The 144,179-nt window shown below is 34.3% G+C and overlaps 1 protein-coding gene and 1 pseudogene across 1 annotated transcript; one reads left to right on the top strand and one right to left on the bottom strand.

Moving 5' to 3' along the window:
* Window positions 1-65,318: 65,318 nt before the first annotated feature.
* Window positions 65,319-134,508, bottom strand: QRFPR (pyroglutamylated RFamide peptide receptor). Its single transcript, XM_003772773.2, has 6 exons — window positions 133,572-134,508; window positions 85,114-85,272; window positions 76,660-76,721; window positions 73,972-74,207; window positions 71,040-71,137; window positions 65,319-66,212 (listed from the first exon to the last, which is right to left on the bottom strand). Exons 1-6 carry the CDS (start codon window positions 133,909-133,911, stop codon window positions 65,935-65,937), a joined length of 1,173 nt encoding a protein of 390 aa, XP_003772821.1. The 5' UTR covers window positions 133,912-134,508; the 3' UTR covers window positions 65,319-65,934.
* Window positions 91,233-92,311, top strand: LOC111721283 (annotated as a pseudogene).
* Window positions 134,509-144,179: the final 9,671 nt, after the last annotated feature.

The raw sequence follows: 144,179 nt of genomic DNA, 5'->3' as shown, positions 1-144,179 counted from the left end.
ATATATTCTGAAAAGATTGTTTCCTATTATTATTAAGGTTTATTATCTGTCATTTTTTGAAAGACTGAATTTAGTTCTTACACTGAGAATTATGAAAAATGTTTCTAAGAGACTTGAATCAATATCTAGACTCATTTGATTGATGTGAGGCTATGTTTCCAAACAAGTAAGAAATAGTCTTTCATAATTATGTCTTGGTTTTGAGGTGACTCAGTCTGTAAAATGTACTTTAGTGAAAATATTGTAAATAGCTATATATAGCTGCTTTTTATTTATCGATTGATAATATAGGTACATATATTAATATTTAATTATGGATAAATAAAATATTTTAGTAAAAGGTGGTTACTCTAGTTCATTGAGTTATTAATGTTCAGTTAACTGAGGTAGGGGATTGAGCTAATTAGTCAGAGAGAAATTGTGAGATTTATTAATGAAAAGTAAATTTATCATGATATATCCTTGGATTTCAATAGACCTTGAGATGGAAAATTAAATATATAGAAATGAGGCAGTTCAAGGATGGGCAAGATATTATAACACTGCTACAAAAGGAGCTTACTTCCCTACCAATATATTGCTCATATAATTTTTAGTGTTTCTACTAACTGAAATTGTTCAATGGTTTCACATCCCCCAACCTTTTCCCTTTAAATATTTTAGTAGTTTCTTGACTTCCCAATTCACTTAATATCAGGAATGAAATGTTTTATTATGATTGCTTTTCATTGTTCAACAATACATTGTGTGACATGGAGCTAAGGAAAGTATCAACAAAAAAGTAATATGAAATCCATACATATAACTGGCTAGATCTGTTGACAATTTTACCATTTTTTATGTGCACTTATGGTTTATCTGATTAAATGGTGTGTGATCTTCATAAAAGCATTTCTAATACATAGAATACTGGTTTTTCCTATGTGTTATTCCTAGCCCACTTACTGAAAATGCTTCAGGGTAGATGGTGCAACTAATTGATAGTTTACATTGATTAGATTTTTTTCCCCAGAATACAAAGGAACACCATTCTCCTGCATTTCCAGGATCCTAACAAGTCTTCATGGTGAGTATAAAAATTACATGACAAAAAGGATGTAGCCAACATGGCAGAGAGAACATGGAGATTCACCCAAGGTCTTCCCACTGGTCTCTCCAAAGACTTCAAATTCTGGAGGAGAAGAGCCCATAGGAAACAGGGTGAAACAATTTTCCAATACAAGACAACTTGGGAGATTGACAGAAGGGGTCTGTTACACTAGGGTAAGAGTGAAACACAGCACAGACTAGCCACAGCAAACCAGAGCAGAACTTAATAATGAATAAATCAACAGCTACAGTACCTCCTTTCACAGCTCTCAAACTATGGATCCTAAAAGGGTCAAATAACTGGTCAAAGAGTTTACAGGGGTCTCTTTGCTGGTCCTGGAGGCAGGAATCTGTTACTCAGATCCACATGGCAGTCCTGGGTGGCAGTCTTAGGGTGAAGAGGCGCATTCCTATATCAGAACTTGTAGCTACAGTGGAGCAGGGTCCTTTAGCCCAGTTCCAGTGCAGAGGAGAGTACTTATGGTTCCTGACAGAAAGGTATGGGCCAGGAGAGTAATAAACATACTTTTCCTTAAATCATAACTTCTTAGAGAAATTATAAATTTACAGGTCTCTACAAGTATCTCTGAAAACAATTGTACGAAAGCTCTGTAGCTTCAGTAAGTGTTCACTCCACCCTGAAAACAGAACCCCACTATAGCAAAGTTAAAAGTCAAGAAGCAGACTGGCAAAATGACAACTTGGGGAAAAAATATGACCATAGAAAATTACTATGAAGGAAGATTAAAAAACACAGAAGAAGATGGCAAAGTCAAAATTCTTACATTCAAGGCATCCAAGGTGGGTGGTGGGTGGTGGAAAGGATTGTTCTCAGGCCATGGAAGAACTCAAGGGCGATATTAAAAATCAAGTAAGAAAAGTAGAGAAAAATGGGAAGAGAAATGAGAATTATGTAAGAAAATCATGAAAAAAGAGTCAATAGCTTGATAAAGGAACCACATAATTAACTGAAAATAACACCTTAAGAAATAGAATAAGACAAATATTACAAGAGTTACAAAAATCTAATAAAGCTAAGGATACCTTGAAAAGGAAAACTGGTAAAATGGGGGAAATGATATGCAAAAAAATTATCTAAGAGAACTCCTTAAAAAGCAAAATTGGCCAAATGGGAAAAAAAGACAAAAAAAATAACTGAAGAAAAGCACTCATTGAAATATGTTTGAAATATATTGAAATATGAACTGACCAAATGAAAAAGGAGGTACAAAATCCCACTGAAGAAAATAATTGCTTAAAAATTAGAATTGAGCAAGTGGAAGCTAATGAGAAGCCATAGCAAAATAAACCAAAAAAAAGGGGGAAAAATGAATAAAATGTGAGTATTTCATTGGAAAAAAATACTGACCTGGAAAATAAATGTAGGAGAGATAATTTTTCAATTATGTGACTTCCTGAAAGCCAAGGTAAAAAAAAAAGCCAGATATCATCTTGCAAGAAATTATCAAATAAAACTTTCTTGATATTCTAGATCTAGAGGGTAAAATAGAAGTTGTAAGAATCCACCAATCACTTCCTGAAAGAGATACAAAAGACAAGCTAGGTGGCACAGTGGAAAGAGAAGTCTGGAGGAACTGAGTTCCCCATCTGGCCTCAGACACTTAACACTTACTGGCTGTGCAATCCTGGCCAAATTACATTACCCCCATTGCTTTGGCAAAAGGAGAGATCCCAAAATGAAAACTCACAGAAATATAATAGGCAATTTCTAGAGCTCCCCATCGAAGATAAAGTATTGCAAATGAAGATTTTTTTTTAAATCAAGTACCATGGAGCCACAAGACTAAGCATCTTCTACATTAAAGGATTGGAGGGCTTGGAATATGATATTCTGGAGGGCAAAATAAAATAATATTTTGAAAAAATCACAAACCACATAAGATCTCTGTTATATCACTTGAGCTGGCAATTCTCTGTTTTTTCATTGCTCCACACCTCACACCTAACCACCTCCACAAATGATGAATGGAATTTTGAGGCAAACATTGTTATTACTATTATTACTTCTTATACACTGAAAATATAAGTGCAATCCCCATTTAGGATACTCCTTTCCTAAGTTCATTTTTTGTATTTTGTATGTTTTGTCATAATATTATTTGCTGACATATCGAATTAATTACTTTTTTTTTCAATTTTCTGCCTCATATTTTAATTACTTTCTTTAAAAAACAAAGCTACTTGTAAGCCAAAAGTTGTAAAGGGCTGAAACTCTTCAAGTACACCTTGAATCAGACAAACAAGCACTTAAGGCTAATTACCTATTGAACAATGATTCTATTAGCATATGTTTGGGAAAATGGCCCTTCTCACTGTTTCATGCTGGCTTGATATGTGGTGTATACAGATAATAGTAGGAAGAATTAGTGGGTGGGGTGGGACAAGCCAGACTCACTTTTTAGCGGGACAAGGAGGAGAAAGGTTGGTGGTGAGCCTGTGGCTGTTTATATGTCTCCTTCACTTCTCCCCCTAAAGACAAAGGACTTTTGCTTATTCTGATTCTGGTGGTTCTTAATGCCTCTAGTGAGCTAGCCCAAACTTTACAAAAAGTTAATCAGATTTTGTTTTATCCTCTTGTAACTATTGCTAAAATCTTTATCCTCAAGACAAAGTAGTTTCTCTCAATGTCATTCCCAGGTAAATTTAGTACTCAAATCAATTACCTATCCCAAAATACCCTCCATTTTCTAAAGTCACTGACTGATATATTTCAGTTATAGTTGGGAACCTCTATCATAAGTTCTCCTTCAGATATCAGGCATCTTCATGTAGTGTTACAAAAATTCTTGAATATATGCCCAACCTAAAACCATTATGCTTAAAAATACTCTTCATGAGTTCAGCCATATATAATCTGCAAGCTGTACTGGAATTATTAGCACTGGAAAATATTGTCCATAAGCTAAATAATATAATCTGTGGTCCATTGGGGTTTTGAAATCCCTAAGAATACTTGAAAAATGTGGACTTTGTAATGAGGAATAGCATTTTTAAAAAGAGATTTTTATTTATATAAATATAGTCTCACATTACATTGTTAGCACAGACACATATTGTGATCTTTGCATAGAAGTACTTTTTTTTTACCAGTGTGAAGAATGCAATTGAAGCAACAAAACATCTACATATTTGGAACAGTATTCCTTTCGTCTGGAAATACCCAATGGGATCTTAGTAGCTTTCTTGATCTCTGAACTCACTATTCATACAAAATCCAGCTACTTCATAGCCTTTGATGAAATCTAATGGAATATATTTGAGCTGTTCATTTGGGGTTTGCTTTCCCATTTTAGTGATAGAATAAACATTTGCCACATACCTCCACATTTAGAATGTATTTGCTGCTGTGTGTTTTCATTAGCTGCTCCCCATGCCTGGAATATTCTTTGTCTTTCATCTTTGCCTCCCAACTTCTCTGACTTCCTTCAAGTCTCACCTTTTTGTAAGAAGTCTAACTTTCTACAAAAAGCCTTTTCCATACTGATGCATGATTGGTGGAATTGTGAACTAGTCCTGTCATTCTGGAAAGCACTTTGGAACTATGCCTATAAGAGCTCTAAAACTCTGCCTCCCCTTTGACTCAGCAAAACCACTATTATGTCTGTATCCCAAAGAGATGAAAGAAGAGGAGAAAGGATCCATTATTACAAATATATTTATAGAAACTCTGTTTTTGAAGTGTTGAAGAATAGAAAATTGAGAGGATAGCCATCAATTGAGGAATGGCTAAACAAGTTGTGGCATATGAATGATATGGAATACTATTGTGCTATAAGAAATGATAAGCAGAATGATTTAAGAAAAACCTGAGAAGACATATCAAATGATGCAAAGCAAAGTGAGCTGAACCAGGAGAACATTGTTCATAATAATAGCAATATTTTAAGGATGATAAATTTTGAAAGACTTAGCTACTCTGATCAAAATTTCAAGGGATCAATGGTGAAAAATGTTATCCACTTCCAGAGAGAGAACTGATGAACTCTAGACAGAGGTTGAAGTATATTTTTTAACTTTTTTTCTTTTTTAATTTTTTTATTATAGCTTTTTATTTACAAGATATATGCATGGGTTGTTTTTCAACATTGACAATTGCAAAACCTTTTGTTCCAATTTTTCCCCTCCTTCCCTTCCCCTCCTCCCCCAGATGACAGGTTGAGCAATACATGTTAAATATGTTTAACTTTTATTTCTCTTGATTTTGTGTGTTTTTTTCAACATGGCTAATGTAGAAATATATATATATATATACATATACATATATAATTTCATATATATAATTTATATCACATTGCTTGCCTTCTCAAAGGATCAGGAAATGACACAGAAGGGAGGGAATGAATTTGGAACTCAATTTTTTAAAAAAGTTAATATTAATTTTACATGTAATTGGGAAATATTTAATAAAATTAATAAAATACAGTAAAAGTAATGAATGTGCTATAAAAGAAAAAGGTAACACTGAAACTTTTTTTAAAAGAAGTCTTTCTCAATACCTCTCAATGCTAGTACCTTCTGTCTGAGATTATTCCCATTTTATCCTGTACATATCTTTTTGTGCACGGTGATTTGCAAGTTGGCTCTTCCATTAGGTGATGAGCTTCTTGAGAGTAGGAACTGCTTCCTATCTTTCTTTGTATCCCCAGAACACAGTCCCTAGCAGGTGCTTAATAAATGCTAATTAACTATGTTAAGGAAATGTCTTGGAGGAAATGATCACATCTCCTAACTTCCAATAAATGCCATATAATTTAGCTGCAGAGCCCCTTCTGCCACCATCTATAAGTAGTCCCTCTTCCATTTGGACTTGATGCACAACATCCCAGTAATGATATACATTTTTGGTAAGCATGCATCTGTTTTGTGTCAATTTCACTTCCCTCCAGATAAGAAAGGAAACATAATTAGAAAGCCAAAAATTGACAGGGTTTTAACAGTAAAAAAATACTCATCATTATTTTTTTTTTAATCATGACTTTTTGTTGAAAGAACATATATCTGGGTAATTTTTTACATTATCCCTTGCACTCACTTCTGTTTTGACTTTTCCCTTCCTTTCCTCCACTCCCTTCCCTAGATGGCAAGCAGTATTATACATGTTAAATACATTATAGTATATCCTAGATACAATATATGTGTGCAGAATGAGCAGTTCTCTTGTTGCACAGGGAGAATTGGATTCAGAAGGTAAAAATAACCCGCAAAGAAAAAAATGCAAACAGTTTACATTCATTTCCCAGTATTCCTTCTCTGGGTGTAGCTAATTCTGTCCATCACTGATCAATTGGAACTAAATTAGATCTTTTCTTTGTTGAAGAAATCCACTTCCATCAGAATACATCCTCATACAGTATCATTGTTGAAGTATATAGTGATCTCCTGATTCTGCTCTTTTCACTTAGCATCAGTTCAGGCAAGTCTTTCCAAGCCTCTCTGTATTCATCCTGCTGGTTATTTCTTACATGACAATACTATTCCATAACATTCATATACCACAATTTACCCAACCATTCTCCAATTGATGAGCATTCATTCATTTTCTAGTTTCTAGCCACTACAAAAAGGGCTGCCACAAACATTTTGGCACATACAAGTCCCTTTCCTTTCCTTAGTATTTCTTTGGGATATAAGCCCAGTAGTAGCACTGCTGGATCAAAGGGTATGCACAGTTTGATAACTTTTTGGGCATAATTCCAAATTGCTCTCCAGAATGGTTGGATTCATTCACAACTCCACCAACAATGCATCAATGTCCCAGTTTTCCCGCATCCTCTCCAACATTCATCATTATTTTTTTCCTGTCATCTTAACCAAACTCATCATTCTTGATATTAAACCCTAGAAATATTTGACTAAAGAACTAGAGATTCTTAACCTGAGTCTTCCAGGTGAACCAGATTGGCTTAATTCCCTTTTTTATCATAAATATATTTAATAATATCATAGAATAACATTTGAGTGAACAAATCTATGGTGTTTTCATGTAGGATTTTGACATAATTTTAGATTTCTGGATATCCTCATAGTGGATGTAGCTTTATAAAATTGCATTTTTATTTGAATTCTGGCCATATTTTATTGTTAGAGTTCTCCCAAACTTCAATGAATCTGAAGAGCTAATCAATCCAAATTTCCACAGAAAAGTGGCTTTCTTGGCTACTAATTCCAAAAATATTGTGTCCGTACTTTAAATATCTATTCTTATTTTTCTCCATAGGACCATATTAAGATACTATGTCTAAAGAGTTGAAAAGAACACCAGCCCTGAAGTTAGGAGGACCTGAGTTCAAATCTGGCCTCAGACACTTAATTCTTCCTAGCTGTGTGACCTGGATAAATTATTTAACCCCAATTGCCTCATCAAAAGAAAAAAAAAAAGAGTTGAAAGGGATCTCAGAAGACATAAGTTTCACCCAACCCCGTTTTTGAAGATAAGAAAACTGAGGCATGGAAACATTAGATGACTTGCCCAAGTTCACACAGATATTAAGTGTCAGAGTGAAGATGCAAACTCAGAACTCTTTCCAGTATGCCAGGAAACCTCTCTGTTGATACTCAAGGGGTTCTTAAACCTGTAATACATATATGAATATCAAAATGTGTTGCATATATGGACTGTGTGTGTATATACAAATGTATCTGTGTATATGATATATACATATAAATATATATTTATACTCAGAAAGAATCAAATTCATATCTGACATCAGATAACTGTGTGAACTTGGAAAATTCATTTAACCTCTGTTTGCCTCAATTTCTTCATCTGTAAAATGGGGGTATTAAAATTTCCATAAATATTTATTTATACTATATTTTTATTTCCCAGGTGCAAATCCTCACAATGAAAATTTAATAATTGACTCTTCTGAGCCAATTCACCCAGGCTCCAACACATTAGTGAAATGGAAACGAAATGATCAGATAAACAGGACTTCCAAAGGTTAATGTTTCAGTAAAGAAGACTTCTGACCAGCCTATGGACATCTCCTTGAAAAATATGCTTTTTGAATGTCCTTAATTGTCTCTCATTGGCTTTTGACCTAACTTGATTCACTCTCCAATACTAGGTTTTTGGTCACTGATTTAATTCCTCCCCTGCTCTCCTTCATTCTAAGATTGTCATGAGGAAGAAACAAGATAATAGTTGTGAAATTATTACCATAATGTGTTCCATATAGTAATTGTTACATACATTTTACCATATATGTATAGTCCACATGAAATTTAAACTAGACTCTTCTGAACTACATCTGAACTACACATTTGTTTGTTTGTTTGTTTACTTGTTTGCTTGTTGGAATAAAGAAATCTATTAAAGAAAATTCCTGGGAACTATTGGGAGGGAAGAATACCTAGAGACAGTGGTAATCTTCTCTTAAATATAAATTCTTCCTGTAGGCTACTGTACCATCAGAGATAGTGCCATACTAGTTGCCCTGCCAGACAGCAACAGCTTCCAAGAAGAAGGACATAGAAGGTGAAAGTTCCCCACACTTCAGGCATGTGGAAGAATGGGGGAAGAGGACTTAGCTCAGCAGCTGCACCTGTCTCAGGTTTTCAGGAATATCAAAGTAGCCTCCAACAGTCTTATCCTCTTCAGTAGCAGGGAAAGTACCCTTAGACCAAAATGGCACCTTCTCCTAAACCATGTAAACTTTTTTGATTTATCTTCCTTATCAGTCTTTTATTTCACCAGGTTCTAAATGAAATGATCTAGGAGGAATGAAGTGACCCTAGATTTATGTAAATCTTCTCTATTAGACGATTTTAAAAATAGCAGACATTCTCATTAGCTCACCCTTACCATAACTAAAATGCTGAGGGTAGGAGGAGGTGTCAACACATCTCTTCCCCCTTTGAGGGAAGTTTCTCTCATTTTCAAATACAGTAGCTTGTTATGATTTAACATCAGCTTTAAGCAATACATTAACACAAATGAATATCTAAAAAAAGAACAGGCTTTCAATTGCAGGGTGCAGTAATACTGTATCCAGAAAGGTATGTGGTTCTTTTAAATTGCCTTTTCTACCTTCTACCATTGCTGGTTCTTTTAGTGGGGTTATAAGCAATAATTTGTTTGGTAAATTATGAATCAATTCTCTGAAAAAATGAATTCATGAAACATTTTTAAAATTTAATATGCATTTTCTCCATTAATTTCCATAAATATTTATTTATACTATATTTTTATTTCCCAGGTGCAAATCCTCACAATGAAAATTTAACAATTGACTCTCCTGAGCCACTTCACCCAAGCTCCAACACATTAGTGAAATGGAAAGGAAATGATCAGATAAGCAGGCCTTCCAAAGGTTAATGTTTCAGTAAAGAAGACTTCTGACCAGCCTATGGACATCTCCTTGAAAAATATGCTTTTTGAATGTCCTTAATTGTCTCTCATTGGCTTTTGCCCTAACTTGATTCACTCTCCAACACTAGGTTTTTGGTCACTGATTTAATTCCTCTCCTGCTCTCCTCAGTCTCAATGTCTTATGTCCTCCTTAATCTGTAGGACATGATAGACTCTGATCTCGTGTTGATGAACCATCTTCTTTGTGAAAACAGTCTCCCAAAGGCCAATGGAAACCAGTGATACCTATAGATCCTAGAGTGACCTGCAATCTTTAGCTTTCAATCCTTCCACCTCTTGCTGACAAATCTCAGAAGAATGATGGGTGAGATTCCCCTAACTTTTTTGTACTGTCTTTTACAAAATCCTTGAGATAAACTTGGTATATGCAAATATAGATATCAATGCTTAAAATGACATGGAAGATTGACAAAAATTACACATGGCCACTTCACATTACCATTTACATAAAATCCACATTAGTGTCACATGAAGTAGACGTTGTTCATTGTATAGGTCCACTTGATGACTTCTTCCATGGCTAAATGTCTAAATTACCTACATAATATTACATGCCTATATCCTAATACCATATGCATAATTCAAGTACATATACAAATAATCATAAAGAGTAAAAAATAATACTTTGCTAGAAATAGCCATCTCAGTAATTCATATAAAAAAGTTATAAACATTTTAATATAAACAAAAAAAAATAAACAAAAAACAATATTTAGCTATGGAACATACATGGTGCTGACACACAAACAAATGAACAAAAATAGAAAAAAATAACTCAGAAATATCCCACAGTTAAAATATGTATCATTATATGTCAACATCTGCAAGGAACAAAGAACAAATTTGCATTTTGTCATCTGGCTATACTTGAAACTGTTTCTCCAGTTTTTGCACCATTATAGATTTCATTGATCACAGGTTGGCGGGATCTATCTCCCTTCTAATCTGCTGACCTTTTGTCCCTGTAACATAGATATTTGATGGTATATGCTGTGAACTCCAATGAATACTTAAATACGTCTTGCTTATAAAGGCTCTCTAAAGGTGTGAACACAAGCATTATCTATCAGTTGTACTTAGGACCTTATTTCAAGTTCTGGCCCAAAACATCTCCTCATAGGATCAGATTAATCATACTAAACCATGCTAAATTAGATAATTATTGTCCCTATCAACTCTAATGACTTAACAGTTAGTAAGGATTCCAACACATTCTCATCACCATTAGATCTACAGGACTGAAATTCTATCTGACACTATTGAGGAAGGTAGGTAAGCAATCCCAGGCTTTATTGATATTCTCCAAATACTAGAGATCTCTATAGATGAGAGAGCAGCCAGGTGGCATAGTAGAGAATGTTGGAGCTGGAGTTAGGAAGATTCATCTTCTTGGGTTTAAATCTGGCCTCAGAAACTTATTAGCTATGTGACCCTATACAAGCTCTATTTGCCTCAGTTTCCTCATCTGAAAATAAGCTAGAGAATAGGATAGCAAACCACTATAGTATCTTTGCCAAGAAAACCCCAAAGCTGTCAGCTTGACATGACTAAGAAACAACTAAACAAGTATAGGTGAAGTTCAAGGCAAAAAAGATGCTTAATTTAGGTTCAATCTTCTCTTCCTACCTGAACCTGAATTCACCTCAGGTTAAGACAAGTTGTAAATTACACTACATAGCATCTCTATCACTTAAAATATCACTTCTTGATTGAGCCATTGTCTGATTCTAAGAGTGTTTGCTCATCTGAAAGTGGTATTTTCCTCAGTCGGCTGAGATAATTGTCTATCATTTCTTGTTTCCTGCTCATCAAAGCATCTAATTCCCTATTCTATGGACACTGAGAGGTGATGATGAATTGTCTTCAAGTGCTCCTATAAGTCTTAGAAGTTATTCTGTAGATAGGCAAGTTGCTCATTTAAGTCAGAGAAGTTTTCTGCTGATCTTTAAAAAATAATGGTTTCTCAAAGTAGGAAAAGTCTTTATCTTTATGAAAGGTTTAAAATATGTAGCCATTGATTCCTTCTGTCAGAAGTCTTTTGAGCTAAAATAATAGCTTTGCTGAGTTTTTTCAGAATCTCTCTCAGTCAACTAATGTGCTGGTTTTGAGTGTGTGCATCTTCTCCATTGTTTAAGATGAAAGTACAAGTAAAATGCCTATGTGTCCATGGGGCAAAGCCTATATAAAGCAACTATATCCATTCAGAAACTAGAAAGTTGTTACGATTCCTGAAACCTTGTGATGGAAATATTTCTCAATATATACATTTATATTCTGTCAGGATCCATTCATCCTTAGTCATCCTGGTGGCTTATTATATTGCAGCTGGACTTAGTTTAGATACCTGAATGGCTTTATTGTTCCTAAAATTGTCCTTCCTGAGTTCAAACAATCTACAAGCCTCAACCTATGATAATCACGTATTTTAAAATCAGCCGGAGTCAGGAATTCAGGTTAAAGGAAAATTTTCAATCTTTATTCTTTTTGAGGTGAAGGGGGATTGCGATAGCAATGTGAGCAGCTGTGACAAGAAGCCAGCCAGCTGAATCTCTCCACTCCTCTCTCTGCCCCTCTGCCTCCACCCACCAAAATCATCATTTCCTATACAACACATCAGGACTTGCACAAAGAATGGGCAGGGGCCATTCTTTCTCCAAGCATATATATCAATAGAGTAAGATCCAATTACTATTTAGCCTCATGTGCTTGGGACCTCAGTTCATCAACTCAAGCTCTAGTCCATTACATCAATCTTTGCATTAGTAGGGACTATAAGCATTCACTGCCTATTTATATGATAATACCATGATGTCACAGACTTCATATCATATATGTTATGCATATCTGGTGAAAAGATCAGTCATTATAAAGATATGACATTATTATCACCTTCACAGATAAAAAATAAATCACTTTAGACAAATTCTTTTATTGTCCATATAGGAAGCACTTGTGGATAGAATTTTACTTTGTATTTGTATATTCATCTTTCTTTCATAGTCATAGGATGATATGGTGATAGAACCGATTGCTTCCAAGTACCCTGATGGGATAAGTTTTAATCCAGTATAAGACTCTCCTGAAGACAATGGTACCATGGACAGAGCATGGGACTTTGACTTAGGAAAAGCTGATCTGAATCCTGTTTCAAAGGCTTACTAGTGATAGTACCTTTAGAAAGTTACTCACCCTCTGCCTGCCTCAGTTTCATTATTTGTAAAATAAGGATAATAACAGCATCTATATCACCAGGTTGTTGTGGGAATCAAATTAGTTCATATTTAAAAAGCAATTTACAATCCTTAAAGAATTTTCTAATTGCTTGCTGTTATTATTATTATTATTATTATTATTATTATTATTATGGCAGCTAGGTGACATAGTGAATGGAGCAGTAGGCCTGGAGTCAGGAAGAGTCATCTTTCTGAATTTTAAATCTGGCCTTGAACACTTCCTTATCTATGTGACCCTGGGAATGTCACTTTACCTAATTTGTCTCAGTTTCCTCTATTGTAAAATGATCTGTAGAAAGGCATGGGAAACTATTCAGTATCTGCCAAGTAAACCCCAAATGAAGTCATGAGGAATTGGACTGGACTGAAGCAACTGAATAAGACAATTATTAACTCTTGGAGCAGGAGTAGTAACAGTAGGAACAGGAGTGGAATTAGCAGCAGTAGCAGAAGGAACAACAGGAAGAGGAGCAGCAGCTTCAGTAGCATAAGGAGAGGCAGAAGGAGGAGATACACCAGTAGCAACAGCATCAGTAGTACTAATAATAATATGGTTGTAGTTTTTTTCCTATCATCTCAGCAGCCAGGTGTTCTCCAGAGAATACAACTTAAGCATTATTTCCTTATTTCTTGGCTTATATCATTTCTCCCCTTCATTAGCCACTTACTTTTGTTACCACCCCATAGACAACTGAGACAAAGAAAACTGGATAAATAAAATGATGTTATATGCTTGCATTTATGCAGCAATTGAAGGATGGCAAAGTCTTTTACAAATATAATCTCATTTTACCCTTTTTAGATGATAACAATCTCCCTTTTTGGCAGGTGGGAAAGTTGAGACTGAGAAAGTCTGGGATTTTCTGAAGATCATAGAATAGTAAACTTCTGAGGCTGGATCAAAATTCAGGTTTTTCTAAACTTTCTACATACTTTGTCACTTAACTGCCTTATGAAACTAGCATACTATCTAATGGAAATCTCTTATCTTCCCAATCTGTACTTGTCTGTGGCCAACTCTCTGGCTGTCATATACATAACATTTACTCTTTGCTTTCGTGTCATCATAAGATTAGTGTCCCATGGCTTCAAGAAGATCATCTCTGTTCATATTTTCTTTAAAAAAAACATTGAAGTATATTAATTACATGTACTTTCCCTGAACCTGAAAAAAACATTTTCCCCATAATTTCTCAATAGTATAAAGAATACTTTGATGAAATACATCCATATTAAGTGCTTTATGAAAAAGTACAACATATAAAAGTCATAAAAGACTTCACAATTTTCAAAAAAGGAAACAGGTTTTTCTTATCAGCACAGTTGATGAGATAAAGAACTGTTTCCATCAACTCTCTAGTTTGCCCACCCAAGAGCCACATCTCTATAATTCCTGCTTGTAACAGGATCAAGCCTTGCCTGGCTAACAGTATATGTGAATTTCTGAGTAGGCTTGTGTTGCTACAAGAGGAAATACTGGTCAGAACATAAATTAGTGAATTATTATCAGTTATACTTGAAAATGTTGATCTATGCCCAACAGTTTTCATACTTTTCAGAAACACAGTTAAAACCAAAACCAAAACACAACAACAAAAAAAAAAAAAAAAAAAAAAACAGATTATGTAATGGGGAGAAAATCTCACTGTCACCAAGTTCTCTGCTGGTGAGTGAAGTTAGTTTATGAAGACCATCAGTCTCAATGGAGAATTGTCCCCTCAAGTGATGCAGACTACCATAAGTATACAAAACAAAAGGCTTGCTTTGATCTGCATATTCCAGAAGTGGTGCTTTGGTGAGTTATTTAACCTAATCATTGCAAACTTTGAAAAGAAAAAGGTAGTAGTTGTAAAGTACTTTGGTTCATAGCAGATATTTAGTAAATTTTCCCTTCCCTCTCATCATCTGTATTTGTCCCTCCATTTCCATAAGTCTTCATAGATTTTAGAGTAATATGACTATGTATTCCTGCTTCTGGCTCTCTTCAAGCATGTTTATGAGAATAAAATAATTCAGTGCTTTAGTAATAGCAGTCCACTCATAACAAATTTGGAAAAACAACTTGCAAATCCTTTAGATTTTGATGATTTTTGATGGGATGAATTCAGGAGCATTTCTATATTCTTTGGGCTCTTTGCAAGACCATATGACTATATCCTTAACAGAAGGACATCAATGAATTCTACCTTCTCAATTTTTATTATCACTTCTGTGTAAGATTTTATGCCTCCACATGAATTGGATCCATATGCAATTGAAAAGGAAGTCATGCCTTCTATTTTCATGGTGGCATTCAGCTCTAGGTCAATCTTTATTATCTAATATTAATTCTATAGATATCAACTTCCACTGAATAAAGTTTGCATTCTCATCTTGAAGGCATCTAGTCTTACAGATATCTAACCCAAATAGTTCTGTTTCTCTGGCTGTGTTGCTGATGATCTGGAATCAGACTATCATGGCTTCTGTTCTTTTGATACTTTGTCTTTCCAAATAGAACAATTTTGTCTGTGATTATGTCTCTCAAAAGGTATGTGTGTATATATATATATATATATATATATATATATATATATATATATATAGTCTAGTATCTTTGGATCTATATCTTTAATGTGATTTCCATGTTTTGCTACTATAGTACATTAAAAAAAGATTTACCAGAATTAATTGAGGTTGGGCCTTTCCAAAGTCAATCGATCACTCCATAAGTATTTATTAAGTATCTATGGAACAATGAATCCTTTTATGCAACTGGATACCTAACCTTCATTATGAGACTGTTTCCATCAATTGGGCAAAATATGGTGGTATCCCTTGTAACTCAAGACCTTTGAGAATCAACCACAATTCATAGCTATTTATCATACCTTAAGTACTTTATCCTCTTTCTCAGTTCTTGTTCTTTTTTGTACCAGAATCTATTATCAAATGTTTAACTGAATGACAAAAGCAGAAGGTTTTTCTCCTCTGTACACACACACACACACACACACACACACACATACACACACACACACACAAACATACACACACACACACACACACACATACACACACACACACACATATACTTACTTTGGAATTCCACTGTGACCAGGTTTTGGTGTCTTACTTGCCATATGATTTCAGTCTCTGCAGCCTACAGGTGCTGAACAAAAAACAAAAGTTGTTCCTTCAAAATCTTCTCTCAATCTACTGGTGTTTTCTACCTCAGATTCCTGTCAAGGCTGTAGTGATCCTGCCACATAACTAACCCAAATTTTGTATAGCTGTTTCCCTGAGGTCTATGGTTCCTTTCCATAAAAGGTTTCTAAAGAGCCTAAAAAATATTGCTCTGGTATAGGAGAATTTGTCCCCCAGCCATACTTGTAGGTGAGTCTTTTTTTTTTTCTGACTCAAGTATGTATTTCAATCTCTTTCCTGGCAATCCTATGCTTCTCATTAAAGTCTTTACTTTTCTAAACAATTTCTTCTCCTTCATTGGGATGAATTCTGAAAATCAATTTCCAGATACTTTCTCCTACTGTCATCCTTATCATGAATTTTTGAATCATTAAATGAAAGAAATGCATTAGGTGCTTACCATGGGTTAGATACTGTGCTAAATATTGAAGATTCAAATACAAAAAGAAAGACAATTTCTCTCTTCAAGATATTTATGTGGGAAAACAACAGATGTAAAGCAGTGGGAGCCAGAAAGATATATTTTAGAGAATATATGAAGGTGGTAAGTAAAGTTATTTGATATGGCTTTTCCAAGAATTGTAATATTGATTTGAACACTGTTCTTGTAACAAGAGGTGAAAAGCAGACAATATTACAATAGGAAGACAGCCAAAATAAAATGGCATGGTTCTAGGTTCAACTAGATTGACAAATGCCATCTAATTAGGAAAGCATGGCCCCCTTTCATGGGGAAAGCTAGAAGCCCTGGTCAAAAGCATAAAGTGTAATGCTGGCTGTGAAATTTAAGAAAGATGGAAAAAACACAACGTAGTGAGTTTGGAATGATTGCACATGGTGAATTCTCAGCATTCAGAAGGCAAAACAAGAATTGCAAGACTCAGATACATAGTAGAAGAGCAGCAGTAGCATAGCAGGAATACAGCCAGAATAGGGAAAACAAAGAGTCAGCTATTTTTTTTTTCTGTCTCTTTTTTTAAATAACTTTTTATTGACAGAACCCATGGCAGGGTAATTTTTTACAACATTATCCCTTGCACTCACTTCTGTTCCAATTTTTCCCCTCCTTCCCTCCACCCCCTCCCTGAGATGGTAAGCAGTCCTATGCATGTTAAATAGGTTACAGTATATGCTAGATACAATATATGTGTGCAGAACTGAACAATTCTCTTGTTGCACAGGGAGAATTGGATTCAGAAGGTATAAATAACCTGGGAAGAAAAACAAAAATGCAAGCAGTTTACATTCATTTCCTAGTGTTCTTTCTTTGGGTGTAGCTGCTTCTGTCCAATTCTTGATCAACTGAAACTGAGTTAGATCTCTTTGTCAAAGAAATTCACTTCCATCAGAATACATCCTCATACAGTATCATTGTTGAGGTATATAATGATCTCCTGGTTCTGCTCATTTCACTTAGCAGCAGTTCATGTAAGTCTCGCCAATCCTCTCTGTATTCATCCTGCTGGTCATTTCTTACAGAACTATAATATTCCATAACATTCATATACCACAGTTTACTCAACCATTCTCCAATTGAGGGGAACCATTCATTTTCCAGTTTCTAGCCACTACAAACAGGGCTGCCACAAACATTTTGGCACATACAGGTCCCTTTCCCTTCTTTAGTATCTCTTTGGGGTATAAGCCCAGTAAAAATACTGCTGGATCAAAGGGTATGAACAGTTTGATAATTTTTTGAGCATAATTCCAAATTGCTCTCCAGAATGGCTGAATGTATTCACAATTTCACCAACAATGTATTAGTGTCCCTGTTTTCCCACATCCCCTCCAACATTCTGCATTATCTTTCCCTATCATTCTAGCCAATCTGACAGGTGTGTAGTGGTATCTTAGAGTTGTCTTAATTTGCATTTCTCTGATTAATAATGATTTGGAGCATATTCTCATATGGCTAGAAATAGTTTTAATTTCTTCATCTGAGAATTGTCTGTTCATATCCTTTGACCATTTATCAATTGGAGAATGACTTGATTTCTTATAAATTAGAGTCAATTCTCTATATATTTTGGAAATGAGGCCTTTATCAGAACCTTTGACTGTAAATATGTTTTCCCAGTTTATTGTTTCCCTTCTAATCTTCTCTGCATTAGTTTTGTTTATACAAAAACTTTTCAATTTGATATAATCAAAATTTTCTATTTTGTAGTCAATAGTGATCTTTAGTTCTTCTTTGGTCATAAATTCCTTCCTCTTCCACAGGTCTGAGAGGTAAACTATCCTATGCTCTTCCAATTTATTTATAATCTCATTCTTTATGCCTAGGTCATGAACCCATTTTGACCTTATCTTGGTGTATGGTGTTAAGTGTGGGTCAATGCCTAGTTTCTGCCATACAAATTTCCAATTTTCCCAGCAATTTTGTCAAACAATGCATTCTTATCCCAAAAACTGGGGTCTTTGGATTTGTCAAACAATAGATTATTAAAGTTATTCGCTGCTTTGTCCTTTGAACCTAACCTATTCCATTGATCAACTAGTCTATTTCTTAGCCAATACTAGATGGTTTTAGTAACCACTGCTTTATATTATAATTTTAGATCTAGTACAGCTAGGCCACCTTCATTTGATTTTTTTTTCATTAATTCCCTTGAAATTCTTGACCTTTTGTTTTTCCATATGAACTTTGTTGTTATTTTTTCTAGATCATCAAAATACTTTTTTGGGAGTCTGACTGGGATAGCACTAAATAAATAGATTCGTTTGGGTAGTATTGTCATTTTTATTATATTTGCTTGCCCACTCCAAGAGCATTTAATATTTTTCCACTTGGTTAGATCAGACTTAATTTGTGTGGAAAGTGTTTTGTAGTTTTGCTCATAAAGTTTCTGATTTTCCTTTGGCCGATAGATTCCTAAATATTTTATACAATCAGTAGTTACTTTAAATGGAATTTCTCTTTGTAATTCTAACTGTTGGGTTTTGTTAGTGATATTAAGAATGCTGATGACTTATGTAGGTTTATTTTGTATCCTGCAACTTTGCTAAAGGTGTAGATTGTTTCTAATAACTTTTTAGTAGAATATCTGGGGTTCTCTAAGTATACCATCATATCATCAGCAAAGAGTGATAATTTGGTTTCCTCATTGCCTACTCTTATTCCTTTAATCTCTTTCTCAACTCTTATTACCAAAGCTAGCATTTCTAACACAATATTAAATAGTAACGGTGATAGTGGGCAACCTCGTTTCACTCCTGATCTTATTGGGAATGGTTGCAATTTGTCCCCATTACATATGATGCTTACTGATGGTTTTAAATAGATGCTACTGATTATTTTAAGGAAAAGTCCATTTATTCCTATATTCTCAAGTGTTTTTTAATAGGAATGAATGTTGGATTTTATCAAATGCTTTTTCTGCATCTATTGAGATGATCATATGATTTTTGTTAATTTGGTTATTAATATGGCCAATTATACTAATAGTTTTCCTAATATTGAACCAGCCCCACATTCCTGGTATAAATCCTACTTGATCATGGTGTATTATCCTGGGGATGATTTTCTCTAGTCTTTTTGCTAATATCTTATTTAAGATTTTAGCATCAATATTCATTAGGGAGATTGGTCTATAATTTTCTTTCTTTTAGGTATCAGTACCATCTGTGTCATAAAAGGAATTTGGTAGGACTCCTTCATTCCCTATTTTTTCAAATAGTTTATAAAGCATTGGGGCTAATTGTTCTTTGAATGTTTGGTAGAATTCACATGTAAATCCATCTAGTCCTGGGGATTTTTTTTAGGGAGTTGATTAATAGCTTGTTCTATTTCTTTTTCTGAAATGGGATTATTTAAGCAATTTATTTCCTCCTCTGTTAATCTGGGAAGCCTATATTTTTGGAGATAGTCATCCATTTCACTTAGGTTATCAAATTTATTGGCATAAAGTTGGCATAAAATTTTATTGGCAAAGTAACCCCTTATTATTTCTTTAATTTCATTGGTGGAAAGTTCTCCCTTTTCATTTTTAAGACTACTAATTTGAGTTTCCTCTCTCCTTTTTCTAATCAGATTTACCAAAGGTTTATCAATTTTATTGTTTTTTTTTTCATAAAACCAACTCTTAGTTTTATTTATTAGTTCAATAGGTTTTTTTAAACTTTCAATATTATTAATTTCTCCTTTTAATTTTAAAATTTCAAGTTTAGTAATTGATTAGGGAGTTTTAATTTGGTCTTTTTCTAGCTTTTTAAGTTGCAAGCCCAAGTCATTGATCTTCTCTTTCTCTATTTTATTCAAGTAAGCCTCTAAGGATATAAACTTTCCCCTTATTACTGCTTTGGCTGCATCCCACAAATTTTGGTATGATGTTTTATCATTGTCATTATCTTGAGTGAAATTATTAATTGTGTCTATAATTTGCTATTTCACCCAATCACTCTTTAAGATGAGTTTATTAATTTCCAATTACTTTCTGGTCTATTTACACCTAACTTTTTGTTGAATGTAGTTTTTATTGCATTGTGATCTGAAAAGAAAGCATTTACTATTTCTGCCTTTCTGCATTTAATTTTGAGGTCTTTATGTCTTAATATATGGTCGATTTTTGCGTAGGTGCTAAGAAGAAGGTATACTCTTTTCTGTCACAATTCGGTTTTTTGCAGAGATCTATCATACCTAATTTTTCTAATATTCTTTTTACCTCTTTAATTTCTTTCTCATTGTTTTGTGATTTGATTTATCTAAATCTTAGAGTGCAAGATTGAGATCTCCCTCTATTATAGTTTTGCTGTCTATTTCTTCTCGCAACTCTCCTAACTTCTCCTTTAGGAAGTTAGATTCTATACGTGCATATATGTTTAATATTGATATTGCTTCATTGTCTATAGTACCCTTTAGCAAGATATAGTTTCCTTCCTTATCTCTTTTAATTAGATCAATTTTTGCTTTTGCTTGATCTGAGATAAGGATGGCTACCCCTGCTTTTTTTACTTCACCTGAAGCATAATAGATTCTGCTCCAGCCTTTTACCTTTACTCTGTATGTATCTCCCTGTTTTAACTGTGTTTCCTGTAAACAACATATTGTAGGGTTCTGACTTTTGATCCCATCTGCTATCTGCCTCCTCTTTATGGGAGAGTTCATCCCACTCACATTTGCGGTTAAAATTACTAATTCTGTATTTCCTGCCATCCTAAAACCCCCAAATTATGCTTTTCTTTTTCTTGCCCCTCTTCCCCCCTTCCCTAGTATTAAACTTATTGGTCCCACTTGCGTCACGCAGCTCTCCCTCTTTAGGATCCCTCTCTCTTCCTTTTGAATCCCTTCCTTTTTCTTGTACCCTTCCCTTATTACTCTTTTTCCTTTTCCCTTCTCCTCTCCCACTTTTTAATAAGGTGAGAGAAGATTCTCTGTAAAACAAATATGTCAATTGTTTCCTCTTTGAGTCAACTCTGATGAGAGTAGGATTCAACAATGTTACCCCCCTCTCTAAGTTCCCTCAGATATGATAGGTTTCCTTTGCCTCATCGTCATATGTAGTTTCCCTCTTTTTATCTCCCCCTTTCCCTTTTTCTGACACTATCCCCTTTCCATTTCTACTTCCCTTTTTTATGTTATATCAGTAAAATTAAATTATACATGTGGTTTTTATGTATATCCACAACAGAAATACAGTTCTCAAGAGTTCCTTTTACCTTTTTCTACTTCTCTTGAGTCCTGTTGTTGGAGATCAAATTTTTTGTTTGCCTAGTTTTTTCCTTAAAAACAGATGAAATTCTCTGTTTCATTAAATATCCATCTTCTTCCATGGAAAAAGATGCTCAGCTTAGCTGGGTAGTTTAATCTTGGCTGCATTCCAAGTTCTTTTGCCTTTTGGAATATCAGATTCCAAGCCTTTCAATCCTTTAATGTTGAAGCAGCCAGATCTTGTGTGACCCTTATTGTGGCACCTCAATATTTAAATTGTTTTTTTCCCTGACTGCTTGTAATATTTTTTCTTTAGTCTGAAAATTCTGAAATTTGGCCACAATATTCCTCGGAGTCTTTATTTTAGGGTCTTTTCCAGAAGGTGTTCGATGGATTCTTTCAACACATGTTTTACCTTCTGGTTCTATTACTTCTGGGCAGTTCTCTTTAATGATTTCCTGTAAAATAGTACCTAGGCTCTTTTTTTCATCATAATTTTCGGGGAGTCCAATGATGCTTAGGTTATCTCTCCTAGATCTATTTTCCAGGTCTGTTGTTTTTCCAAGTACATATTTGACATTTTTTTCCAATCTTTCATTTTTTTTTGGTTTTGCTTGACTGATTCTTGATGTCTCAATGAATCTGTCCTTTCTATTTGTTTAGTTCTTATTTTTAGTGAGTTATTTTCTTCATTAGATTTTTTTACTTCTTTTTGTATATGTTCAATTGAGTTTTTTAAAGAGTTGTTTTGCTCTATGGAATTTTTTTCCATTTCACTATTTTTTTAATGAGTTATTTTCTTTTTCCAATTCACAAATTCTGTTTCCCTGCACTTCTTGAGAGTTTTTTACCTTTTCCAATTCACATTTCAGGAAGGTGTTGCTCTCTTGCGTAGCTTCTCTTTCCTTTCCCCATTTTTCTTCTAGTTCTCTTTTAAGGTTTTTTCATAGTGTCTTCTAGGAGAGCCTTTTGTATTGGAGACCAACAATTGTCTGGAGACTGTCTGCTATTAGTCTCTTCAGGGTGGAAAAGCTGCTCTCTTTCTATATAGAAACTATCAATCATCCTTTTGATTTTTTAACTCATTTTATTAAAGCCTGTAGGGTCTGCCTTTGGAGCCAGGAGGTTACTAGCTTCCTCTGCAGAGCAGTGATAGGTGTATGGACGGGTAGCTGTCCTGCCAACTGGCTACAAAAAGCAGCGAGGTACTGAAGCGCTCTGGGAAAGAGTTTCCCATCCAGAAGTAACTCAGGCCTGCCAGGCCTAGCTGGCAAAGTGCCCTGCAAAGAACCCTGCTGTGTGAGTTAAGGATTGTCCTGGGGCTAGACGCTGAGAGTTTCACTATCCCAAGCTAAATCCTGCCCTGGGGCTGTGGGTATTAGCAGCTGAGCAGCGAATGGCCCTGCAGGGACAGGAAGTGTCTCTGCCCCAGAAGCACAGTCCTGCTGGGGAAGTTCTATTGGCCCAGGCTGATCCCCCCACTGTGCAGATTAGTGGCTGCCCTGTGCTGTGCCCCCTTGCCTTGCAGGTTTGTAACTGCCCCCACAAAAGCCCTGAACTGCAGGAGAAGTATAGTTGAGTCAGAAAAAAGACTCACCTATAAATAAGGCTGAGGAACAAATTCTCTTAAGTCAAAGTAATATTGTAGGCCCAAGTCAGGAATATTTTCTGGGAAGAATCATTAAAAAAAAAAAAAGAAAAAAGAAAAGAAAATGTTATGGACCACTGGGAAATAGATATACATAGATATGCAAAGTTTGGATTAGTTATGTGGCAGAATCACTAAAAAATTATTTTGACACCCAACAATTTGAAATAAATGCTATGAACAAATTTAATGAAAATTAGGAAAACAGATTCTGAGAGTTTGGATTTTGAGGGGAAATGATTGCAGGGGAAAGATGAAATAATTTAGAGACCACAGTTTTTTAAAATTTCATTTCCTACAAGGAAAAAAAATATGGCCCCAAAGAAAGGCAATCTCTGCTTATTGTCAGAAAATTACTTCTAGCAAGAAAGTATCTATCACGAAAGACTATCACTGATTGTCAGTCCAATAATCCAAAACTTTAGTACCCGTTCACTTATATAGAATGAATCTCAACAGGACTCTTGACCAAGCAGTAAGAGAAGATGGGCAGCATGTGGGAATAAAAGAATTAGCACTATTTGAACAGAGCATGTAATGCATAAATACAAGCTAGTGGTTCTACATTGCGATGGGGAAAGTATTAAGCTGGCTATGACAATATCATTTGCCAAAGGAGTTTTTGTTCAAAAACATTATTCTTCATAGAAAGCTCCTATAAAGAGCAAGTTGAGGTTGATAGCTAACAGTGTATGCTGGAAATCCTCAAAGGAACAGAGCAAATTATGGCAATGAAAAATCTATAAATGAAGAATGGCCAAGAGTTTGCATTCATGCATTCTTCATTCAATTATATTTGCATTTACAAGACTTGAGTGGTGTTTGATTTCCTTTTCTAGCTCATTTTACAGATGAGGAAACTGAGGCAAAGAGCTTTAAGTGACTTGGCCCAGGTTCACACCAGTAGTAAATATCCGAAGTCAGATTTGAATCTAGATCTTTTTTCTTTTAGGTGTCCAAGACTCCTACACCATCTAGCTGTCCTAGTAATGGAAAGAACTGGGACCTTATAATGATTTACACACGTTTTCTAGAAAGGAAAAAAAAAAATGTTTTAATCTCTTGAAAACTAAGACAGTAGTTTTCCTTTGCAATAGCAGCTATAGCATGAAAATAAATGCATTCAATCTTAATATGATTAAACAGAGCATGAATGTGTTTTTTATTATAAGCTATTTTTAAATTGATAATTAAAATGTTTATATTAACCTTTTATACTATAATTCTTACCCCATCGAGTACTAAGAAGTTGAATCATTCTATCATAGTGATCATAATTACACAGAGGTAGAATATGAAATTTTCCTCAATGCAGAAAATAAATTTGGTCACTGACTTTATTTTGTATTTCAAACAGTTGTAGAATATTATCCTTTTATTATATCATAATTCAAATTGCTTATAACATGATTAAATTGAAAAATGTATTCATATGTCAACAATTAGTAAATAATGAAGCAAATAGTGCCTACTAAAGCAATATTATTTTCACATGTAAATTTAATTTGTTAATGACCAATAATGATAACAGACACTCTTGTATATAAGTCCTATGAATGCAGGAGATGAATAAGAACAAAAATAACAAAAACATAAACTAAATTAAAATAATAAATAAGGTTAAAAGAAATAAAACTAACCTAATATTTTTTAAAATCAAGACTAGAAAAACTTCTGAAGAATCATGAAAATATTTTGTTATTTATGTGTTAAAAAAATTAATTTTTTTTTTTTGCTGATGCAATTGGGATTAAGTGACTTGCCCAGGGTCACACAGCCAGGAAATGTTAAATGTCTGAAACCAGATCTGAACTCAGTCCACCTGACTTCAGGGCTGGTGCTCCAACCATTGCACCACATGGCTGCCCCTAGAAAATCTTTTTTAAAAGACACATAATCTTGCCAAATATTCATCTCACAATTTGAAAGAATCAAGGAAAAAGAAATCAGGTGAGTAAAAGTGTTCCACAATGTCACCAGCTTTTGGGTTGTGAAGGAACCTGCTTAAAAAATCTATTTCAACAGCAAAATGGATATGTAATAGACTTTTAATATTCAAACAATCAGGGGAAATAATTTTAAAATCCTATAAATGAAGTTCCTGTATGTATATGGAATGTTCTGGTATTGATCAAATATTGGGTAGGGTTGTTCCCTGTGAACTCTCTTCCCTACAATCAAAACAAATCCCTAAATAAGCAAATGGTCCCTGTCACTGCTTCTCTCCTCTTGTCCTTTAATAAGGAATTGGATTTTCAATTTTTTTGTCTCAGAAAACAAGAATGCAGAGGAAGAGAAATAACAAGTAAGAAGTACAGCTGACCTAGAATTCTTTCACTTTCATATCTCTACACACTAGTGACTCATTTCCAATGAACTGGAGAGAAAAAAGGAGAAATGGAGATGTGGATTTCCTATTAAACCAAAATGGGAAAGATTTTTTTTTTTAATGTGTGCAAATAGATCCTTCTTGGAAAAGTTGTGGGGAAGTATAGACAGGAAACTTAAGTGAAGGAATAGAGGAGCTGTGATCTACATCTGTGAAGTAAATGCATGCACACGCCAACAAAATAATGAATCTTTCCAAGTTGGAGGGAAGAAAGTAAATGAGGGAAATGGGTAGAGAAAAACAGATACAGAGATAGAGAGAGAAAGAAAGAGATATGTGTATCTTAAATTGCTCTGAACCTGTTGATTAAGACAGTAAGTACAGAACAAGTCATGTGAACCTAGTGGAAAGTATGTTGGATCTGAATTCAGTAAGACAGATTCAAATCCTGCTTCAGATACTTAGTGACCATATGATCCTAGACAAATTCACTTCACCATTTTGTGCCTCAGTTTCCTTATGTGCAAAATGCAAGAAGAGAGAAATTGATTTTCCTCTAAATAACATTTAACTTTTTACCTATGATCATTTGGTTCCTTCCCTTTCTCTGTCTTTCATCATTTGAACTTTCTCCCTCTATCAAACTGAAATCTAAGCTCTGCAGTTCAGGTTTTGTTTCAGAAATTGTACTGCCTTATTTACTTCTGAAGCTGTTTTAAACATCCTTTCCTCCCTGTGGGTTCAGAAAATATTAACAAAGCTAGGTTGCTTCATATAACCACAGTAGTTTCTGAAATGCCAAAAATAAAAGGTCACTTTTCAAAACATTGAAAACCATGTGAAAAAAAAGAAGGAAGAAAAGCCCAAATTTTGACTAAGTAAATCTCAAAACTAGCTGCTTCAATAATTTCAAGTCATTCTAGCCTGGGGAACTTCAACATCCCCAATTTTGTGCCAAAGATACTTGGATCATATTTGGCTATTTCCAAACCAATTCACTTGTGATCTAAAATGGCCATTATAGCACACATATTCCCATTATTATTTTTTGTTTAAAACTCATCAAAAATCAAAGTGGAATTCAAAAGGGGATATTATGTTGTGCTAACATGCCAGGATTCTCTTGTATCTCACAAAGGAATATGACTGGCATCAAAATCCATACCTCCAGTATGAGTTTTGGCAATAAGCTATTCTCTTCTCTGTGTTTCAGTTCACTTCATCTATAAAATAAAGGGTTCAGAAGAAATGATGATTTCCAAGGTTTCTTCCATCCAGGATGACATGGAATTTGTGGGGGATAGGGGCTTATTTGTTTTGTTTTGTTTTTAGTTTGATTTGATTCCCCAATTTGTAAGCCCTTTTCAAGTTATAATTGGCATTCCCTGTCTGCTTTCTAGAGTAAAGACTGGAAGGAGCAGGTGAATGGCATAGTGAACAGAGCATGGGGTCCAGAGTCAGGAAGACCTAGTTCAAATCTGTAAAGATGAATTGCAAAAGAAAATGGCAAACTATTCCAATATCTTTGCCAAGAAAATCACAAATGGGATGACAAAGAATTGAATGTGACTGAAATGATGGAATAATAGTAAGACCTTGAAAGTAGATCACAGGGGTCATTTTACTTCTACCCCTTCTCCTCCTTCTCCCCACTTATAGTGTATGCCATTTAAGGTGATCTAAAGAAGCTTTGCTAGGAAATACCGTAAGCAAACATCAAGACAGATTAGGTAGGACAGGAAAGGCAAAACACTAGTACAGGTAAATTGGGTACAAGTGTCAGAAATGTCATATTCGTAGATTTTACCATGATCCCTGCTATTGACATCTAGTGCTGTCTAAGCTTCCTTTTGTCTAATTTTCTTTGAACCCATTTTGGCTTACTTATTAACTCAGCACTGAATCTTTTAATGATTTACTCTGCCCAGGGCTGCCATTCTCAGTGCTCATGAATTCATATATCCAATTCTCAGATATAGTTAAGTAACTATAAGTTAGTGCTTGTCTGTTTAGCTATCCTTGATCCCACTGTAATTGCTAGTTGTTTATAATGTATTTTTCTTTTACTCATTTCTTTTTTCTCTTGATTCGAATAATATTTTATTTTTCAAAATATATGCAACGATAGTTTTCAACATTCACCTTTGCAAAACCTCACCTTTGCAAAACCTTGTATTACAAATTTTTCTCCCTCTTCTTCCTTTCCACCCTCTGATTAGCTTAATCATGTGCAATTCTTCTAAATGTATTTCCATATTTGTCATGCTGTGCAAAAAAATCAGATCAAAGGGGGGAAATGATAAAAACAAGCAAATAAATAACAATAGCAACAACAAATAAAAGTACTCTGCTTCAATTTGCATCTTGTCTTCCTATTTCTTTGAATGTAGTTGGCATTTTACATCCCAAATATTGGAATTGCCTTGGATTGCTGAAAAGTGCCAAGTTATGAAAGCTAATCACATAATCTTGTTGTTACTATGTACAAATGATCTCTTGGTTATACTCACTTCACTTAGTATCAGTTCATATAAGTCTTCACAGGCTTTCCTGGATCTGCTCATCATTTCTTACAGAACAATAATATTCCATAACATTCATATACCATAATGTATTTAGCCATTATCCAACTTATGGGCAATTTCTTGATACTATAAAAGAAGTTGCTACAAACATTTTTGTACATGTGTGTCAAAAGGAAGTTAAAAAGGAAGCTAATTTAAGTGGGTTTAGGCAAGGACTAGCCTCAGCTCCTGATGAGAGGGACAGAACATGTATGGAGCTGGGAAAAGGCAAAAGATTATGTGTAAGGAGTGTAAGCATTGGAGAATCCTTTCTTTAATCTTCCCCATTTACTTTTGATCTATCCTCCAAAAAAAGTTCAAGTAATGCACTATAGGACTTCCTATCAATACTTTACACATACCAGTGCAAAACTTTTACAGAAGTATTCCTTGCTCTCACTGAACCTCAGTGTTCAATACCTTATTTTGTCAGGTGATTTTCAGGATCTTTCTAAGATTATTAAAATGGAAGCAATTCATTTTCCTGATATGATAGTGGTATACTGTCAAGATTCCACAGGTATACAACAATGAGGTCAGCAAAAGACTTTGTAGATCTTCATTTTGGCAAGCATTATAATATCATTTTTCCCACACTTTCTTTCTGAACCTCCCAAACATTCAACTAGTTCTAGCAACGTGAGTTGTGTCAACCTCATCATCTATGTGTACATCTGGGAAAGTCTACAACCAAAATAAGTGATCTTATCATAGCATTCATATATATATATGATCTTATCATAGCATTCAGTACCCTCCATTTGCTGTTACCAATGGTGCCATGGATGATGGTAGTGACTGGTACAGAACCTCTGTTTTCTTGGCACTAATTGTTAGGCCAAAATTAGCGCAAGCAGCAGAGAACTGATCCATACTTTGTTAAATCTCAGCCTCAGAGGCTCTATTTAGTATGCAATCATCTGTGAATAAAAAAATCATGCATCAACCTTCCACTTTAGTTTTGGCTTGTAGCCTTAAATCAAGTTAAACTATTTAGTCAGTGTGGCAACTTATTCTGATGCCATCTTCATTTTCATTAAAAGTATCTGACAACATTGCTAAAAAACATGGGAGCAAACAAACAGCCCTGCTTCCCTCCCTTGGAGACTGAGAAAGCACAAGATTATTGTTTACTTTTCAGAATCTGTGTGAGCATGCTATCATGAAATTGATGTACTTTATGATGAACTTCTCCAAGCACCAAATTTTGACATAATTTTCTATGAGTGCTCACAATCGATAGTATCAAAGGCCTTGAGCAGATTGACAAATGTTGTCTACAGATCTCTGTTCTATTCCCGGCATTTCTCCTAGAGTTATTGGATAGCAAACACCATATCAATTGTTCCTCAGACCTTTCTGAGTTCTGGCTCTCAAGTAGATGAACATCTTCAAGGTAAAGGACTGGCCTATCAAGTAGGACTCTGGGAAGAATCTTGCCATTGATGATAGAGAGATACTCCCCGACCCATGATTGTCACAGAACATTCTTATTCCTTTATCTCCTTAGAGATGGGCAGTAGAAGTATCCTTAAACAACTGGAGGATAGCATTTTCTTGCCATAAAACCCAGAAAATTTCAATCTTTTTTTTTTCAATGCACACTGAACTCTATGTCTTGTAAATATCAATTGGAATAGAATCAGATCAGGTATTTTGCTTCCTATCCAGTGACTTTCAAAAATTCCTTTTTATTGGGAAATTTGGCTAGAGAGGGATGGATTTTAACCTAAAGTTAAACTGAGGAATTACATGATCTAAGGTTAGGCTTTGGCAGGGAAAGATACTCAGTATTATGAAGGAGAAAGGGACTAAAGAGAAGAGGAGACTGGTTTGAATCTCAAACACTTTCTAGCTATGTGAACCTGGACAAATCATTTAACCTTTTTTGCTTCAATTTCCTCATCTATAAAATGAAATGGCAAATCATTACAGTATCTTTGCCAAGAAAATTCCAAAAGGGGTAATAAAAAATTGGACACAACTCAACAACAATCTCTTAAACTAGACAACTATTAAGCTACACAAATTGGCTGTCTAACAAAGAAAACCAAACAAGCATTTTATCACTAAGCAGGACTCTGCAATGTCCAATCAAATTCACGTGTTTTCTTAAAGCAAATAAACTGCAAAGTCTATCCTTTCTTCTCTGTGGTTACTACCAAACCAGAGAAGCTAGACGAGAGCACCCAAGCAATTGTTTAAAGATTTCACTTCACAAAAGTTATAGATAATGGTAGAAGGCAATACCTCAAACTGCAGCAGAATTCAACTCTTCTAATCATCAGGCTCCCAGCATAGCAATTGGGAAGCTTTTGTTTCTAATGAATCTCATTTTTGGACTCTTTACTCCATTTCTTCTTGTCTTAACTGCCTACCTTCTTTGCATCTTTTTTTTTTCCTCCACTAACTCACAGCATCTCAAATCAGTCTCTTGGTGGTCAGTGTTATATCTTTGCTCTTAGATACAACTCATTTGATTTACCTATCCATCACTGAGTGAAACTACACGCCTTACATTTAATCACTCTATTACTATAAAAAAGTAATTTAGTTGACCACATTGTCAGAGTTTACTCTCAAATTCCCCAAAACAAAGGCTTCTAAATGAGTTGAGGAGCCAAAATTCTCTGTAGTCTCAGTCATTTCTTTATATCTCAAGAGTTTCTCTCAGTACATTTTTGCATCAGACACTTTGCTATCCATTCTTGTTAAAGAGTCTGTCTCACCTTGATGTTTCCATCCATTCCACCTTGTTCTTTAGATAAAGATTTTGTCAATTTTATACAAAAGTTATGTTTCTACTCCCCTTTTTGTGATCAATTTGCTTATAAATGTATGGGGCAATCCCTTACGTACATATAATATTGCATTTACATTTCAGAAAAACAAAGCAATCATATGTGTATTATATATTATAGCTTTGTAATATATATGTATATGTATGTATATATGTATTTATAAATGAATGTTTGTATATATAAATATATTCTTTAAAGCAACTAATATATTAATGGTCATCTAGTCATATTTATAAAATAAAACATTTCTGATACTCTGTTCATATCTTGATGGTAATATTCTTATACCAAATTGTTATGATTACAATGTTGTGATTAGGTCATGACTTCCATGTCCATACTATCTTCATTTTCTAATGATGATTATTTGAGCTTCAGCTTCTGTAATGCTAAAACTGCATTCTTTATAACTCATATCCAATCTGTCCACATCTTCTCCGTACTTGTAAGAGGCCATTGACTTTACCAAAAGTTACCTAGCAGTGTCCTAAGTTTTTTTTTCTTTTTTTTTACTTTTCAGTATTCTCATAATGTCCTTATTTGTATTCTCTAGGACTAAAATCAGGAGACTACTATTTGTTTCCAGATTTTAAAAATTGACAGTGCTAAACATATACATTTTTATTTTGAAATAGAGATAATATAAAATTCAAAGTGAATAAATGGATAATTCTAATCCATAAATCTATACAAAAACAAATAATTAAATAAGAATCATATATCACCAACTTGAGGATGATATGGCATAGTAGACAGAGAACTATACTCAGACTTTGAAAGTCCGGCATTTACATTCCACCTCTAACATACACTGGCTATGAAACCCAGGGCAAGTCAATTAAATACTCAGTGGCTTATACAACTCTTCAATAGTATAAATTGAAGAGAATAGTATAAACTGAATTACATTGGTAGAAGGAGGTTTTTTACATAGAGGTTCCCCCTACTAATGAAATCCCAGATCCAGTCCCCATCCATAAAGAAAGTGGTTTAAGAGTGAAATTAATATTATTAAGCAGCAGCAGTACTGTCAAAGACTTATGAATCTGTGAGAATATTTCTATGAGAAGAAAAGAGAATAAAATATTTTAAAATGTGGCCAAAAACCCACATGTAAATAATAGGCTCTTAGGATGAATCTCACTCAATGATTAACCTACATGGTATAGTAACTCTTAAGTCACTATGTGCATCATTACAATTTGTATGGTCATCAAAATGAATTCTAAAGGTATCTTTGGATATTTCCTGAATAAATAATAAAATTATAACATCTTTCTCAATAATGAGTTAGTTCTAAGTTCCCTATCAGTATATTAAATATTAATAATTAAATTAATAAACTAATTAAATCTTTATTCTCATTAGTACTTGCTTCTCTCTCTCTCTCTCTCTCTCTCTCTCTCTCTCTCTCTCATATATCCCCTAGGCTTAAATAACTATCAAAATTAGTGATAACACAATCTATTAACCACAAATAACAAAAATACAAATATATAATATTTAAGATGCTTCGTTATAATTGCAAGTGACTTCTTATCACTTCTAAAAGCATTATCACACTATTCAGTTTACTCAGGACACCAGTTGAAACCTCTACTCAAAAACATTCTTTTCCTTTTTATAAGATTTTAAGAAAATGAAAATAGGCCCATCAGGAAAGGTCTTTTCTTCTTTTTCTCTTTTCTCAAACTTCTTTTAACCTATCACTTCCAACAACCACATTCCCCTGAAATCTCTGCTTTCTCACATAATGGCAATTAGACTGTCAACCCCTTAGCTTTCTAAAACTTCTTAAATGTATACATATCAGCAATCTCTGTGGAAAAGGTTATTAAAAGTGGTGTTGCAGAAGTTTTTCCTTATCACTGAGCCAGAATCTGCTTTTCTGCAACTTCTTCTTATTAATTCTAGTTCTGTCTGCTACTGCCAAGAAAAAAAAAAAAAAAAAAACTCTATCAAATCCCTTATTTACATCAAAGTCTTATACATAGTTGAAAATAGCTTCTGTGTCTTGTCTTTTTCCAGGTTGGACAACCTTAGGTTCTTGTATTAATATTCATATGACATGTTCTCAAAGGTCCCCACTGTCTGGACCCCTCCTTTTCTGGTTGTTGATAACAATAGCTACTATATAGAAAGAAGGGTAACATCTGATAGGTCACCATATACAGAGGCCACTGTCTCAAGCTGTGTTACTGGATACATCTTAGAACATGATCTGGAAGGAATCTCAGATGTCAACCAGTCCAACCTCTCCTTTTATCTCTTTCACACAGAATTTAAGTAGTTTATTCAATATCCACAAGTATTAGGTAAGATTTGTTCTGAGGTACTATGACTCTAGAATCATCTTCTTTCTTTAAGCTATTTTGCCTTCTTTCCTTCACTGGTCACACTTTTGCCATTCCTTCCAAGTCATTTTGCCATGAGAAAACCTCTCCTATAGCCTGCCTTTTATGACCAGATACCCTGTCTGACACTTTCTCCTCTTTCTATGTTCTCCTTGGATTTGGAGAACTAAAGATACAGAATTATTGCACAGTTCCCAGACTTGCATTCATCATACTCACCTCAACACCAAGTGTCAGGAGTCTTAGTTATGGTTAATTTTTTAAAAGAACTTATAATTTAATAAGAGGAATTCTGGTGACTTGTTAAGTTCATCCTATTGTGATAAACTTAGATTTTGCCCTTAAAATGTAATTTTTTTCTGTGACTAGTTGTATCATTTTTAATGGAAAAATACTGGTATTTCTTAGAATTTGTCTTTGACCTTTGGCTCCAATAGTGACTGCCACTACACATTTATTTATTATTTCTCTTCAGACTTAAAGACTTCAGACTTCAGATTTTAAAATTACCTTTTAAATCCAGTATCTAGGAAGACAAGTTTACCCAAATTAATTTTTAGAGTAAGCAGAAAAAAAATACAAAAAGGACATTGGCTCAGCTAACAAAGTTCCTTGTTTTTCTGATGCTAGGAGCATAAATGAAAACTCTCCAGACTTAGACAGATCAGGTTGCATTTGTGGGGCACTCTCCAACAACAACAAAATCATATTGATTTGCTTCTCCCTGTCCAGATTTTTTGCCAATCAAATTGAAGCAGAAGGTAGGTATATGTAGGTGTAATATATATATATATATATATATATATATATATATATATATATATACACATTTAAAGGGATCCATCTCCCATGTAAGCACCCACTGGAATAAAGAATAACCTTTATTTTTCTCCATAAAAAATTAAAAAATTCAACAACAATGAGGTTTTATAGAAACCCTGGGTAAGTAATTCAGTTTCTTATTCCTCCCCAATGAATCCCACCTTCCCTCACAATATGATATATTATCTCAGATTCATAGAATAATCTTTTGAATTTATATTGTCCTTGAAAGGGAAATAAAGTTGAACAATTCCCCAACATTCCAGTGAGTCCCTTTATTATTCTCAAATCACAAATAGATCTCCAGCCTCATAAAAGGTTTGGACTTTCATACAGAAGACATATATATATATATATATATATATATATATATATATACACATACACACACACACACACACACACACACACATATAAGTATATCTTTTATTTATTTATTTCTAGAGGGTCTATCTTGTTACCAGAAACCTGATTGCCAGGTGAAAATACATTTTTCCCCAACCGAGAAACTCATAAAGATATTCAAATAATTTATAGAATATCTGCAATTCACAATGGTGGAAGCAACATCCCATTCAGAAAATCATGAATCCTTAAGGAATTTTTTGCTAAAGGTTGAGAATCAATATTGCAATTAATTTCTTAGTCATTGCAATGATGACCATTGTTTATTTTGCTCCTCTTGATCTAGGCTCCTCAGGATTAAATATGATAGCTTTTTATATTGCATTTAAGGAAAATCTTTAATATTTACTTCTAACTCAGGGAAAGCTTGATAGTCCAACTTCTGCATAAATTCTAGCAAGGCTATGTATGCAATTCACATAAAATAGCATGAATCATGATCATAATCATAATATCTAACATTTATATAATGCTTAAAATTGATTATATTCTTTAGTTCATTTTATTAGAAAACCCCATGATATAGGTTCAATTTTTCCCCTGATTTTACATATAAGGAAACTGAGATAGAAGAAAATTAACTACATTCTGAGGTAGCACTTCACACCTATCAGTATGGATAAAATGACAGAAAAATGTAATAATAAATGTTGGAGATGCTGTGGGAAAACTGAAACACTAATGTATTATTGGTGGAATTGTGAATTGATCCAACCATTCTGGAGATCAATTTGAAACTATGCTATCAAACTGGTTTTGTCCTTTGATCCAGCAGTTTCACTACTAGGTCTATATACCAAAAAGATCATAAAAGAGGGAAAAGGATCCAAATGTGCAAATATGTTTATAGCAGGGATTTTTGTAGTAGCAAAGAATTGGAAAATGCCCATCAATTAGGGAACAACTGAATAAATTATGGCATATGAAAGTAATGAAATATTATTTCTATGAAAATTATAAAAAGGTTTATTTTAGTAAAGCCTGGAAATATTTACATGAACTGGTACTGAATGAAGCAATCAGAACAGAGAAAACATTATGCACAGCAACAACAATATTGTGTAATGATCAATTATGATAGACTTAGTTCTTCTCAGCAATTCAGTGATCCAAGACAATCCCAATAAAACTTGGGATAGAAAGTGCCATCTGCATCCAGAGAGAGAACTATGGACACTGAATGTAGATCAACACATATTATTTTCGCCTTTTTTTGTTTTTTTTTTCTTGGTTTTTCCCTTTTTTCTGATTTTTTTTTCTTTCAACATGATCCATATTGAAATATACAAAAATGAATGTACATATATTACCTAAAAATAGAATATAATAGAATTTTTTAAAAAGAAATTTAAGTGACTTGCTCAGGGTTACACAGCTAATATTTAGGAAGGAATTCACAGCTAGCATTTGATATGGACAGAAAACTGCAGAGATTCTACTAATCTGGCTGGAGTACAAATTACATAGAAGAGAATGATATAAAAAAGCTGTAACCTGACAAAAAGAATGAGAACCCAACTACAGAAGGGATAAAATACCTCACCAGAAGAGCAGACCCAGGGCACTTTTTATTCACATGAATTTATGGAGGTTGCTGCAGTAGTTTAGGAACTTGGAACCAAAAGGGAAGCAGAGACTCACCCTTTTCCCATCTCTAACCCCATGCTTTATCCTTCTCCTCCCCCAACTATATATGACTTTCCTTGTCTGATCTGTTCTTATCACTTTTCAGAATCAGGAAAACCGGAAGAGTTAGAAACAGAGAAAAAGTTCCAAAGAAACACAAGATATGGGGATGAAGACAAGTAGAAAGATAGAAATGTTGAGACAGATACTGAGACAGTGAGAGAGAAAAATAATAGGCAGAGGCAGGAGGACCAGATTGATCATTTTATAATTCCAGAGTGGTCTCAATTTTCTCCATAATCATTTTCCCTTTAAAAGGAGAGGGTCAAATGGGTAGAATGGATAGAGCATTGGACTTGAAGTCCCAAAAACTTGAAAGAAAATATGCCTTTGATGCTTTATAAATGTGAGGCCTGACCATGGAACTTAACCTTAATTTCAGTTTGATCACCTCTAAAATGGAGTTGGCAGTGCCTTCTTCCTTACAAGGTTGTTCCTGAGAATCAAATGACATAATATGATATGTTTTGCAAATTTTAAAGTGCTATATAAATGGCAGCTCTTATCAAAAAGAGGATTTATTATCTGTAGCCCATCAAATAAGAAAACAAAAAATTTTAAGGAAAAGGTTGCACAAATTATTAATTAATGTCTTATTAGAACAACATATTTCTGACTTGTCATAAACTAAATTTAATATAATGAAATAAAAATGTAATTTCCATGTGATTTTTGGTGCAAAGTTAACTATAATATACAAATAACTTGAAAGCAAGTAGGGAGATTAGACACATTTGCCAGGACTTCACACCTAATTGGGGGTCCCACTTTAGCAAAGGCAAATCTCAATACTTATATTTGTGCCTATGCAGGAGCCTGTAGCCCTGACAATGAGGACAGTAACAAGAGGATAGCTTTGATTCATAGCAGGGCTTCATGACTGGAACTTGTTCTAGCTCATCCAGTCTTAGAACAGTTGGTGCTAGTCAAAGAAATAAAATTTTTTAACAATGAATGTTGGAGGGGATGCGGGAAAACTGGGACACTGATGCATTGTTGGTGGAATTGTGAACGAATCCAACCATTCTGGAGAGCAAGCTGGAATTATGCCCAAAAAGTTATCAAACTGTGTATATCTTTTGACCCAGCAGTGCTACTACTGGGCTTATACCCCAAGGAAATACTAAAGAAGGGAAAGGGACCTGTATGTGCCAAAATGTTTGTGGCAGCCCTTTTTGTAGTGGCTAGAAACTGGAAAATGAATGGTTCTCCTCAATTGGAGAATGGTTGAGTAAACTGTGGTATATGAATGTTATGGAATATTATTGTTCTGTAAGAAATGACCAGCAGACTGAATACAGAGAGGCTTGGAGAGACTTACATGAAATGATGCTAAGTGAAATGAGCAGAACCAGGAGACCATTATGTACTTCAACAATGATACTGTATGAAGATGTATTCTGATGGAAGTGGATTTCTTTGACAAAGAGACCTAATTCAGTTTCAATTGATCAATGATGGACAGAAGCAGCTACACCCAAAGAAAGAACACTGGGAAATGAATGTAAACTGTTTGCATTTTTATTTTTCTTCCCAGGTTATTTTTACCTTCTGAATCCAATTCTCCCTGTGCAACAAGAGAACTGTTTGGTTCTACACACATATATTGTAGCTAGGATATACTGCAACATATTCAACATATATAGGACTACTTGCCATCTAGGGGAAGGGGTGGAGGGAGAGAAGGGAAAAATTGGAACAGAAGTGAGTGCAAGGGATAATGTAAAAAATTATCCTGGCATGGGTTCTGTCAATAAAAAGTTATTATAATTTAAAAAAAAGAAAGAAATTTTTTTATGTAATTTTGCCAGAGAATAAAATCTTCCAGTTATTATGCCAAACTCAGGGTACAGCTTCCTTAACTCTGGAAAACAGGGTCTTTCCTAATATCTTGACACATCTCTGCCTTTTACTTCAGCTCAAGCATAACAGATTCTGTTCCGGTCCTTGATTTTAACTCTGTGCTTCTTTATATTTCAAGTATGTCTCTTGTAAACAACATATTGATAGATTCTAGTTTCTAATCCATTATAATATCTGCTATTTTATGGGTGAGTTCCTCCCACTCACATTCACAGTTATGATCATTAGCTGCGCATTTCTCTCTATTCTAGTCTCTCCTACTTATCCTTTTCTCTTTTTTTTTTTAACCTGGTTCCCTCTTCAAAAATATTTTTAACTTTGCTTCTGTGTCTTCCTTCATCTACTGTACATCTTACAAACCTCCATTTCTTATATCTTCTCCTTCTATTTCTCTGTAGAGGCAATGAATATCTATATCCAATTGTGCATTTGTTTATATTCAATATAAGAATATATATGTGCTACATATCATATACAGATATATGTAAATGTATATAAATATAATATTAGTATAAATGTGTGCATAAATTATTATATACTTATAATATATCTATATATGTACATATGTACATATACACATATATGTGTATATGTATGTGTGTGAATATATATATATATATATATATATATATATATATATACATATGTATATATACTCATAGAGATGTTCTTCCCTCTTTGAACTGTTTCAGATGAGAGTGAGATTTATGTGTTTCCTGCGTCCATCCTTTACTTTCCCCTCTAGTGTTAAAACTCTTCCTTACATGATGATTTGGTTATATAATTTTATTCGTTCTTCATATTCCTTTCCTCCTTCACCCAGTGCATCCTTCCTTCTCAGTCACTGCTTTGATAATTCCAACATAATAGACTCAGACCTGTGGTCTCCATTTAAGTAGATTCTAACCATTCTAATAACAAAAAAATTTTTATGAGTTACATATATCATTTTCCCACATAAGAATATAAACAGTTTAGCTTCATTTCTAATTCATGTTTCCTTTTTTGTTTCTCTTCAGTTTTGTGTTTAATGTAAATTTTACATTTAGCACTGTTTTATCATCAGAAATGTTGAAAATCTTCTCATTAAATGCATGTTTCTCCCTATGGGATTAAGCTCAGTTTTGCTGAGGTTATTTTTTGCTGTGATTCTGGTTCCTTTGCCTTTAAAATATTATATTAGAAGTCCTCTGCTTCTCTACTTGGTAGATGCTAAACCCTGTATAATTCTGACTGTGGCTCTGCTATATCTGAATTGTTTCTTTCTTCTACTTGCAGGATTTTCTGGAATTTGTCTCTAATGTGCTGTGGGATCTCTTTCAGGACATGGTTAATTGTTTCCATTTCTACTTTGTCCACTGGCTCTAGGACATCTGAGATGTTTTCTTTTATAATTTTTTGTAATATAATGTCTATATTCTCTTTGATCATGATTTTTAAGTGGCCCAATAATGCTTTTTTTTATTTTCCCCAGTTACATGTAAAAGACATTTTGTTTTGTTTTATTTTGGTTAAACATGTATATTTATTTTTAACATATTTCTTTACGAATCATGTTGGGGAAAAAAATCAGAACAAAAAGGTAAAACCACAAAGAAAAAAAAACACAGGAGAAAAAGAAAAAAGTAAATATAACATGTGTTGGTTTATATTCAATCTCCAAAGTTCTCTCTGAAACCAAATAGAGTTTTCTATCCAAAGTTTACAGGAATTTCCTTGGATCACTGAACCACTGAGAAAAATGAAATTATAGTTATCATCATGCAATCATTTTGTTGCTGTGTATAAGGTTTTCCTGTTTCTACTTCTTTAACTCAGTATCAGTTCATGTAAATAATCCCAGACCTTTCTAAAACCAGGCTGTTCATTATTTCTATACAACAATAATATTCTATTATTTTCATATGTCATAACTTATTCAACCATTTCCCCAATTGATGTACATCTATTCATTTTCCAATTCTTTGTCATAACAAAAAGAGCTACTAAAATATTTTTGGACATATGGATTCTTTTCCTTCTTTTATGACCACTTTGGAATACAGACCTAGAAATTGTATATATGCTGGATCAAAGGGTATACACAGTTTTATAGCCCTTTGGGCATAGCTCCAAATTAGTCCCCAAAATGGTTGGATAATTTCACAACTCCACCAACAACACATTAATGTCCCAGTTTTTCCACATCCCCTCCAACATTTATCATTATTTTTTCCTGTCAAATTAACCAATCTGAGAGTTGTGAGGTGATACCAGAGTTGTTTTAATTTGCATTTCTCTAATCAATAGTGATTTAAAGCATTTTTTTAATATGACAATAGATGGCTCTAAATTTTTCACCTGAAAATTCTTATAAATTTGACTGAGTTCATTATACATTTTAGAAATGAGACCTTTATTAGAAACACTGGCTATAAATATTTTCCTCAAATTTCTGCTTGTCTTCTAGTCTTAGCAGCATTGGTTTTGTTTGTGCAAAACCTTTTTAAATTTAAGGTACTCAAAGTTATCCATTTTGCCTTTCATAATGTTCTCTAGTCCTTCTTTGGCCATAAATTCCTCCCTTCTCCAAAGATTTAATGGTTAGATTATTCCTTGCTCTCCAAATTTGCTTATAGCCTCACTCTTTATGCCTAAATTGTACATGTATTTTGACTTTATATTTTTATGGTGGGTGAGATGTAGGTCTATGCCAAATTTCTGACATAGCTTTCTTTTCCATTTTTCCCAGAAATTTTTGTGAAAGAGTGAGTTCTTATCACAGAAGCTGGAATTTGGGGGTTTATCAAACACTAGATTGCTAAAGGCCTTGATTATTGTGTCATATATATCCAATCTATTCCACTGATCCACCAGTCTAATTCTTAGCCAGTATGATGTGGTTTTGATGACTGATGCTTTATAATAGAGTTTTAGGTATAGCACTCATAGGCCACCATCCTTTGCAATTTTTTCATTAATTCCCCTGATATTCTTGACATTTTGTTCTTCCTGATGAATTTTGTTATTATTTTTCTAGCTCTACAAAATACTCTCTTGACAGTTTGATTGGTGTGGCACTGAACAAGTAGACTAATTTGGGTAGAATTGCCAAGTATCTTATTTTGTTTACAATTATTCTAAATAGAATTTTTCTTTCAATCTCTTGCTGCTGGGCTTCATTAGTAACATAGAAATGCTGATGATTTGTGTGGGTTTCTTTTATATTCTACAACTTTGCTAAAGCTGTTAATTGTTACAATTAGATTTTTGGATGATTCTTTAAATATACATCAAATTATCTGCAAAGTGGTAGCTTTATCTCCACATTCATTTATTTTTCTTTTATTATTGCAAAAGCGAACATTTTTTAGTACAATTATTGTGATGATGGCAATGGCTACTCAATAATTCTTAAATTATCATTTAATCTTTTTCCAGTTCATTTGCTTTCTCATAAAACAGTTCACATTTTTTTCTACTTTATTTTCATTCTTTGGACTTTGTTTTATTGTTTCTGGATGTCTCATGTAGTTGTTGACTTCCACTTGACCAATTCTAATTTTTAAGGAATTATTTTCTTCAGTAAACATTTTGCCTCTTTTTCCTTTTGCCAAAATCTATCATTTTCTTAGTATTCTTGTGACTCTTTTTTATCAAGAAGTTAATTGTCTTTTCACAATTTTCTTGTAGCATTATTATTTCTTTTCCCAATTTTTCATCTGAAACTCTTCTTTTATTTTTAAATCATTTGTCTTGTTCTTTTTTATCTTTCGTTGTCTTCCAGTAATTTCTAGTGGGCTTGTGTTCATTCTATGTTTTTCTTTGAGAATTTCCTTGTAAATGTTTTCAAATTATTATCTTCTTTGGGGTTTGTATCTTGAGTTCCCTGTCATTGTAAAAGATTTTTATGTTCCATTATGCTCTGTTTATGTTCTGTTGTTTACTTTGTTTTTGCTAATTTTTTCCATTCTATATCTTGACTTTGGACTTTATGTTAGAATTGGGCTCTGTATATCTCTGGGAAGATGGGTTAGGGAAAGACAGCAAGTCAGCTGTGTTGTTCTAAGGGTTTATATTGGGTCTAGACTGGATATGTTTCACAGTGAATTTTTCTTGTTTATCTCACTCATAATTTGATTTGACAAACTTTTTTTTTAAGTTTAGAGAGTTGAATTGGGAGAGCTCTGAAAGAATTCTTACCCCTTCCAGCATTTTAATTCTATTCCCACCCTCCTCATTTTAGAGGTAAAGAAACTGAATTCCAATATGGTCAAAGCATTGAATTTGAAGTCAGAAAAGCAAAGTTCAGTTCTCATTTTTAACACCATTGTTGTGACTGAGGAAATCACTTCACTTTCCAGGCCCCCAATTTCTTCATTTGGAAAATGTGCAGTGTCACTACTGGGTCTTTTTATTTATTTATTATTATTATAACTTTTTATTGACAGAACCTATGCCAGGGCAATTTTTATACAACATTATCCCTTGCACTCATTTCTATTCCGATTTTCCCCCTCCCTCTCTCCACCCCCTCCCCTAGATGGCAAGTAGTCCTATATAAGTTGAATATGTCGTAGTATATCCTAGATCCAATATATGTGTGCAGAACCAAACAGTTTTCTTGTTGCACAGGGAGAATTGGATTCAGAAGGTAAAAATAACCCGGGAAGAAAAACAAAAATACAAACAGTTTACATACATTTCCCAGTGTTTTTTTCTTTGGGTGTAGCTGCTTCTGTCCATCATTGATCAATTGAAACTGAATTAGGTCTCTTTGTCAAAGAAATCCACTTCCATCAGAATACATCTTCATACAGTATCATTGTTGACGTATATAATGATCTCTTGTTTCTGCTCATTTCACTTAGCATCAGTTACTGGGTCTTTTAAAAAAAAGGCCATAAAAGAGAGGAAATAAAAAACCCATAGGTGCAAAAATGTTTCTAGCAGCTCTTTTTATAGTGGCAAGGAATTGAAAATTGAGTGGATACATTGGGAATGACCAAATAAGTTATGATGTATGCCTGTAGTGGAATATCATTGTTATATAAGAAATGATGAACAAGCTGATTTCAGAAAAGCCTGGGAAGACTTACTTGGACTGATGCTAAATGAAATAAGCAGAACCAAGGGAACATTGTACACAGTAACAAGACTATATGACAACCACCTTTGATGGACTTGGGTCTTTTCAGCAATGCTATGATCCAATAGAGTTGGTTTTGAAAATTCCAACTGCATCCATGCAGAGAATCATTGAAACTGGATGTGGATTGAAGCATAGTATTTTTCATCTTTTGTTTGTTTGTTTGTTTGCTTTTTCTTCCTCAGAGATTTTTTCCTCTTTTGGTTTGACTTTTCTTGCAAAACATGAAAAAATATGGGAAAGATATTAAAAGAATTGTACAAGTTTAACTTAGATCACTTACTGTCTTGGGGGAAGGTAAAAGAGATAGAGAGAAAACAATGGAACACAAAGTCTTACATGGTTGAAAACTACCTTTACATGTATTTGGAAAAATGAAATACTAGCGATAAAAAAAATCAGTGGGTTAGACCACATGGCCTCAGAGCTTACTTCCAAGTAAAGAACAAAGATCCCTGGATCATAAATGATTTACACAAGATCACATAGGCAGTAAGTATAAATACAAGTACAAGGTCTTCTAAATACTCAATTTAGCATTCGTGTGAATCTAGAAAGTTCCTAGTGCACAAGGGCAATGATTTTGGGAAAATTTCACTAAAAATATAAATAGAAATAAGGTGATACTCTTACTATTATATTACATGTTACCTATCCCACTGTTTTGGGCTACCTGGAATTTTGATAAACATACTATATTTGTCTTTCTCCAAGATAGAGAACAATGTTCATACTCATATTCTTTGGCAATGGGGAGAACACCAAAAAACTATTAAGATTGAAATGCAAGCTAAGTTATCTACCTATGCATCAGTAAGTTGTTTGTCTGGGTTGTTTGTCTGGGGCTTTCTGTTCCTTGCAGCCAGAACAATTTCTTCCTTTTCTTTTGATTCCTTGCTTCCCTTTCTCTTTTGCGTCACCAAACTTACAAAGCAGTTTTTTAAACATATGGCTGTTTGATATGTAAAAAACCAGATATGGGGGAGAAGCCAAGATGATGGAGAGGAAACACAAATTTTCTCAAGCTCTCCCAGATATCTCTCAAATTAACAGCAAATCAAGCCTCTGACCTGGTTTTGGAGTCACAGAATCCACAAATATTTGGAGTATAATAAATTTCCAGCAGAAGATAATTTGGAAGAATTTCAGAAATGTTCTGTTTCAATCTGGCATGGAGGAAGGCAGGCTGAGAGCAGGCAGTACAGAGATCCAGGGCAGTCGGGGCTCCACTCACCAGGGAATCGGGGGCTCCACTCACCAGGGAATCTATACAGAGGAATCTACAGCAGTGTTGGCTCCTCCATTCTAGTTACAAGCCAATATATCGGCAGATTGCTGGCAAAACATCAAATACAAATACAAAAAGGAAATAGTGATCCCTAACCCCCAGAATATTGTGTGACCTGGCCATGCCTACCTAGCACCAGAATTTAGTCTGCCCCTATCCAGCACAGCCAGTGTCACCTGTGGAGGAAGCTTGGACAATCTCCCCTTTGCCCTAAAAGTAGACCTCAAATTTGTAAAAGAAAATGAGCAAAAAAAGCAAAAAGAACTCTGACCATAGGAAAATTTTATGGAGAAAGAGAAAAAAATATTTCAAACCCTGAGGAAACTAAAAGCAGATCATCTCTAGATGAAGCCACAAAGGGTGACATGAATTAGTCCCCATCTCACAAGGCTCTCTTGGAAGAATTCAGAAAGGATCTTGAAAGACAGAAGAAAAATGGGGAAAGGAAATGAAAAAAAAAAGAGTGTTTGGAAAAGGAAACAAAAATTATCTGAAGAAATTAAAATAGATTTAATTAAATGGAAAAAGCATATAACTCCTTACAAATTAGATTTGACAAAATGAAAAAAGAAAACAACTCCCTGAAAAACAGAATTTATGAAATGGAAAAAAGAACAAAACAATTCATTTAAAAATTCAATTGGCCAAATACAAATGGAACTAAAAAAAGTACCTGAAAAAAATAATTCACTAAAAATTAGAATTGAACAAATGGAAATGAATGATTCAATGAGACATCAAGAAACAGTCAAACAAAACCAAAAAAATTTAAAAAATAGAAGAAAATGAAAAATATACCTCATTGGAACAACAACTGACCTGGAAAATAGTTCTAGGAGAGACAACCTAAGGATTATTGGACTTCCTGAAAATCATGATGAAATAAAGAACATAGATGGCATCTTTCAGAAAATCATCAAGGAAAGCTGCCCTACTGTCCTAGAACCGGAAGATAAAATAGCCATTGAAAGAATTCACCAAGGCTTGGTGTAACAGATCTAAAACTATATTATAAAGCAATGATCATCAAAACCATTTGGAACTGGCTAAGAAACAGAATAGTTGATCAGTGGAAGAGGTTAGGTTCACAGGACAAAATAGTCAATAACTACTATTGTGGTTGGCAAAACCAAAGACCTCAGCTTTTGGGATAAGAACTCACTATTTGACAAAAACTGCTGAGAAAATTGGAAACTACTATGGCAGAAACTAGGCATTGACCCACACCTAACACCCTATACCAAGATAAGTTTGAAATGGGTTCACAGTCTAGACATAAAGAATGATATTATAAATAAATTAGAAGAACATAAAATAATTTACCTCAGATCTGTGGAGGAGGAAGGAATTGTGACGAAAGAAGAACTAGTGACCATTATTGATCACAACATAGATAATTTGGACTATATTAAGTTAAAAAGGTTTTCTGCAAACAAAACCAATGCAGATGAGTTTGGAAAGGAAGCAATAAATTGGGGAAACATTTTTACATTCAAGGGTTCTGATAAGGACCTCATTTCTAAAATATATAGAGAATTGGCTCAAATTTATAAGAATTCAAGCCATTCACCAATTGATAAATAGTCAAAGGATATGAAAAGATAATTTTCAGAAGAAGAAATTGAAACCATTTCTAGTCATATGAAAATGTGTTCTAAATTACTATTGATCAGAGAAATGCAAATTAAGACAACTCTGAGGTGCCACTACATAAATTTCAGATTGGCTAAAATGACAGGAAAAAATAATGACTAATGTTGGAGGTGATATGGGAAAACTGGAACACTAATACATTGTTGGTGGTATTATGAACAGGTCCAACCATATTAGAAAGCAATTTGAAACTATGCCCCAAAGGTAATCAAACTGTGCATACTCTTTGATCCAGCAGTGTTTCTACTGGGCTTATATCCCAAAGAGATCTTAAAGGATGGTAAGGGACCCATACGTGCAAAAAATGTTTATGACAGCCCTTGTGGCTATCTTCAAGAAACTGGAAACTAAATGGATGCCCATCAGTTGTAGAATGGCTGAACAAGTTATAGTATATGCATATTAGGGAACATTATTGTTCTATAAGAAACTATCACAAGGATGATTTCAGAGAGGCTTGGAGAGACCTACATGAACTGATGCTAAGTGAAATGGGCAAAACCAGGATATACATGCCAACAACAATTATACATTGATCAATTCTTTTGGACGTGACTCTTCTCAACAATGAGATGATTCAGGCCAGTTCCAATGCTTTTGTGATGATGAGAGCCATCTATACCTAGAGAACAGACTGTGGGAACTGAGAGTGGAATACAACATAGCATTTTCATTCTTTTTGCTGTGCTTTGCTTGAATTTTATTTTCTTTATCATTTTTTTCTTTTTCATCTGAGTTGTCTTGTGCAGCAATATAATTGTATAAATATGTGTGCCTATATTGGATTTAATATATTTTACCATGTTTAACATATATTGAATTACTTGCTATTTCAGGGAGGGGATGGGGAAAAGTGAGGGAACTGGAACATGTCAGTGTTGAAAAAAGTCATCCTTCCCTATGTTTTGAAATTTAAAAACTTCATTAAAAGAAAAGAAAAGAAAACCCCCCCTTAAAAAAAAAGACCAGATGTAAAGATAGTCTGAGGTTTTTCCTGAGCTTCACCTTTTTAAAGATTGCTAATTGTCTTCTTAATTTATTAACTATGGAGAGGAATAATATTTTATATTTTTTTAAATTTTAAGTGTTTTTATTCCGTATCAGTAAATTAGCTTTTAATTGAATGTTTATGATTCACAAAAACTTCCTTGTGTTTCACTCTGAATCCTGAATCATTTTACTCATCTGCCTTAGCTCTGTCATAGAAGAATGATTAAAAGAAAGAGAGAAAATGGAAAAAAAGGAGGATAAAGAGGAGGATAAAGAATAGGAGGGGGAAGCAGAGGAAGAGAAGGGAGAGGAGAAGACATCAAGGAAACTTTTTGTTTAAAAATACAAAAGGGAAATCAAAAGAAAATTCAAAAGAGAACAGAGACAAGAAAGGCTGTGATGGTGCTAACATGTTAAATGTGATGTATGCTTTAAAGCATATGATTTCTTGTGAGAGATTCACAATTTCATATGCAATCCTCATTTTCTGTCCTTTTTATAAGTAAATTTTCTTTTTTATGACTGCCAAATTCATATTCAAAATAGATTTCAAATGTGACCGCATTTTTTCTTTAACAATACTTTGGCATTCCCCTCCTTCATGTAATTCCTAATAGTATCATAAAAATGGAAAATACTCCTCAAGGAAGAGCTTGCACAGATATATAACTTCAGTTCTAAGACTATTTTGTGGAGATTTCTGAGAAAAAGAAATGAGAAGTTTAGAGATGGAAATGTAAAGTTTATTCTCCATTTAGATATCACACAAACTTTTGAGAAATGAGGCATTATCTGTATCTCTGGATAGCTTCTCTATTCTTTGTTTTTTTCTGCTGAGGCAATTGGAGTTGTGACTTTCCCAGGGTCACACAGCTAGGAAGTATTAAATGTCTTACTGGATTTGAACTCAAGTGCTCCTGACTTCAGAGCCAGTGCTCTATCCACTGTACTATCTAGCTATTCCTCCTCTATTCTTTTTAAAGATTTTATATGCTGTTGCTTATATTGTTGCAGTTGACAAAGGACATTGGATGTAGGGATCAAACTACGTTGTGAACAAAAAGAACCAAAAATCCCCAGGACCAGATGGATTTACATGTGAATTCTACCAAACATTTAAAGAACAATGATCTCCAATGCTATATAAGCTATTTGTCAAAATAGGGAATGAAGGAGTCCTTTCAAATTCTTTTTATGACACCAGACGTGGTACTTTTACCTAAACCAGGTAGGACAAAAATAGAGAAAGAAAATTATAGATCAATCTCCCTAATGAATATTGATGCAAAAATCTTAAATAAAATCTTAGCAAAAAGATTACAGAAAATCATGCCAAGGATAATACATTATTATCAAGTAGGATTTATACCAGGAATGCAGGGCTGGTTCAATATTAGGAAAACTATTAGCATAATTGACTATATCAATAACCAAATTAACAAAAACCATATGATCATCTTAATAGATGCAGAAAAAGCATTTGATAAAAGCCAACACCCATTCCTATTAAAAACACTAGAGAGTATAGGAATAAATGGACTTTTCCTTAAAATAGTCAATAGCATCCATTTAAGACCACCAGTAAGCATCATATGTAATGGTGAAAAATTGGAATCATTCCCAGTAAAATCAGGAGTGAAACAAGGTTGCCTACTTTCACCATTATTATTCAATACTGTATTAGAAATGCTAGTTTCAACAATAAGAGATGAAAAAGAAATTAAAGGAATTAGAGTAGATAATGAGGAAACCAAATTATCACTCTTTGCAGATGATATGATGGTATACTTAGAGAACCCCAGAGATTCTAACAAAAAGCTATTAGAAATAGTCCACAACTTTAACAAAGTTGCAGAATACAAAATAAATCCACATAAATCATTAGCATTTTTATACATCATTAACAAAATCCAACAGCCAGAGATACAAAGAGAAATTACATTTTAATAACTGCCAACAGTATAAAATGTTTGGGAATCTATCTATCTATCTGTCAAGGGAAAGTCAGGAACTATATGAGCAAAACTACAAAACACTTTCCTCAGAAATAAAGTAAGATCTAAACACTAGGGAAAATATTAAATGTTTCTGGATAGGTCAAGCGAATATAATAAAGATGACAATACTACCTAATCTATTTATTTAGTGCTATATCAATCAGACTCCCAAGAAACTATTTTAATGGCCTAGAAAAATAACAACAAAATTCATCTGTAAGAACAAAAGGTCAAGAATTTCAAGGGAACTAATGAAAAAAATCAAATGAAAGGGCCCTAGCTGTACCTGATCTAAAACTATATTATAAAGCGATCACCAAAAACATTTGGTATTAGCTAAAAAACAGACTAGTTGATCAGTGGAATAGGTTAGGTTCACAGGACAAAATAGTCAATAACTATAGCAATCTAGTGTTTGACAAACCCAAAGATCCCAGCCTTTGGGATAAGAAGTCATTATTTGACAAAAATTTCTGGGAAAATTGGAAATTAGTATGGCATATACTAGGCATTGATCCATTCTTAACATTGCACACCAAGATCAAAATGGGTTCATAATCTAGGCATAAAGAATGAGATTATAAATAAATTAGAAAAACCTGAATCGTTACCTCTTAGACTTGTGGAGGAGGAAGGAATTTGTCATCAAAGAAGAACTAGAGGTCATAATTGATCACAAAATAGAAAATTTCTATTATGTTACATTTAAAAAGCTTTTGTACACATAATATTAATGCAGACAGGATTAGAAGGGAAGGAATAAACTGGAAAAACATTTTTACAGCCAAAGATTCTGATAAAGGCCTTATGTCCAAAATATATAGATAATTGACTCTAATTTATAAGAAATCAAGCCATTCTCCAATTGACAAATGGTCAAAGGATATCAACAGACGATTTTCAGATGAAGAAATTGAAACTATTTCTAATCATATGAAAAGGTGTTCCAAATTATTGTTGATCAGAGAAATGCAAATGAAAACAACTCTGAGATACCACTACACACACATCAGATTGGCTAACATGACAGGAAAAGATAATGATGAATGTTGGAGGGATATGGGGAAACTGGGATACTGATGCATTGCTGGTGGAGTTGTGGATGGATCCAACCATTCTGGAGAGCAATTTGTTACTATACTCAAAAAGTTATCAAACTGTGCATACCTTTTGATCCAGCAGAGTTACTACTGGGCTTATATCCCAAAGAGATATTAAAGAAGGGAAAGGGACCCGTATGTGGCAACTCTTTTTATAGTGTCTAAAAACTTGAAACTAAGGGGATGCCCATCAATTGGAGAATGGCTAAATAAATTGTGGTATATGAATGTTATGGAATATTATTGTTCTATAAGAAATGACCAGCAGGATGAATACAGAGAGGTTTGGAGAGACATACATGAAATGATTCTAAATGAAATAAGCAGAACCAGGAGATCATTATCCACTTTAACAACAATACTACATGATGATAAATTCTGATGGACATAGCTCTCTTCAACAATGAGAAGATCCAAATCACTTCTAATTGATCTGTAATGAACAGAACCAGCTACACCCAGAAAAAGAACACTGGGAAACAAGTATGGACCATAACATAATATTTCCACTCTTTCTGTTACTATTTGCTTGCATTTTTATTTTTTCCTTCTCAGGTTATTTTTACCTTCTTTCTAAATCCGATCTTTCCTGTGCGACAAGATAACTGTATAAATATGTATACATATATTGTATTTAACATATACTTTAACATATTTAACATGTATTGGTCTACCTGCCATCTAGGGGAGGTGGTAGGGGGAAGGAGGAGAAAAGTTGGAATGGAAGTTTTTGCAAGGGTCATTGTTGAAAAATTACCCATGCATATGTTTTGTATATAAAAAGCTATAATAAAAAAGACAATTAAAAAAACATGTATTTAAAAATACAATGGAACTTGGAACAACTATGAAAAATAGACAAACAAAAATATTAGGATGCACATGAATTTGCTGCAGATATTTAGTTAATGTTTATGAATTGCATTTAAGTCTCCAAATTAATGAGGTTCTAGCAATGGAAAGAACCTTTTAGGATGTTCTTGATATACAGTTTGGTAGCTTACAGCTGAACCCACTGAAAGAATGCCTAATGTTACAGGAAAAGGGAAATTACAAAGGCTGTTTGTTTATAAAGAAAATAGTAATGATGCTTCCTCTAAAGACAATTTTTTTAAGTGACTTCTTTGAAGAAGTCACTTGATGAACAGGTATAGTAACTTGAAAAGTTTCAAGAGCAACTTAAAGCCATTCATCAACAATTAAAAGTTTTGTTTTAAGTACATTAGTACAAGCTAAAGAAAAAGAACAAAAGATCTAAAATAGGCTATGTTAAAGAAAAAAGAAATTTATCAACAAAGATGAAATTCAGAGGAAAAAAATAAGGAAATAAAACTACAGAAAAAGTTGAAAATCAGCCAAAAAAGGCCAGGCATAAAACATTGGCATATAAAACTGAGGATGTAGATCATGTTAAGTCTATGAATTATGATGAAAAATGACAAACCTGGATACAAACTCCCCAGAGACAAGCTTGAATGTATGGCCCATAGACTCAAGATAACCATCTTTAAGGAATTCTAATCCTAGTGGATAGAAATTGTCTTTGAAACACTAAAAGCATCAATCCTGAGGGAATTGAGAAATACATCATGGCCTGTTTGAGAAAGAGACCTAGGAGTTTTATTCTGAGAAAATTCAATTGTCCAAGGAAGCAGGAGGGGTCAGCACCTGCAGCAATGGAAATAGCAGTTGCTTGGGTTTAGGTAGCAGCAGCAGCAAATCAAGCTCTTCTAATCACAATGATTCTGAATCAGGTTAGCTGCTTTTTTTCAGTCTCTTTGTATAGGTGGCACATCTGTTCCATGAAAGCCTAGAACTGTTATCTGTAAGGAAGATTTGTTCCATCTAATGGGAAGCTGTGATCTGTGCTGCCAGATCCATTTGCTTGTTTTCCATCCCAATCTTATCTTCCTGATTTGAAGTATTTGAACTTGTATAAACTTCTAATAGGCCTGTAAAGTCTAAAAGAAAATTAACAGTTGATTAAAACAGGGCAATCACTTATTAAAACATTTTTTAAATTTTAGATCTACATTAGCTTATCACAAAATAAAGGGCTACTAAATGTATTTTATTTTATAGTGACTTTTTAAATTTTTCTATTTTTTCTGGATATCCATGTGTATTAACGTTTTAAATAAGCATTTCTTTATGAATCATGTTGGAAGAGAAAAATCACAACAAAAGGAAAAAAACATGAGAGAGAAAAAAAGTGATCATATCATTGTTGATTGATATTCAATCTTCATAGTTCTCCTTCTGGATGCAGATGGCATTTTATATCCAACATTCATTGCACAGTCTTCTTGTTGCTTTGTACAATGTGTTCCTGATTCTATTTGTTTCAGTCCACATCAGTTTGTGTAAATCTTTCCAGGCCTTTCTAAAACCAGTTTGTTCATTATTTTTATAGAACAATACTATTCTATTACTTTCATATACCATAATTTATTCCCCAATTGCTATTCCCCAATTGATAGACATCTATTCATTTTCCAATTCTTTGTCACCACAAAAAGAGCTACAAACATTTTTGCACATGCAGGTGTTTTTCCCCTCTTAGATTCCCTTAGGATATAGACCCAGTAGTATGCACATTTTGGGAGCCCTTTAGACTTATTTCTTTCCAAGCTACTCTCCAGAATGATTGGATCTCTTCACAACTTCACCAACAATGAATTAGTGTCCTAGTTTTCCCACATCGCTCCCACAATTATCATTATCTTTTCCTGTCATCTTAGCCAATCTGATAGGTGTGAGGTGGTACCTCAGAGCTGTTTTAACTTACATTTCTCTAATGAATAGTGATTTAGAGACTTTATAGTGACTTTAATCTAGTTGATCACATATGGCAACGTTGTAAAATGGATTCTCTGTTATATCATACTTCTTTTTGAATTGAATTAGTTTTTTGAATTGAGAAATGAATAAATGAGCCAATACTAAATAATATCAAAGATAACCTCTAATTCATAACGTAATATTGTCCCCAGATCTGATGGGTTCCTAACTCCTAACTCTATAGACTGAACTGGTCCTTGTTCCAATGGCATCTTTGTAAGGATTTAGGTAAGATATAGGTACTTATGACAAGTTTCATACAGCTTCATCATAATAACCTAAGTAAGCTTTTGTTAATGCTCTTTCTTTATTTCAACTTATTCAATGACACCATTGAGATGTGAAAACCCTTGCCAGTGTGTTCTCCTAAAACAGAGCTGGGAAAATTCACAAAAATTAGTGGAAGAACAGGCCAGCTGGGATGGCTGGAATAGAAAGAACATATCAAAGATAGGAGGTTGCTAGCCTGAAAATATAAGTTGGAGCCAAAATGTGAAAGATTTTAAAGGCCAAGCAGAGGAATTCATTTTCATCTTAGAGGAAATAGAGATCAACTGAATGATCCTGACCTTAATGAGTTTTTCAGACTCTAAAAACATTGTTTCTTGTGCACTATTGTCTCAACAACTGTCACACTTTACTCAAAGTATGTTTATATGATTTTTGGTCTTTTTTAAAAACCAAAATGTAGGTCTTAAATTTATCACTATGAAATTTCATCTTATTAAAATCAGCTCACAGATTTTTCAAGATCTTTGGGATCTCATTTCTATCTGTTTCTACATGCTTACTATTTCTGAGGTCTACTACACACTTTTCAGATTGGCTAAGATGACAGGAAAAGATAATGACAAATGTTGGAGGGGGTGTGGGAAAACTGGGACACTACATTGTTGGTAGAATTGTGAGTGGATTCAATCACTCTGGAGAGCAATTTGGAACTATGCCCAAAAGATTATCAAACTGTATATACCCTTTGATTCAGCAGTGTTTCTACGGGGCTTATATCCCAAAGAGATCTTAAAGGAGGGAAAGGGTCCCACATGTGCAAAAATGTTTGTGGCAGCCCTTTTTGTAATAACAAGAAACTGGAAACTGAGCAGATGCCCATCAGTTGGAGAATGGCTGAATAAATTATGGTATATGAATGTTATGAAATATTATTATTCTATAAGAAACAATCATCAGGATGACTTCAGAGAGGCCTGGAGAGACTTACATGAGTTGATACTAAGTGAAATGAACAGAACCAGGATTTCATTGTACATGGTAATGGCAAGATCATAAAAAGATCAATTCTGATGAACATGATTCTCTTCAACCATGAAATGATTCAGGCCAGTTTCAATGATCTTGTAATGAAGAGAACCATCTACACCCACAGAGAAGACTGTGGGAACCAAGTGTGGATCACTTCTTTTCTTGTTGTTGGCTTTAATTTCATTTTCTTTCTCATTTTTTCCCTTTTTGATCTGATTCTTCTTGTGCAGTAAAATAATTCCATAAATATGTATGCCTATAGTGGATTTACATATGTTTTTGCCATATTTAACATATATTGGATTACTTGCCATCTAGGGGAAAGGGTGGAAAGGAAGGAAATTGGAACACAAGGTTTTTCAAGGGTCAATGGCAAAAAAAATTTCTTTGCATATATTTTGAAAATAAAAAGCTTCAATAAAAAAGAAACTTCTTCAGAGGTCTGATCCTTTGAACAAGATAGCATTTGTTTCTGCATCTCATTACCAGTACAAGAATTACTATTTCATAATTAGTAAAAGAAAATATTTTTGGATGAAAATATACTTAATAAAAGGCTTTAAATATTATTTTTACCATACCTGAAATTATATGACTTAAAACTTAAAAACACACCAAATCTGCTTAAAATCAGTTGATGGGCCATTAGGCTCAAAATTCAGCTCAAATCTTAATAATATTCCTTAATCAGTAAGTCACTCTTGCTTAAGCAGCAAAGCAATCTAAGAGAGTTATAAGAAGTGATGTGCCCAGAAAGTCAAACTACCATCACCATATCAACTATCATGGAAACAAACAGAAAATCAGGAAGATTGGTAAACTGATTGCTATGTCTCCCTCTCCCAGTCTACCAATCTTCTGTCTAATTTGGGCCCCTATCCCCATTATTGAGGAGAGTATCCTCTGTGAAGAATAGACCCACTAAATTAACCAGTACCAATACTAACATCTGACCACCTATCATCAATGAACATGTAAACTCTCTGTTTTCACTTCATGCCAAAGACTATAGAACTTTTCCATCTACCAACATCTATTGTGTTGTTGCTTCCCCCATTAGAATTTGAGCTTTTTGAGAGCGGGGGCTTTCTTTGCTTTTCAATTCCTATTCCTAGTGTGCTTAGGATAGTGTTTTACATATAGGAAGCACTAAATAAATAGTTTTTCATTCAATCAATCACAATTTTGAGTTTCCAGGAAGATTAGGAATCTTCAAGGTCAGTCAAACCATGCATAAAAGGAATCCCCATTATAAATTAATTGGCAAGGGATTTCTAGTCTCTGGAGACTTCCAAGGATAAAATACCCATGACCTATTGATTCTCCCTATTATACTTTGGGATACCTCTAATTGTTAGGAAATATTTCCTGGCATTGGGCCTAAATCTTCCTCTTGGCATATTCTATCCATTGCTTCTATTTATGGTCTCTGGAGCCAAGCAGAACACTTTTAAATCCCTCTTTCTTATGAGAGACTTTAACATTGAAATTGGCACTGGTACTTCTACCCAGTTACCCCTTCTTACTCTTCTCCAGGTTACCATCCCAACCTTTATCCTTCAATTGATCCTTAAGTGACTAAAGGGTTTTTTTTTTTACCACTGTTTGCCTTCTTTTAGATATTGTCTAATTGATCAGTATCCTTACTAAATTGTGATTTTCCCCAAACTGAATACAGTAACCCCAACAAGGGCAGATTATAGAGAAACTTGCTCCTCCTGTCCTAGAAGCTATACTTCCCTAGATGTACCACAGAGACTTTACAAATTTACAAGTAGAGGAAATTAATAAACTGGAATTATAATGTATTGACATTCTGAATATGGAATTACCTTCTGATTAAATGTTGTACAAGACAACACATTTGGCATGAGAAAAATAATTTAATTCCATTCCACAAGTTTGTATGAGAAATCTTATGTTTGGTAGGTCTAAGAAAAGTTCCTCTAATTATAAATATCTCTCCCACTACCATAACTCATCTTGATACTTATAACATAGTATCATCAGTTCCTATAATTCTCAAAAGCATTTTCAATTTCCATGAGCTTCTAATAAAATTAAAATATACCTAAGAAGGCTAACACCCTAGATGTTATCCAGATTAATGTAATAAAACTTCAGTAATAAAAATGCAAATCCTCATAAAAAATGGAATAGGACACAGATAACAGCAGTCACTTAATAAACATTTATTAAACATGTATCATGTGTCAGATAGTGTAACAAGCCCTGGAAATACAAAGAAAGGCAAAAGTACATCTCTTGTTTCAAGGAGTTCACATCTTAATGAAAGAAATAACATGCAAATAACTATGTGCATCCAAGATACATATAGTGTAAAATGAAGGTAATCTCTGAAGCAAGGCATCAGCAGTGAGAAAGAAGGGAAAGAAGAAAGAAATGCCTCCTGGGAAGGTAGGATTTGAACTAAGTCTTAAAGGAAGTTCAATGATGTCAGAAAGTCATTCTAAGCATAAGGGGACAGCTGGAGAAAAAAGCACAGAGTCAGAAAATGGAATATGATATGTGAGAAACAGCAAAAAGATCAATATAGATTAACTGTAAAAATATGTGGAGTCAGTTAATAACATTTACTAAACACCTACTGTTTGCCAAGCATTGAAACACAAAAGAAAGGCAAGAGACCTAGGGTCTGCCTTCATGGAACTCACACTCTAACAGAAGCAACAATACACAAACAACTATGTACAAACAAGCTAGATATAAAATATTTGGAATATAAATTAGAAATTATTTCCAGGTAGAATTAAAGGACTTTGGAAAAGGCTTCTTATAGAAGGTGAGGTTTGAATGGCATTGGAAGGAATCAAAGAATTGAAAATGAAGAAGGAGAGAGAGCCAAGCATTGGGGGTATCAGAGAAAATACTGACTCTGAACTCAATGTCCAATATCTATTATATAAGCTTTCTTAAAATAGAAATTTATTGTTTCATATTTTGAATGCTCTCTTAGGTTCTGTTACGTACATGGCTTTTTTTCCCCTTTTTTTCTATTTTGTATTTAAGTTTTAAATGAACAGAAAAAAAAAGTGCTGGAATCCAAGAGATTGAGTATTTTGGTCATGGACAAATCAGGAGAACAATGTATCTGGTTTAAAGAGTACAGGATGATTGAAACTATTTCTAGTCATATGAAAAGATGCTCCAAGTCATTATTAATCAGAGAAATGCAAATTAAGACAACTCTAAGATACCACTACACACCTGTCAGATTGGCTAAGATGACAGGAAAAAAATAATGATGATTGTTGGAGGGGATGCGGGAAAACTGGGACATTGATGCATTGTTGGTGGAGTTGTGAACAAATCCAACCATTTTGGAGAGTAGTTTGGAACTATGCTCAAAAAGTTATCAAACTGTGCATACCCTTTGATCCAGCAGTGTTACTACTGGGATTATATCCCAAAGAGATTATAAAGAAGGGAAAGGGACCTGTATGTGCACGAATGTTTGTGGCAGCCTTTTTTGTAATGGCTAGAAACTGGAAACTGAATGGATGTCCATCAGTTGGAGAATGGCTGAATAAATTGTGGTATATGAAAATTATGGAATATTACTGTTCTGTAAGAAATGACCAACAGGATGATTTCAGAAAGGCCTGGAGAGACTTACACGAACTGATGCTGAGTGAAATGAGCAGGACCAGGAGATCATTATATACTTTAACAACAATACTAGATGATGACCAGTTCTGATGGATCAGGCCATCCTCAGCAACGAGATCAACCAAATCATTTCTAATGGAGCAGTAATGAACTGAACTAGCTACGCCCAGAGAAAGAACTCTGGGAGATGACTAAAAACCATTACATTGAATTCCCAATCCCTATATTTATGCACACCTGCATTTTTGATTTCCTTCACAAGCTAATTGTACAATAATTCAGAGTCTGATTCTTTTTGTACAGCAAAATAATGTTTTGGTCATGTATACTTATTATGTATCTAAGTTATATTTTAATATATTTAACATCTACTGGTCATCCTGCCATTTAGGGGTGGGGGGGGGTAAGAGGTGAAAAATTGGAACAAGAGGTTTGGCAATTGTTAATGCTGTAAAGTTACCCATGTATATATCCTGTAAATAAAAGGCTATTAAATAAATAAAAAAAAATAAAGAGTACAGGATGCTTAAGAAAACTGGAAGGGAGTTTATGAATGGCTTTGAATGCCAAACAGAAGATTTTCTATTTGATATTAGAGTTGAGAGAGAGACAATGGAGTTTAGTGAATGTGAAGGGTGACATGGTCAGGCCTGCACTTTAGGGAGCTCATTTAACAGCTGAATGGAGGATGGGCAAGAGTAGAAAAGAGTTGAGGCAAGCAGTACAACCAGTAGGCTATTGTAATAGTCTAGGCATGAAGTTATTAGGATTTTTACCATGGTAGCAGCTATGTTGGAGAAGAAAAGAGGGTAAATATGAGAGATGTTTTGAAGCTAAAATCAATAGTCCTTGATGACAGATTGAATATAGGGGTGATAGTAGCAAAGATGATGTCTGAGGGATTGGGATGATGGAAATGCCCTATAAGTTCAGCTTAATATATATAGAGAGAGAGATGGATGTCTATGATACTGTAAGCAAGCAATTCTGTCTCTGGACAAGTCAAGGAAGAAGCTCTTTAAAAATCAGAACATACATAAATTCATCCATCCATCCATCCACACACTCAACTAGCCATTTTCTCACTCTGATGCTAATTCTTTTACTTCTTTTTTCTAGTCTCTCTGGCTTATGTCAGATAGGAATGGAATTTAGTGATCTGGAAATGGACAAAAAAGAAAGATGCTAAGTAAGCATACTAAATTATCATGGTGGGCTGCACTCAAAAATCAGAACTTTACTATACACATATATACACATTCTCTCCTCCTTTCCAACTTAAAGGTATACCTCATTACCCTGGGAGCCATGGATAGAATGACTTCCTAGGTACTGAACAGAAAGACAATCACTAAAAATTCCACAGAGGTAGCTTAGCAAAGTAAGAATAAAAAGTTTCAAATATCATCTGAGTCCCTAAATGCATAATACTCTTTGCCTCTGAGGTCCCCATGAAATTTTTAAAGACTGTGAGTGACAGGATTGGTGCCTAGAAGGAATATTATATATGGAACATTATAAATACTTTGAGGCTGAATAGATGAGTTGGAAACTTCTGATGAACTGCCCCTTTCCTTTTGCCCTCTTTTTAAATTCTTTATCTACGGAATAAAATTGTGCAAGAGGGACAGAGGATTCTCTCAGGAAATAAATGTGATATCCAAAACAACAAAATTTCTTTTTTAAAAAATTTTAATAGCCTTTTAAACAAGCTATATGTATGGGTAACTTTACAGCATTGACAATTGCCAAACCTCTTGTTCCAATTTTTCCCCTCCTTCCCCCCACCCCCTCCCCCAGATGGCAGGATGACCAGTAGATAACAACAAAATTTCTAAAATTAAAAACAAAAAGTACAACCCAAAGAGGCAGAAATCTATATACACTATACATATACTATAAACCCAATGTTGTGGTAGAGGGGAAATTATGGACAGTCTAATTGTCTGAAGAAAGTTCAACCAATTAATTCAGGCTTTAAAAAATTCCAGAAATAAAGGAATCATAAATGGACTATCTCTCCAACTTGTAAATGATAACAATGTAACAGTTAAATAAGAAACTACTAAATTAAAAATTATTTTAAAATAATTAATTTATTATATTTTAAAGAAAGGGGAAAATAATGAATCCAAGGCAGGTTAGGATGGGGAGAGATCTGAAGAAAAAAATAGACTGGGCTTATCTCACAAGGAGAATTAAACAGAATTTAACACTTACATGTTAAAAATGAATAAGTATCAAAACTATCCCTTCTAATTCTACTTCCCTATTTTCTATTCATATCAACAGACTGAATCACTGAAAAGTGGCTGACTACTTTGCCACTACAGGTTTTTAATGATAGTCATTGCAGTTACTAGTTCTGTTGCTGATGAGCTCCTCTAAGTGTGGTCCCCATTGGTTATCAATAGATATTAACTGGATTTTAGCGGGGGTAGTATTTACTAAACAAGAATAAAAAAAAGATAGTTGTTCCCAAAACAATCTCTCTAAACTACACAAGGTATGTACACAACGTGCATACCCTTAAATACACAAGCTCATTATGGAATATGCTCAAACATATTGTAAAATGATAGCAAAACGCTAGTATAGGGAGCATACACGTGCAAAGCACATCTCCTGCCTATTGATAATCCTTTTCTCTCTTCCACGAGATTTCAAGTTATCCCTAGGAGTAGCTCTTTGATAGGCTCTTTGTCTTTATACTCTATTATTGCTGAAACTTTTCTCCTGCTCTAGAGCATCAAAATCACTAAAGCTTGGGTGACTATCTTTCCACATCTGTTTTTAGGCACTTTATCAACAGCCACAATTGCCCTGGCAGCCACTGCAACTGCTCTAGTGAATTATACTACCATGATGAGTAACATTCGTAGATCTCCCAAATTCATATGGTTACATAAATTACTTAAAATATTTTCTCTCCTACTCCTAAATATTGCTTCTTAGAGACATGACTAGACTTCTTCCATCATTAGACATTTGTGCTGTGGAAATCTGTTTTCAAACTAGTTTGCCATGCTATGTACAACCATGGGATATATCTGATTCTTTCAGCCAATCACAAGATATTTTCTGTGTGCTGACCCTGGTCTTTATTCAATCATAAAAAATACTGTATTCCTCTAAAATGAGTCATATACCCATTCCATTTCCTAGGTCCACCTCCTTGACATTGGCCACACCATGGTGGGACTGAAGTAGTCATGGGACTAAGATGAAGAAAATGAGTACTCTCTAAAACAAAGTCTCATCTCCCTTATGATGAAAAACATACCAAAATTAAAATGATTTTTATTTTAAAGTATGATAGGGCCTGGACTTGTAATTCATTCCTATTAGGAAATCTTAGATGGGATAACAACCGCTATTACTTGCAATTTATAGTTTAAAAACTGCTTACAGTCATACAAGGTCAAGTCAAGTTTCTAAGTACATGCAGCTAATATGAGCTTAAATTTAAATCTAGGTCTTTCTGAATCTGTGTCATGAATAGTCTCTAGTCATGAATAATAAAAAAAGTTCATGCCAACAATAATAAATGGATGGTTGGATGGATGGATAGATCTACTAACCAGTTCTTGATGAGTGTGGGAAATATTTAAGGTCCTAACATCAAAGGCTTATCTTTTAACCTGTCACACTCAATCATCAGGGATAATCTGGACTAATAAAATAAATCTGTTTAAATTAAAAAGAAAGTTTTAAATCATCAGATAAAGATGGAATATAATTTTTAAAAATCTTTCTACTGGAGTTGTGGAGACCTGGCTAACAGCCAGGCTATCTTGGAAGCTTTTTAGGAAAGAGGAAGCCATTGGCTAGTCAACAATAGTGTGTACCTGAAAAGCTGCTGCAAATAGTACAACAAAACAATAACAATAATAAGCAGATAGCATTGTCAGGCAGAGTTTGGACATGGGAATGAAATTTTAAGTGTCTCTTTCCCTCTCATCTTTGGAAGTTAACTTAGAGGTAGAGAAATCTCCCCAAATCATATCCTCCTCCTCCCATTTAATGTCCTAGAAAGGGACATTCCCCTGGTATACATCTCTATACTGTCCCTTTTATCATAATCAAGACATTTCTCACTCTAAGCTCTCCGAATATGGTTTACCAATGGATTCATAGTGCAGGTCCTCTGTTCTGTAGTTTTTCTATCTCTATCACTGAGGGACTCATAACAGTTATTGATTCAAAACCATAAAATTCTCTCTAACTGGTTCAGAGTAGGTGGTGGGGGAAAAAAGAATGCATTTCCCTGCTGCCCTGACAGCCAGACAAGGAAGATTCCTCTATTCTACCTCTGTTTCTATACCACAAGCTTGTTACTGGCTTCCTCTCTTACAGTCTCCTTTTGTACAATTCATTCAAGTGTGAATCAGAAAAACTATGATTGATCAACAGTATGATTATATGAAAGAAATCATAAATTTAAAGGCACTTACAGAAAGAGAAAAAGAAGAACTAAGGAACATTATGAAATGGAAAATGGACAATTTTGATTATATTAAATTTAAAAAGTTTTGTATAAACAAAGAGTAGAAGGGAAGCAGAAAATGTGGGGGGGGTAGATTTTATATCCAAAGGTTCTGATAAAAGATTCATTTCTAAAATATTCAGAGAATTTACTCAAATTTATAAGAATAAAAGCCATTCTCCAATTGATAAATAGTCAAAGGATATGAAAAGACAATTTTCAGACAAAGAAATCAAAACCATATCTAATTATATGGGAAATCACTCTAAATCACTGTCTTATAGAAAAATGCAAATTAAAACAACTCTGAGATAGTGTATACTCATCACTACATACCTCTTAGATTGGCTAAGATGATAGGAAAAAATAACAATAAATACTGGAGAGATGTGGGAAAACTGAAACATTAATGCATTGTTGGTGGAGTTGTGAATTGATCCAATCACTCTGAGAGTAATTTGGCATTGTGCCCAAAGGGCTATCAAACTGAGAATCCTTTGATCCAACAGTGTCTCTACTGATTCTATATCCCAAAGAGATCATTAAAAATGGAAAAGCACCCACATGTGCAAAAATGTAGCAACCCTTTTTGTAGTGGCAAGGAACTAGAAACTGAGTGGATGCCCATCAGTTGGGGAAAGACTGAATGAGTTATTGTATGTGGATATAATGGAATATTATTATTCTATAAGAATCATCACCAGGCTGATTTCAGAAAGACTTGGAGAAACTTACAACTGATGCTAAGTGAAGTGAGTAGAACCAAGAGAACCTAGTAGACAGCAACAAGAACATGTGATGACAAACTATGATGAGTTTAATGATGTAGCTCTTTTCAACAATGAGACACTTCAGGTCAATTCCAATAGACTTGTGATGAAGAGAGCCATCTGCATCCAGAGAAAAAACTATAGGGACTGAATGTGATTTACAACACAGAATTTTAACCTTTTTGTTGTTATTGAATGCTTGGGTTTTTTTTTTCTTTATCATTTTTCCCTTTTGATCTGATTTTTCTTGTGCAGCATGATAAATGTAGAAATATATTTAGAAGAATTGCATATATTTAATCTATATTGGATTACTTGTGGTCTAGGGGAGGCAGGAGGTGAAGATGAAGGGAAAACAATTGGGATTTTGCAAGAATGAATGTTGAAAATTATCTTTGAATTTATTTTGAGAAATAAAAGGCTAATATTATTTAAAAGAATTTTTTTAAAAATAAACATAGAAAATTATTTAGAAAATAGTCGTCCCTGTCTGACAAGAATTGGAGAAATAAATTAAACTTCCCATTTTGTTGATCTCAAAAGGCAAGAAGAGCCAGCAACTTCAGTCAATTGAAGCACCCCCACAAGTGACTGGTTTTGAGTTGAAGCTGTGGTCACTGAAGTCAAGTCTATAATACTTAGACTCTAGTCTGTCACAATGCTGGCATAGAGCTTCTCTCCTCTCCCACTTCCATGTTTCTGCCTCCACCACATTTGCTGCTGTTAGCTTGGGTACAGTCTTCTTATAACACTCAGAATCATCTCAGTCTTTCTTAGGATGGGAAGAAATCACTGTCTGTCTGAGATGAGAATTCCTAGAATCAGTTAGATTTCAGAACATTCACCTTCCTTCAGGGAAATCATTCTGAATGTCAAATTATACTGATTTTATTTTACTTTTAATAATTTTTCACAATGAATTTTGATAGCATCCAACAAAAATTTTTTTCCTGATCAAGGTCCCAGAAAAGGCAGATTTTTTCTTCTAACACTTGTAGTTGGCTTGGACAAAGGGGCAGCCTAGGACAAAAGTTGGATGACAGACAACAGAATGATAGATATATAAATTACAGTACATGTGTATATGAATGTGCATGTCTATGTGTATGTATGAATACATACATCTACATACATACATATATGTATACATACAAACACATATAAATCAGACCTTGATATAGTTCAATATAGGAATCTGTTCAACAGACAACATATTCTTCAAGCTCAGAGTCAAATAAAAATTAATATTGGACCATTAAAAATATTTTTGCTATTATTATTATGTTTGGGCCCCAGAGCATATCACATAGAATTTATCTGTGAGTCAATAATTCTTCCAGCTACACTCATAAAAGCTCTTTCCTTACCTATGGACCTCCTGAGAATCCTTCCTTTCCCTTTCCCTTCAAGTCAGAGTCCTGGACACAACCAGGGTGCTAAATCTCTGGTAAGAAAGAGAATTCTCCCCTTCCTTGAAATACTGGAAGTGAGGGTAGGAAAGCTGGGACCCATCGTAGCCATCATAGGAGAATTTCATTCTACTTTGTGAATAACAGTACTGGAAGGGATATCTCAAAGAACAACTAGGACTCTGGGGCCAAACTTGCCTAGTAAGGGAATGGGGAACTCTGTCAGGAAAAGCCTGATATCTCTTACAGGAACCACTCTCCTGCCCACAACCAAGAGATCAGCTGGAGTTCTCTATGAGGCAATGTTTCATTCCTTAATACATATTCAATGAAAATAGGAAGCCCTGGGGTATGTTCCAGAGCTCTCTACACAAAATTAGGTACAAACATAGGATTTCAATATAGACAAGTGCATGTGGAACAAGAATAGATTATTTCATTTCTCAACATTCCCTCTTTCATCTTTGTGAAATGTTAGTACAATTGGATTGGATTGGAGTTAACATGAACTGGTTGGATAGGACATGAAGAATGAATTTAGTAAAATTTACTTTATAATCCTCCAAGTCTTTTATATTCCTTTTTAATGACTTTCTATCATCAGATGTATAATGGATTTTTTTGTTGTTGTTAAATCATTTTTCAGTCACATCCAAGTCTTCACAACCCCATTTGGATTTTCTTGGCAAAAAATGCTAGAGTAGTTTTACATTTCTTTCTCAAACTTATTTTATAAGTGAGGAAACAGGGTTAAGTGACTTATCCAGTGTCATATAGCTAATAAGTGTCTGTGGTCAGAATTGAATTCTTGAAGTTGAATTCTCCTCACTTCAAGTCCAGCATTCAATTCACTATGCCACCCAGTTATCCTTGTAATGAATAGCTACTCCTAATACCAGAAGATCTCTATATATTTCTACACCCATAACGCTACAATATTTTCCCAGAAATTTAGCAACCATCTTTTTTAAAAATGGCTTCATGTTTTAGAAATCCAACAAAATCAGTAATGTCTATTTGACTTCTGTCACATGGAAACATACACTTAGCTCCCTTAGCAACTTCTGGAAACATTAGCACTTTCAGATATACTCCAAGTCAATTCTCACTGTAATAAATGTCCAAAATAACCACAGATCCATTAAATAGTCTACCATTCAAAGCTGATAAAAAGCCTTTGACCTTTCTTCCTCCAAATGGAAATCACCCAAAATGATTCTGTATAATACATAAAAGTGCCAAATGCAAGGGACAATTAATTTCCACTTCCATATACAGAGTTCTCCTAATAGAGAATGTTCTTAAAAATCAGTGTTAAACACGGTGAGATCCCTTTAGGCTTTTGTACTACTTCTGGTTGCTAGCACAATTTAACTTCGATATTGCCATCACTGAAGGCTTCTTTCCTCATTTCCTCCACTGCACCTTTTCGATGATTCAGCCTGTCCCGCCTTCTACCTGGAGAGAGGGACCTTTTGACAATGCAAAAGCAGATCGCAGATAGGTAATTCTTTTTGAAGTTTTCATTCATGAAAGCATAAATGATAGGATTGCAGATAGAATTGGAGAAGCCAATGATTTGCACGATAGCAAAAATCATCTTGATGGTGACATCATCATATTCTTTTTCAAAATTACCTAAAAAGAAAGAGCAACAGTTTTAGCACACAGATTCATCAAGTAGGGCCAGTAATAAAATAGCCCTACTCATTTTTCTTGTTTTATTAAAAAAAATACTCTGGTACAATGGGCAGTGCATTGGCCTAAGTGCCAGAAGCTAAGATTTGCCTCTTGGGTGCTGAAATCTATTGACTCTGTGAATACATATAAGTCCTCAGGCTCCAACCCACAAAATGGAAAAATACACTGGGTTTTTCTTTCATTTATTTAGTAGGTGTTTTACATTTAATTTTGTAAAATTTTTATTTCAATTTTTTCTCCCTCCCTCCCCTCAGCCCTCTCCAAGATAATAATCAATCTTAGGTACATAGGTACATGTACAATCATATTAAATGAATTTCCACATTAGTCATGTAATAGTTCTTGAATCAGACCAATTCCTACCTTCACTGATTAAATCAATGACTAATATTCAATTTTATTAATCTCACTTTTAAGAATTTTCAGAAATTATTGTGGAAAAGGCATTTTCTAAGCCATTACAATCTGATTGAATGGCTATTAGTACCTTAGAATTTCTTCTTTGGATCCAGCAGTTCCGTTAAATAAGATTTGTCTTATTTTGCAAGAACTCAGGCCTCCATGCTACTTCCCTACCCACTATCTAACATCCCTCTTTTACTCTGACAATCACTTCTACTTAGGAATAACTTGGATTCTGGATCTGGTTTGAAATTATTAAGGGTTTTTTTTTCTTTATCTTAGTCCACTTCAAACCTCATTCCAACCCCTCTACTTATATTTCAAGATATTAAATTGTTTTAGGCCACAGCAACATTTACCTAATGGCTGGAAGAAACACCCATTCTGAATAAAACCCAGAATCTTGAAACTGAATATTCGATTTTAGAGGCAGAAGGAACACACATCATCTACTCTAATCACCTCTATTTACAAATTAGTAAACTGAAAGTTATGTTAAGCAATTTCTCTGGGTACACCTAGTCATTACTTTTTATAATAACTTTTTATTGACAGAGCCCATGCCAGGGTAATTTTTTACAACATTATCCCTTGCACTCACTTCTGTTCCGATTTTTCCAATCTCTCCCTCCACCCCCTCCCCTCGATGGCAAGCAGTCCTATATATGTTAAATATGTTGCAGTGTATCCTAGATACAATATATGTGTGCAGAATCAAATAGTTCTCTTGTTGCACAGGGAGAATTGGATTCAAGAGGTAAAAAAAGCCTAGGAAGAAAAACAAAAATGCAAACAGTTTACATTCATTCCCCAGTGTTCTTTCTTTGGGTGTAGCTGCTTCTGTCCATCAATAATCAATTGAAGCTGAGTTAGATCTCTTTGTCAAAGAAATCCACTTCCATCAGAATACATCTTCATACAGTATTGTTGTTGAAGTATATAATGATCTCCTGGCTCTGCTCATTTCACTTAGGGTCAGTTCATGTAAGTCTCTCCAATCCTCTCTGTATTCATCCTGCTGGTCATTTCTTACAGAACAATAATATTCCATAACATTCATATATCACAATTTACCCAACCATTCTCCAATTGATGGGCATCCATTCACTTTCCAGTTTCTAGCCACTACAAACAGGGCTGCCACAAACATTTTGGCACATACAGGTCCCTTTCCCTTCTTTAGTATTTCCTTGGGGTATAAGCCCAGTAGTAGCACTGCTGGATCAAAGGGTATGCACAGTTTGATAACTTTTTGGGCATAATTCCAGATTGTTCTCCAGAATGGTTGGATTCATTCACAACTTCACCAACAATGCATCAGTGTCCCAGTTTTCCTGCATCCCCTCCAACATTTATTGGTCTTTTTTCCTGTTCATCTTAGCCAATCTGACATATACCTAGCTGAAACTCAGAACTAGGATTTTGGTTTCTAGATCCAGTATTCTCTCTACCAAGCCATAAAATATTTAGTACACTTCACAAGAAGATTTCTTTGGACTTTTACATCTTCTATGTACTTTAAAGTACTTTTAAGGACTATATACGTATATCTATGGATTTTAAAATCATCTGATATAATAAGGTATCTGTCACATGGAAGGTTGCAATTTTTTTTTTTTCTTCCTGGCAAGGCAGAAGGGCTTAGTAACCCTTCTTCTCCTTCCCACTTTTCTATTCTGTATGTCAAGGAAAGCAGGCTCAGGTAATTTGAATAATTCCACCCAGTATTACCCCAAGAGACTTTTGGAATTTAAAGATGCAAATAAGAATGCAACATTAAATTGGAGGCTCTGGTGAGTTGCTAGATCAGGGTTTCTAATCTGGGATCCATGAGTGGTTTGTAGACAGATTTCAAGGGGTCCTTGATCTTAGACAGGAAAAAAATAACATCTTTATTTTTATTAAATGAAATTTAGCATCTCCTTCAATTATAAATTTTAAAAGGTATTTTGAAAAATGTTCCAGAGATTTCACCAAATTGCCAAAAGGATTTGTGACATAAAAATAAAAATCCCTATTCTAGATTGTTTGGAGTCACTGAGACACATAAGACTACCTGTCCTCCAGCAGTGTTACAACAGGGTTCATATCCCAAAGAGAACTTAAAAGAGGAAAAGGGACCCATATGTGCAAAAATGTTTGTGGCAGCACTTTTGGTAGTGACTAGAAACTGGAAACTGATGCCCATCAATTGGAGAATGGCTGAATAAATGATGGTATATGAATGTTATGGATATTATTGTTGTGTAAGAAATGACCAACAGGATGATTTCATAGAGACCTGTAGAGACTTACATAAACTGAAGTTGAGTGGAATGAGCAGAACCAGGAAATCCTTGTATATGGTCACAAGAAGATTATATGATGAACAATTCTGATGGACATGGCTCTCTTCAACAATGAATTGATTCAGACTAGTTCCAATTGTTCAGTAATGAAGAGAGTCATCTACAACCAGGGAGAGGAGTGTGGGAACTGAGTGTGGACCACAACATATTATTTTCACTCTTTCTGGTGTTGTTTGCTTGCATTTTTGTTTTCCTTCTCAGGTTTTTTTTTCCTTTCTCGATCCAATTTTTCTTTTGCAGCAAGATAACTGTATGGATATGTATACATATATTGGATTTAACATATATGTTAACATATATTGGAATACCACCTCTCTAAGGGAGGAAATGGGGGGAAGGAGGGGAAAATTGGGAACAGAACGTTTTGCAAAGGTCAGTGTTGAAAAATTACCAATGCATATGTTTTGTAAATAGAAAAAAAAACTACAATAAAAAAGATTACTTGTCCTGATAGTGGGGGTGGGGGAAGCACTGAGCAATCAATCCTGACCCCATCTGATTTTGTGAGCAGGGATATAATTAAAAGATCTGCAGGGATTAAGTGGTTCTACACATTGAGAAGGATTCTATAAAGATATAATGCAGAAGGTCTGTAGGAAGTCACAGAATTAAGAGGAGGATGGATTCAGAAGGCCAAGTATGTCTGCCAAGTGAAGGTAATTTTAGAATATATCCTGTAGTCCTTGGACTATTCTCTGGTTTCACCATGGCCTGGAAATGGCAAAAGAAAGACAATGTTATCTTGTGGAGAGATGTACTGATACCTTGGTCACCAGAAGAACCAAAATGGGAAATGAAAATTAAGAAGTGCTTACCCACTTCCTTCCATCTATGGCAATGAAAGCCATAAACTACATTGTATTATATAACTATTCAGAGGAATTGGGAAGTGAGTAGAACACTAATTAGGAGCAACCATCAAAACTTCTGCAGAAGAATCATACTGAGGAGCAATACTTCCTAGGAGACTACCAAGGCCATGACTCAAAGTTCCTCAGATTTCTTGTTAAAGTGGCTCACTCAAAGGTGTCCTCATTTCTCACTAGGTCTGTAAAATCTCATTTGCTTTATTTATCCTAGAAAGAAACCAGTTCATACCTTGAGCTTTATTGATCCACATGATTGTAAAGAGGATTTATGACAATAACCTTAGCAGTGGTAGATTGGGGGTACCATGATGACCTTAGAGGGAAAGTAATCCAGAGAAATAATAAATCCTTAAAATTCAACCCATATCCTTTATGACATATGTGATCCTTGGCTAAAAGGGTTCCACATCCTTATTTTCCTTATTAAGGATATAATCAATTTCAATGAGGTCAATTTGAAAGCTGTAGACTTTAAACAATGTGTGTTTTTACTATGAGCTTCTCTGACATTCACTGGCATATTAGTAGAGCATTGGTTGTAAGGGCAAAAATACAATGTAAAAACAAGGTGTTAAAAAACAAAAGAAAATGTAACCTAAACATTTCTGGCTGAAATCCAGGACACTGGAATCTCTACCAGCTTCCAGTCAAGACTTAAATTAGGACAGATGAAAACTTTGTTTCTTAGATTTCACAATGTGTACATTTTCTAAAAGAAAATGGAATGATTCACTTTTGGGGATGTGATAAACTAATATGCCTAAACAATCTTAAATTCTTCCATAATATCTGCAATTATTCAAGTCCCATCTGCAGGAATGCAACCTAATTACTATCTAGGTCCCTTGGTCCAATAGTGGTGTATTTCTGAAAGAATGGGGAAGGGGCCAGTGTTAAATATTAAGCACTTGCTCATTATTTATTTTTTATTATTGTAAATTATTATTATTATTATATTTGTATTATTTTTATAATTTGATATTTATTTGTTATATTATATTGTTAGTTATTATTTTTATTTTATTTTATATATGTTTTATATAATATTATATTATTATATTATGAGTTATATATAGTAATATATAACTTGTTATCAGAAGCAAAGAAATGGTAACATCTTGAGACTAGGAATGATAAGCACTTACTATATTCCATCATCATGTGAGTTACATGGAAAGGAGCCCAGCATATAGTGAAGAGGGAAACAACCATCACCATCATTATGACAGCTCGCTTTTTCTTCCTGGGAGGAAAAAAGCAATCAGCTCCAGAATGATTGTGAATCCATGCATCATTACATTTGTTATTGTCACTGTGATCCTGATTCTTTTGCAAATGAGTGTGTTTATCTGCTAGCTAGTCTACTTGGCCAGGAATTCTCACCTACCATTTCTCAAATACTACTCAAGACATCAGCAGAAAAGTCAACTTTGGTCTTCCTTTCATGAGAGAGGCACTATAGCACAGTAGATAATATTGAACCTGGAATATATAAGATTATAATTCAAATCCTACCTCAGAGAATCCCTACCCATGTGACTTTAGATAGACCATTTCACATCTCTCAGCCTCAATTTCTCTATCAATAAAATGGAGGTAAGAACAATACGTACCTCACAGGGAGGATCACATGAAATAATGAATATTATACATTTCACAGATTTGAAAATGCTTTGTAAATGTAAGCTATCATGACATGGCTCAGTATCACACAGCCAGTTAAGTGCCGGAGGCAGAATTTGAACTAAGATCTTTCTGAACCCAAGTCTGGCATTCTACTCTCTGAGTTATCTAATAGATGGCTTTAAAAAAAAGAAGAAAGAAAACATAAATATATTTCCTAGGGTAGTTGATTGGGAAATATGTAAATAACAGCAACAATAATAACCAGCATATATTTAATGTTTTATACCTTGAAAAGTGTTTTATATATTTAGTAGAAAGAACACATGAATTGGAACAAGAGGAACTGGATCCCAGGCATGGCACTGTTAAACACAAAGCAATTTTTAAGATAAGAAAAATTTAATTGCCATTTATTCATTATTATTAATCACATACTCTTTTTTGTGAACTATCCTAATAACACATTTATTTTTTTAAGAAAAACTCAGATTCTCTAAGCTCTATTTTAATGTCACTTTTTCAAAAGGAAATATTTGTTCTAAAAAGGAAATATTTGAAAATATTTAAAACATAATAGAAGAATAATATAAAGTAACATTTTTAAAAACAGATTCAATCCCAGAATATCAGGACTGGAAGGAACTGCCAAGCTCATCAAGTTGAACTTCTATTTCAGTGATGTCTCCAGCAACTATATGGATACTTGAAGTGAGGGAAAACACATTACTTTTTAAGGCACTCCATTCCATTTTTGGACTGCTATAATTGCTAGCTGTGTAATCCTGGGCAAGTTACTTAACCCAGTTTACCTCAGTTTTCTCAAAATGAACTGGAGAAGGAAATGGGAAATCACTTCAGTATCTGCCAAGAAAATCCCAAATGGACTCATGAAAAGTCAGACATGACTGAAAAATAACTGAACAAAAAAAAAAAAAAAAAAAAGGAATAGAAAAACAGGAAATTGAAAGTGGAAAGCAAATGTTTAACATACAAACCACTAGTTTGCTGCATGTGTACTTCAAAAATAATTACACTTTTGTCCACTCAGCAAGTACTTTAAACAAAATGCAGATTTTAAAAAGATTACACATGTGTATATGTATATACATATAAACACATACTATAGTTGTGAACATATAGGATAAACCAAAAATTTTAGTGCTGGAAGCAAAAACTGCTACACTATAATAGATAATTGATATATATTTATTTATATACATATATACACATGTATGTATGTTCTGGTAAATGCTTAGCAACTGTTTCCCTCACACAAAAACATATTTGCAAGACAGAGTTTTAAGTCTGACCTACATCACTTTCTTAAGTCGTAAGTCTAAACAATCAATAATGCCAAGAATAACAAAAATCAAACCCTGATTTGTAGCAACATTTTCTGAGATATACATGTCACATTAAAAATTTAACAATTGGTTCTTGAAAAGCAGTTTAAGCTGACTCCAATATACCCCTGAAGACACACACACACACACACACACACACACACACACACCATGTGCATATGTATAAATGTGCATGTGTAGGTAGTTAGGATACATACATATATACATTTACATATATATATCTATATATGTACATGTAAATAGATAAATATGCATATAAACACATTGTACAATACAGACATATGCATGCACATACATGTGAATATTCAATGATGTGTTGGAACTAGCTCCAAAACACATGTATGCTTGTATGCATGCATGTATGTAACCATGCACTTGTACTAAGGCCACAGTTGGACAGCAGTTCTGGGGAAGAGATGTCACTATTCCCTTTCACCTGCCTAATTTAGGAAGCAACCTCAGGAAATTCATTGGATATTCAAGGAACTTTGGTGAACTGAGAATTACCTGGCAAGAGAATAGGGTTACTGAGTGTGAAGTGATATGGAGGGTTGGGAGGGAAACTGTAAACTGGTTTAGAGGAGGGACAGATTAAAGGTAGATGGAGGGAGTGATTTTCATCTGGAGGAGTGACTAGGAAAACTGAGAATTGGTAAAGAATGAAGACTCCACTAGAGAGTGACAAATAGTGTAGTAAATGTATGCCAAGTACTCATCCTTGGGTCTCTAGATCTCTAGGATTGAGACCTAGGATTTGTCTTAGCTACTTTCAATTTGTAGTTCAATTTGATTGAATTCACCTGAGAGTTTGAAAAAGTAGATACTTTGCTATAGTTAAGAATCAGGAAAGACTTGGAATCAAATCTTGTGTCTAATACATCTGAGCTCTGTAATCCTAGAGAAGTCATTTGAGCTTTCTGAGCCTCAGTTTCTACCACTGTAAAGTGAGGGGATAATATTACTTCAAAGACTTATTAAGAAGATTTTCATAAGATAATGTATACAAATAGCTATATTAATGATTGTTTTGATTGTGCCATTTATAGGAATGTCTTTTAAGTAGGAGCAAATCTGTCAACAAACCAACCTTGTTATCTTTGACATTTCATTTCCATGAATAGCTTTGAGAACTGAAGAATCTCCCACTCTTCTCTTAATCCAAAGCTCATAGCCAATTTTACTGTAAAGGACAAGCATCACCACAAGAGGCAGTAGGAAGAGGATGATAAGGATAAATGTGGTGTATATTTTCTGGTGGGCAGGACTACTCCATTCTTCCAAGCAACAAATGTGTTCTTTTTCATATAAGAAATCATATTTAATCTATAAAAGAAAAAAGGAATCAGTTCTGAAAATCCAAAAAAACATTATGGTCCACTTCTTTGTGTTAATATACCATGTAAAATTGTTTTTATCTTATACAATTTAATGAGTTTTAAAGCACTGATAATTTTACCTTCTAAGGATCAAAATGATTGAAGAATGATTTTTTTCCCCAATAAGGTACTTCCCCATCACCATCAATCATGCAGTCATAGGGTAATAGATTCAGGGTTGAAATGAACTTCAAAATATTCATTTTACAAATAAGGAAACAGAGACCTAGAAAACTTAAGTGATTTACCCAAGATTTGAATATGTAGCTACTGAGATAAAACCACAATTTGACTCTGATTTCCCTCACTCCAAACCCATCACTCTTTGCTTCTCAATTTTTCATTTCTAGTAAGACATATCTTATTTTTGTAACTTTTAAATCCCTTAGAGTCACATGTCTGCTTTTGAGTTCTGAGAGAAGATCAGTAGATGGTATGATTCTGTGCTAACCCAAGTGAATACAGAAAACCTTTTTGTATTCCCAAGCCTGAGACACCCTTCTTGCTCCCTGTGTCAGGTCATTGCATTTCAAGAAGTGAATAATAGACCTTGAATCCTCAGGGGATACTCAAGCTCTTTCAGGTTTGTGATGGTTGCAAGGTTCAGGAATATTAGGATTCTTTAAATAAATGGACCTGTAAGCTGAAACAAAAAAAGTGAGGCACCTCCCTGGGATGGGTGACCGTTGTTGTACTTAACACCAAAAAAATAAAAATGCTTTTTTTATTATGCTTTTGCTTAGTCTCATTTTCCTCCAGTGGAAATGCAGGTTTGGGATCATTGATTATCACTCTTTATGCAGCATTCTTTGGCAGAACAAAAGTTTAAGTTAGTTTTAAAAAACATTGTTCAGGCCTCTAGATTCATTGCCCAGACTTTGGAAATGCTCAGGATATCCATCTTTACTTTCCCCACTTCTATCTTTGCTTTCCCAAAATTCACGCTGGAAAAGGCAGCATTGAGCCTCCATAAAGAGAACTATACTATGATTTTCTTGACAAGCCAGGAAGGGGAGGAAACAAAGTACCTTTGAAGTAAGGGACAGAATACATGGAAGCTTTGAGGTAGAAAGATGAGTTCCATAAGACATCTAGCAAAACTGGTGACATCCACTTTGAGAATCATTATCATTAAAGATTTCTGTTGACCTTCTAACTCTGGATGTGAAGGTGTACTTTGACATTACTCATCACTCTAGGCACTTACTCTCTCAGTTTTCCCTAGCTAGCTCATAATTTTAGCTGTCACCAAGTTACCTTCTACCAAGTTACCTGATTGTAAGATGGTAGAAATGGAGAAGGTAGAGTCAGTATATAAAAGCTCTCACCTTCTTACCCAGCTCCAGGCAAAAAAATACATCTCAGTAAAATGATCCCCAAAACCAAATCAAGTAACTCAGTTGAGTAGGTGGTTTTCTACTTTTAACAAGGTAGGAATTCTTAGATTCACCTAATGATCAAATTTGACAGATGAGTTATATGCCTAGAGGAAAGCTTTCTATTGTTAATAGAGAAAGATTCTTTGAAGAAAAAAATAAACTCATTCCTGGGAGGGAAATGGGGGCAGAAGTGTGTACAACTCTAATGGCCCCACTGTCTTTCATCTAGAATATAGAAGATAGAATTTTTGCCTTTAATATTCAGAACGGCTAAGGAAGAATATAACCAGGAGTTTATGATCCAACAGACTAGAAATAGTAGTCAGCTTTCTCTTGATGGCTTGACTCTTCACCCAGAGAAAGAAGAAATAGAGAACAACAAAGCCTTTTACATTCTCTGTTGGAGATTCTCTAATTCTCACTCTATGATTTTAAAGTGGAGCTAGTCCTTGGACTTTTACAGGGTCAATTCATATGAAATGTTCCATGAAAATTAAAATGCAATTGAAATCCAAATCACTATTTATATGACTCTGAAGCTATGGAGAATAGGATCTAGGATTTTAGAGGGAAATCGAGTATAAAGTCAATCAATTAGATTTTTTTTAATGTAAACAACACAGGACAGCAATTGCTAGGCAATTGTGATAGGGAATAACACAATAATAAATGAGCAAAAGTCCTACTACTTAATGGAAACTGTTTTCCACTATAAAGTTAGGGGTAGCACTAGTGAATGAGAAAAAGCACTCTCAGGGAGCAGAGATGGGGCGATAGAGGCCTTAGTGTCTATTTTTTAAGTAACAATTTCCGAAGAAAAGTAATAGCAAAGAAGAGCTTGGATAAAATACTCTTTGACCCCATTTACTAAAAATAATCCCTTCCTAGCTTAGCTTCTTGGAAGATTCCCAAGGAAATAAGTGTGTGAAGAGTGTTGCAAAAGAAAGAGAACATGCAAAAATTTCACAGCAAGTGAGGAAGAGAAGATTTCCAAAATGAAATAGCTATATGAGTGTATACCTCCAGTTGCTGCACATGCCACATAGGAGATCCAACGATCACAGCGACCAGCCAAACAATACCTGAAAAACCATCAAGTAATTAACAACCACAATAATAACAATAATAATTGATTATAACAACAACTAGCATTTATATGCCACTTTAAGATGATCAAATTTCATATATCAGTTACTGAATAATTATATTCAAAGATAAGCCATAGAAGTGGAAGATATTTGCAATCATGACTTATTTTGGACTTAAGATTCTAAACTATTCAAGACTTTAAGCTGGTAACTGAAAGTATTCTATACTAAAATCTCATGGAGCATTGTGATCATTCATAGACACCCCTCCATCTGTCATCACCATTGTCTTAAAAATTTGAGGCACTTTCATATTAAATTCCATAATGCATATGCCCTCTCTATTTAAAGGCTTTCAAAACTCTATATATTATCTCATTCAGTCCTCATAACAACTCTTTCAGGTAGAGCATTTCTACTTTACAGGTGAGGAAAATGAGGCTAGAAGTTAAAAGACTTGCCCACCTATAATATACAAATTACCAGCTGTATTATACAAAAATGGAATTTTTATGGAAACTTTCCAAGTATAATTCATGATCCTTTATTATTCTATAATCAATGTTCTGCAGACTATTACTTGAGTCAATGAAATGCGACTTTGGGTACCTAAATTAGAATATCAAATGAAAGATTATTTTCAGAAAGGCTCCAGTAACTGATAGGACAGGAGGCACATCTTCCTTATTACGGCAACTTTGTGCATTCTGCCTCACTTAAATACAAGTGACTTGTCCAGAGTCATACAGTTAGTAAGTGTCTGGATATTATTATTATGTGGTTTTCATTTCTGATGATCTTAAGATCAAGATATAGAGGATATCCAACTTAACAGAGGCAGATGGTGGTACAGTGGCAATAGATGGAGCACTAGCCCTGGAGTCAGGAAGACCTGAATTCAAATACACTTGCAGACACTTATGAACTTTGGGTCTCTAAGGAAACTTTTTGTCTCTATTTTTCTCAACTTCAAATAATAACAGTAATAGTTACTACCTTGTGTGGGGTTTTTGTGGGGGTCAAATGAAATTTTATTTGTAAACAATACCTGGAACACAGTAGATATTATATGTTTTTTTCCATCCCTTCCCTCCCCTCTCAAACTCAAAAAGTTGCTTCCACAATCCCTTTCCCTCTGATTGAGTCACTCACTGAATGATCAATAGGGCACTGCATCATCATTTCAAAGGACAAGACTTATCTAAATAAGTTCCTTGGGATAACCCTTATGAGTGTTACCCATGAGTACAACTTCAAATTCAGATACACTATAAGCCATCATGAAGCATTTGAGCCAATAATTATGAATCTTATCCAGTTTCATCATTTTCCAATTTTGCAAAAAACTTAGCATTTTAATGATCTCCTTTGTTATAACTATTCTGCCTTTGATTATGTTAATAGCATGCAAGCTTTCTGTTGAATATTTGACCCAACTTTCATTTTGTTATGTTGATCTCCTTGTAAATATATAAGGAGCCAGAAATTTTCCATATCCTTCATATTGAATACTTCCATATCCATATCAGAGAATTTCATGTATAATACAGATCTCATAAAACATTTAAAATGTATATCATGGGGGGGAAACTGATTTTATCAAAGTTAATCTATTTAGATTAATAGTTATATCTAACTATTTGTATGAAATGTGCATTCATTAGATATTAAGAAAAATTTCTTTATCCATTCCATAATTCTATATTTTAATGGAATTGAGACCATTTGTGTTAAATATTATTAATGATTTGTTGTATTTTCTTCTGGCCCTCAGTGACCACAACTTTTCTTTCTATCATTTTCATTGTACCTGTCTCTTTGTGATCCCATTTAGGATTTTCTTTGCAAAAAACCATGAATGGGTTTGTCATTTACTTCTCCAACTCATTTTATTGATGAGGAAACTGAGGCAGAGGTAAGTGACTTGTCCAGGGTCATACAGTTAGTGTCTGGATGTAGATTTTGAACTCATGAGTCTATAGACTCAACACTCTGTCCACTTAGCTGCCTTTAGCCACAGTACTTCTAGATAACTTAGTGGTGAGTTCTTTAGAGAGTGATTCCCCCATAATCTTATGGGCCAGACTATTGTCTACTTAAGGAGGTTGATATGGAGCATAAAGATGTCATCACCAAATTACAGTCTCTATCATTTCCTTGCAAAATTTAAATAAATTGCTAATCTGGGCTCTATGTTAATACTGCTATAATTTCTAATAGCAATATCCTTAGTCACTTATTACCATTTTAAATTCCTTCATTTCCCAAAGAAATGTGTGTTGCTTAATTATTCTTTTCATCAACATGGCGTTGATTGAATTTCCAAGGATATTACTCAAGGAGTGCCTTTGGATTCTATTTCAAGATCTCACTTAATTTCAACTAGATTACAACTAGAGGAACACTCCTCGAGGTTACATTGGGACAAACCAAAGCCATATACTTTGCTTTTATTGCTTGGTGAAGTGGTAATGTTTGTTTATCCCAAAAATATTTCTGAACATTTTTTAACTTCTGTTACTTCAGAATAACTGTAACCTAGAAAAGACCTAATTTAGAAAAGGCTAAGGTAAAAAAAAAAAAAGCCAAAATTACCCACTGTATCCTGGCACATTACCAGTTATCTTGGCTCTTATCTTTCCCATGTATTCCAAAAATTCTGAAGGACTAAGGCTGACAACTTTGTGGCATTCTGCCTCACTTAAATACAATTCCCTTGCAAGTCAAGACATCATCTTGATGATACAATTGGTCCTCCCTGAGAAAGGACAAACAACAACAACCTCTGTATCATCTCCTCTGAGACTGTGTGCCATTTCTCTCCCTTTTAACATGAAAGTATTAATCTATTCTTTAATTACCTTAGGACAATAAAGTCTATGATTAATTAACATATTTTTCTTTCTAAATGTTTATGATTCATTTCTTAATTCAAAAAGTGTACATTGCTTTGCAACATTTGCACTGGTATTATATAAATATTAACTGCTCTAAGTATCCTTCCCATTAAATTTTGTCTCGGAATGTTAGCAATCTCTTAAAGTATACAGAACTACTTTGTACCTGATACAGTAACACTTGCTATGTTTTACTTGGTGGAGATGTTAGAATTCTTACAAGGTGCTAAGTCAGTGGAATTGATAGAGACAATGGTTGTTTAGCAGGATGCTTAACAGTTCTCTAGATGTACTTAGTACTTATTAGAATTCCACAAGATTCACACCTTTAAGAGAGCATATATAAGGAGGAGCTCTCAAGTCCACTAAAGAGGAAGCCCACTAGACCACAAGCCCACTCTCGGAGGCGGAGTCAGATTCATTCAATATTCCACCTTTGTGCTGGCTGGAGATTCGGAGGGAGCTAGAAGCTGAAGCTGGCAGAGGCAAAGGACTAGTGGCAGGAACCAAGGAGAGAGATAGGCCTCTAAGAAAGCTAACCGGGCCCAAGGAAGGAGACAAGACTTAAAAGGAAACAATAAAGGATTTGGACTTTAACTCTTGGCTGCATTTGAGGTGATTATTACTTTGAGCTGAAACTAAGGCTGCTTCCAGAAGCCCCCCAAAAAACCTGCTCCCAGAGAACATTATAATTTAGAGAAGAACATTACAGACATCAAAGTATTTGTACATATTACCTTGATTAAGTGTCAAAGTTACCTATGTATTAAAGTTTAGACTTCAGTAGTCACCCTTTTTCATGTTTGTTCAGAATGTTATACTTATAGGATCTGAATAATTTTTATATAATATTGGAGAAATGCTGCAAAAGATGAAGGAGTTATTTAATTTGTTCCCTCCATTCTCTTCAATGGAACCAAATGGCTTGATGCCATTATATACAAGTGGTTAATAAGAAGTCTTAGTTTCACTCCTTGATTATGGGAGCCATACTTGGTTCTATTTAAGAAAATAATGAATGCAAGGTTGGAAAAATCATGTAGCCTTAGAGTGTCTTCCTGAAAAATTATACAAAGGTTTCCTATGGTAGAAAAAGATAGTTCATCTGTGAGAAAAGAAAGGGCTAAATCTCCTCAGTTATTAAGATGCCAAGTCTATGTGTGAAAACCAAAATTAGCTAAATCATTGTAGAAAGACATTGCAAACCAATGTTAGAAAACTTTCAGGAAAATACCATATCTCCCAGGGATTAATTGTTAGAAAATTGATCCAGCAAGATAAAATCATCACTATGAAATCAAATATATTAAAAAATTAGCTTAATTGAATGCCTTAGTTTCTGAACTTGCATATGATTCAAAAGACATCCACCCTAGACTCACATGGCAAACCTGTTCATAAGAACTATGAGAGATGATTGGTAGGATATCAAAGGAAGCATAGAATTGTTTGTTAAGGTTACTGCTCAGTATAAAGAGGAATAAATTACTAACTTTGTAGTTCATACTAAAAAATAAAGCAAGAAATATAAAGGGGAGTAGTAAAACCTGAGATTAGACTAGACTAAAGGTATAACTTGATATATAACCCAGAAATTAGATGGCATCTAGATTATATTAAGAGGAAGTTAGTTGACCAATGGATAGAGTGCTGGAAAGACTCATCTTCAGGAGTTCAAATTCAGTTTCAGACACTAGCTATGTGACTCTCAACAAATCATTTAATTATGTTCACCTCAGTTCCTCATCTGTAAAATGAATTGAAGAAATAAATGGCAAACAGCTATGGTGTACTAAGAACACAAATGGAGTCATGAGAAATTGGAAACAACTGGATATCAAGTTGATATTAATCTGTGCCACGCTCTTCCAAAGTTTTAAAAGTTAACAGACATAGTAGTCAAGATGGAGTGTGAATGCAGTACTGCCAAAGGAATAACTGTCTGGAATAACTCAAGATGGCCTAGCTCTAAAATATCCTCTTATTTTTGTTCTCAAGAAGCAAGAAAAGAGAGCCAGATAGTAACAGATTTAAAGACCATTTTATAGAGAATCTGTAAATGGATTTTACAATTTTACAATACAGTGGAATCAGAAAAAAAATCTTCATTTGTGAAAATAAAAAAATTAATCTAAGACATCTTAGCTGAAAGAGAAATTGGAAAGTGGAGTAAAGAACCACATTTTTTAAAAAAAAAACCTTCACAATCTTCATATTTTAGTTACAAAAGACAGTTTATCATTGAAACAAGACCATCAACATCAGACAAAAGAAACACTAAATGATGATTAAAATGAAACTATTATATTGAAACAGCAGCTGAAGAATGTTGAGACTCAGCTTGCTTCCAAGATAGTACAGAGAGCTCCTAGAAAAAATAATAAAGCATCTTTTCATATAAAAAGACACTATATATAAAAACTAGTAATTTTATCTAGGGATAAGAATACATAATTCAGACAAGATGGGAAGGGCTGAACTCAGAGGCCATACCTTTAATATCTAAAATCTTTTCAGTAGAGTTCCTTAAGATGGAGAGAAAAACACATTTTAGAAATATTGACAGTGTGATTATCCTATCAACCAACTTAGGTGCACATATGGAAAAAGTCAATAGGTCACAAAAAATAAAACTATATTGGCTAAATTATAATGTTGCAGAAATGGTTACTCATTCAGTTAAATTTAATTCATTATAAAATTATATACCATGTTGCTTTGTACTTTTTAAATGTATATGCAGTTTATGAATGTATATTGTTATCTTTATTGTTATTACTGTTGCATTTACTTTCTCCTTATTTGAAGCAGCCTATTAAATTATATTTATACTGCGTTTTATATTATTTAAATTTGATATACCCGCAAATGATTCTCAAGCAATGAAATTATTTGATCATGAAAGGAAATAACACCAAACTACAATGGTTTCTCCCATATTGATGTTTGTTCTTTATATCTAAGAGGCAATGGGATCTTGAAGTAGGAATTTAAATGTCATTCTTTAAGGAATCTCTAAATTTATTGGAAATCTTATTGTTCTGAGGGAACAATTGTGAAGACTGAAGAGAGGACAGAGGCAGGAAAGGACTAAAAGTATTTTTTTCCTGACAAGTTGGGTTTAACTTTCTACAAAGAAGCTTTACTGGTTTCTGAGGTTAATGATATAAGAGGGATGTTAATTCTTCTTAGTGCCAGCTCTTTGAACTCTTCAGAGGGCAGGAGGAAAAAAATATAAAAATAAATACAGTGAGTCTGCTCAATTGTCTTCCCTATTGATTTCTCCCTCTATTTTGGTATTTCTATAAAAAACATAAATTTAACAAATCTGTAGAGATGGTTTTATTCCATGGTCCAACACTGCTTCTCATTCTAAAATTAAAAGTTGAATTATTCTTCTCAGGTGGAAGATTAGGAGAATTTTCTCTCTCTGAATATTAACAAAATTGATTGGTGAATCATTACTGTGAGCAGACAAGCATAACTCTCAAGGAAATTTACTAAGATAATTAAATGTATGTTATTGAACCAAGAACCTCCCCTATTTTGTTGTGCTGGGTTTTAAGACATCCTTTCAAGTTTCTTAACTAATTCCAAATTCCTGTCCATTATTCTTCCTAGGCAGAACAGAAATCATTGTGGAAAACTGAAGTTCATGAAAGAACCTGGAAAAAGAGAAGGAATGAAAGCTGCTGGTCTTGAGACACCTTTCCTAACACCATTCTGAGGAACCTAGATTCCAGGTGTCAGCAAATAGCTTCTCATTTGATTTTCTCCCTAAAACTTCAACTAGACCTCCTTTCTTAGGTTGTATTTTCTTTCCAACATTTTCCAAAAGTCCTTTTCCCATTCCCCATACATGTCTTTAGAATTTGTTCCAGTCTATATCTTTTCCTTTGGCTACCGTAATTCCTTAATCATACTAGTCTAACAAAGGCAGAAACTAGTCTTGTGATTTTATGGGGACCTCCTAGGTGAGGAAACTCCTTTTACTTTAGGCAATCATCAAGTAGAGTTTTTGATGAGCTGCTTAGAATACTAAGTTTAGTGAGTTTCTCTGGGTTACAGAGCCAACATGTGCCAGATGGTGAAGCTGAACCAAGGTCTTTTTGGCTCTGAAGATATCCATTACTACATTCCCATCACATAGCACATAACAAAATAAACCCTTTTAAGCTTTCCTGGTAACAGGTTTTAACATAGCCTTTCTATAGCCAATGCCAGTAGCAGTGAGATATAATAGAATGCTGAATTTCATTCAGAATATTTGCATTCCAATTCAAGCTCTAATATTTATAGCCTATGTAACTTCAGACCAGATATAGATCACACAATATAATAGATTTTGAAGTTAAAGATTATATGGTCCAGTCACCTCATGTTACGGATGAGAATCCTGGGCTTCAGAGAGGCCAAGTCATATAGGCAATGAGTAGCCAAGCTGGGATTTGAATAGTTGTTTAATTTAAACTTTAATGCTCTTCCCAGGGAAAGATCACTGTATTTAAGTCAGAAGATCTCTATTCTAATTACATCTCCAGAATTTAGTAACTATGGGGACCAGAGGAAGTCATAAATAATCTTTATCAGATTTTACCACTTGAAAAAAAATTGATTATTACAGAATTATTGTGAATCAAGTGCTCTGTAAAGGTTAGCACATTATTTCAGTGTGGATTCAGATGCCCAAATTTCAAGAATTTGATCTGCTCTCTGTTGGCACTGTTTCCATGGAGGGAAATACTAAAACTTGAACACCTAGGTCTTCATGGATTATGGGGGCCAAAAAAGGCATATCCTGCCTGACAGATGTGAAAGACATTGCTGTGTCAGTGCTAGTAGACTGAAGTGAAGCCAGCTTGGAAAGACCTGCCAACGCTTGTTTTTGCCTAAATAATTCTAGAGAACCCATGAATACCTTTCCACTATGATAAAGTTTTAGGAGAGAGATTTGTGGAGGAGCATTATGACTATATTAATACTATCATTGGGAAGAAGAAGGAAATTGAAGAAGTTATGTGGAAAAGTATAGAGTTATGGACTTGGTATTAGGAATATCTGAATTTGAAATCTCTCCTTGAAATTTCTTAACTATGTGTACACGGGGAAGTTATTTATCCCCTATGAGACTAAATTTCTTCATCTATAATAGCAGTACTTCCCTCCCAGGATCATCATGAACCTCAAGTAAGATAATTTTATTATCATTATTATTATTATTATTATTATTATTATCCATTACTATTCTAGCTAATCCTGAAATATAGGTGCACAAAACAACTCACATTTATATGATCCATTAAGATTTACAAAGTTCTTTTCTTGAAACTAAAAGGAATCTAAGGAGAAATATATGAGCTTATTTAGCACCTTAGGGTGGTGCCAGGACAGGATTCTCTGCCAGTTATTAAACATCATGGTCTAGGGCATTTTGACTGAATAGAATATAGTAAAAGCATAAAAATAGCCAAATTTTCTTGTGACCTCACCCAGCATTGTGAAGGCCCTTTTATTGGTATACTGCCGTTTCATTTTCAAAGGGTGCACAATTCCCTGATGCCTCTCCACAGCAATGCAAGTCATAGTTAGAATCTCAGAAACAATAGCTGTAGATTGCACAAATGGTACCATCTTGCAAACAAAGGCACCTGTGAAAAGGAGGAAAATAAGACATTAAAAATAAATCTCATTTAAGCAATATGTGACAAGCATGATCAATTAATTTGAGACTTACAAGTTTTTGTTAGTTTATATCATAAGAATATAATTCAGATTTGACACTAGCCCATCTGTACTAGTAGCCTAGCTCATAGATATAGCATTAAACATGGCACTCACAAATCCTTTTCTTTCTGATTTGGCTCAGTCATCACCTTGTGCCTTTGTATTAGCAAGTCTGGAATTGTTTATTTGTTTCCTACAATGGGGCCATGCAAGACTATGACTTCAAGTCGACATGTCTCCCAAGGTTATGAGACATTGATGGTATGGGAGAGATATACTCCCACTATTTACCAAAGTAATACCTAAGACCCCAGCAGAGAGTCTCTTGTTTTCACAAAATCAAACACCATTTATGTAAAACATTTACTTAACAACATAAGAATGATTATAACATTTTTATTCAATAAAAGGCAAGAGCAGATACCATCAAAATGTTACTCCACACATAAACCTGAACCACTTTTTGATATCTATATACATACTTCCTGTGTCAAAGAATGTACATATACTTTACAGAAACCATTCAAGGTTTCCTGAATAGGAGAATCATTGTGCTTGGGGCACTTCAGAACTTGGAGTAGCATGTCTTGATGTCCTATGTCTCATTAGATAACTGTTTGCAAATAAGAATAATTCTTCAATTGATAGTCAAAGAATGTGAATAGGCAATTTTCCAAAGAAGAAATTAAAGCTATCAATAATCACCTGGGGAAAAAAATGCTCTCTTGATTAGAGAAATGTAAATTAAAACAACTCTGCATTATGGCCTATCAGATTGGCTAACATGACACAAAAAGAAAATTATGAATACTGGAGGGGATATGGAAAAATAGGCACATTAATGCATTGTTAATGAAGTTGTGAATTGTACCAGCCATTTTGGAGAACAATTTATAATTATGTCCAAAATGTTATAAATGTGTTTACTTCTTGACCCAGCAATACCCCTACTAAGTCTATATTTCAAAAATGTAAATAAAAAGGGAGAAAACAGCTCTTTTGTGGTGGCAGAAATAAAGAAGATGTCCATCAGTATGGGAGTGGCTGAACAAGTTGTAGTATATGATTATAATGGAATAATATTGTGAGGGAATATTATCAAAATTAAAATAATAAGGAGGAGAGTTTCAGAAAAAACTGGGAAGACTTATATGGACTGATGTAAAATAAAATAAGAAAAAAGCCAGGAAAAAAAAGTGTATATAGTAATAGCAATAGTGTAATGATGATCAGTTGTGAAAAACTTAGCTATTTTAGCCAATACAATGATTGTTTCAAAATATTCATGACAAAAAATGCTATCCATTTCCAGGAAAACATCTATTGAACTCTGAAAGTGGTTTGAAGCATACTTTTTTAACTTTCTTTATATTTTTCATTTTTTATTTTTTTGCAACATAACTAATATGTTTTGTAGAACTTCAACTGTATATTTGATATCATAGTGCTTGCCTTCTCAAAGGATGAAGATAGTATAGGAGAGAGAAAATTTGGAACTTAAAATTTTTAAATGGATGTTTAAAATGAATATGTTTTTTAAAAAAAACATAGATAATTTGCAACATGTATTACCTTCTGGTAAAAATACCTATTGTGTTATGTGCTCTGTTGCAAAGATGCTTCTTTTCAATCTTTGCATCACTCCAGTTACTGAAGAAGTAATAGATTCTTTTAATACACAGCAAGAACTGGCAAAAGATAGACAAAGTGTAACACTCTTTTAGAAACAAGCAGTTCCCTTAAGCTAGATAACTGCCCATCTGCTCAAATCTACAAATAGTAGTGGATTTTACTTTGTCTGATCAGTTCTCAGCAAACTTTATTTTTTATTCCACACCTAAATTGGTTTTCTCTTCTGAATTTCCCTCTCACATCATAGAAGGCAGTAGAGAGATACAAAAGAGGTTGTCCCTTTCTTAGGCTATACATAGGACTAGGGATCCATAAATCATTATGTTCTTCAAATACTGACAGGATTCAGCTTTTTTCCAATGAACTATCAGTCTTCAATCAGATATCTGACCTGATTAGACTCTGGTCAGCTTGCAATATATTGTCTTTTGCAAGTACTTTTTTTCATCACTTTCTGTACCTCCTTTCCAATGGCCCTTGCACTCAACTTGTTTCTTCATTCGCTACTTTCTCGTATTATCTCAAAGCAATGATTTCTTTTAAAAAATAAATAAAAATGGCCCATCTTTTATCACATGAAATTGAAAAATTCCACTTTTTTGTCAATTCTGACTCCAAAAATCCTTAAATAATTTTCTCATAGTTCTCAATTATATTATTTACTATTTCTCGATTATGACCTTAAAAATTCTGAAACTCTTAAAATTGTAGTGTGAGTTGGCCATATTTTAAACCATAATAACTCCTGAAAAAAAAGACATGAAGGGAGTGGGATCTGCTTGTATCACATTCAAATTAGTTGATGGACCACAATGTCCTTCAGCAATTACCTCAGTAATTGGTTTGCCTTTAAATAGGTCACCTCAGTACATTCATCTGAGGAACAGTTCTTTATTTAAACCTGAGAATAGTCTTATGTCAACAGTTTATCTTAGAAGATGTGTTTCTTCTCAATTTATGAGTTTTTTAATGAAAATAATTCCTTTTCTATTCTTTGAAATGAGAAGTATCTTTCACATATATGAGAAAGATGAAGTTGTATTGCATGTCATTGGAAAGCTATTCGTTAAATATTTACCCACAAGCATTATATTTAACTTATGCAGGACAGTAATTCTAAATGTATGAACACAATACATATAACCCCCTTGGGGCCCACCTGAACCACATAAAATTTAAGTGACTCGCTAAGGGTCACACTACTAGTTGGTATCAAAGATGGGATTTGAATCTTGCCTTTCTAACAAAGCTTAGCACGCTACACACAATGGCATGCTGTGTTAGTTTAGATTATTACTATAAAATCAGAAAGAATACTTGTTTCATGCATGTTTGTCATATCACTCCATTTAGACTTTGATACATCCAATTTATTCCCATTTAGTTAAGCTTATAAACCATTGATTATTATTCAGTAAAAAAAGAAAACAAAACAGCAAATTATCAGAAACTATTTGTATAAAATAGATGATAACTATAATAGGAGGGAGAGAGAAAGGAGAGGTGAATATATGCTGAAGTCTTCATAGAGTTCTTCAGATGAGATTATATCTAATCTTAACATTAAAATTTTGGTTAATGACACTACCAGGCTACTATGCCCTATGCTAAACACACACACACACACACACACACACACACACAATCAAACCAAAAAATCTTAACATCTTCTATTCCTCCTCTTTCACGTCTAGAAACAATCACTCAAAAGGATGTCTCCTTAAAAATATCATTTCAATTTGTTTCCATCTTGGGATTCATGGTCATTACGAGTCCATGCATTCATTTTTGGAAGAAAACAATACTTTTACTTGGTATCTTTTACTCTACTCTATCCTGAATCCAATAAATCTTGAATACTAATGACAAATTAATACTGTAATAGTATGTTAGTAGTAAAAGTGTGTAGTTGTGAGTTGAGGTGATTATACAAATACTCCATTTTGTCTCTCACTAACACTCTTGATTTAAAAATTTTCTCTTAAATACTACAGAAATCGTAATTCTCTTTATCTGATTTGTCAGCTCTGAGCCCCAAGCCAGAGACAATATTTCTGGCAAACTGACTTTGTTAGCTCTATCTCTGGTTCTTCCTTGGAGATGTTTCCCCTTCAGTCTCTTCCCAATTGTATTTCTTGATAGTACACTTAGACTAGTAAACATCAATTATTAATGTTGTTTATAAAGAAAATGTCTAAAACAAAGGAAAGCTAACAGATGGGGAAAATTTCAGCTATGCATGAGGGAATCTATGCCTACAAAGTGAAAAATACTATCAAGTCCAAATAGATGATGGGATGACACTTTACTTTAGCATATAGCATTTATCTACCATTGCAATTTTTTTTCTTTATTCTCTTCAATGTATTTTATGATCCAATAATATTAACTTTCTTACTAATTCTCAAACATAATATTCCCCATCCCAAATCTATGCCTTTTCATTGACTGTCCTCCATGCCATATGAAATTTCACTTTCTATAAGAGAGCTTTCTTAGTGCTCTCCCCTTACCCTAACACCACCACTTGTTTCTTCTACTTGAATTTATCTCCCATTTACACTGAATATAAAACATACCATATGTATAGATGTAATTATTAACATGTTGTCTCCTCCATAGCACACAAACATCTTAAGATCAAGGAGAATGTTTTTCTTTTTCTCTGTATTTCCAGCACTTAGCACAATGTCTGTTACTTAATAAGCACTTAATAAATGCTTGTCACAGAAATTATAAATAATATATTATTATAAAAAGAATCCTAATCCTAATCCTAATGCTCTTCATACCCAAGCAAAAAAGCAGCCTTGCTCCCAAAATCCTGGCTCCTTTTTTGTGGCAGTTCCCTCTCTGTGCTTCTCGTTTTTTATCAGTTCCTTTTTTAAAGGTTCATGTGTTTTCCATTCTACACTCTGCATTAGTTTCCCCATCAAGTCCCCCTTCTGGATTAATTTTTAAAGGTTATCTGAGATGTTGCTTTTTTTCACCCTAGGGCATTGCTTTCTTTCTGATTCACTCAAGGGATTCATTCATTTATACCTTGGAAAGGTTGATCACCTAGTAAGGCTGAATTGTTACAGTGAGATTTACATCTCATTATTTGATCCCATTTCTGTATTAGGTTTGTGAAAAGATTAACTACCTCACATAAGTAACCCTTAAATTTAACTATTACTTTCAGATTATAAATTGTTTTACATGTCTTTTCAAGAGTTCTCATTGGATGTGTATTTTAAATATATTACAGGGGCAGAGAATCTCATACATGGAAGAGACCCCTTTTTCGGAAGACTCTTAGAAAACCTACAACCCAATCTTCTGTTTAATTTAAAAATCTCCTCTGTTACATCAGTAACAAATTGTCAATAAGCTTAAGCATAAACAATTCTTGGTGCTGGAGAAATCATTATAGGACAAGATAACTTCATTGCTTTGGGATAGCTATCAAATTTAGTCTAACAAATTCAAACTATGTATTTATTAAATATAGATAAGTGTAAGGCAATGGGAAAACTGAAATAAAAAATAAAATATTCTCTTCTTTCAAGGAACTTATGCCATACTGAAGGTACAACATTAATGAATGAACCTCTACATATCATCCATGCATATGCAAAGTGTTTTGAAGAGAAGACTGATGATAGCAATAACTGATGTTTATTACATTAAACTCATTTAGACCTTACAGTAATCCTGCATTTTATCCTAGACGCAAATCCGAGATACTAACAATTTGTGAGAATATGAACCTAGTAATAGCTGTGTCTTGGGGAGTTTATGTCAGTAGCTGTATGGAAAATGTGTCAGGGCAGTCAATGGAATAAGGAGACTTGTTAGAGTTTGGACAAAAGATGATAGGAACTTGGCTATGTGAGTAGAGAGAAGAGTGTGTGAGGAAGGAAAGTCGTCGCAGTGCTGGGGGAAAGGAGAGAGGGGAGAGAGTAAAACTGGCAAGACCTGATAATAACTTGGATACATAAAATGAGAAAGAGAACCATCCAAGATGATTGAGGTTGCAAATCTGTGTAACTGGATGTGTGATAGCGCCTTCAGCAAAAATAGGGGAAGTTTGGATGTGCCGGCCGGGACCCAGTCCTCTCCCAAGTCACAGGCCTGCCTGCCCATCTGTTCTTGCTCCCCTGTCCCGGCCAGAACCGGTTTCGTCTCGAGGGAGTGCTAGTGCGAGCAGCCGCCCGCCGGCACTCGAGAACCCGCTGCTCTGACCCCAGTCACCCCGACTCTGCCCAACATGGACAGTCTCAAGCTCAGGCAGCTCCAGGCTTTCATCAGGCTCTGCCAGCAGAACCCGGGTTTTCTGCACACAGACGAGCTACGGTTCCTCCCGGACCAGGTGGAGAGTATGGGCAGTAATATTTCACCTCTTCCACGTAAATGGAAGTGAGAAGGGAAAAAAAAATTGAGGAAAAGACTGCACATAAAAAATCAGAGGAATCCCCCAAAGTAAAAAAACTAAAGAGTGAGGAAAGTAACACAGAGATTGATAAATGAAAGAATGATTGAAACAGATATAGATTCCTCTCAGGAAATGGGAAGTAAAATTGTCAAGATAACAGTTGAGATGATGGATCAGGCTAGCAAAAAGAAAATGGAGGCCATTGACTTCCTCAGTTGTGGTGATCTTAAAACTGCCACTCCTTTTCTCACAGGAATCACCAATTTTATATGCTGAGTCAGTATCTTTTATAAAACTGCAAAAGCTCAATGCTACTATTGGAGATTGTTGACAGAAATATCTAAATTAACCCGAACTCCAACAAACCCTACAAATTGTGAGGGAAAGCCCACAGAATTGGCTATTGGGAAGAGTCAGCCTGGGATTTTTCCATGGCTTGCAAACTGGACTATGATGACTATACCAATGTTATGCTGAAAAAGTCCAGCCAAGGGCCCAGAACACTGCAGAACATCAGGGGAAACGGGGAAAAATGTGTGGAGTGAGACATCAAAGAAATGTTAGAAAGGGTGAAGAAAGCCCCAGAGGAATATGAGCAAGTCCACAAGCAGGAAGAAGCCCAGAAAACTTCGGGAGTCCAGTTTGTCTCTTTTCCAGATTTTCCTATAGGTAAGCCTGGAATTTTTGGAGGCATACCTGGAATGAGAGGGGCCATGGCTAGGATGACAAGAATACTTAGGCCTAATGATATTCTTGGTGACCCAGAAGTGCTTCAGCCATGCAGAACCCAGAGGTGGTGGTAGTGTTCCAGAATGTGGCACAGAAACCCAGGGAACATATCCAAATATCAGAGTAAATTCAAGGTTATGAATCTCATCATCAACTTGTCATCCAAAGTTGAATGTCAAGCATAAATGTCCTTTTAATAAATAGTCTTTTGCTGATGGAAAAACCACCCACATAACTTAATGAATCTCTCAATAACACAAACCATATGACCTTCTGGTAAGAAAACTGAGGTGCGTGGAAGATAATTCCTTCTTCTCTGCCTCCAATGCAGCAAGAGCATGTTATAGTGATTGACTGACAATTAATCCATCAGATAATGTTATCCTACTCTGAATCACAAATATAAGAAATAGAAAAGTATTTTCTAAAACTTTAAAATTGCTTAAAGGAAAAAGGAAAGATATATTACATAAAATTATTTGCTTTACTAATAATTTTGGTTCCCCCCAGGCCTAAATAGGTTTTGGAATTAAGGGAAAAGACTATATTAAAGATTTCTTAACTAGTCATGGTGGAAAATTTTTCTAATCAAAGAGAGGTAAACATTGCTCGTATAACTATGTAAAATTTGAAATGATTTCGTACCTATTGGGCTTTCATTTTTTAAAAAAATGTTGATGTACTTCTTTAGATGGCAAAACCAAAAGTGGGACCACCAATGATGTAGTGAGTACTTGGTAGAGCCTGGAGCTGCGGGAAGTGAGGACTATAGCATATTATCAGGTGTTCTTTCCCATAGCATTGTGAGGAGGAATCAAACAATCAGACCCTGCATTGTGATGAGGGCATGCAATTTGGAAATGCTTCTGTAAGCCTGGCATGCTATCTTGTAATCTTGGCTCCTCTGTTGTCCAAATGTCACTGTAAAAAGTTTGATCTCTGTGTAGATTTCTTTTCTTTCTTCTTGAATGTGAATTGCCAGTTGAAGGAAAAAAAAATGTCAATTGAAGAAAAAAACACAATACTTCGGGGGGAGGATGGTGTGCGGAAACATGTAGCTATATGATCCAATATTAAATACATGATTCTTTTTGCATTGCAGGATTATTTATTTTATGACAGATCTCAAGATCTGGAAGGAAGCTAATCATTTCAGTAAGTGCTAGTTGTTGCTACAGCTGTCACCTCTGCTTTCCTTTCCTCAAATGACTTGTAAATAATAGTAAACTGAGGACTCTCCAAAAACCACTTCTGGTTCTGCTTAGATAGACAAGAATTCCCATCTAAAAGTATTCTGAAATGGGGAGGGGGGTGTTATCTATGCACTACCTGTATTCTCTTTTAAGGACAGAAGTATCTGTGGCATTAGAATGAACATGGAACATCCCTGAAATGATGCCATTAGTAAACTGATGACCCTTCATCCCCAGGTAACTGAGCATGTGGTGTTGAGGGCAACCCACCAGCTGGTGATAGACACTCTGGCTTAGGCAGAAACTTGTGGGCTTTTCCTCTCAGTGTGCTCTCCCCTATAGCATGCTCTCAGAGTCTTACCTTTTTCATTTAGTTTACTGTCTTACATGCTACATTTAAGAGGTACAAAAAAAAAAAAAAAAAAAAAAAAAAAAGCTTGTCACAGTTGATTCTATGTAAGCCATCTTGATCTTAGGAAAACAACCTGTGTTCAGAGTGCATTGAGCCTGATTGATTTGCAAATAAAACCCTTATTCTCCATTTGTATAGAAATACAGTGTAATAGCCAAGCCTGACATTTTTTTGGTCTTTGATATACAACCCTACAAGGAACAATGGAAACTAAAATGAGAGAGGAAAAAAAAACATTTTGTTTGGGGGTTTTTTGTTTTTACTTTTTAAAAAAATTGGTTATTTCTAGTCACCTTCATAAATAAAGTGTGGTTTTCAAATGGAGGAAGGGGTAGCAAATAGGGAAGTTTGGAGAAAGAGCAGAGTAAAAGAACATAATAAGTCATATTTCAAACATGTTGATTTGATGTGCATGTTGAGATATCTCATACAAAAGGGAGCCAGATTTGTGGAACCCAAGGAATTATTAGAATCCAGCTCACCCCTTCAAACCTCCTCAACAAAGATCTAGAGAATGAACTACACCAAATACTAATTGGAAAAGCCAAGGAAAAGTCATAGTGTAACTTCTGGTCTAGTCATCAAAACTGCTAAATAAGAAGTTTCCCAATTGTATTACTTATCATTTATCCATATCAAGGAGACTAAGTAAGATAGACAGAGAGATCTGTGTACATTGAGATAAGGGGTAGCAAAGAGCCCATGTGGCAGCTTCAGTAGCAGTGGAGAGCACTGCAGTATCCAGAGACTCATAAAAGGCTGAGACAAAACACCATAAAGATTCCAAGGAATTACTGAGCAAGTGCTATGTATAGGAATGTGTACCATCTGGAAACTCTGTTGCCTTCCACCCAGTGCCATGTCACAGATATATGGCCAAGAGTGATCATGAGTTTGAGTCCTATCTGTGCAGAACAAGTTCTGAACCCAAATAGTAGTTGTGTAGCTCTAATCCCAGGGAAAAGAGAACAATGATCCATACTAAAATGGAACTGGCAGCACAATAGCTGTGCATTGTAGAATCAGCCAAAGGACCAATAATGGCAATCAAATTACAATCTGCTAAAACTCTCTACCATGAACAAAGTGACAGATCTAAATGAAAGTCAGAAACTTGCAAAAATAGATCTACAAAGATCATACAACTTTGGAGAAACTGAAATCTTGTAGTCAGAGTGGTGAAAGGATCAGAATGATATAACAATGGAAACTAAAGTGTGACATGACTCTCCAAAAGTGTATAGAGACCAGAACCAACAAAAACTCCAAAGGCAAATAGTAGGCTGGAAGAATGAGCAAATAAAGAACTCAATATAAAGATCTATAATTGTGACAGGGAAGCTAAAGACACAAACATAAAAGAATGAATTTTAAAAAATCACAAATTATAACACAAGTCCAACAAGACTTGCTTAAAGAGTTAAATAAGGAGCTAAAAATAATTTTTAAAATAAAATGAGAACAATAGTAAAAATGGGAAAAGAGGCAAGAGAAGAGCAGAAAATATATCAAAAGAGTTTGGGCATGGAAGATATGAAAACAACTTGGGAAAAGAGGGACAAAAACTAATTGAAAAAAATCCTTGAAACTGAATAGTGGTTGAATGGAAGTTAATAACTCTATCGTACAACAGGAAATAATAAAATCAAAAGGTAGAAAAATAGGAGAAAAGTTAAATATCTCGAAGAAAAAACAATAATTAAAGAATTATTGAACTATCTGAAATTCCTAAATGCTTAAATATCATGTTTTTAAGTCATAAAATAAAATTAACCAAATATGTTAGAACTAGAAGTCAAAGTAGAAATTTTAAAAGTTCACCAGTCATCTCCTGAAAGAGCTGCCAAAATGAAAACTCCCAGAGATAATATACCTAAAATTAAGATCTCCCAGGTTGGGGGCAGTTAGGTGGCACAGCAGATAGAGCACCAGCCCTGGAGTCAGGAGAACCTTATTTCAAATCCCACCTCAGACACTTAATACTTCCTAACTGTGTGACCCCGGGCAAGTCATTTAACCTCAACTGCCTCAGCAAAAAAAAAAAAAAGAAAGAAAGAAAGAAAGACCTCCTAGGTTAAGAAAGAAATAATTCAATTAGCCAGAAAGAAGTAATCCAAGTATCAAAAAGTCACAATCAGGATAAAACAAGATTTAGAAATCATCAGTATAATGGAAATGAGAGCTTTGAATATGCTTTATACAACCAAGAAAATACTATCCAGAAGAACTGAATATAGTGTTATAGTGGGAAAATGGCTCTGTAATGAAATAGAAAACTTCTAAGCATTCCTGATGAAATTGGCACATTCACAAAAACTGATCATGTGTCAGGGCATAAAAACCTCATAAATAAATGCAGAAAAGTAGAAATCTTAAATATATATTTTACTAACTATAATGTAATAAAAATTACACTTAGTAAAAGACCTTTGAAGAGAAGATTTACAATTAATTGGACACTAAACTTAATTCTAAAGAATTGGTGGGCCAAATGACAAATTATAGAAACAAACCAAAATTTCATTAAGGATAATGACAACAATAAGATAATATAACAAAATCTGTGGGATTCAGCCAAAGTAGTAATTAAGGGAAAATGTTTATACTCTTTCATCAATAAAAAGAACAAGTAGATCAACAAATTGAGCATGCAACTAAAAAATAGAAAAACAAATTATAAAGTTCTGGTTAAGTACCAAAATAGAAATTCTGAGAATGAGTTTAATAAAATGTAATGTTTTTTAAAAAATTGAATTAATAAATAAAACTAAATTTAAAAACAATAAAACAGATGAGTTATTAGCTAATTTGATTTTTTAAATAAAGAAAAAAACCAAATTGTCATTTTAAAAATGAAAAAAAAAGATGAAATCACAATTAGGGAAGAAGAAATAATAGCAATTACTAGAAACTATTTTCCCAGACTATATGTCAATGAATCTCACAATCTAAATGAAATAGATGAATATATTTGAGAGAAAAAAATGAACAAGTCAGAAACAATGCCCAACAAGGAGAGAGAAAAAAAATCTCCAAGATTAAATGGATTTAAAAGTGAATTCTATCAAACTTATTTTTGACAAGACCCGTGATTTATACTATAGAATTTACTATAGAATGATATTATAAGCAAATATCTAAAACCCACCCCTTTTAAATTTCCTTGTTCTGTTTAAGGCACCATAATTGCATTGTGTTCTGGCTACTATAGTTTAAGAAGGATATTCCTAAACTGGACAAAGGAAGGTAACCAAAGTGATGAAAGGCCTTGAGTTCATGAGTTATGAAGACTGCTTAAAGGTAATGGACATATTTAGCCTGGAGAGGAGAAGACCAAAGGCAACATGATGGCTTTATTTAGGGATTTGAAAGGTTCTCATGGAGGAATGATTAATTTTGTTCTGCATAACTCAGAATGAAGAACAAGAAGCAATAAATGGTGAAGGTGCAAAAAGACCAACTAAAGCTTAATATCAGGGTGAAGTGCCTTTAAATAAGAACTATCAGACATTGGAATGTTTCAACAGAGATAACCTCTCTCATCAGAATATCTTGGTATACAGGGTAAGATATTGGTCTATGCCTAATTAGATTATAATTTTCCCAGCAGTTTTTATTGAATATTCAGTTATTGTCCTAATGGAAAAGTTGCCAAACTTGGCCATTTCTGTTTTCATATCATCTGTTACATCTAAATCTTTCCCTCTATTCACATTGATTCAGGTCCTCATCACTTCTCAAATAGATTATGACAACATCCTTCTAATTGTTCTTCTAGCTTCAAGCTTCTCTCCAATGCAGTTTATTTTCCACCCTGTTGCCAAGATTATTTTCTTTAAGTACATTCCTGGCTATATCATTCCCCTACTCAATGAACTTCATTGACTTTTTACTTCTTCTAATATATATATATATATATATATATATATATATATATATATATACACAAACTGCATCAAATCTATCTTTGCAACCTCATGATATACTGCTCCCAAATCTTCATTTTAATATCCAGCTAAGTGGATTTCTCTGATTTTTACACATGGCTCTACATTTCCCATCTTTGTACTTTTGCACCTGCCATCTCCCATGCGTAATATGGATTTCTTCCCTACTTGTACCCCATAAAAATTACTCTCTTCCATCAAAATATAGCTCAAACACTATATCCTATATGAAACTTTTCTAGACTCCTTCAAATGTTAGGGTTCTCTCTCCCTAACTACCTTATATTTATTTTTATCTATTCTCTTTATATTTATTGTTTATATTTATGTAATAGCATATTCCAAGGTTTCCCATATTTCCTTTTAGATTGTCCTACTTATTGGATGACTATCATATCCATTCTCATCATGAATCCTATGGTAATCTGTTATGGACCAGAACTCTGTACTTAAAACAAGGATTCTTATAAGGTGCTAACTCAGTGGAATTGATAATACAATGGTTATCTAGTTTATCATAGTGATTAATAGTTCTCTAGTTCAGTATATGTATTTAGTACCTTAATATAGCTCTACAAGATTCACACCTACAATGATGTAATTATAATAGAGTATATAACAGCTAGCAGGGACTGAGAGACAGATTCATACCATTGTCCACCTTTGTGATGGCTAGAGGCTGAAGCACAAGCCAGATTCATTCACTTCATTTCACACCACTGTGGTGGCTGGCCTCATGCACTTCCCCCACTGAGACCAAGGTTGGTCTGAAAGGCTCTCCAGAAAGCTGGCGAGGGGCTGAGGAAACGGGCATGCAAGGAAACTAGATTGTGAAGGACATAATAAAGGATTTTGACTTGAATACCTGGCTATTCTTGTGGTAATTACTCTACTGAAACAAAGGCTGCTCCAAGACCTCCAGAAAACCAACAAGAACACTACAGTAATCAAGAGTATGTTTACATATTTTCTCATTTATTTAGAAATTACAGCACCTTTACATTAATTAGTTCAGAATCCCTACTCTAACTTATTAAATATTTCTTATTTGATAAATCAGAGAAACTTCTTTTCCTGTAAGAAATTTTTTATATTCTCTACATATTGAAAGCTCTAATTTCCTAAAATTAAATACAGTTAGTTGCTGGTTATATAATTCACTAATATATATTTAATAAAACACCAAAATCAAATTTTTTAATATTTTAGCAATGAAAAAGAATGACCAAGGGCATATCAAACTATCACTGTAACTGAGTGAATTCTTTTTAAAAAATGACAATTCAATTCAATAAAAATATTAAGTAAGATCTTCCCAAGTAGTTTTTTTAATCATCTTCAAAAAATAAAAATAATTCCATCAAGAAAGGTCTCTCCATCTCCTTTCTCTGTCTTTTCCAGTTTTTGTCATTGTATTTCTATTAACTCTCAGAATATAGTGAGTGCCTTTACTCAAATCTCACATTCTATAGGAGGTCTTTCATGAATCATTCCCTTCTCCCCAAATATTAGTGCTTTCTCTTTGAGATTACCTCCCATCTTCATTCTCTATAGCTTGATTGTACAGAGCTGTTTACATGCTCTCCCATTAGATTATAAGCTCATTATGGACAGGAGCTATCTTTTGCCTTTCTTTGTTATACCAGTACCTAGAACATAATAAGTACTGAATAAATGTTTGGAGACTGAACAATCAACCAGAGATCTTGTGTTCAGCTTAGGTTTCTGAAATCATGATTTCTCTTTCAGACAATGTTGACTTAGACATACACTTAGAATTGTATATATCTGGCAACTCTATGGTTTTGTAATTCTATGAGAGATAATGGAATGGACAAAACATCCTCCAAGACACCGCCCCCCACCCCGATATCCCATAACTTTTAAGAAAATTTAAGATTCAGGGCCTTTTGTAAATTCTTAATTTTCTCCCATCCAATTTATCATTCTGTAGAAAACAATAATTAAAGTGTTTATTTTATGATGTGCTAAATCAACTCTGTAGTCCCATACTCCTTCTACCAAAGAGCCTATGTAAATTGCTGGAATATTAGACCAAGAAGAGGGAAAGTTGGACAGTAGATAGAAAATTAAACTAGTTGACCTTTGAAGCCTCTTACAGGCATAAAGCAGAGTTGTTGGAATCTTTACAAACTGCTAAGTCATTAGAGTTGATAGAGACAATAATTATCTAATTTAGCATGATTCAGTATGATTGATCTGATCTTAGGAGGAGATGTTATGGGCCAGAACTTGAAACCAGGTACTAAGTACAACTGATAGAAACAATGCTTGTGTTCACATCGTTAGAGAGCTCATATAAGCAAGAAGTATTTAAGTACTCATTGGAGTTCACACGTTTGGGAGATTTCAAGGTTTAGTATGAGATATATGAATTCACACCTCCCTTGAAGTTCTCAGGGCCAGAGAGCACTCTGGGAGAAACCCATAATCCCATTCTCTCAGAGGAGGAGTTAACCTTTGGGAGATCATATATGAGAAGTGGACAGAGGCTTGGTCGAGAGTTCATTTGAAAAGATTCAGAGTGGAGGAGTGTCAGTCAGTTCAGCAGAAGCCCACTCTTGGAGGCACAACCAGATTCACGTCATCTCACACGGCTGTGGTGGGTGGGCTCCTGCACTTTCCCCACTGAAACTAATGCTGTCTGAAATGCTCTCCAGAAAGCTGCCCAGCCCCAGGCAAGGAGGTGCTGGCTGGAGGCTAAAGAAAGCAGAGGCAGAAGCAAGGGACAAAGCTGCAAGAGCTCTTAGAACCAAGGAGAGAGAGAGTCCTCTAAGAAAACTACCCGGGCTATATTGGAGACAATAAAAGATCTGAACTTTTAGCACCTGGCTGCATTTGGGTGATTATTTACTTGTAATTGAAACTAAGGCTGCCTCCAGAAAACCTCCCCAAGAAACCTGCTCCCAGAGAGAACTATTATTATTTTAAAGAAAAAGAACACCACAAAGAGTGATGGTAAAAAAAAAAAATGGAAAAGAGTAGACATTATTGAATTAGGAGCTGAGCACAAGTCTGGACCTGAATTCTGACCAGGCAAAAACTAGAGAAAAAAATAAGATAATGGCCTGAGTCAGATCTTAGGACCAATAAGAAATACCAGCCCAGATACCAATACACACTTCCCATCTCCCATCTGTCCATAAATAATCCATTCTTTTCCCACTGTTGCTAGTCAGTCCTTTAACTCAGTACCCCTCCCTTTTTGGCTACTGGACCAAATGTTCTTACTAGTCAGTTTTAGTTTCTCCTCATCAAGTATGGCCTGATTCATAGTTAAAATTTCTAGGACTAAGAGTTTTTGCTTTCTTCCTAGCCAAGACTGAAAGACTATTGGAAAGATTATTCAGCCCATGAGAATTAGAGAAATTGGAAAAGAAAGAGAGACAGAGAGGGCTTTTGAGCAATAATACTGAATAATCAAGAAAACTTTGTCATTTTGGAACAGTGGACTAAGGACATAGATTGGTGCTCTGGACTTGGACTTCTGCTCTATAATAAAAGAAGCTTGACTATTTTTGCTAGGAACTTAGAAAAGATCTGCAAAGTTTATTTCTTCAACTCCCTTCTCTCTTTCACCCAACTGTCTGCTATATCATATAAACCTTTAGAATCTACCCTCTGTTTATATTTTATATTTCTTTTTATCCCAATTGTCTTGTCACATAAACATGTGATTGTTTTCAGAGGTGTGCATTTCATTTTGTATAATTTTAAAAATATAAAGTAGTATAAGCTCATAGAGATGTAATTCCCCAGTGTACAATCCCAAAGCCTTCTTTTCCCAGCATGGTACTTTTTTAAATCACCTGGAAAGGAAATTGAGCCAACCTTTAATTTAATTTAATTTTTACTAACAGTCCCATAGAGATAATGAAAAAAGGGTAGGTAATCTTAAAATGTTTTCTGATAGAATGTTTTCTTCTTAGATAGAGAATGTATTATAATCTCTGGCCTTTTGTTAATATTTTATGCGCTTTTTTTCTACCTCTCCCCTGCTTCAGGAAGGAGAAAGAAAAGGAGAAAAGGAGAGAAGAGGAAAAATCCCCACCCAGAGATAGCCTGGAAGGTAGAGAAAGGAAGGTCTATGAAGTTTCTACTCTGCCTCTTTCTGACTAGAAAGAGCAGAAATGAGGGCCGTTAGAGCAGCATCCTGGGATGACTAATATGAAGAGTTTCATGAATTTTTCCTTGAGGCCCCATAATATATTGGAAACAACACTAGTTTTTGGAATCAGAGAATTTGACTTTGAATCCCAAGTCTGCTACTTTGTGGCCACTCTCTGATCTTAGACAGATCATTAAAATTTTCTGGGGTTTTATGATGGCATTGGAAACCACTATCCTGGTCTCCAGTTCTGGATCTATGGTTTTATGATTGTTGTTTAAACTGCTTTTATAAGAAAGTTGATTGCTGTCAACCCCTACCTGTTAATACTGGTTGTTAAATGAAGAGGAGATTGTGAGTGGGAGGAAGTCTCAGCTTTGGGGGAACAGGAGGAGAGGGAATTGTGCTTATTTTCCTCTTTGGCTGAGATAGCAGCCAACCAATTAGAGAGAATTTCAATTTAATAGTGATGTGGTAAAGTTTTTTTTTTAATCCTAAATGAAGCCTAGACAAAAGAGTAAATTTAATCCAGCACTAACAAAAAAGAATAGCAAAGTAAGTCTCACTGTGTAAAGCTAAAAATCCTGCGCTTTTAGCTTAAGGAAATCTTGGAATGGCTAGTTTCCTCTCCCAAGGTCTAATATCTTAGACCTGGAAAATCTAAGGGAATCTTCACTTAGAAAGGGGAAAGAAAGATACTTTGTTCCATTTTTCAGAGCCGGAGAACTTCCATTGCAGAAAATACAGATCAGCCAGGCCAAATGTGGTGATTGGAAAAAAGGTGTTTTGTTCTTATTCACACCCATGCACTGGGTGGCCATGCACAGAATCACAGAATTTGAGAGTTGGAAGAAAACTCACAAGCCATACAGTGCAGCTCATGGCCAAAAAGAATCACAACTCCAACAAAACAAACAAGTGATCTTCTAACATACACAAGGAAAGAAGCCCCTCTCTTAAAGAAGCCCAGTCCATTTGGAAGCAACTCTAAACATTTAAAAGGATTTTTTTTTTGTTTTGTTTTGTAATCGAATTCTAAATTTGTCTCTGTAGCATTCACCAACTGCTCCTGTAACTGTCCTCTAAAATCAAATATTCTGCAATTAATGAATACCCACCTGGCATATATGAAACCTGTCTTTCAGTCTTTGAATTCTTTAAGATATTCAATTGTAGTGGTATCATTCAGTCAAAGAATATAAATAGTCTTTTCTTTTGTGATTCCAATTTATTTCCCAGATTTGATTTACATCCATACCAAAATGCCTCAGCATGCCTGTTTTCCAACAACACCTCTAACATTGAATATTTTTCTCTTTCATTGTCTTGTTTTTTCACTTTGAGAAGTATAAAGTAAAGCCACAGAACTGTATTTACATGCATTTATTCCATTACTACTCATTTGAAACATTCTTTTGTAAAGTTATAAGCCTGCAGTCTATCTGTAGTTTTCAAAACTATTCATAATCTTTGAATCCTATGTCAAATTGGGGAATAGCTTTTAATATATGTATTATTTGTGTATTTATGTGTTTGTATATGTGTATTAATTTATATCAAAGATAACCAATTCAAAGATTTTTTCCCCCTCAGTCAAGAATTTCTCTACTCATCTACTTGTACTGATTTTGTTCATGTTTTAATGTCAAGAATTTTTCCCTGTCATAAAAGTGAAACATGGCTACTTCTGTTCTCAGTTAAAGTTTCATCTTCTGCAAGAAATCTACCCTATTCTTTCTTAATCTTAGTGCCCTTCTTCTCATAACAGACCCAATTTGTTCTGTATAGATTTCGTTTGTTCCTGTATATGTATTGTCACTCCCATTAGACTGCAGGCTCTTTTAGAGAAAGATCTATTGTTATCTTTCTTTGTATCCCCAGTGCTTAGCATTATGTCTAGAACATAATAGGCACTTAATAAATGTTAATGGACTGGATGGCTTCGGTTCTACTCTATTTTTAAAATTTTTTTCTGATCTTTTATATTTAGCTCACATATCTATTTGGAGTTAAGGTGACATATGTTCCAAGATTCTCAGTTAATCTTAATTTCTGCCAGAAGGTTTTTTTCCCCATTTTGCCAATGGTTCTATTGGAATAGGGAGGAATTTATCTTATTTGTTGTATTAAACACTGGACTCCCTTCTTCAATTGCTTCTGAATTTGGATTTTCTAGATATTTCTATATAAATTTCTCTTAAAATAGAACTTGAGTTTTTAAAAAGCTTGTTGACAAAACCAAACTTTGAAAAATACCATTATCACAATCATGGGACAATAATATGTACTAGAAGCATCTTTAGAGACAATCAAAATCCTTTCTTCTTTCCCTTCCCCACAAAGAGAGAATCACAAATTTTCATAGTTGAAAAGAACTCTAGTTCAAATTCTCAGCTGAACAAAAATCCCATCCACAACTTGCAACAAAAATGGTCATGCATCCTTTGCCTGAAAATTGCTACATAGAAGCCCATGGTGCCCCAAACCATCCCATTTTATTTTGTATCACTCTGTTAGGAATATTTTCCTTTGCACAAAGTTTAAAATTCAGTAACTATATACCCTCTGGGACCAAACAGAAAAGTCTTTCTTTTTCCCCATTAAGACTGTACCTGTGAATTCATTTATATAATGGAACTCCCTAATGAAGAAATTCTCTCAACTGGTACAGATCTCTGAAACTTAGAGAGATTAAATTACTTGCCCAGGGTCACAGAGATAGTATTTCTCAAAGGAAGCACTGGAACCCAAGTTTTCCTGGCTTTAAGAACACTCTTGTCTTTTTAATAATATTCTATTTTCACCCAATTAAGTTAAAATATTTTTTAACATTTGTTGTTGTTGTTTTTAAATTTTGAGATCCAAAGTCAATGCTTCCTTTCCTCCTTTTCCTCTCCCCCTTCACTGAGATGGTAAGCAATTTGATGTAGATTATATATGTACAATTATGTAAAACATTTCTATATTTGTTATTTTGTTCAAGAAGATTCAAACAAAAAAGAGAATGAAAGAAAGTGAAAAAGTGAAAAACATGCTTCAGTAAAAACACCATGAGACCTTTCAATTACAAAATAACTTTAATGAAGGCACTAGCAATAGTGTTTGGGGACAGTAGGAAAGATCTCATTTAGAAGTTGACTGGACCTTGAAGAAAGGAATTCTGAGAGGAAGAAGAGGTAGTATTTTCTGTGCATAATAGAAAAACTGTGAGGGGGATGAAAGGAGGAGGAGAAGAAGGAAAAGGAGGAAAAAGAGGAAAAGGGAAAAGAGGAGGAGGAGGAAAAAGAGAAGTAAAGACAAAGAGAAACAGAAAGATACAGATATTTATTATGCACTTATTACATGTATAACTTGCACTATTGTAATTTATAAAAATCATTTCATTTGATCCTCACAACAACACTGGGTAGTAAGAGCTGTCATTATTCTCATTTTACAATTAAGGAAACAGAGGCAGAAAGCTGAAAAATGATTTTGCAAGGATCATATAACAAGCAAGTATCTGAGATCATATTTGAACCCATCTTTTTGACTTCAGGTCCAGCACTCTATTCACCAGGCCATTTACCTATCTTTAAATCTCATGGGATGTTATACATAAGGAGAAGCAAGGAGACTAGTTTGGTTGGAAAATAGAATACACAAAGAAGAACAGTGCACAATAAGCCTAAAAAGGTTGGACATAGCTAAATTGTTAAGGGCTTCAAATGTCAGAAGAACTTGTATTTTAATCTTGAAATGACAGGGAGCCACAGAACTCTGCAATATTTTTGATTTCTAACTTTGAACAGCAATAAAAGCCATTAAGCTTGTCAATGATTACATTTAAATTATTGAAAAATGCTAAATGTCATAACCCTACTTCTGTCACTCCAAAACCCAATCAGATTTATTTATTTATCCATTGTTCTTTACTGTTTTTCATAGTACTTGAGTCAGAGAGGAAGAGGGAGGCCTTCCAACATGGAAGATGTAGCTTCTCACTCTATAGCTCTTTAAAGCCTTAAAGATGGCCACAGGTTTTCTTTAGGTCTTCTCCACAGAAACAGTCCCAATCCTTTCAATCAATCATGATATCAACTGTTTCCAAGTCTTCTAGTAATTCTCGTCCCTCTCTTACTTTCACCTCTGGATACCTTCTGGCTTGTCAATCAATGCCTTTTGTATGATTCAGTGTCCAGAACTGAAGATAGCATCCCAGATATGTTCCATCCAGTGCAGAGAACAAGAACAGAAACTCTCTCTCCTCCCTCTTCTGGACTCTCACTTTTAATGTGATCAGATTAAGATCACAATGACACTGGAAGTTATCATGCCACATTGCCAAATCATAACAATTTTGTTGCAGACCTCACTCCTTTCGCACAAACTACTGTCTGGTCCTGTCTTTTCTAGTTTCTGTCACATTTATGCCTATTAAATTCATCCTAATTAGATTTATTCCATCAAGTTATACTGTCAAGATCCTCATGGAACCTATTTTGTCATCCATGTGTTATCTATCCCTTCCAGGTGCATGTAATTCACAAACTTTCTTAGGATGCAATCTAATCCTTTGTTTAAGTCATTTATAAAAATCTCAAATAAAACAAATCCAAGAATATATATCTGGAATGTTCCACTAGAGAACTTTATTCAAATAAACATTAGCCTATCTCAGCCTGGTTATTCAATCACTCCAAACCCATCTGACTTTTAGCCATGAACCAGTATTTTTCCCTTTTATCCATAGACATGGACAAGGGGCAAAAGCACCACAGAAAATAAACTTAATTTCATTGGGAAAATTGTACAATTCTTTCACTGCTTCAGAAATTCCCCCTGAAACAAAACAAACAAAAAACTAATTACCAAGAATGATTTGTTCAATTATAATATATTTCAGTTCTTCTGATTTTGTATGATTTCTTTTAAATTCCCCAGTTTTCTCCTCTAAAATTTCTAGGTGATAAACATTTGCTTTTTGGTAGCATATCAGAGAATTTTGGGTGGGGACTGAGACAAAATACCAAAAGAATGAAAGCTCTAAGGCTCTTCTTTTCAGACCACTGCATTCAAGACATTGAAAAGAATCAATACAGCCAGAATAAAATTCCCTATTGGACTTTTCACATATTTAAAGTTCATGGTATAGAAAATATTTTCTTTTTTTCTTTTTTTTTGTATGTCACTTTTATTATTATTAACAATACATCCATAGTGTCCTTTAAGTATTGAAAAGTGATTTCATCATATCTGAGGAGTGGTATTTACTATTTTAAAATATTTTATAATTTCAAACTTTTTACAAAAAGCCTTATCAACTAATAACCACAAAACTAGAGTGGTACAATTGTAGAGTTGTAAGATTCAGTAGAATGTAAACTATTTGAGGTAACACCCATTTAATTCTATCTTTTTATCTCTAGAGTACAATCAGTGGATTACAAATAGCAAGTGCTCAAAAAAATTTTGTTCAGTTGAATTGTGTGTGTAAAGTCTGCCCTAGTTCTTTCCAACAATTTTTCTAATATGCATTAATTTCCTCACTGTGTACATTCTTTTAATAATTTTCATAGTTTCTCTTCCAGAAACACAGTTATATTGCTCACATCTGATTTTCCTTTGATCTATACAGAAAATATTCAGTGGTATCCTTTTGATTCTGATTTTGCATTCTTCATTTAGGATATAGGCATCTAAAGAACAAGGGTTCAATGAGCAGCTTGTCAAATTTTCTCTATAAACACTCACACCTTGAAAATTACATACGCTACAAGTCAGGATTTGATGTTATTCCATTGATTGTCTAGATTTAAGAAAGTGATGAAGAAAATGTTATTAATACAGATTAAACATACTAACCAGCCACCAGCTCTTTGAAGTAACAAATAGAATCTTAAATTTGATGTCTAAGGACATGAAGATGCTGCCATTAAGTAGTTGTAGGTAACATTGTGCACATCATTTCATGTTTCTGAGTCTTGGTTTCCTTATCTAAGGTTCAGAATCCATCCAAGTATTTGACAAAGTATTTCATACTTTCCTGCCTTGATTAAATATAGTGTTTGTGAGTAAATATTTAACAAGCAGTTCTCCAACAACACACAGCACAATTTTAACTTGAATCACATTAATTTTTTCTCCATCACTAAAGTCTAACCAATCAAGAAAAATTAAATTAAACCCTGATTTATAGCTTTTGTCAATTTCTAAAGTTAAAATGTCCATACTGAAAATTTAACAAATGGTTCTCAAAAAGCAATGAGTTAACTCCAACAGACTCCTGATTTAATGATAATAAAAGTGATAAATGTGGAAATGATTTCATGAACTAATCTAAAGAATCCTAACTGGCATCAGTTTATTTCCCAAATATAATCAGAAGTAAAATTAGAGTTGGTATCAATTTAAAAAGTGTAGTGTGCCTTCTTCTGTGTTAATATTTTGTATCAAGGAATTACTAAATTTTCAAAGTACATGGAGCATGGAAAAGAGCTTAGTATATTGGATAACAGACCCCAATGTCAAAATGACCTCAGTAGGGCAGAGTGCTGGGTTTGACCAAATAACATCAAGTATCATAGAGATACATGTAAATTAGTTCTAATTTACCCACTAGTTGGTGGGTTCAAAGTAAAGAACTTTAAAAACACTGGATATAGGAGACATGGCTAGTAACAGTTCCTGAGAATAAGATCTAAGAGTATTAATGGATTCTAAGTTCAATAGTGGTCAATAGTGGGACATGGCATATAGAAAAGCCAATGGCTTATTAAGAAAAGCAAATGTTGAGAACAAAGAAGAAGAAAGTTTTACTGTCAATACCTTGATCAGACCACAGCTGATGTACTCTCATAGATAATAGTTGATACTTTCTAGTTATTGAATGGGAAGATGCTAGTAGAATAGTCCATCCCATTCTCTATTCTTTTAAATCTAGCACTTACAAAGTACTTTAAGGTTTGAAAATTACTTTACAAGTATTATCTCATTTAATCTTCAGAACTCTGGGAAGTGGGAACTATTAATTTTTTTTCATTTTACAAAAAGAAGTTGTTGAGCAAATAGCAGTGAGTTACCCAGATATACAAAGCTAGTGTATGAGACCATATTTGTCTCAGCCACCTAGCAACCCCAGAACAAAAATGTTCCACAAAATAAATGATTTTCCATTCTTAAATGGATCAGGGTCTTTTTGATAGAATGACATAGATCCCAAGGATTCATGAGGATTGGACCAAGAGAAAAAATGTCTTTCACTTAATGGGTTCAATGTCACCTCAACCCAAAGTGTATTCTTGGAAGAGCTTCTAAAATGAATAGGTATTGTTTTGTTCTTGTAGGGGAAGAGATGAAGAGTCATCATGATTAAAATCATACAATCTGGTTTGACTGGACATAATTGGCAGACTACCTGAAGTTTGGCTCCTAAACTCACTTCTCATTTTCTTGCTTCATAGTCATTTTGTGTCGTACCTGCAACTTTTTTATTCATTTTGATAGCAATTTAGGGGTTTCATTTTCAATGGTCAACACATTCTCCTTTTTCAATGCCTTTCCTTAATTGCTGAACATAAAAGTGATTGGTCATCTAGACACTACTCCAGCCTTTTAAAACCCCTTTTCTACAATGAAACAGCCTTATGTCTTTGATTCTCCCTCTCTCCTTTTGTTGAGCAAAGTGAAGATTTCCTTATACTTTGCTTTTTTATTTCTTGTCTCTCAGGTTCATCAGAGCATCAGGAGTCTTGATCTTGTTTCCCTCTTGGCCATCCACATATTTCTCTCTCTCTCCCTCTCTCTCTCTCTCTTTCACATACACACACACACACACACACACACACACACACACACAGAGCATAATACATCTACATCACTGTGATCTATCAGAAGCAGAATGGCAATAGTTGAAAAGAAATATGAGACATGCAAATTTAGATCTATCTTCACTTTAAATGTTTGTATGGATCTCTTTCGTCCATAAAAGCACATATTATTATGATCAGTCACAATCAAAACATTATCTGCCTTGAACCCAACATACTGATGTCATTTTGATCCACCTCAAGCACATAGGTCAACAGGACTAGTCTTTTTGTGTCTGAACAGCATTTGCTAGGGAAAGATTTGGATCCATAAATAATTGTGGCCCTTGCAAATTTGGGGTTATTATTACAGGTTACTCTTCATTATACCACTATTTTGTGGTGAATTACTCAGCTAAGCATTTCTGTGATATGTGGACTGATGAATAAATAAATGAATATATAATAATATAGCATTTTTAAAGATTTTTTTCTGTTAAGTTTCCTTAAAGTATATTACAAATGAATGAAAGAAAAAAAGGCATTTTTAAATAATTATTATTTGCAAGGCATTGTACCAATCACTGGGAATACAAATACAAGCAAGCAAGACAAACTCCTAATCTCAAGGAGTTTGCATTCTAATATAGAAAAAAGGAATATACAAGAGGAGTCAAGGTGAGGAATGTTTCAGATAGTAAAGTCAGAGGGATGATAGAGCAATAAGGAAATTGTTGGACACAGCCTATCCAGGAATAACAAGATTGATTTCATTACTGTTCTCAGAAACAGCATTTGAAAAGGGTTATGGAAGAGACAGTAAGAGGCATGAAGGTGGTTAGGAAAGAACATAGAAAGCCTGGGTCTGGGAATATTTCAAAAGCTCAGCAATCAGAGTCTAGCATCCAATGAGTCAGAGACTACTTTCTAAGAGAGGAGGAGGAAGAGAGAATAAAGTACAGGGCTCATGTCATGGAAATAATTGAAAGTGGGATGGTAGAGAGTAGGATCATGTGTTGATTTTGTTTTTGTTAAGTCATTTGAGTCTTTTTAATTATGGCTGACTCTTTGTGATCCCATTTTGGTTTTCTTGGCAAAGCTATTGAAGTGGTTTGCCATTTCCTTCTCCACCTCATTTTACAGAGAAGAAACTGAGGCAAATAGGTTAAGTAATTTTCTCAAAGTCACATTGCTAGTAGGTGTCTGAAGCTGAATTTGGAATCCGGTTTTCTTGATTCCAGGACAAGCACTATATCCACTGTGTCACCTAGCTCCCATGTATTGATAGACTTTATTAAACATATCTGCCTAGAGGATAAATTTATGTAGTTATTATCTGGTATTCACAAAGATCAAGGCCTAAAGATCTCAGATTTGGGGTTACAAAGAACCCAGTAGCTGATATAAGCAGAGAAGTTCTCTTCCAACAGCCATAGTAACAGCAGCATATTTTAGAAAAGACATAAATGAAATTTTGGCAGGTTTTTTCATATGCTCAATGTCTAGCACTGCATGATAGTGCTTTGTTAAAACTAATGATTAATAAATGCTTGTTGAATTGGACTGAATTCAGGTGATTCAGAAGAGCGACGGAAATAGAGAAAAAAACAATATAAGAATTAGTTGAAGAAAAGAAGGCTATTTTAGCCTGGAAGATAGAAGACTTATAGGAAAGAAGGTAGCTCTCTTTAAATATTTGCTAGATTGGCAGTGCCAATTTGGTGGAAGAAGCTAGGAAATTGCCTGAACTCTCCCCAGTTTCCTTCAGAAACAACATTAAATCAAGCCTCTAAAAACAATTCTGGAGTGACAAAATCCACAAAAATATGCAGTGAAACAATTTTTCCTGCCTAGGATAACATAGAAGAATTTCAGGAAAAGTCTGTCTTGTATAAAAGGGGGAACCCAATACTTGCATTGTCCAAGCAAGCCAGTGGAAGGCTCAGATCAACACAGATCAACAACTAGAGTTCATTTTTTGAATTTTGGTTCAGTAGGCCATTGGCACAGAAGGCTAGTTGTGAGGCCTCTGGCCCAAGTACAGTAGGCAAACTGCCAGGCTGGAAACCACAATACAACAGAAACAACTAGACTAAGCTATATCAACACAATAGCCATGCCACCAACTCCAGAGGGTTTGGCACAGATAATCAGTGACCAGACTAGCTGGTCCCCAGCACAAGAAGCTTGGGCCAGTGCCCCAGTACCTCAGAAACATAGTTCACCTTTTTAAAGATGAGCAAAAAACAAACCAAAAAAAAAAAAAAAAAAAGAGCCCTGACAATAGAAAACTATGGTGATCAAAACACAAACCTAGAAGATAATAGCAATGTCAAAATGCCTACATATAACCCTACAAAGGGGAATATGAATTGGTCTTAAGGCCAAAAAATCCTTTTAAATGAACTCAAAAATGATTTTTAAAATCAAATAAAAGTGAGAAGAAAAATAAGGAAAAAATGAGAGTTATGCAAGAGAATTATGAAAATGCAGTCAACATCTTGGAAAAGGAAGCAAAATAATTAGCTTAAAAAAAACTCCTTAAAAACAGAATTATGATTTTTAGGTAGTCCAATGATTCTGATATTGTCTGTCCTAGATCTATTTTCCAAGTCTGTTGTTTTCCCATGAGATATTTTACATTTTCTTACACTTTTTTCAGTCTTTTGAATTTCTTTGACTGATTCTTAATGTCTCCTAGAATCATTAGCTTTCACTTGCTGAATTGGCAAGTGAGGTATTCTACTCAATTATATTTTCTACTTTCTTTTCTATTTAACCAACTGCTTTTTAAGTTGTTTTTTCCAGTAATTTTTGTATCTTCTTTTTAATTTAGCCAATTCTATTTTTAAGCAATTTTCTAAGCTGCTGACTATTTTTTCATGATTCTGTTGTATCACTCTCATTTCCTTTCTGAATCTTTCTTCTATCTTTGTTGTATGATTTTAAGCTCCTTTTCATACTCTTCTATGAGTTTTTCTGGGCTTAAAACCATTTCCAATTTATCTTTGGAGGGTTTTTTTTTTATCTTTGTCCTTTTCTGAGTTTATGTCTTGGACTTCCCTGTCACCATAATAATTTCCTATGGTCAGATTCTTTTTTTGTTTGTTTTAAGCTCTTCTCCCTTTCCCTTTATTCCTTCTTCCCTCTTTCCCTCCATACCTTCCTTGTCTTCCCCTCTCACATTTGATTAGCATAGTATACCACCAAGGTGCTAGATTTATTATTAGAAACCTGTCATGCTTTAAAAGAAACCTGTAATGAATAACACCTTCTCCATTTAACATGTTAAAGATTTTCAAGAAATGAAGCACTGAATTACATGAGATATTTTATCACTATCCTTGGATTATAGCTTCTATTCAGTGAATATGGGGAAATACATTCATAGTTATGCTGAAATATTAAATTTTAATCCCTTCTTATTACTCCCCATCCTATAATTCTTGTCCTTTTCTCTATTTATTATTTTCAACTTCTTCTGCCAGTTGTTTGTTTCTATGTAATGGTTTGCATGTTATCATCCCCTTTTGACTGTGAGATTCTTGAGGACAAAGCCTGTCTTTTGCCTACATTTATATTCCCAGCACTTTGCACAATGGTTGACACATAATTAATAAATATTTTGACTGACTTTTTGTAAACATGTAATTCATTGTTACAGAGATAAGATTAATTTTTAAAGAAATAAAAGAAACTTGTAAATGCAGCTATCAGTTCCAAAAAAAAAAATATATATATATATATATATAAATTTCCACAGTTACCAGTTATTCATAATATATAGAAAACTTCATTTTACACAAAGTGAAATTGCCAAATGTGATTAAATAGCTATCTTCCAAAATGAGAGTGTCTGACCAAAGAAATCATAAGGTATTTTCAACTGCAAAAGCTTCAGAATGACACAGACATGTAATTTTATGATTTAACTAAGTGTAGTGGTCCATGGCCTTTTAGTGAAAACCTTCTCAGAATCTATATTCATCCTCTGTTCTCTGTTAACTGAAGGAGAAGTGAGAATGAGACAGATTCTTCTTTCTTTGCTTCTTTCTTTCTCTCTTCCTTCCTTTCTTTCTTCTTCTTATTTCTTTCTTTAATAATAATAATAATAATAAAGCTACACAGAGGTATAAAATCCTAGTTCTCAGAAGTAGTAGAATTGATTTTCTATTAAGCTCAATGCTATTGAATTTGGTCTCTTCATTCTTTTGATCTTTAAGGGAAGAAAACAATATTCTTAGAGTTCAATTATCTGTTCATATTCCTATCATTTGGGAGTAATTTTTTATTTCACATAAGATATAGTCAACTGGTACTTCCCTGGCACATTCCCTCATGAAATCAGGATTTCACTGTTGTCCTACTTTCCCTTATACCTGTGCCAAATAAATCACCTCAATACCTAAATAGGCAGTTTCTATAAATTATTATGACTGTCCATTTCCAAACTTGGCTATGCTCATGACTGATACATCACACAAAGGAAATATCACAGAGCCAAGTAAAAAGAGCTGGACAGAGAGTCAAAAAAACAAAGTTGCAATCATCATTTTCTTATGAATTACCTGTGGAACTTGATTGTTATTTCACCTCTCTGGACCTCAGTTTCTTCATTTTTTTAAATAAACAGGTTTAATGAATGACCTCTAAGAGTAGTTTCAGCTTTGAATCTGTGGTCCTGTAATGTATTACTGGAGTTATACTTGAAACTTTTCTAGTTTGGCAGAACCTGACAACTTGTTTTCCATTGGTGTGTAAAGTATAGTGACACATCAGTCACTCAGTAAGGTTTTATTAAGTATCTACAATGTGCAGACACTATGCTGGGGAAATAAAGGGAGGAAATAGTTCTTACTTTCAAGGAACTGACAATCTGGAAGGAAAAAACAAGCAAATTGAGTTATATACAAGATGGATAGGGAGTAATTTTATAAAAAGAAAACACTAGGAGAGAGGACGGAAAAGGCTTCATTTAGTAGATGGTACCAATGTGCCTTTGGAAATCCAAGGTACCTCTGTGCTGGGATGAAACTTCAGAAGAGGACATTTGCAGAGATGTCTATCTGACATTTAAAGTTCATGAAATACATTTAAAATATTATCTCATTTGATCCTAATAACAACCTTTGGAGATAAGTGGTGTTATTATTCTTATTTTATAGATAAGAAACTGAGACAAAAAGAAGTTAAGTGACTTGCCCAGAGCAACACAGAAAGTCTGAGTTGGAATTAAACCCAAGTCTTCCTGACTGCAGTTCCAGCAGTTACTAAGTCACCTAGTGTTCCTGAGCTCCCTCTAGAGTTACCTTAATAGAACTGAAATATACTCTTAATGCTATCTCAGTAGGTGTCATACAGTGCTAAAACTCAGGAATGCTTTTATTCATGTAAACATTGAAAAAGTGTTATTTCAATAAACCTGAAAGAGGTTCCTCACAAGGAAAGAGACCAAATAAATTGGAAGGAAATAGATGTAAAGAGTGGAGAAAATAAGGAAAATGCTAATAAATGATCACAAATACATGCAAACAACTATATACAAACAAGCTATGTATTAGGAAGACACTAGAAGAACATAGTCATCATAATCTAGAGTGAGATTTCCATCAGAGGTACCCAAGTCCACAGACTAAGAGGGGGAAAGCAAGTCCAAAATAAAAGATAAAAGTGTGAGAATATTAGCTATTTAGAAAGCATCCTACTCTATTCTAATTAGCCTATATTCCTGGTGTGAGATTTTCTTGTTGGGGATGCAAGTTAGATCCAAGACTATAGGGAACAAGAAAGGTAAGCTAAAATCAGGTTTTTATGCCATTCACTAAAAAGATTTATTCTGTTTCTAAAGATCGGTAGCAAGAAGAAGCCTATTGTCAGTAAGCTAAAAAAATTATGGTGAGTCAATTCTTCTAATACGAAAGAAAAACAGTAGAATCAGAAGTTGGAGTCAAAGAAAAACTACAAAGATAGTTTGTTTCTATGAGAAGAGGCCCCTGCAGTGCAGAGCCTGATAAAGATAATAAATTTAGTGGAGCAGCTTTTGATGTAACAATGTCCAGCCGATCAGCATTATGTAGGGATGAGCTGAGAAAATGCTTATTGAAAACAGTGGGATATATGACCAGAAGACATCAGAGGCTCTGCAGTTTTGAAGGCATATTTTGCTTTCCCATATATAATTGTGGGAATTGTAGGAGATGGTGTCACAAGTTTATTAAAGCAATGACTTGTTGCTATATTTATTTCTAATCCATTTCATGAAAATGCTTTTCCTTTGAATTTATTATATCTTTTGGATATTAAAGGTAAACTTATTGAGGGTGATGGGGTGGTTGTGCACTATTGTTTTAGGAGTTCCAAAGATACAAAGTACCTTAAAAATGAAGTGTCCATTATTTGAGGGATATGCCATAGGCTAGAGCTGGGTCATCACAAAAGGAAAAAACAGATATAGACATGTCAAGACATACAAATAATTTCCATTCTATAAGACGTTGGTTTCCTATTCCATAAAAAGAAAAGATTGGAACATATTATTTCAAATATCTCCTCCCATTTTACAGGTCAGGAGTCTATCCAGTGAATGAAAATGATACTGTAACATAATGCTATGAACTAATTGAGATTAATTACAAAGAAATCTGGAAAGGTCTTAATGAAATAAAGGAAAGTGAAACAAGCAAATCAAAGGATGGAGAACATATCAATCATCATCACACAAGAAACAGTAAATGAGAAAAAATAAATATAAGGCCATAAAAATTTGCTCCCATGTGGATTTTAGGCACTTCAGACTTGGTGGATTTTTAAAGCCCATTTGAATAAATATCCTCTCCTGAAGACAGAAAGTTTCCATATAGAGGTGAGATGGAAATCATTAGTATTTCTATAGATTCCCAACAAAAGGAAGAAATAAAATAAGAAGTTCTACTTATGATAAATGTATATAGCAAAAAATAGCTATATATAGTCACAAGAAAAATACTCCAAATCACTATTGATTAGAGAAATAAAAATTAAAATAATTCTGAAATCCTACTACCTCACACTTATCAGATTGACTAATATGACAGAAAAGGAAAATGACAAATCTTGGGAGGTGATATGGTGAAATGTAAACATTAATGCATTGTTAGTGGAGTTGTGAACTGGTCCAATCATTCTGGATAGCAATTTGAAACTATGCCCAAAAGATTCATAAATCTGTGCATACACAGCAATACTACTAGTGGGTTTGTATTCCAAAGAGATTTTAAAAAAGAAAAAGAAAGAAAGAAAAAGAAAAAAAAGAAAAAGAAAAGGACGTATGTTTTCAAAAATATTTATAGAAATTTTTTTGTGGTGGCAAAGAATTAAAAATTGAAGGGAGGCACAAATGGGGTGTATGAATGTAATTGAATACTTTTGTGCTATAAGAATGACAAGGAGGATGTTTTCAGGGGAAAAAAAACAGGGAATACTTAATATGAATTGACGAAAAGTGAAGTGAGCATAACCAGGGGAATATTGCACACAGTAACACAAAACTGTATAATGATCAACTCTGAAAGAATTAACTATTCTCAGCAAAATAGTGATCCAAGATCATTCTGAATGAATTATTTTGAAAAATGCTATCCACCTCCAGAGAAAGAACTAATGGAATCTAAATGCAGATTGAAGCATACTTATTTTTTTTTAAATATTCTTGGAGTTTTTTGGTCTGATTTTCTTTTGCAACATGACTAATACAAAAATATATTTTGTATGACTGCACATGTATAATCTATTTCAAATTGCTTGAATTCTCAAGGAAGGATGGAAGGAGGGAGAGAATTTAAAACTCAAAATTTTTTAAATGAATGTTAACAATTGTTTTTACATGGAACTTGAAGAAATATTTTGAACATTTCTTAAAGAGAAACCAAGTGCCACTGTATCTTTGTTGCATATCGTTGCTGTGTTAGGACAAAATAAACCTCCTGATAGTAAATACTCAATGAATTTTGAGTGCCTCATTTTATCTCAGATGTTGGCATTAGAGCCACACCTCTGACACATGCCCTCATTCCAAATTGAGAAAATGTGACTCTTCCCTTTACTAAGGCTAGGGATTATGGAATTTAGAGATGAAAGGAAACTTAAAGATGGTTTCCTTTATCTAAACTCCTAATTTTAGAAATGGGGAAATTTAGGCTCAGAAAAGGCAAGTGCCGCACAGAGCCGCACAGTCATTAATCTGTATATTTTAGAAGAATAAAACAGAACCTAAGGAGATAACAGAGAGAGAAGTATTATTTAAATAAGTATTAAATAAGTATTATTTAAATAAGTATTACACATGTTTAAGTATTAGACTCCTTTTGCTTAACACTTATAAACTTTGTTTCAAGAGAAGTTTTCCAAGGTAGCTGAAATCAAATACTTATTCAGAATTGACTATGATCAATGTAATTAGTAGAATTGATGTATTCTACTTTTTAAAAACTATAGCAACTAATAAAAAAATTTTGTTGTAATCAAGCTGGATTTATACTATTGATGTAAGCTCATTACAATATTAGGAAAACTTGACAATGACTTGTTTAAAGAGGAGGAAAAGAAAAACAACACACATATTTATTTTGACATAGATCCCAAAAAAACCTTCAAAAAATATGGCACTTATGTTTTAAAAAATTGTTTTTTATAAAACAAACCCATGGACAGATCCTTCTATAAAGGGGTTAGAAATATTTATCTAAACTCCTCATGCTAGCATTAATTGTATAAGAAAAACAGTGAAAATGTTGTCAAAGAGTTAATAAACTGAACTCTCAAATCAGTATCTCTTTATCGACAGTCTCCTCTGCCATCTACAAGCATGGCACATTGCCCCCATCCTTTAAAAAAGAATCCTCAGTTAAGTAGACTTTCTCCATTATCTATTCTTTAAATCTTTTATTGTCTTCTTGGCTAAACTCCCTAAAAATCCATTTACACTAGGTAACTAGTATAGTAGTCAACATTTATAATAGATATATTAGGTATCACTTCCTCTCCTCTCACTTATTTAAAAGTCCTTTGCAATCTGGTTTGGAATTCAACTGAAACTACTCTATGCAAAGTTGTCAATTACTTAATTGTTAAAAATAATGGCCTTAACTTCTGCAGCCCTTGACATTGTCAATCACCATCTCCTCATAGTGATATCTCTTCTTTAATATTTTCATGATGCTATTTTCTCCTAGTTCTCTTCTACTTACCTATCTGGCCACTGCTTCTCAGTCTCCTGCTGTTTTTTCATATAATTCCAAATTTCTATTCTTGGCACTCTTCTCTCTTCATATGCATATGAATATATGTATTGTAGGCGTGTATATGTATATGTATATTTTGGGCTAATAAATTATATATACACAGGTTATGTATATATATATATCTATCTATATAGGTCTGTATATTCCATAGGTTAAATACTCATCTTTATATAGATGAGTCATACTTCTATATATCTAGACCTAGTCTCTCTTCTGAGCTCCATTTTTGTATCATTTATTGCTTTCTGGACATCTTAAATTAGATGTTCTGTAGGATTCTTGAATTCAACATATCCAAAAAAGAACTCATTATCTTTTTTCCTAAAATTTTCTCTCTTTCCAAATTGTCTATTATCAAATATTGTATTACTACATCATTCCAATCAGTCACCCTTGCTATGTTAATGTTGTCCTTGAACCCTTCCTTATTCTCACATTCACTGCACATATTCATCCTGGGGACTTGATTGGTCAAGGGTGCTAAGATTAAAGCTACCTTGATGCCCCTTCCTGAAAACATCTGGTCATATTAATGTGGCTCTCTGGTCATCTAAGGGCATTAAAAAGTTCTACTAATATGAAGTCAGAGTCCTTCAAACTCAACAGATTTTTCAAGAGCTCAGGAGTCTGGTCCTACTAATCAGACCTGTTTCCACATAGAGTTGAAGAGGACCCACATTTACCCAAGTTAAGCACTATACTATCCTTGTTGAATGTTTTTTCTGTGCTATGCCTAGGTAAACCTCTTTTAGTTGATTGTTGAGTGAAGTACAAGTACCTTATTTTGTTCCACCATGGTACTTGAACAAGATACCAACTTGACTTCCAACCTCAGTTGAAACTACTCTCTCTCTTAAAGTTACTAATTATTCGATTAAATATCTTCTTTTTTTTGCTTTTTTTTTTCCTGAGGCAATTGGGGTTAAGTGACTTGCCCAAAGTCACACAGCTAGGAAGTGTTAAATGTCTGAGACCAGATTTCAACTCAGGTCCTCCTGACTTCAGGGCTGGTGCTCTATCCACTGCACCATCTAGCTGCCCTTTAAATAACTATTCTTAAAACAAAGAAGTCTTCTCATTTCTCTTTCTCAGTTTTCATCATTCTGGATCTCTCTGCAACAATTGATGCTGCTGATCACTTGCTCTTAGAATCTCTCTTCTCTAAGTTTGTGTGACTTTGCTCCCTTCTAGTTCTTCAACCTATTTTATTACTGTTTTTATAGATCTTTGTTTTAACAGATCTTCATCTATATCAAGTTTATTAATTGTGAGACCAAGACACTGTCCTGGGACTCCTCTTTTCTCTATGCATTATCTCAGTTGGTGAACTTATTCACTCCCATTGGCTTAATTATCATCTCTCTGAAAATGATTCCCAGATCTATATACCCAGCCCTATTATTTTTAAATAATAGGGCTGAGCCCCATTCCTGCATCAACAACTACCTTTTGAAAGTCTCAAATTGAATGTTTCTTGAGCATCTCAAACTCATTATGTCTAAAATATAATTCCTTCCAGACTTTCTTCCAAACTTTCCTATTACTGTGAAAGGAATTGGAATCTTCCCAACAGACAGGCTTATAATCTCAATTTCAACCTCATCAGCTCTTGCCTGGGCTATTACAACAGCCTTTTTAAATGGTCTTCCTGTCTCAAGTATCACCCCACCCCATTCCATCTGCCAAAGGGATTTTCCTAAATACAAATATGTCCCTCCCTGCTCAATAAAAGCTAGTTTCCTGACAGTTCATGCTTAACTATAAGGTCTGCTATTTGATATTACAAATTGGCTCTTTTCTACCTGTCCATTTTAATCTTTTACTCCCTTCAATGCATTCAAGAAACTCCATGATTCAGCTACAGTGACCTACTGATATTTCTTACACACAACACTAAATCAATTGCTTTTATTCTTTTTTCAGTGGCTTTCTTGTTTGCCTGAAATGCTCTTCCTCCTCACCTCTGCCTCCTGGTTTAACTGGCTTTCTTAAAGATTCAGCTCAAATCCTGCATTCTACTGGAGACTCTTTCCCCTCCATATTTGAATACTCCCCCTATAAGGTTATCATCAATCTATTCCATGTGTGTCTTGTACATACATAATTATTTAGATGTTATCTCTCCCATTATAATGTGAATTCTTTGTTGGGGGCATGGAAAGAACTATGTAGCCAGTGCTTAAGAGAGTATCTAGCATATATTCAAGTGATTAATAAATGGTATCTAACCAACATCCAAAATCTATAGGAAACTGATACAATTCTCTAAAAATAAAGAGCCATTTCCTAACAATAATGTGGCTGAAACATAAGAAGAAATAATTTTCAGAAAAAAGAAAAATTGTTGACAATCATGGGGAAGAGGGGTTTCAAAACACATAAATTATTTTTAATAAATTCTGTTATCATTTCACATGCATCAAGTTGACAAAAGTTATAAAAAATGAAAATACTCAACATCGAAGGGTAAGTGAGGAAGCAAGAAAATTAGGATACTTTTGATGGAGCTATGCATTAGTCTAACTTTTTTGGAGAACAAGTTAGAATGAAATGAAAAAAAATTTTAATCTGTGCATAATGAATGAACTAGCTTTCTCACTATAGTGATTACATACCAAGGAAATTAATGGCAGAAAGAATGACCCCATGAATACCAAAAAATTTATAGCTGTATTATATAGTAGCAAAATGGTGGACAAATTACATTCCCATCAGTTGAAGAATGGTTAATCAAACTCTGTTATGTGAATGTATAAAATGAAGAATTTGGACAATTTTTTTAAAGTGCTTTGCAAACTTTAAGGTGCTGTATGAACATGAGTTATGGTGATTATTGTAGATAACCTCTTGAGGTTTTTTGTTCACTTATTTAAAAAAGAATCACTGTCAGTTCTCAATAAGTTCCAAATAGAACTCTTTTGTAACAAAGAAGTTAAGTAAAACAAGCCTCATTCCACTCTTATAATCCATTATTAAGTGGTACTAAATTCATACTGGTAGCCTGGTAATTCAGTTTAATACTGGGATGAAATGAGGTACTTAAAAGTAATTGAACGATTAACAAAAGGTTTACTTGTTTCTACTATAGCAAAGATATGTAATGAGGATACAGTGACATGTAGCTTCATAGATGTACCCCCTCCCCAACTTCTATTTGGAAAATTATCTTCTCACAAAGGCTGAGTATGGTTACTTTCCTAATTTTCAGATATTCACTAAATCAGAATGGTCTTTTTCCAAAAGGGTAGGACTTTCTATGTCTATTGGTGACCAGAAGGCTCACATAATTACAGAACACCAGCGAACTGTCAAGGGAGAAAAGCTTAAGCTTTTTCCTTTTCTTTAGCCAATAAAGCCAATTGTCACCTTTTTTTCCTAATCCTTGGGAAACAGGGGCTCTATCACATATCACACTATACTTCTACTTAAGGGGAAGAAGTTATGTTTTTTTTTTCTGATGATCAGAAATGAAGACTGGCTGTTGCATTGATTTGAGTTCTAACGTCTTTTAGTGTCCCTTTATTTTCTTTTGTTGTTGCTGCTGTGACTTTGTGCAGAGTTGTTGTGAGTATAATCTCTGTAATTGACACAGAGAAAATTGTCAGTTGTTCTGGTTCTTCATTCTTAGAGTTCTTTTGAACTGGTGGATTGAAGTATGTACAGTTTAATAGCACTTGGGGCATAGTTCCATATTGTTCTCCAGAATAGTTGGATCATTTCACAACTCCATCAATAATGCATTAGTGTCACAGTTTTCCCACATCCCCTCCAACATTTATCTTTATCCTTTTCAGTCATTTTAGGCAATCTGAGAGGTATTAGGTGGTATCTCAAAGTTGTTTTAATTTTCATTTCTCTAATAAATAGTGATTTGGAGAATTTTTTCATATGACTATAGATGGCTTTAATTTCATCATCTAAACACTGTTTTTTCATATCGTTTGACCATTTCTCATTTGGGGAATGACTTGTATGTTTATAACTTTGACACCATTCTTTATATATTTTAGAAATGAGATCTCTTTCTATCAGAAAAACTGGCTGGAAAATTTTTTTTCTCAACTTTGTATTTCCCTTTTAATCTTTTCTGTTGGTTTTGTTTGTACAAAAAAAAATTAATATAATCTAAGTTCAGACTGCAGTCTTCTCATCAAGAAAATGAGAGAGCCAAACAAAATGTTCTCTGAAATCCCTGGCAGATATAACACTGATCCTAGGAGGGATATACTCTTCAAAGTAACCACTTTGAGAAACAAAGTACTCATGTCAATGATGCAGTCATTGCTTGAGTAATTTGAAGATGTTTTTCAAAATCTCCTACACAAAACAACTTCAAGTTACACAAGAAAAGTTATTTCAGTAACTTTTCAAATCAAATAGTATATCACTCATATTTTGTACCCACATTACTCAACATTCTTGAAGGTGAATGAATCTTGGGTTTTTTCAAAATCCAATATACTCTGAAATGATATGTTGGTACATTGTAGTAGAAAGAGCACAGACTTAATACTTGAAAGACCAGAATTCTATACTCCTACCAAGCAAGGACCCTTCACATTCCTGTAATTCAGAAATACTCAGCTGCTGAGTTCCTAGTCATATGACAATCTTGATCAAGACAAAATTTCTCTGAGCTTCAACTTCCTAATAGGTATAATATATCTTATAAATATCTTATAATAGGTATAATATATAATATAATATAGGTATTATATATCTTATCTACCTCAAAAGGTTACAGGGAGAATACATTGATGATATTTTTGTTCTTACTCTATGATTAAGAGTCTCAGATCTGTAAAGGAGCACCACAGACATCTAGTACAATCAATTTTTCCAGCATAAATTGTCCTTAACTCAACAAGGGGACTTGGATATGTAAATAGTGAATGGAGATAGTGCTTTCTTGTAGTAGTCATATCTGGCTTCCATTCAATCATTTTTATTGCTGAGAATCCAACCACAATCATCATTAGAAACTTCCATTTTGATCTTTGAATAAGAGATTGATAATGTTGATAATAACAATATCATTTACACATAAAGAAACTGAAGTTGACAGATGCAAAATTAGTTGCCCAAGGTTACACAGACAGTAAGTGGCAGGATTCAAACGTAGGTCTTCTGAACTCCAAGTCCAATACTCTATCCACTGCATCACCCATATACCATAAGAGATCCTGGGCCTCAGGAATCCAGAGATAATGAACCAAATGGGACTGACAACCATAAGCAAGCCAGAGCAGATCCATCAGAGAGCCCCAGTGTCAGACTGCTGAAAGTACTATAGAGCCAGCCTTCCATGGACACAAAGTTGAGTTCCTAGCCATGTGACAATCTTGATGAAGTCACATGTTCCACATGCAGGATACCTTCTGAAAAGGTCTTATTCCCTATCCTTCAAGTATGAAGTAGTCTTCCAGACTGAGTTCAATCTTATCCTTGATACCTGAAGACCAGTATTTATTGACTGAGATACCCAGACAAAACTCCCTATCACCTACACACCCATCTCCCCAATGTTTGGAGTGGCTAGCATTGGAAAATGTCATTTCTCAAGACTGATATGCTCATTCATCACAGAACACTAGAGATGGGAGCCTCAGTATTCCAGCACTTTCCCATCACCCACCTGGTAAATTCTAATCAAATGCACGTCTACCTTCCTGTGATTTTCATTCTCCTCCCACATCCTTTCATCAATATCTTTCTTAATTTTATCTTTATCTCAGCTTACACCTGCATAATCTATATCTAGTTTTTCATTTCATTTTTTCTCTAAACCACTCTCAAGCTTCCAAACTTCTACTATTAACAGAGTGCCCTTCATTCTTTTAAAAATTTGATGTTTTTTTCAACTAACACCCTTCACATCATCTATTATTTATGGAAACATAGTGCTCCAGAAAGACACTAATTCCTGACCACCTTCTTAATTAGCTGTTATTATGCTTTTTTAAATATTTGGCCAACAGAAGTAGTAGACATATTCTTTGCTCCTGGATATCACTTGCAGATACCTCAATCAGAAACCTCTCCTTTCAAGTCATCTATATATCTCTATTACTCTATTAAGACCATTGTTTCATTCATCTACCACTATTAAAGTCATTCTTGCTCCTTTCTTAAGGAATTCTACACCTCACTCATTATTCTATAGGATGTGTAGCACACTGCTTGACACATAGTAAGAACTTAACAGAGGATTATTGACAAATTGATTGACATGTCAATCTATACCCTTGTCTTGAGGCCCTCCTTAATTCCCAAGACCTCAATCTTAATATATCTCAAATTAATTAATTACAGAATGATGGTTATGCTGCAGGACTGGAGATGTAGTTGTACTGCAAAATTAGAGATGTAGAGATGAGCAAATATTGTCTTTATTTTAAAAAGGAGAAACATATTTACTCTTCTATGTATTCCTGAGAAAATACTAGAACAAATAAAGGGATGGTTTGTGAGCACTGTCAAGAAACAGGGATCACAATACAAGATAATTGTTGGTGTTGTTGCTATTATTGTTCAATTATGTCTGCCTGTGACCTCATTTGATATTTTCTTAGCAAAGATGCTGGAGTTGTTTGTCATTCCTTCTCTGGATCATTTTACAGATGAAGAACTGAGGCAAACAGGGGTAAGTGACTTTCACAGGGTCACCTAGCTAATAAGCAACTGTGGCCAGATTTGAACTCAGGAAAGTGAGTCTTCCTTATTCCAGGTCCAGAACTCTATCCATTATGCCACCCAGCTGCTCCTACAAGTCAAAATAGTTTTATCAACAAGTCAAGCCAGACTAAGCTTATTTCTTGATTTGGCAGACTTGGTAAATAAGAGAATCGCTATGTCTTAAATGTTGCATTGTTAAATGCAACACATTGAGAGTTCAGAAGCCATTTAATCTTACATTTTCATTTTCACTCCATACTATGAGGCTACCTATCTCCACAATCCTGAATTCTGAAATTCTATCCTGCTTGCAGTTCTCTATCATGCCATCTCCATATGAATCCTCTCAAAAGTATTCTTCATCCTTAAATTGACCTATAATCCATCTACCCCAACAATTCCACCACTCTTAATCTGGTTTCATTCCCTTCCTCACAGGTTTGAACATATTTGTTTTGTGTATAGTATAAAATGTAGTATAAGTAGTACTTTGGGTTTGTCATAAGAGGATCTGAAATCCTAGCAATGCCATACTGCCTTTGTGACCTTGGTTAAATCATCTTTCTTCTCACTGCATTCCTTCATCTGTAAAATAAGGGGTCTGATCTAGATGACCTTTAATTAGTTCTTTCTGATTCTAATCTAAAAGCCTTTCTGACTTAAACTTCTATGATTCTATGAGTTTCTGCCCTCTGATCCCCAGGCTATCCAATTGGGAGAGCTAAAGACTTGCATATGATGTATTTGTTTCTTTTTATCAGGAAATGTGTCTTCATCTGTAAAGGTATTGGTCAAAACAGAGCCAAGAACAGAGACTTGGTGCACTACTTCTAAACTTCTTCCTAAGATGGAATCAACTAACAAACCTCTACTCTATGGGTCTGGTCATTCAAATAGTTCTAAACCCAGCTAACTGGTGCAACATCCATTCTTCATTCCTTAATGTCATATATTAGGATGAGGCTGTCAAATATTTTACTAAGATTCATGAGTACAAAATATTTGACACTGCTCTGATCTTTCTTCCATGTCAATTTATATTTTTAATGATATTAATCTGATATAGCTTGTTTTCAATAAGTCCATGCTGGCTTGCAGCATGACCACTATTTTCCTAAGAGGCTAACAAATCACCATTTTATCTAATCTAGCATTTTTCCAGGGATCAAGTCTACCTATCTGTTCAAAGAAGAGTATATTTCCCCTCTCCCTTTTATTTTTTTTTAATCTGAATGATATTTTTTGCCTATCAAACAGCAGTACTTAGGATTCCTTAAATATGCAATTGTGAAGACAATTGAGAATTCTGGGGGTAGAGCCAAGATAGTGGAAGAAAGCCAGGAAGCTTCTCAAATTCTTCCAGTTTCCCTTGAAAACCACATGAAACCAAACCTTTGAACAGAATCTGACAGAATAAAACCACTCTCCAGCTCAAGATAGACTAGAAACACTTCAAGAAAAGTCAGCTTCACTGGAGTGAAAAGGGTATTCAGCACGGCTTAGATAGACTTTAAGAAAACCAATGAGAAGATCTTTTTTTTATTTAATAGCCTTTTATTTACAGGTTATATGTATGAGTAACTTTACAGCATAAACAATTGCCAAACCTCTTGTTCCAATTTTTCACCCCTTACCCCCCACCCCCTCCCCCAGATGGCAGGATGACCAGTAGATGTTAAATATATTAAAATATAAATTAGATACACAATAAGTATACATGACCAAACTGTTATTTTGCTGTACAAAAAAAAATCAGACTCTGAAATATTGTACAATTCTTAATGACAGCAAATCAGCAACTTAGACCCTCAGTCCTGGTTCAATAGAGAAGTAGATTAGTGGGACAGTCTCCAAGGCCCAGCTCAGAAATGAGGCTGTTTCCTGGAAAAAAACAGGCAAAGGTACCCCCTGAAAATACAAGAAGCTCTTGTACTCAAAGCCAAGGCTCAGAGATGCACAGGAATTTTGAGACAGTGATCTCTTTAGCCCCAGAGCAGAGTCTCACTATAAAAGTAACAAAAGAGGAAATACCAAAACAAAATGAAAGAAAATGAACAAGAAACAGAAAAGAACCTTGACCATAGAAAGCTACTCTGGTGACAGGGCAGAATAAAAAACACCAACTCAGATGAGAGCAAAATATCCATAGAAGAAATCTCAAAGACTGATATGAATTAGCCTCAAGCCCAAAGACATTTCTTGGAAATGCTCACAAAACACTTTAAAAGACAAATAAGAGAAATAGAAAAAAATTGAGAAGGGAAATGAGAGGTATTCAAGTGAGAGTCAACAGCTTGGAAAAGTAAGGAAAAAATTGTCTGAAGGAAACAACTCCTTAAAAAGTTGAATTAACCAAAAGGAAAAAAGATACAAATGCTAAGTGAAGAAAAGAACACATTATAAACTAGAACAAGGCAAATGGAATCTAATGGCATGAAGAATCAAACAAATATACTAAAAAGAATGAAAAAATAGAAGAAAATGTAAAATGCCTTATTAGAAAAACAGCTGATCTAGAAAAATAGAACCAGAAGAGACAATGTAAATATCCAACAAAAAGAGCCTGGATAACATTCTTGAAGAAATCATCAAGGAAAACTGCCCCAATATTCTAGAAACAGAGGGAGAAATACTTATTGAAAGAGTCCATAAATCACCTTTGAAAAGAGATCCCACAAGGAAAACCTCAAAGAAAATTGTTGCAAAACTGCAAAACTACAATCTCAAGGAAAAAATACTACAAGCTGTCAAATAAAAATGATTCAAATATCAAGGAACAACAGTCAGGAAGAGACAGGATAGAAGGCAGGGTAGAAACACTAGGAAAAAGGTAAGAGAAGAGGGAAAGGGTAAAAGAAGATAAGGTAATGGGTGATGTGAGTTAAAATAAAACATTACTAAGAAAAAGGGAGAAGGGTAATAGGAAATAAATGGTTAGGATGGTTAAAAAAACATAACAAAGAACAGGGTGGAAAGAAAGAACAAAAGTATATACATGGAGAAATTAGAATGGAGGAAAATACAGAGCTGGTAATCATAACTGTGAATGGGATGAACTCTCCCATAAAATGGAAGTGAATAGCATAATGGGTTAAAAAAAAGAATCCTACAATATGTTATTTATAAGAAATACATTTGACACAGAGACACACATACAGAAAAAAAGGTAAAAGACTGGAACATAATTTGTTATGCTTCAGGGGAAGTAATAAAATCAGAGATAGCAATTCTGATCACAGATAAAGCAAAAGTAAAAATAGTACATCTTGAAAAAGGGTACTGTAAACAATAAAGTAATCACCATACTAAATATGTATGCACCAAGTGGTAGAACATACAAATTTCTAGAGAATATTTTAAGCCAATTAAGGGAAGAAATAGACAGCAAAACTATACTATTCAGGAACTTCAAATTTCCCTTTTCAGGATGAGATAAATTTCAACACAAAATAAACAGTAAAGAAATTAGAGAAATTAATAGAATCCTAAAAAACCTAGATATGATATATCTGTGGAGAAAATTGAATAGAGATAGAAAGGAATACACCTTTTTCTAGGCAGTAGATGGCACCTATACAAAAAATTGACCATGAACTAGGGCATAAAATACCACCATAAAATGCTAAAAGGTAGAAATAGTAAATGTTTCCTTTTCAGACCACAATGCAATAAAAGTGATATTCAATAAAAGGGCAGGGAAAGATAGACTAAAACTCAATTGGAAATCAAATAATATAACTGTTAAAAAAAAAAAAAAGAGTAGGTCAAACAACAAATCAAAGAACCAATCCATAATTTTATCTAAGAGAATAACAATAATGAGCCAACATACCACAATCTATGGGATGCAGCCAAAGCAGTTCTTGGGGGAAATTTTGCATCTCTAAATATCCATATAAATAAAATAGAGAAAGAGGATAAAAATAGAGAAAGAGAACATGCAACTAAAAAAGTTAGAAAAAAAAAACAAATTTAAAAGCCCCAATTAAATAACAAATTAGAAATTCTGAAACTTAAAGGAGAGATTAATAAAATTGAAATTAAGAAAACTATTAAATTAATAAAAACCAACAAAATAGATTTTAAAAGTAATTTATATATTAAATATAAAAATAATAATTAATCAAATAATTATTATGAATAAAAATAGTAAAAATATAAATTTTAAAATAAATTTTAAAATGTTAATTTGATTAGAAAAAGGAAAGAAAAAAATCACCAACATCAAAAACGAAAACAGTGAACTTACCACCAATGACAAAGAAATTAAAGCAATAATTAGGAACTATTTTGCCCAACTGTATGGCAGCAAGTTTTACAATCTAACCAAAATGGATGAATATTTACAAAATATAAATTGCCCAGATTAAGAGAGGAGGAAATAAATTACTTAAACAGTCCCATTTTAGAACAAGAAATTGAACAAGCTATTAAGGAACTTTCTAGAAAAAAAAAAAAAAACTCTGGGGCTGGATGGATTTACAAGTTCATTGTACCAAACAAGAACAATTAATTCCAATACTATGTAAACTACTTGGAAAAATAGGTAAAAGAGTATTGACAAATTCCTTCCATGAACAAATATAATAATGACATCTAAACCAGGAAGAACCAAAAAAGAAAAAGAAAATTACAGACCAATTTCTCTCATGAATATTGATGCAAAAATGTTAAATAAAATATTAGCAGAGAGATCACAACAACTTATCAGCAGGATAATACAAGATGAAAAAGTAAGATTTATACCAGGAAAGCAGAGCTGGTTCAATATCAGGAAAAGAATTGCCTTAATTGACCATATCAATAACAAAACCAACAGAAATCATATGATGAACTTAATTGATGCAGAAAAAGCTTTTGACAAAATACAGCATCCATTCATATTAAAAAAAAAAATAACACTAGAGATCATAGGGATAAAAGGAGCTTTCCTTAATATAAAAAGCAGTATCTATTTAAAACCAACAGCAAACATTATGTATAATGGAGAGAAGCTGGAAGAATTCTCAGTAAGATCAGAGGTGAAACAATGATGCCCATTATCACCACCATTATTTAACATTGTACTAGAAATCTTGGCTTTAGCAATAAGAAAAATAAATTAATTAAAGGAAATAGAATAGAAAATAAGGAAATAAAACTATCATTTTTTGCAGATGATATGATGATATAATTAGAGAATCCTAGAAAATCATCCCAAAACCTACTAGAAACAATTCACAGCTTAACAAAGTTGCAGGATATAAAATAAACCCACACAAATCATCAGTATTTCTATTTATTACTGACAAAGCCCATCAGCAAAATATAGAAAGAGAAATTCCATTTGAAATTAATGTCTGCAAAATAAAATACTTGGGGGGCTATCCACCAAGATAAACATAGAAACTATACAAACACAATTACAAAACACTTCTCACACAAATAAAGCCAGATTTAAGCAATTGGGAAAAAATTTGATCTACTTGTTCAATGTTATACCAAACTGCCAAAACATAACTTTATAGAACTAGAAAAAAATAACAAAATTCATCTGGAAGAACAAAAGGTCAAGAATATTAAGGGAATTAATGGTAAAAAAAAAAAAAATCAAAGGATGGTGGCTTAGCAGTATCAAACCTAAAACTATATTATAAAGTAGCAGTAATCAAAAATATTTGTTACTGGCTAAGAAATACACAATAATAACAAGAATATACAATGATCAATTGTGAAAGATTTGATTATTCTCAGTGGTTCAGTGATCCAAACCAATCCCAATAGACTTTGGACCAAAATGCCATCTGTATCCAAAAAAAAAGAACTAAGGAGACCGAATATAAATGAACACTTCCTATGTTCAATTCTTTTTTTTCTGTTTTTTTCTCTCCCATAGTTTTTCCCTTTTGCTCTGATTTTTCTCTCCCAATATGATTCATAAAGCCATGTGTAGGGCTTTCTATATGTCTGACACTTTATGAGAATTCATGATGAGAAATGCTCTTCATCTCCACAAAAAGAACCCAAAGTGCAGATTGAAGCATATTTTTTATTTAAATCTGTTTTAACATGGTGTATATGGAAATATGTTTTTTACATTTTCATTTTTTACTGATATATTGCTTGTTTTATCAATGATTGGGGGAGGAAGTAAAAGGAGAGAAAGAATTTGGGACTCGGTTTTTTTAATGAAAGTTAATAGATTTATTTTTTTTAACAAGAAATCCAAGAAAATCCCAATAAAATTTTGATAGAAAATGACATCTGCATCCAGAAAGAGAACCATGAAGATTGAATATAAATCAAAACACATGCTATGTCCACTTTTTTCTGGTTCTTTCTTCTGTCATGGTTTTCCCTTTTTGTCCTGATTTTTCTTTCCCAACATGATTAATAAAGAAATGTGTGTTAAAAAAAAAAAAAAAACAATATACAGGTATGGCCAGAAAAATAAAACAATTATTTTTTAAATGTAAGTATGGAGACTGTAACCATGAAAAGCAAATTTATAATCCAATTCCGAAAGCTTTCATTAAGTCTGTTAGGCACCACAAAAAGCACTGAGTTAAACAGGAAAAACTCTGAAGGTCAAAGTAGGGTATTTCTTGATGTGTTTCAATGGTTCAACTAACAGCCTGGCTCTTTTCATTCATTGTGCTAATTGAAAAACAATGCTTGTTATAAACTCCATGTAGAATAATTCTATCGTGATATTTAAAGAAAGTCAATCATTCCTGCAACCTTAATTTGTGTTCTCACTGTGAGCCTAATAAGTAATGAGTTCTAGAAAACCTTTCAGTACCAAAAGAGATGGCAAACAATCCTTTTAGCACATTTATTAAGTGGAACAGATCCCCTGCCAGATGAAGTTAAATGGAAGTCAAGCATTGTTTAGATAGAAATCTAAAGTTATGAACTAGGGACCAAACTTGAGATTTTTCTGTGGGCAATTACTAAAGGATTAACTAAAATAAAACTCCACAAAACAATCATCCTTTTTCTCGTTCAAGTCTATTAATATGTTGCCAGTTTATTTACTCAGATTTCATGCCTAGCACCAGTCCTATATTCATTTCAGGTACAGAAGATGCCCCAAAAGGGACAAAGGCAGTATTTATACTTGAAAAGGAATGGACTGTAGCCTAACAGGTGCATCCTATTCAAGGCCTACTAACTTTCCTCCTTTTGCCTGTCTCTCCCAGGAGTCTCTAACTAAGTGTACCCAAAATGTCTGTCCTTTAGCACTATCCTTGTTTCTGAAAAGCTGAGGTAGGGAGCTTACACCTTGACCACACCCTTTGAGAGGTGACCTGATGTAATAGGAAGCACACTGCATTGAGAGTCAAAAGAGGTGGATGCAAATCTTAGTCCTTTCCCCTTATTGATTTATATTTAACCTTAAGCAAGTCATTTGATGTCTCTTGCCTTAGTTCCTTCCACTGAAAATCTCTACTATCTGCCAACTTTAACTTCCATTATTTTAAATACTAGTTGCCAAATTCTGGGCTCTTTCTCCCTACCTATTTGGCTAAGATGTAACTGAAAATGAAAGGAAGGTAATCTGGTCATATTTCTCCTGTCTGGTTCTTGCTTAGGGCTTCTTGGCTAATGCATAGGGAAGCAGGAGAGCCCAGTGCAGTCGATAGATCGTTGGACTCAGTCAGAAATCCTGGGTTTCAAACCCTTAGCAGAGATCCAATCTAGAATAAATAGCTGCAGCTCTCAGCCTCGTGTCCTCCTCCAAATAATGGGATATGATAAGCTTTCATTCGTGTCTTCCAACTTCAAGAGGAAAGTACTTTGCAAACCTTAAAATGCTAAAGAAACGGGAGTCACCGTCATTCATGGGGAAGTGTACCTGCCAGTAGAGACGAAAGGCTATCCAAAATGCAGAGGTGAAAATGAAATTCTAATACCATCAGAAAAATCCCCAAGAAAGAGAAAGGGGAGGAAAGATCTGGGAATGGATTGGAAGAAAAGGATAGGGGTGGTTTTAGTGGAGGGAAGGAGAAGAGAAAAGAGATAAAGCACAGAGTCAAGCTTACCACCTAGCCAGTCGCTGGAGATATTCTGAAGCATGGTGACCGGGATGCAGAAAAAGGTAATGAACAGGTCGCTGAGTGCCAGTGAACCGATGAAGATGTTGGTGACCTTCCGCATAGCCTTGCTTCGGGTTACCACATAGAGTACCAGGCCGTTGCCGAAAAGTGCCAAGACAAAGATGAGCACAGAGATGAGTACGAAGGCTAGTTTGGCAGCGCCAGGCAGCTCGGGACTGTAGACTAGGGGTCGCAGCCCGTATAGGGAGATGAATTGCTCCCGACTCATGTTGTGCTCCCGCAGGAGCCGAGCTAACTGCTCCGAGGTGATGTTGAGGGACTGCATGGCGCGCAGGGAAAAGTACAACAATGGACTAAAGAAGTAGGTACAAGATTCTGGGCCCGCACCTAAAACTTCAAGAGCTGTCCAGGGTCCCGAGGCTGTGGTCACTTGCTCGAACTAAGAGTGCAGACAGCGTAGTGGAGTGGGCTGAAGCGGGTCTGCGAAGGTGCGTTTGGGTGCACCACTGTGCAAGGGAAAAGCTGGGAAGCCCGTGCAGAGGCGGTGGGGATCTGCAAAAACTGGAGAGCTTCCACTGCCCTCCTAGCAGCTGGGGCCTGACCTGCAGGGAGCGGTTCCTTCTCGGCTCCTGCTCTGTGGTCTGAGTTCCACTGTTCACACTACTGAGGGAGCAAGAGGATCAACGCAGGTCCTCGACTAGAAGCTTATCGCACAGTAAAACCTTACAAGTGATCTAGTCCAACGTTCTCATTTGACAAGAAACAGGCGGGGCCATATCAAATGACTTCTCCGAGGTAACTAGCTCGACTAGAGTCGGGACTCTCCAAATGCAGTTTTCTTTCCACTGCACCTCACAAGACGGGGGAAAAGCGACAGAGAAAAGGAAAGGGGAGTGCCTCCAAACGAAGAGAAAAGAGAAGCAGTTACAAGGCTCGCAAGGACTAGAACCAAGAGAATTTTCAAGCTCAGAGAAACTTCTCTCTTGCGTGAGGGTCTACGAGATGCAAAGGAAATCAGGCAAAGATTCTTCTAAACTCAAATCAGCTTGCGAGGAGAAAGCTTCATGGCCGGCTTCCCAGCCGGGATTCAGCTTCACATCCTTTTCAGCTTCTGTCCCTCCGTACGGGATTCCAAATGCCTAAAGGAAAGAAGATGCAGGAGCACAATGAGGACCCCTTGCCCAGAGCACCTGCTTCTGGACTCCAAAGTCACCAGAGGGTGGAGCGGGGAGCAGGTTTTCATGTCGACAGCTCTCCAATCAAAACGCACAAAGCGCCAGGGCTCCCCACCAACAAGCCCAGAAGGGCTGGATTTCCCAATTCGCGCGGATTCACCCTCACGCTGATTGTAGGCGTTCCCTGGATTTTCTTGGGATCAGCGACTGTCATTCAATTTCTTTATTTTAGTGGCGAGGAAACTGAGGCCCAGACTGGAAAGGGAACTTGTCTAAAAGGGGAAATTCAATCCAGATTGAGTCCTCAACCCCACATACAGAATTTTCCCTCTATATCTGTGATTTCCTCAACTGAGAACTTTTTTCTATTCCTGCTAAATGAATAATTCAAAATAAAACAAAACACTAATCCTCTCTACCAACTTGTAATCACATATATTTAGAACTTAAAGGAATCTTACAAGGGTCATGTGGTTCAATTCCCCCCTTTTATATATGAGGAACTGGGCAAAGAGAGAGTAAATGATTTGCTCAGGATCACAAAGTTAATTAGTTTATGTCAGGATATGAACCCAAGTTATCCTGATTCACAATGCAGTGTTCCATTCCACAAAGTTTTAGGTAGTAGATTTTTTTTTCTTAATTTATGGAATAAAATAAATACTTCCATGATGTATAATAATTAGTAGCAGTAGTAGTAAGAGACAATTGCACATGAAACTGAAAATCTATCCTATACAACTTGCTATTAATCATCACGTAGAAGAAATTGACTTGCCCATCATTAATAGTTCCTATAGGACAGAGGGGGAATTCTTTCTCCAGGAACAGCTCCCTGTCTCCTGGGGTTCCCTGACACAAGGAGTAGGCATACGCATATCATTGGTAAGTAGGCAAACTTTTAATATTAAAACAATGGCAGAGAACTTAGCCATTACTGTCCCCTGCTGATTGACATACACGAGGCTCTTCATCAGCCTGAAAGTCTGTTCCAGTAGGATATTTAGAGCATGCAATACATGGCAAAAGAGAAAATCTTTTGAGAAAGTCTTAAACCACCAATTTGGTAAGTTAAAATTGTGGTTGGAAGTGGGAAGAGAGTACTTAAGGTAAGTTTTTTTTTTTTTTTTTTTTTTTTTTTTTTTTTTAAGACAGTCATCTAGATGGGTTGGGAAAGAACCTTGCTTAGTAGGGTAATGTGCCATTTCCACAGCACTGAGAAACAAGAACCTCTTAATGAATTCCCACTTCAGTTTTGGAGATTCAAGGGAAGAAAATGCCTCCAAAATGTTTTCATAACTTTTTCTGGGGAACTAGCTTTTATAAATCTCAAATTATATTACAAAACTGTTGCTTCTAAACTACCTGGTAGTAGGAAAATATTAGAATAGGACATAAGTGAAGTGGATTAGAATAAGAAGATTTAGAAGCAAAAACACTTATTGAACAATGGCTCAATAACTATAAGAATGAAAACCATGGGGGTGAATCTTGTTTATTTAGTGAAAACTGCTGGGGAAATGAAAAAGTAGTTTGTGGGAAATGAATACACACAAATACCATAATCAATTCCAAATGGATAAATGATCTAAACATTGAGACACATTTTATTTTTTTAAAAGAGGAAAATTGAAGATTATTTCTTTAACAATAGTGGATAAAGGAAGATATGTTTAAACAATTGTCCTGTAAAGAAATTTTAAAGGACAAGAGAGATAGTTTCTATGAAAATTTTTTAAAGTTTTTTTTATAAATAAAAACATTGCAGTCAGAATAGGAAAGAACAGATTAGAAATTATTCTTTGTATTTAATATATCTAACAAAAGCATGAAATTCAAAATTTATAAGTAATTGAAATATAGCAACTGAAATATGCCCATATTCTGGACTTTCCTTAAAATAGCTACCTGAAGTTTAAAGTTCTTTCTGAATCTACATGCCCTCAGTAAGATTGTTCATTAATATATTTATTTTTTCTCCAATCAACCAAAGGATGTGATTAATGTGGAATAATATATTCTAAAGTCTCTTCCAAGTCGATTGGCCTTGTTTTTCTACAGATAAATAGTGAAACTCTCCTTGAAACTTCCAATACTTAGTCTAGGTGGCTAAGGCAACTTCTTAGTTGCCTTAGTTATAAATGCCAATCTAAGAGAAGTCAAGACCTCTTCCCTCTAGCTTTACAAGTATGCCAACAAGTAAACTGCATTCATATGAATTAACGCTATCTTCTTGATGACTATCTTTTCTATGTTTCCTTTTTAACCTATTTCTCATTTCATTCCCAAAGTGTCAAACCTGAATCACTTGGCTGGGCTCGGTCTGGTCTGGTCCATAATAATTCATTCGAAGCAAAAGATTTCATAACATGGTATAATAAGATTTTCAATCAAAGATTCCCACATGAACCTAGGGCACAATCTCCCACAAATATACACAGCTCGGTAGAGATAGAAAACATGAAAGGAATCACATATGAAGGCCCCACATGAGGGGAATATTAAAGACCTGGGGGAGAAGGGAACTCATATCTCATACTACATACCTTTGTTATATTCTGTTTTTGTCTTGGAGATAGTCTCACTACTAGGCCTGCTCCTCAATGACTATGGCTTTTCTTCTTGAAATTTTTTCTACTGTGCTCTATGGGTCTCCACCCATATCTCTCCATCATTACAATTGCTGGACACATTGTTGTCAAGTTTGTATCTCCTTCTTGATTCTTAAATGTCTCTGGTCCTACCTTCATTGAGCACACTGGACTGCTAAGACCTATTGGACTGTGCTAGACATTGGTCCAGTAATGGCTGAGTATGTGATTTCTGCTACTATCCTGCTACTTCCTGCTACTATCTTCTGCCTTTATGTCTTCAGACTGCCATCTCAATGTCAGTCCACTAGGATATAGAGATTAGGGCTTCTCACTGTTATGCTTTTAATTATAATTTTTTTTATTTCCAAAATACATGCAAAGATATTCACCTTTCCAAAACTTTGCATTCCAAAATTTTCTCCCTTCTTTCCCTCCACCTTCCTCCACTAGACAGCAAATAATTTAATATAGGTTAAACGTGTGCAATTTTTCTATACATATTTCCACTGTTACCATGTTGAACAAGAAAAATCGTATCAAAAGGAGAAAAAAATGAGAAAGAAAATAAAAACCAGCAAACAACAAAAAAGGGGAAAATACGATGTTATGGACCATATTCAATCCCCACAGTCCTTTTTTTGGATGCAAATAGATCTCTCCAATATATGTCTATTGGCTTTAATCACCTTATTCCTGAAAAAATCACATCCATCAAAGTTGATCATCACATAATCTTATTGTTGCTGTGTACAATGTTCTCTTGGTTCCACTCACTCCATTTAGTATCAGTTCATGTAAGTCTCTCCATGCCTGTCTGAACTCATTCTGCTAATCATTCCTTATAGAACAATATTCCATAACATTCATATGCCATAACTTATTCATCCATTTCCCAACTGATAGTCATCCACTCAGTTTCCAATTCCTTACCACTAAAAAAAGGGCTGCTACAAACATTTTTGCCCATTTAGGTCCTTTTCCCTTCTGTATGATCTTTTTGGTATACAGACCAGTAGAGATGCTGCTGGATCAAAGGGTATGCAAAGTATAGTTCCAAAATGCTCTCCAAAATGGTTACATCAGTTCCCAATTCCTACAACAATGTATTAGTGTCCAACTTTTCCCACATCCCAGGAGGTTTATTCAAGACCATTGCACCCAGATTAAAAAAAAAAAAAAAAAAACCCTAGCAGAGACAAAATCAATCAAAGGTTAGTTTTTTTTTTCTTTTCTTTAAAATTTATTTAAAATCAAAGAAATTTTGGTTTTTAGAATCACCTGATCATAGCTTTTCTTTCAAATTACCTTAATAATGATGACAATTTTAAGAATATTGATGAGTTTTGCATATGTATAAACAATTTGACTTCCATAATGCCTTTTAATTAGTCTTTAATGATTTTTTTTCTTTTCAACCTTGCTATCTCTAAGGAAAACTTTTACTATGGATAAGAATCTAATTAAAGATTAGGGACTCATATGTACTTCTGAGATCCTTTCTGACTTTCCAAAATCCCTTCTGTCTTAGCTTACAAATGAATTTGTCAAAACAAAAAGTAAGCTAAGAAGGCCAAGTCAATTCTGTCTATCTGCATTCCTGATTGTATTATGCACATAAGTCAATTGCAAAGCCTCATTGTTTTCACGTCCTATTTTGGCTATTGACAAAGCTCAGCTTTCCTGAATAAAAATATTTGAAAGCTTTTATCCCAGTTGAGAAGCAGTAAACAGTTATGACTAGACCATTTTTTAGATGAAGTAACACAAGCCATCAATCTCCTAAAAAGGATGTAAATCTATTCAAGATTAGGGATATGAAAATTAAAGCAATTTATAGGTATAATTTTATACCTATCAAAAAGGAAAGATGAGCAGACTTCAGTATTATCTAGACTATGAAAAAAAAGCACATTCAACAGCTACTATTAGAGCTGTCCAATATTGCATTTAGAAAGCAATATAGATCTAGAATAAAAGTTGCCATACTGTTCATAATTTTTGAACCAGAAATCATACAACTAAGTTTATTCTCACACACACATGTATATATGTGGGTGTACATACATACACATATATGTATGTATGTATGTGTATGTATAGAGAGACAGACATAATACATAAAATAGATGTACAACTATATGATAGGTAAATAAACATACTTGTATTCAAATTGACTCCAACTGAATAAACATTTATTAAGTGTCTACTATGTAACAGCATTGTGCTAAGTGCAAAGAAGACAAAAAGAAGCAAAAAAAGTCCCTGCCCTGAAGGAACTTACGATTTAAAGGAAGAAACAATATGAAAACAAATATACATAGGCAAGTTATATATAGGATAGTTAGGAAATAATTAAAAACAAGAAAGCACTGGAATTTAGAGGGAAGATTCTATAGAAAGTGGGATTTTACTTGGGATTTCAAGCAAGAAAAAAATGTGATGACATAAGATCAATAAGAATTACTAAAAGAGCTAAAATTGTTTTCAAAATCAAATAAGAAAGGTAAAGAAAGAGAAAAAAACTAAGTAAAGAAATAAAATTATAAAAAGACAATTAACATTTTTTCTTTAAAAAAGAGACAAAAATACAAAGAAAACAATTTTTAAAAACAGAATTTGCTGAAAGAAAAGAGATAAAAAAGCTTACTGAAAAAAATAATTCCTTAAAAATTAGAATTGGGCAAGAGGAAACTAATAACACCATTGGACATGTAGGATCAGTGTAACAAAGCCAAAAAATCATGTTTGAGTAAGAGCTAGCAGATGGAAAGGCTACAAGAGAAATAGATTTAAGATGAAGGAAAATTTGTTACCTATGGAACAGGCATTCCAGAGGGCATGGTGAAAGGACCGAATAGAGTTAGAATGAAACCTTGGGGTGGAAGATTTGAGGATGAGGATAAGAAATCAGATGGTAAGGGATATTGAGTGGATTTTGGATGATGATCTATAAAATTTAAAATTCCCTTGGATGTGAAAAATATGATCAGGTGTGAGAATGTTCATTATTGAAGTGATGGTACTACTCTTTTACCTTCCAAGGACAGGAGGCCCAAAGCTGAAGAATGGTTGCTATCCTTTGCATTGGGTGTTCTCCACATCTTAGTTGGAAGACTAAACTGGCAACAGGTAGCAGGAGATAGAAGATATTTTGTACTAGTACCGATGGAAGTGGTTGCTTTTGGGAAAGTAGATGATACCCAGTCTGCCCCAAGCAGCCTTTGCTCAGGAAATACAATTCACCCAGCAGGAGTTAGAAGGCTCAGGGTGTACTACACCTATGATCTGAGGTCTTCTCACCTGAGGAAACTGGCTATGAAACAGCAGCAAGAAGTAGTAGATTCTCTTCTTCAAGAAAATCCTAGAGAGGAGTGAAATGTAGCATGCCTGCCCTTCCAGGCAGTGGGAATCAGGGTAACAATGTACATACATACATATACACATACATACATTTTGATGACAATTTCATAAATGAAGGCAACATTAAATAGCACTTGAAGGAAATTAAATAAATGACATTACAGCCACTGTTTTAAAATTAAAGCATATAGATTTCCACTATTTATCACCCAGTAAATTTAAAAAATGGAATGCTTTTCCATAGGCAAATCACCTAATCCCTAAATGCCTCGAATTCCTATTTACTTCCAGTCTTACCATAAAAGAAATAATATAGGCATTTTAAGCACTTACTAGTTGCCAGTTCCTGAAGCTATTTTTTTTAAATAGTCTCTGTTGTCAAAGTGATTGAATTGTATTATCATTAACTTGATTAGACATTTTGAATTTTTTTCTAAAGTCAAAATAAAATGTAAATTCTGGAACTTGTGGACTTCATTATATAACACTGTAAGGGTGAGGGTCAACACTTTAATCAAGATTTAACATTTCAGATGAATCAAGAAATTTAAGTTGGCCCCACAAATCAATCAAAATCATTTCATCTAGATATAAAAAATAATCTGAGCAAGTGGTTCATATCCTTTGGAGACTATATAATTAGCAATCTAATTTAAACTTATTTGCTAGGATAAAGGAGAAAACTCCCAGACAAACCTCTGAGAAGAAATGCAGTAATCAGGAGATGACAAGATCCTATGACTTCTCCCATCCCAGGCCCTGACCTTTCCCCAGAAGAAGATTTTGTAAATTTTGAAGGGTGGGATAATCCTGGACTTCACATTGGTTCCCTGGTATTCCCAAAACAGTTGACATCATAGATGAAGAACAGACTAGACATTCTGAGGAAAGAGAGCTTTATAATTCTACAAGAAGCCCAGAAGAAAAGGTATGCCATTCCTAAGGAGAACATCAGAAGTTCTTCACATGGTAGAGAAAAGGACTCCAGGACCAAGCGCTATGAGTTACCTTTTGGCTATATGTGCTTTCTAAGCCCACTTTCCCCTGGTCTCTGTTGGGCAAATGTATTATATACCATTGAAAATGTTTTCTACCGTCTTAATTAGGACCCCATTAAACACCCTTTTCTAAAAGTTACATTAAGTCTTTTTAACTAATATGTGTCAACTGAAAATGAGATAGCATACAATGAGGGTTTAAGACCCATAGTATTAGAAAAATACCTCCTTAAAAAGCTGAAAGAAGAAATAGACAGCAAAGGTATAATAATGGAAGATCTCAACCTGACTCAGAACTAGATAAATTGAACCACAAAATTAATAAGAAAGAAGTTAAGGAGGTAAATAGAATACTAGATAAGTTAAGTATGATAGATCTTTAGAGAAAAGTGAATGGAGACCAAAAGGAGTACACTTTCTTCTCGGCAGTTCATGGAACCTATACAAAAACTGACCATATATTATGACATAAAGAACTCAAAATCAAATGCAGAAAGGCAGAAATAGTAAATGCATTTTTTTAGATCATGATGCAAGAAAAAAATTACATTCAATAGAAGGCCAGGGGAAAATCCAAAAAGTAATTGGATAATAAATAATCTCATCCTAAAGGATGAATGGATGAAACAGCAAATCATAGACACAATAATTTCATCCAAGAGAATGACAATAATGAGACAATATACCAAAATTTGTGGGATGCAGGCAAAGTGGTAATAATGGGAAATTTTATATCTCTAGATGCTTACATGCATAAAATAGAGAAGATCAATGAATTGGTCTTGCAACTAAAAAGGCTAACTAAAAAACAAATTAAAAACTCCAATCAAACACCAAACTTTAAATTCTAAAAATAAAAGGAAAGATTAATCAAATTGAAAGTAAAAAAAACTATTGAATTAATAAATAAAACTGATTTGCTTTTATGAAAAAAAACAAAAAAAGATAAACCTTTAGTTTATTTGATTAGAAAAAGGAAAGAGGAAAATCAAATTGCTAGCCTCAAAAATGAAAAGGGAAAACTTTCTACCAAAGAAGAGGAAATTAGAGCAATAATTAGGTGTTATTTTGCCCAACTTTATGTCAATAAATTTGGTAACCTAAGTGAAAGGTAGGAATATCTACAAAAATATAGATTGCCCAGATTAACAGAAGAGGAAATAAATTATTTAAATAGTCCCATTTTAGAAAAAGAAATACAACAAGCTATTAATCAACTCGCTAAGAAAAAATCTCCAAGACCAGATGGATTTACATGTGAATTTTAACAAACATTTATAGAACAATTAACTCCAATACTATATAAACTATTTGAAAAAATAGGGGGAAAAGGACTCCAACCAAACTCCTTTTGTGACACAGACATGGTACTGGTATCTAAACCAGGTAGGAAGAACACAGAGAAAGAAAATTATAGACCAATTTCCCTAATGAATTTTTGTTGGAATATATGAGAGAGCTGCTGAAACACATGGGAGCCACCTGACAGTGGCTGCTTGGAGATCCAACCCAGAATGGATCTCCTCTTGTGAGAGGATGACACAAGGAGATTGAGAGGCAGTTGCTATTCTCTGACCTCTCTTACTGAGAGGCCATTGCATTGTCTTCTCTCTCTCCTCTTCCCTCTGCCTCCACTTTATCTCATTTCCAGTCCACAGCACCTGCATCAGCAAGGGCTGCCCTGCAGCTCCTTCAGATGTAATGATCTGTGGAGCTGTGGAGACTCTTGGGACCCTTAACAAATATTTTTTTTATTATAACTTTTTATTGACAGTACATATGCATGGTAATTTTTTACAACATTATCCCTTGCACTCACTTCTGTTCTGACTTTTCCCTACCCTCCCTCCACCCTCTCCCCTAGATGGCAGGCAGTCTTATACATGTTAAATATGTTATAGTGTATCCTAGATACACTTATACATGTTAAATATGTTATAGTGTAGCCTAGATACAGTATATGTGTGCAGAACCAAACAGTTCTCTTGTTACACAGTAAGAATTGGATTCAGAAGTAAAAAACAGAGAAGAAAGACAAAAATGCAAACAGTTCACACTCAGACTACAATAAGGGCTGCCACAAACATCCTGGCACATACAGGTCCCCTTCCCTTCTTTAGTATCTCTTGGGGATATAAGCCCAGTAGTAACACTGCTAGATCAAAGAGTATGCAGTTTGATAACTTTTGGGGATAACATAGCATGTTAGGCAATATTTCACATTAATGAACTCCATACTTCAAAAAAGAGGAGTCAAGAGTTATAATCCTTGCTTCTCTGAAACCAATTGGTTATTGTATTTAATTAAGTTCAGCTGCCTTTTACTAGTCTTTTAATATATGTTGTTGGTTGTTCAGTATTTCATTTCACTGGCTTGCTTTCTTCACTTATTTTCAGTTGAAGGAACAGATGCTCATAGAAATCTTCCTACGTTTATCTGAATTCCTCATATTTATCACTATATCA

This window comes from Sarcophilus harrisii, chromosome 6 (genome assembly GCF_902635505.1).
Source record: "Sarcophilus harrisii chromosome 6, mSarHar1.11, whole genome shotgun sequence".
NCBI classification, from domain to species: domain Eukaryota; kingdom Metazoa; phylum Chordata; class Mammalia; order Dasyuromorphia; family Dasyuridae; genus Sarcophilus; species Sarcophilus harrisii.
The sequence above is the reverse complement of the archived record's forward strand: the minus strand, read 5'-3'. Positions and strand labels throughout refer to the sequence as shown.

Bases quoted from the DNA above. Each gene is read 5' to 3' on its own strand.
- QRFPR (XM_003772773.2), bottom strand. From the start codon at position 133,911: ATGCAGTCCCTCAACATCACCTCGGAGCAGTTAGCTCGGCTCCTGCGG. The intron at 71,138-73,971 runs GTTGGTTTGTTG...TTTTCCTCCCAG, and splicing joins GAAATGTCAAAGATAACAAG to GAAGAAAAAGCGAGCTGTCA. The intron at 66,213-71,039 runs GTAAGTGCTTAT...CTTTCTTTTTAG, and splicing joins TCACATGATGATGGAATATA to GTAATTTTGAAAAAGAATAT.